Source organism: Podarcis gaigeae (assembly GCF_964106915.1).
Source record: "Podarcis gaigeae genome assembly, chromosome: 5".
Lineage (NCBI taxonomy): Eukaryota > Metazoa > Chordata > Lepidosauria > Squamata > Lacertidae > Podarcis > Podarcis gaigeae.
This window is the reverse complement of record NC_139681.1, coordinates 85744707-85873544: the sequence shown is the minus strand read 5'-3', so window position 1 is coordinate 85873544 and position 128838 is coordinate 85744707. Positions and strand designations below refer to the sequence as shown.

The 128838-nt window shown below is 41.5% G+C and overlaps 4 protein-coding genes and 1 pseudogene across 16 annotated transcripts; 1 reads left to right on the top strand and 4 right to left on the bottom strand.

The window, feature by feature from the left end:
* Positions 1-7761: 7761 nt before the first annotated feature.
* PRKCI (protein kinase C iota) lies at positions 7762-40549 on the bottom strand. 2 transcript variants are annotated; one of them, XM_083739561.1, is made up of 19 exons: positions 40479-40549; positions 39685-39891; positions 30367-30488; positions 27274-27363; positions 26403-26453; positions 25572-25657; positions 24071-24211; positions 23116-23161; positions 22013-22071; positions 21635-21811; positions 20840-20937; positions 19318-19404; positions 18220-18355; positions 16907-16994; positions 15977-16102; positions 15344-15423; positions 15003-15092; positions 13090-13205; positions 7762-10588 (listed from the first exon to the last, which is right to left on the bottom strand). In XM_083739561.1, exons 2-19 carry the CDS (start codon positions 39834-39836, stop codon positions 10501-10503), a joined length of 1833 nt encoding a protein of 610 aa, XP_083595687.1. In that variant the 5' UTR covers positions 39837-39891; positions 40479-40549; the 3' UTR covers positions 7762-10500. The 2 variants fall into 2 exon arrangements, with proteins under 2 accessions (XP_083595687.1, XP_083595686.1); XM_083739560.1 differs by lacking the exon at positions 40479-40549 and adding an exon at positions 40080-40177.
* PHC3 (polyhomeotic homolog 3) lies at positions 40303-95019 on the top strand. Of its 10 annotated transcripts, XR_014564312.1 has the most exons (16): positions 42458-42665; positions 46157-46307; positions 46817-46975; positions 47978-48055; positions 49014-49139; positions 51923-52021; positions 69056-69299; positions 70807-71681; positions 72368-72518; positions 74627-74880; positions 78135-78294; positions 81524-81638; positions 84377-84512; positions 84609-84840; positions 87348-90909; positions 90957-95019. XR_014564312.1 is itself a non-coding variant. In XM_083739311.1 (15 exons), exons 2-15 carry the CDS (start codon positions 46179-46181, stop codon positions 87500-87502), a joined length of 2946 nt encoding a protein of 981 aa, XP_083595437.1. In that variant the 5' UTR covers positions 40303-40515; positions 46157-46178; the 3' UTR covers positions 87503-95019. The 10 variants fall into 10 exon arrangements, 8 of the variants coding, with proteins under 8 accessions (XP_083595437.1, XP_083595438.1, XP_083595434.1 ...); XM_083739311.1 differs by lacking the exon at positions 42458-42665 and adding an exon at positions 40303-40515 and having other exon boundaries at positions 48981-49139; positions 87348-95019; XR_014564313.1 differs by having other exon boundaries at positions 48981-49139; positions 84634-84840; positions 87348-95019.
* On the bottom strand, positions 54864-57550 carry LOC310844803 (A-kinase anchor protein 4 pseudogene; annotated as a pseudogene). Its single transcript has one exon. The product of its transcript is annotated as an A-kinase anchor protein 4 pseudogene (transcript).
* LOC310844843 (A-kinase anchor protein 4-like) lies at positions 63069-65887 on the bottom strand. The gene has a single exon (XM_083739499.1). It carries the CDS (start codon positions 65721-65723, stop codon positions 63675-63677), a length of 2049 nt encoding a protein of 682 aa, XP_083595625.1. The 5' UTR covers positions 65724-65887; the 3' UTR covers positions 63069-63674.
* Positions 95020-95104: 85 nt separating the features above from the next.
* On the bottom strand, positions 95105-128086 carry GPR160 (G protein-coupled receptor 160). 2 transcript variants are annotated; one of them, XM_083739883.1, is made up of 2 exons: positions 127931-128086; positions 95105-96947 (listed from the first exon to the last, which is right to left on the bottom strand). In XM_083739883.1, exon 2 carries the CDS (start codon positions 96897-96899, stop codon positions 95877-95879), a length of 1023 nt encoding a protein of 340 aa, XP_083596009.1. In that variant the 5' UTR covers positions 96900-96947; positions 127931-128086; the 3' UTR covers positions 95105-95876. The 2 variants fall into 2 exon arrangements, with proteins under 2 accessions (XP_083596009.1, XP_083596008.1); XM_083739882.1 differs by lacking the exon at positions 127931-128086 and adding an exon at positions 107426-107573.
* Positions 128087-128838: the final 752 nt, after the last annotated feature.

Below are 128838 nucleotides of genomic sequence, written 5' to 3'. Positions count from 1 at the left end.
TGCTCTGGCGAACCGGCACCAGAGCAGCACACGGAAACGCCATTTACCTTCCCGCCAGTAAGTGGTCCCTATTTATCTACTTGCACCCGGGGGTGCTTTCGAACTGCTAGGTTGGCAGGCGCTGGGACCGAGCGACGGGAGCACACCCTGCCACGGGGATTTGAACCGCCGACCTTTCGATCGGCAAGTCCTAGGCACTGAAGCTTTTACCCACAGCGCCACCCCGTCCCCTTCTTAGTCTTACTCTGCCTTAAAATCTTGTTGCTCTTCCTTAACCCCAGAGTAACCTAACCATTACTAGCACAGTTACATAGGTAAGTGGTAGTATAATGCATACTTACCAAATTTATTCAATTCCATTCACAGGTAGGAATTGGGATTGGGGGCAGCCTATCTAAGGTAAAGGTAAAGGTACCCCTGCCCGTAGGGGCCAGTCTTGCCAGACTCTGGGGTTGTGCGCCCATCTCACTCAAGAGGCCAGGGGCCAGCGCTGTCCGGAGACACTTCCGGGTCACGTGGCCAGCGTGACATCGCTGCTCTGGCGAGCCAGAGCTGCACACGGAAACGCCGTTTACCTTCCCGCTAGAAAGCGGTCCCTATTTATCTACATGCACCCGAGGGTGCTTTCGAACTGCTAGGTTGGCAGGCGCTGGGACTGAACAACGGGAGCGCACCCCGCCGCGGGGATTCGAACCGCCGACCTTTCGATCGGCAAGCCCTAGGCGCTGAGGCATTTACCCACAGCGCCACCCGCGTCCCAGCCTATCTAGTTAGTGTTATCTCGGAATCTCTGTATTATTGTGTTCACCTAACAGACAACAAACAGAAACATTTTAAAAATATTCCTTTATTTTAACTCAAATACATGCTGATTCTTAGATTGTAAAACAAAAACAAAAAACACCTGGCCTAGAAGTTCTTTGGGTGAAGCAAGTCAAGCTCCCAGCTCTTTCCTGGCTGGCCTAACCAGGGGAACAAGACTGCTAGGGAGCAAAGCCACTCAGTATGTGAATGCCTCACGCTGTAGGTAAAGCCGGTTCTCTTCCTTGCCTGAGGATTTTCTCTTTTCTGGCAAATTATTTTAAATCCATGCGTTCTCTGTTGGAGGGAGGGAGCATAAATGTAAAACATTAGTTTGAGTATTTTCAGTTCTAATTGAGTATTTTTTATTCTAATGGTTGGATGGGGAATGTAATAAAACATAGACAGTAGAAGCCTAATTAAAGGTAAAAGGTAAAGGTACCCCTGCCCGTATGGGCCAGTCCTAGGGTTGTGTGCCCATCTCACTTAAGAGGCCAGGGGCCAGCGTTGTCTGGAGACACTTCCGGGTCACATGGCCAGCATGACAAAGCTGCATCTGGCGAGCCAGCACAGCACACGGAAACGCCGTTTACCTTCCCGCCAGTAAGCGGTCCCTATTTATCTACTTGCACCCGGGGGTGCTTTCGAACTGCTAGGTTGGCAGGCGCTGGGACCGAGCAACGGGAGCACACCCCGCCGCGGGGATTCGAACTGCCAACCTTTCGATCGGCAAGTCCTAGGCACTGAGGCTTTTACCCACAGCGCCACCCGCGTCCCACAAGCCTAATTACCTATTAGAAATAGAAGTCGGTCCTACTGAATTCAGTGAGGCTTAAAAAAAAACTAAGCCGCATGACTAAGCCGCTTCTGGCACAACGGAACACCGAAACTAGAGCAGCGCATGGAAACGCTGTTTACCTTCCCACCGGAACAGTACCTATTTATCTACTTGCATTTTGACGTGCTTTCGAACTGCTAGGTTGGCAGGAGCAGGGACCAAGCAACGGGAGCTCACCCCATCGCGGGGATTGGAACCGCAAACCTTCTGATCAGCAAGCCCTAGGCTCTGTGGTTCAGACCACAGCGCCACCCGCGTTCCATTCAATGAGGCTTACTTCCAGGTTTACTCCCAGGTAAATGGGTTTAGGAATGCAGCTTCTCAGCAGTTCTGCCTTTGGAATAGGAAGGTTGATTGGTGAAGCAAATAGAAGATGGAAGGTTTTTGGCTATTGATTTTTTGGTCTCTCCAATTATTTTCAATGTCAGCACCAAATAAGTTTGAAACTTTGATCCCATAGTGATATAATAAGCTAATATTTTAATAAATCACTATGGCCTGGAAAGCCAATGGAAACCAGGGAAGCCAGTAATTCTATTAAACTGATAGTGCCCTAAGGTTTGAAACAGATGCCTCTTTTACTGAAAAGATGGGTGTTTTATTTGATTGTATGCTGCTTTGCAGGCTCATGAGCAGAAAAGCAGCATATAAATTAAAATTAAATGTTTGGTCTCTTAGCTTCCAGACTTTTACTCAGTAAGTTTTGCAATTTACACAGATTCATAGGTAGGGGTGGCCCAAGACATTTTGGCACATGAGGAGGAATCCAAAATTGTGTCACCCTCTCCCAGCCAGGGAAGAGGGGGTCAGGGAAGATCTACATAAGGAACAAGGAGGGAAGAAAGATCTACATCAAGATCTGTTGCCTGTGAATCCTGCCATCTGAGGCAGTCACCTCACCTTGCCTAGTGGATGTGCTGGCCTTGCTCATATGTTACCTTTAATTTGCACTAACTCTAATACGTGGATTATAATTTATCTCCATGAATGCCAGATCAACACTGATCAAAAACGGAATTGTTAATAAGAGTATAAATATAATTTGGAGTGAGAAAGAAGAGCAGCTGCTAAAACTGAACACTAAAGTAAGTGTCGCTAGTCTAGAGAAAGGGAAACCTATCCAGAAGCACTTGGAGTATTAGAGCTACTTACTTAAGAAGATGTGGTGTTAAATGTGTATTCTTACTAGATTTATTTACTTTAAACTAATAATAATAATAATATTGCCCCAGCCCCTGGGCTGTTTCCAGCAAATTAAAACATTAAGCACAGTAAAGCATCAAACATTAAAAACTTCTCTAAACAGGGCTGCCTTCAGATTTATTCTAAAAGTCAGATAGTTGCTCATTTTTTCTGCCTAGTTCCCTGCAGCCTTACTTCTCACAATGAGGGAACTGCCAGAAAGGTAGAGTTGGATCTCAGTGTCTGGGCTGAATGATACGGGTTTATAACAATACAGTACTATACACATAAAACCACACAGTATAAACAGACATCAATTAACCATTGCAGAAAGATGTATTCTTAATTGCCTGCATAGGTCTGGTGGAACAGGAAAGTTTTCAGCAGGTGTTTAAAAGTTGAAATAAAAGGCACCTTGCAACCTTCAAATAATTCATGCCGTATTGTAAAGGACTTGTTCTTAAGACTCATGGCCACAGGATTAGTTTAAACCACAAGACTGGGAGTAGTCAGGGGTTAAAATTGCCAGGCACAGGGTGTTGAAAGCAGCACAAGGGATGGGGACGACTTTTTAAATGCACATCCTTCATTATCCCTGGTGGCTCTCCAGCAAAGCTTCAAAGATCAGAGCTTTCAGTTCTCATACAAGATGAAATAAACACATCAAGTTCCTTTAAAGAGCTTTCTACGTGGCACACAGAAAAAACTCCACAAGGCAATTTTAAAATCTCTTTATAGCTCACCTTTCACATCTTTTAATGTAGTTTCTGATAGGTGGTGTCTCTCTCACCCACACGTGAAAGGAGAAGTGAGACAACTGATCTGCATTTTTAATGCACAAGTGAAAATTGCTATTCCAAATTACTTCATGTTAAGAGAGAGGTGTTGACTAGTGTTGTACAAAAACTTAAAAATAACCTTCCTGTCAAACTGGTTAGCATACACACCAAACCTGTTTCTCAAACTGCTAAGATGTATACGGCACTTTGTCACACTGTTTTATGAATTAATTCAAATTCATCATTTCCATTTGTGAACATCTCTCATTATCTACCACTTACAAAGGATATGCGCTTCCTATATTATCTGAAAATCTAATTAACACACCAGGAGAGAAATGGAAAACATATTCACTACAATTCCTTGAGCTAAAGCTATGAATCAGAATAGATACCAGCTGTCCAAATGTACAGATGCATGTGGTTAGGAACCCTAGGTATAAAAAATAATAATCAAACGCTAGCTCCCCATCACTTACATTAGGCTTTTCTGTGTTAGTGTGGTGGCCTGAGACCAAACCCAAAGAATTCCCCTTTTCATCTTCCCATTCCTTTAAGACATCAGCCCCAGCTATTTAGAATCCTTCCCTTCTGCCTGTCTGTAAGTGTTGAGCCATAATATGCTATTTACTCCCAATAATAGAACACATGGGCAACAACCTCAGATTTGGGTGGGTGACCCTCATATCCTGGAGGTGAGCAGAGATTTGCATAATTAAGCTTGCTCTATCTTCTTTCACTCCATTTTACCTGAGAACAGTGCAGACTTTATGACTTTAGCATCAACCTACATTCCCCCCCCCCCCACTTTGCTTAGCATTCAGTCTGACGAAGAATGCTGGAGAACTCAAAATGTTGCTCCCGATTTTGTTACAGTTCCCATCTGATCCTAACATAGGTATTCTCCTATTGTGGATTTTGAAACACCTATCTTGTGTTATCTCAAATGTATTGTGCTACCCTAAGTCCCTAATATCATCACTGTTACCTTCTACAAAGTTCTGCTATAGACACTTAAGGACGTAGGAGTCTACCTTATACTCAGACAGGGCATAGAGCTCAGTAGTTTCTCTTGACAGCAGCTCACGGAGCTTTGAACAAGAGTCACTCTCAGTTCTACTTGGATATTTCAGGGGTTGAACCTAGGACATTTTGCACGCAGAACATGTTCTTTACAGTTGTGCTATTGCCCTTTTCCAAGGCTACCTGTGGCTGGTTCAAGTGAATTATAGCAACATTTATTAAAATAGTTAAAGTGGAATAATGATAATGATAATAATGTAATTTATTATTTCTACCCAGCCCATCTGGCTGGGTTTCCGCAGCCACTCTGGGCAGCTTTCAACATTAAAAGCAGAATAAAACTTCAAACATTAAAAACTTCCCTAAAAGTCAGATAGTTGTTTATTTCCTTGACATCTGATGGGAGGGCGTTCCACAGGCTAGGCGCCACTACCGAGAAGGCCCTCTGCCTGGTTCCCTGTAAACTCACTTCTTGCAGTGAGGGAACCACCAGAAGGCCCTCGGAGCTGAACCTCAGTGTCCAGGCTAAATGATGGGGGTGGAGACGCTCCTTCAGGCATACTGGGCCAAGGAAGTGATAATACTACCTACCAGTAAATATATTGGCACAATAATGATCTCAAAATCTTAGAGATACTTGTGTCCATTGATAGTGCATTTAAGAGATGCTAGAAGCCCAGTTGTAAAACACAACTGTTGACAGGCTAAATATTATTCTGATTGTACTGCAAACTTAGATCATTGGGTGTCCGTTTGATAACAAAGATTTTCCTCTATTTCCAGTGCAAGACACCTTAAGTTTGATATAAAATGTTAGTTTACAGATACAGTAAATGGAGATAAGTCTGCATTTGATCTATAATTAGCAGCATGGTTACCAAGAAACAGCATCACTTGTCTAGGGGCAACAGGGAGGCATATGGTTATAATAACCACACAGAATATTAGTAATTCCCAAGAATAACAGTCTCTTGCAGCAATGGCAGGGACTGTCTCGAGTTGGTGGGTTGGGATTTTTTAAGTCCCCCTCCTGCTCATGACTTTTACAGCCCTAAAAAGGAAATAACTCATTTAAGTATGTGCAAAGACCCATAGTCTTCCAACTAAGAAACTATTCCCTATATATTCATCAATAGGGAGAATGGATTTCATGTGAGATGGAATGAGCCTTACTCCTTGATAAATAGATCCAATCACCTCTCATTTAGAAATTAAATCATTCCTTAATTTTAAAAAGTCATAACACATTTTAAAAGAAGTCAAAGGAAGTAAAAAACTAGAATACTTTCCAGGTTCTGCCTCCTCCTACTTCACGAATCCACTGAAAATTACAAATATCATTTCCTAAAATTGAATTTCAGCCACATAGACAAATAAAGAGCAAAATCGGATCCAGAACCCACCAGAATTTAGCATTAGAAGACCCTACTTTCATGGCTCAGCCCTGGAAATGTGAAGGACCTCTACACCATGTCCAGAATATCTCCCCACTGCGCAATCACAACTAGGCTCCGTATGTCTAGGGCAAGATATATTCCAGATTTGGGTGAGGATACCGTGTTGATCGACATCTCCCACCCCACAACATGAGATTTGATAACTCTAACTTCCAAAATACCCATTCACGTAATGAACTGAAACATAGGAACTCTCGCAGGAACTTCATCTCAGTACCTTTCGCCACGGTGGAAGCGGAGGTTTTGCTCCTCAGGTAGGCCGCAGAGAAGTCAGGAAAGCAGATTCCAGAAAGAGTGATACAGTATTAAGATGCACCATAATAGGTAGTTCCAACCAAAGACAGGAGTCTTGATGAGTAACATGACATGGTTGCCTACCAGCTCTTTGGATAAGCCAGGGAACAAGTCTGTCCCACAATGTCTGCTCCATTAGGCAACAGACTCCTTAAATCTGTCCATCACACAAGGTCACTATTATGCTTGCTTTTGCACATAAAAGAAGAGACAGCCAATAGATAAAATCTTAGCAGCGAACGGTAGGCTTGGTGAAAACAGGCACATATGGACTTGTTAGGCTGTAATTTTGAAGTTAAAACAGGCATTTGGATGTTATTCTCTTTTTTTCAAACAGTGAAAACACAGCTCTGTTGAGAGCAAAGGAGGACATGCCTTTCTCTGGCACAAAGAAGTATGTAGGTGCTGCACCTGGATTTGATACATGTCTGAATGTGATCTTCCTTCATTCCTGAGATTCAGTGTTTCACTGTCAAGTGGGAAGCGCTCCTTAAACACAATACAATATTGCCCTGAGTAATGTGTGAAGGGGGCCGGGAGCCATGACAGCTCTACACCACTACTTTTAAAGCACATCCTACACACATTTAAAGGATGTGACCTCCCCTAAGGAATCTTGGGAATTATAGTTTCCCTGCCAGAGCGCTACTATTACCAGCATATTTAAACTATGCTTTAAATGTATAGTATGGGACACGGGTGGCGCTGTGGACTAAACCACAGAGCCTAGGGCTTGCTGATCAGAAGGTCGGCGGTTCAAATCCCCATGACAGGGTGAGCTCCCATTGCTCAGTCCCTGCTCCTGCCAACCTAGCAGTGTGAAAGTACATCAAAGTGCAACTAGATAAATAGGTACCGCTCCGGCGGGAAGGTAAACGGTGTTTCCGTGCGCTGCTCTGGTTCGCCAGAAGCAGCTTAGACATGCTGGCCATATGACCCAGAAGCTGTCTGCGAACAAACGTCGGCTCCTTTGGCCAGTAAAGCGAGATGAGTGCCGCAACTCCAGAGTCGTCCATGACTGGACTTAACGGTCAGGGGTCCCTTTTCCTTTAAATGTATAGTATGGACCTGCCCCTCGTCTGCAACTCAGCATTTTCAATAGGGCTGTAAACAAAAAGTACGATGGAAGTACGTCTTATAATGCACATTTCTCTTAACTGCTAATTGGTATTACTACAACCTAAATTGTACCCTTCCCTGCAGAAGAGATGCCAGTTCATAGACTCCCATGTTGAATTAAGATTTGAGGAGTTAATCGTCTGTGAAAACTAATTATGTGTTTACTGTCTAATGTTCAAGAGTTCTCCAGTGGTAATAAAGAGAAGTAAATAAAATTGCTAAATTAGAAGAATACTCAAGGAAAGCGTACAATGAGTGCAACACAGGATTTAAAGAAAAAGCCCTGGTGGTTTTTTTAATTTTGAAACTTAAAATGGAAAGTAAAAAAGTGTGCAGAAATACAAGAGATTACACAGTACAGTACAATATCTGCAAAATGAAGGAAGTACATAGTACAAGATGGAAGCACCCATTTAGTTCAATGTTTACACTAAAAGGCTACCTTCAGAAAAGCATGCTGCATTAGCTGTCCATGTCTGAATTCCCTGTTCAATATTTTAAGACAGCCTCTACACATTTAATATATTTCTTTTAAAAAAAACAACAACTAAATACCATGGCACTTGTTTGGAAACATGAGAAACAAAACAAAACAAAACTTGATATTTGCTTTTAACATCCCTCAGTTCTTTGTGAAAAATTGACACTATAAGATGAAATAAGTAAGACACACATATACAAGGGGGTGGGAAGCACATTGTAACATCTGCAATTTTACTCCTTTTGTGCTTTGAAGAAAAGTCTTAGATGTGAGAATTTCACTCACCTACAGTTTGTGAGTCAGAAAATGTACCTCTTATATAAGTCATTCTGTACCATGCAGCTTATGAAGTGAAAACGCTGTTTGTGGCCTAATTTCAGATACATTAAGGAAGAACGAAATAAAATAAGATGGCACAAGCCAAGTTGTAAGTTAGCTCTATTAAGTTATAGAGGTCTCGTTCCCCCTTCAATAATGTAAAACTGAAATACTACTCATCAGATCTAAAACATAGCACAATTAAATGTTTTTAGATGTACCCTGTAACTGACATGAGCTTAACAAGGGAAAGTACCAAAGTGGTTGAGTTCCTCCTCTTCAACATGTCAATGTTTGAAAAGCACAATGAAGATAATGCATACTAGTCAAAGAGGCAATTTTTGCCTTAATGCACAAATGTACCATAGATTAAGTTCACAATGGCAGAGGAAAAAAACTCACAGAAGGCTAACTAGAATGTGCTTGGTTCTGGACAACTATTAAGTTAAGTCCACATTTCTACATTATCTAGAACACTTTGAAAATCCCTTCTCTTTACAAAAATCAAGCAAAATACACAAGTGACAACTCCAGCCAGCAGTTCCTCGACTTTTAAGATAAAGCATGCAACTTTTTCTCAGTACGTCATTATATTAATTATATACAGACCTTTAGAACACCCATCTTCACTGACCTAGCTGGTTTGAATTTTTATTTAGACTTTTGCATACATCTTAGAGCAGTAAGTATAGGACCATGAGAGGAGCCACACTTCCCTAATCACATTAATAGAGGGAACCTTTTGTAGTGGTATAGTGTAATGGTTTTTCAAACTGTACAGCTGCTGTATGAGCCCATTAGCCTTTTAAATCCATAGTGAAAATAAATTCTGGTCTACCTTAACAGAAGCTACAAAATTATAAAGCTGGCTGCATGAGGTTGTATTTGTTAACATTAGCTGCCTATTTCTGCTAAATACTTATTTCTTCTTTTTTTAAAAAACTCTACTGGTTCATTTTAATTCAAACTGATACCATACATTTTATTAGCCCTTTTGAAAAGGACAGACTTAAGAAGGCACTCATTTACATAGCAAGGATGTATACCAAAGAACTTTGATTAAACGAATGACAAGTAATTTTGGAGTCAAATCTACTGCATGGTGCTTGAAAGAAAAGTCCTATTTAGAGACAGCCATGGTCTCCGTTGTCAAGAAAGCATCTATTCTCCATGGCTCTGTCAAGCCTAAAGTAAATGCTGTGCCACTTCCAAGTCTAAAAAAAATAGCAAGGCATTACAGTGGTACCTTGGTTTACAAATGATTCGGTTTACAAACTCCACAAAGCTGGAAATAGTTTCCTGGTTTGAGAACTTTACCTCAGTCTAAGAACAGAATCCGAACGGTAGAAGGGCACCGGCAGCAGGAGGCCTCATTAGGGAAAGTGTGTCTCAGTTTAAGAACGGTTTCAGTTTAAGAACCGACTTCCAGAACAGATTGAGTTCATAAACCGAGGTACCGGTGTATCCTGGAGACTGCAAATATTACACCACAATCCTATGCATGGTTTGCTCAGAAGTAAATCCCACCAAATCCAATGACACCTACTCAAAGTGCACCCAGGATTGCAATGCTAAAATTGTAACATGAAAGATGAAACTTTACGTCCAGTTCACACTGAATGTGGAATATACAGGGAATGGAAGTGGGCTGTGGCAGTACATGTAAATTCTCCTGCTGCTCTTCATTTGTTTTCAGTCTAACACATTACCATCACCAATGTGAGTAAGCTTCTTAGCCAGGTCTGAGAACTCAGGTTTATCAAGGATTCTTCAAATGAATTAGGGAGCATACTCGTTTTACTCTGGGTTGGCAACAGACACATGTAAAACTGAAGACAGCTGGACTTGATGTGTTAATTTCACTTAATGCAAGCAGGTGCTCTTTAATTAGACCACTTTGAACCCAGAGCTGCATTACATTTCAAGTGGAATAGGTGGCAACATCCTCTATTTCACATTAGGCAGCCTGTAGGAAAATGGTTGCCTTGATGTTTCAAGTTCAACTTTGGCAAAATCTGTTTTAGTGTTTTAGATTTCCTTATAGTCAAATAAAAAGCATCCAGCTTATATAGCAGGTTAATGAAAAGTTCTTATTTGATAGCAAATGACAAAGGTAAATGCATTTTATTAATTGCACCCCAACTGCAAACTGTTCATCCATGCAGAAAAATGTGTCAGCGACAAATGGCACAGTTCAGAAGTGGGAGCTCAGACACATTCCTCAGCAGACATCAGAAGGGGATTGATATATTCAAAGCCTTCAAATTCAGACTGGTCAATCTTCTTCACAATATCACTGGAAATAAAAAGAGCATTTATATTCTCAAAAAACAAAACAATGCAATTTGTACTGAGAAAAAAACCCAGAGAGCTACTGTATTCAGTACTGGCTCTACTGAAACATCAGATCCATCAGGCTACTTTCTCAACTGTCCATCAGCAACTATTCCATCAAGCTAGTACAGAAGGACAAAGGTTGCTGAAAAAGTAGTAGCTTTTAGCCCTTTCCCTCTGAATCTTTCTATTCAAGCTGGTCTACAAGACCTCTGTAACTAAGAACCAGTGCAGAAGATTCCTTCCCCCCCTTCTCTTTCTGAGTCCCATCTTGTGTAGAGTCTTTTAGATTGTAAGCCTGAGGGCAGGAACTGTCTTTTCATGCATGTCTGTAAGCTGCTCGGGGAGGCCCCCCCACTTTTAACTTAAAACTGAGGTGCTAAAAACAAATAAGGGAGCCCAAAGAAATGTGCTCTTGTCAGGGTTCTGATGCACTGAACAGAAAGTACACACAGGAATTGTTTTAGTCACTTCTCCTATCACTAAATTATAATTCAAGTAGAAACTATTATATTCGTTTATTGTTGTTGTAAATAAATAAATAAATAAATAAATAAATAATTTTTTATACCAAACATCATCCAAGGATGACAGGGCAGTTGAGTTTTTAAATAAAAATACAAACAAACAAAACAATACCACCACAACTTCTAGCTTAAATGGCCGTAGACTAATTAGTCAAAGGCCTGGGGAAGAGGAATGTTTTCGCTTGGCATCTAAATACCGTATTTTTCGCTCTGTAAGATGCACCTTTTCCCTCCTAAAAAATAAGGGGAAATGTGTGCACGTCTTATGGAGTGAATGCAGGCTGCACAGCTATCCCAGAAGCCAGAACGGGGAGAGGGATCGCTGCACAGCGTTCCCTCTCGCTGTTCTAGCTTCTGGGATAGCCGCGCGAAGCCTCTTCAGGGCAGCAGGGAGCCTTCATCTTCTGGGATTCAGAATATTATTTTTTACTTGTTTTCATCCACCAAAAACTAGGTGCGTCTTATGGTCTGGTGCGTCTTATAGAGCGAAAAATATGGCATGCGAAATGAAGCTGCCAGGCGAGCCACCCTAGGGAGAACCCCATTGTTGATATAGTTGGTGCAAGAGCTGGTTTGCGGGGTGGTGCAAAGTGAGGAGAGTTGGGCTCAGGCAGCCGCTTCCTGTAATTTAACAGTGATAGCAGCAGCCAGGTATGCAGCCCCCATGGACTGGGGGAATGAGAGGGGAAGACAAAGAGGGGAGGACAATTAGGCCTGGCAGAATAGCCAAGCACATGGAGCAGCAGTGCAGGAGCTGCCCACCAAGGGTGCAATATTGCTGGCTGCTTCACTATTGTGTTCTGTGTAGGCAACACCCTGATGAAACAGCACCCAACAGGACTGAACCCTTCCACTCTCTGCAGTGTGGCAGGAGGAGGGGGGCCTAAGGAGATATACTGTCTTCCTTCCTCAGCCCTCCTCCTGACTACCTTGGGTTTAAAAAACCCTAATTAACACTAGCCCTGCCCTCCGAGTTGATTCAGAGTTCCTAGACAGCTGTTAACAGAGTCAGATTGGAGGAGCATGCACAGGCCTAGAAATTAATAAATTATGCTATCCATTTATAAATTTCTATTATTTTTTTTGGTGCTTAGAATTCCTGAGCAATACCGGGTAATTTCCACCACTTCTTATTATAAGCAAGTATTTGCTCTCCAAAGTTAGAAATATATCTACGCTTGTCCTCATATAACCCTAATAATAAATGATGATGATGATGATGATAATAATAATAATAATAATAATAATAATAATAATAATAATAATAATAATTTTATTTATACCCCACCCATCTGGCTGGGTTTCCCCAGTCATACAAAGATGCTTTGCATGCAGATGGCTTCAGGGTCAATTCATGTCAACACTACTTATGATCAGGTAACAGGTGATATGATATATACTGGAGACCCTGGAAAGTAGGTGCCAGGCAATACTGGGCAAGACAGAGACTAAGTCTGGTTTTGGTATAAAGTGGCTTCCTGTGCTGAACTATCTGAAGTTACAAAATCCTGGATTGGCCCCAATTATATTTTTCAAAATCTCAGAAACCATGTAAGTTACAATTCATTGTGCAATTTACCAGTTGCCATTTTGTTCACCCCAATGGGGTAGTCATTTTTGGTCACATGGGAATATGAGCTACCAGTTGCCATTTTGTTCACCCCAATGGGGTAGTCATTTTTGGTCACATGGGAATATGAGCAGCTCTGCTGGATCAGACTAAGCATCTATCCAATTCAGTATTCTGCTTCCAGCAATGGCCAATCATCCAGGATACCTACAAGCAAGGCAGAATGTGGATAGCCTTCTTTGTTTGTCTCTACTTCTGGAAACTGTTAGAGGTTCTGAAGTTCCATCACGGCAAATACTACCACAAGAGCTGTTAGAATTACAGGGGAGCATTTTGTTCAGTTTAGTAGCTTAATCCTTTACTTACTCATCATCAGGGGTGAGTTGAACAGGCTCATTCGTGAACTGGGAGTCAAAGTTGTCCAGACCAAATTCTCCGCATATGTTTGGTTTAAAGGGAGGAACCACTTGCTTTTGTTCCATCTAGGAATAAGTTCACATAGCATTTAAGTGTTGCTGCTGGATAATTACATAGAGTGCATTAAGGATAATTCACATTTCTCTTAGGAGGACAAACTATGAGTTATAGTGTTTGTAAGCTTTTATTCCACACAACGATCCTATTGCTTTGGGAGCACTGTATTGCAAAGTATAATGGGGAGAACGCTTTTGGCTCCCTTGTGGTTATGCTACAGCATGGGTAGGCAAACTAAGGCCCAGGGGCCGGATTTGACCCAATCACCTTCTAAATCTGGCCCATGGATGGTCCAGGAATCAGCGTGTTTTTACATGAGTAGAATGTGTGCTTTTATTTAAAATGCATTTCTGGGTTATTTGTGGGGCATAGGAATTTGTTCATTTTTTATTTACTTTTTCAAAATATAGTCCGGCCCCCCACAAGGTCTGAGGGACAGTGGACTGGCCCCCTGCTGAAAAAGTTTGCTGACCCCTGTGCTACAGGGTGCCATGGGGCACTATTTTATTCCCCAATGCTAATAAATATCTACATGGAGCCACAGGGAACTGTTATCAGGAGTTTGGGGCCAAGGTGCCACTAGTACACTGTTGACACCTCTATTTCTCCATTACCTTGGAATCAGAGTAACACCTGGACTAGTGCCAGTTTGGCACGTCTGCAGGCAAGTGGTTCCCATGTCAGAGAACAACAGCTGGATGGGGTTGCATTCCCTAAGAAGGAGCAGGTTACACAGTCCAGGGTGCTTCTATACCTAGCTCTGTCACTGGAAGCCCAGACTGCCTCAGTACCTAGAAGCCCCTTTTACCAGCTGTGCCTGATACAACAGCTACAACCATTCCTGGACCAGCTTAACTTGACCACAGTAATTCAGGCACTGGTGACGTCAAGATAAAATTACTGCAATGCACTCTATCTGGGGCTTCCCTTGCTCTTGATCTGAAAACTGCAGCTAGCACAGAATACTGCAGCATGGTTGCTGACAGAAGTGAGACCCTGCCAACTTATAAACACGTCTGCTTAGAGATTTTCATTTGTTACAGGATCAGGTTCAAGGTACTGTTCCTGGTATATAAAGCCCTTAACAAGCCTGGGACCAGTTTATCTGCAGGATGGCCTTACCCAATGTGTGCCCACTCAACTGCTTCGATCTGCCGAAGGTGACACTGTTAACAAGTGCCACACAACAAACATCCCGTACTTCTAAGAAATTTTTGTGTGGCATCACCTACACTTTGGTAGTAGGTGTCATCAAACAGACGTCTTTGCTATATTCTTTTCAGCATCTGCTTAAATTATTTTTGTTTAGGCAAATCTATCCAGACATATACATGCTGACATGTTTTAATCTCTTTTTAGTTTACTCCTTTTTAAAATTGTTTTTAATTACTTGTTTTTTTAATTAACATTTTAATATTTATCATAAACTACCTAGAGATTTTGTTACAACCAAGCAGTATGTAAGTTTTGTTAAATCTTTTAAACCAACCCCTTGCTCTGAACATAATCCCCAAACTTCTGAAAACATGCTGAGTAGTAGCATGGTAAAAGGTAACTGAGCTCCTGAGGTACTAAAATGACTACTGCACTGCATAGTCCATGCTCACTTTGAGTACTTGAAAGGACATTGCTCATGCCCCCAAAAGATTAATTATCTGCTTATAATATGAAATATATGGGAAAAACTCAATGTTTTTTTGGCAACTTTTCACTGACAATGGCAGAGGCTCTCTCATCCAAGCAAGATTTCAGATATTCATGGTGCATAGAACTATTTAAAAGCAGTATTTATACTGTCCACTTACCAGGTCCCAATCAACATTACGAAAAAACGGATGTCCCTGAATGTCTGCAAACCCTGTTTGAGGATGACAACCTAGCCGTTCTTTTGGATCCTAGGTAAAGAAAATATGTAACATGAAGGTCAAATTAAGCTTAATAAGACTATTGTAACTGGGCCAGTAAACATGCATAGATTGTAAATATAAATGAGTTTCAGTACACAAATTGTTAAAGTGCTCATATTACATTCCTTCCCAAATATGTATTTTGATATTTTTATACTAATTTTCTCTTGCCAGTTTTAAACCTCTAACATGTATATTTAAGAACCAAAGTTCAACCCAAATATGGCATGAGCTCTTACCTTGTTAAGAAAGCTTTTTAGAACACTTGCTGCCTTCACAGAAAGGGATCGTGGGATACGGATTTGCTTCTCTAGAATAACTAGAAGAAATAATTAATAATATTTTAATTTCATGAATTTTCTGTTTTAAAATTCTAAAGGTGTGTTTTGGAACTGAGGTACAACGGAAAACTCAATCTGTATAAGAGGTTGAACTAAATTAAAGGCTGTTTTTTATGCTAAATAGTAGTATTCTTTTGGACCATGGGATATTAATTTCACCTCTTTTGTGCTTTAAATACATAGAATAATTTTAAAAGACATGTAGGTTTCCTTTTCTGGTATAGGAACTTGACTGCACACTCCTTTATTTTAAAAGTTAAGATCTACCCACAGAAGTAAACCTTCAGGTCTCTAAAGGCAATGGAAAATCAGCCCAATACACAGCTGCCCTTTAGCTAATTTTGCACTGTGTTTGTTCAGAAAGCACAAATCTACTTGGGAATCAGGCATTCGTCAGGAGATAAACTTTGCCTCATTGTACATTTCACCATTTAATTTCAATCATACTTGCTCCTCATTGAAATGCATCATCCATGATCCACAGAATCAACTGCTTGAAGAAACTAAAAATTGTGCTTTTGAATTACTTACCTTGGAAAAGATAGTCTTCTGTATTTTGATCAGGATTATCAGAGCTTCCAACAATATCAAATGGTGATCTGCCTGCCATCATTTCAAACATCAGGACACCTAAAGCCCACCAGTCCACACTAAATCCTGTGATTTAAAACAAGGCAGAACACTAGTTTAAAAGGATTTGGTGTAATCAGCATGTTTATCTGGCAAAGCCTTTAAAGATGTCGTGGAAAGTAATCGATATAGCAGGAAGAAGAGCAGCGGTGAGACTACACAATTGAGGATTTCAAGGTAAATCTAGGTGGATAAGAAATTCCAGGCTTTCAATGACATCCTTATGATCGCTATGGCCTAGTTCTCCCAACGAGGTAATAAGCCAGTTCCCCACGTGGTTGCAGGTGGGCTCCACAGCTTGGGATGGCACCTCCCATCAGCTCAGGCAGGCAGGGTCTAATCTACTGACCAATTCACCTGGCGGGAGGGCAATCCCACTGATCAAACTGGCCTACCTCTTGCTGTGGCCAATCTGGTCTAGCCGAGCTCCATAAGAACCTAGCCTGCTTCATCTTTCTTTTTAAAAACCTCACAGTTTCCCCCTTTTTCTTGCTTATTATCTTTTCTCTGAACCCCACTGTACTCCTTCTGCTTCCTTGCTTTCTTGCCAGACCTCTGGCCCCCCACATCCTCTGCACAGGGCGGGCTGCAGGATGAGCAGTGCTGTGAGGGAGCTCAAACATGGTTCCCACATTCTAAAAAATCAAACTGATGAAGCAGAACTAGTCACTGTCAATTTATTTTGCATTCGGATCAAGTGCTAGGTTTAACTGCACAAAGATTTTGAGTACAAGAGGGGTTCAGTGCCAGGGGGAAACTGTGGTGGACATTTGCTTTGTGTGGTAACTACTCATGCTCTCCAGGTTTGGTATTTATACATGTAATATTTACCATAATCTTCTCCGCGCAAGATCTCAGGAGCAATGTAGTTAGGAGTGCCACAGAATGTGCTTGTTGTGTCTCCAGGTCTTAATCCTTCCTTTTAAAACGAAAACAAAGGGGAATGAAAACCATACGCAAATATTTATTCTGCTTCCCATCATAATAGCAAGTCAGTTGTTTTAACTGCACATCACCTAATTTAACAGGCAAGAGCAAACATACGAGCTCTTTTTCATACATGCACCACACTTTCAGAATAAAAATTTTAATTGATAAGAAATACATTGGAAAACAAAAAGAAACACTCCTAGCTTGATCTATAGCATAGATCACAACTACTTTATAATATGATTGTGGGACATCCAGAAAGTATAAAACAATGCAGCTACATAAGAACAGGAATCATTCCCAAAATATAATTATAAACAAGCCTTGTGCACTCAATGAGAGGTGTAAGCTTGCTTTTGCAGGGTAATCTTATTTATATTAGATCTAATTTGAGACAAAGAAGTCTCTCTTCTGATCTTTCATATTTGTCAGAATTGAAAATCCCTGCTCACAATAATATGTCATGGAGAACTGTAGAAGAGTGAATGCTCTTGAAGAAGAGTTGTTTCTGGTTCTATATCCAAAGAGTCCAGTGGCATACTTCTGTATTTCATTATACTACCCTGAAAAGTTTAAACATTTCTTTGATTGTTCTTGAATCTTCCTGCCACACTTGCCACCCTCTCCTGCCAAAACAGTGTGGAGCGCCACACACTGCACTAGATCAAGATAAAAGTAGCGCTTTTTCTAAAAACTGCAGATGTTCTGGGCTGCTAGCTAAAGTCCATGGAAAATCATTTTACTGAATTAGCAGACAATCTAGTTAGCACAATTCCAAACTACTTGAGGCTCCCACTGGTGGCTAGAGGCGGCAGCATTTTTTTAACAATCTACTCAAATCCCCCTGAAAATCTGCATTGGAGGCCTATGAGACCACCCCTGAACAGTGTGGGGGAAGTCATGTTTGGGACTGCAGGGGATAGAGGAACATAGCAATAAATGGAGCTTGTGTACTTATGGGAGAACAACATGGCAGCCCAACCTAGTACCATAGACTTACTGCTGCTTCTATACAACTTGAAAAAATGAGTCAAGAGAAACCATGACATCTGCAGTCCATTGATATTCTTCTTCTCTCCAGTTATTTGGTAATTTGATTGCATCATTGTACATATTTTAATGAAGCTAACCTAACCAAAACTACAGCACATTCTAGGGAGGAAAATCATGTTAGGAAAATCAAGACTTCAATGTTTGGAGATTTTGCCTCTTACCTTGCACATGCCATAGTCAGTCAGTTTGATATGCCCCTCAGAATCTAGCAACACATTATCGAGTTTCAAATCCCTATAAATTATTCCTCGTTCATGAAGGTAGTTTAATGCTAAACTGATTTCTGCCGAGTAAAACCTAAAATGAAATTGAAGTGCCTTATTTTATTCTTAAGCTTCCATAGCTAGATCCAACAACACCAGCAGTGTATATCAAATGTTAGGAAACTGGGTGTCCCTTCTAAGCTTATTAGTCATCTCAGGCCTCCCTGAAATCTGTAAGTTGGAGTGTTACATCCTCTGTGGAGGAGCTATTTCTACCTTTCATCATCAGGCATTCGAGTTTTAGGTTTTTGAGAAAGCTGGAATATATTAAGTATAATTAGTGGTGACCTGACCCTTCCACCCTTCAGTTGAACCCCAGTAATTCCAAGCACTGATGCATATGAACACAACTAGCCTTTTTGTGTCTTCTTTCTGCTGAGTGGCAAAAAAAAGTTAAATGTCTAAAAATCAGTCTCTTGGCAGTTTTAAAAGGCTTTTTGAAGTAGGAGCTAATTATGTCTGCCAGAAGAGATCAAACTATGGTGCCTGAGAAATTCAAGAACAACAGCTAAGACGAGTGAGAAAGTAAATCTAGAAATTGAAGGTATAAACAAGTAAAGAACATACAACTTTTATTCACCTCTCTCAGCTGTGCTGGCAAAGAATGAGCACAGGAGGCAGTAGGTGGTACTTAACTAAGTTTTACTCAGAGTAAACCCATTGAAATGATTATGACTAAGCTAGCTCCATTAATTTCAATAGGTCTCCTTTGAGTAAAACATAGTGGAATACGATCCAGTGCCACATAAAATGACTGTGGCACCCATTTCAGAGTTCTAGGCTACTTAACTTTGCAAATGAAATTAGATTCATTTTGGAGCATCTCTGAAAGAGAAGATAAGAACCACCAAATGCAACTCTTTCATTTCAATAATCAGGCTGACCAAAACAATAATTAAAATTGGGAGGCAAAAGGAGATGTTCCATGTAATTAGACACCTTTGGGTTTTCCCTCCATCCATAACAATGTGCAAAAGTCATGACAGGAACACATACCTTGCATGCTCTTCCGGCAATTTCCTTTGGCGCTGCATATGAAACATGAGGTCCCCTCCATTTACATATTCTATAACAAAAAATAGCCTGGAACACAGAAGTAAATTCTATAATGGCTTGATTCTTATATACTTTTATTATTATGGCCCACCTTGTCACCTACACAGACTTAACAACTGAAGTGCTTTCAGAGCGTTACCCCTCTCTTCTTTGGTTAGTCCATCTCAAACATCAATAAAACATGCCTATTTATTCTCCCTTTGCAGGTATTTTCAACATGAACATAGCCCTATACCACCCTTCCTCTGCAGATCAATGGACAGTTTACACTATAAATCTTACAACATACATCTTACAATCTTATTCCTTTACTGATAGGTGGTTGAGAGTACAGCTCCGCTGAATGTTTCAGGACTTGTGTTTTGATTTTCCTTGTACTCCCTTTTTGTCAAACTCTACCCTTCCTCAAAAAGGTTTACCTGAGGATATATTCTCTAGTGTTTTACCATGGTAAGTAAACAGGCATGTATATTGAAGTACGTCAGTGTTTCCCAACCTTGTGCCTCCAGATGTTTTTGGCCTACAACTCCCATCATCCCTGACCACTGGTCTTGCTAGCTAGGGATGATGGGAGTTGTAGGCCAAAAACATCTGGAGGCACAAGGTTGGGAAACACTGAAGTACGTGACACAGCAGCACCTAAGCCACTATGAGAAAATGATTCAAGGCTTGTTTATCACCTTCCTCCTTCTTTTCCTATTTTACAACCTTGCATTACCAACTTCTTTAATAAATATATCACACCATGTGTGTCTCCTGTATGCAGCTTTGTTTTCAAGACATTTGATCAACGAAAGCAGGCATCCCCAAACTCGGCTGTTTTGGGACTACAACTCCCATCATCCCTAGCTAACAGGAACAGTGGTCAGGGATGATGGGAACTGTAGTCCCAAAACAGTTGGAGGGCCGAGTTTGGGGATGCCTGAACTGAAGTATTATATTCACTTCACCACTCCTCAAAGTATTTTCCTATGCTTAAGCAATTTCTTTATTATAGTAATCCATTTTACTTAGGTTTTGAACACTCAATGACAAAGCAAACAAATGTTTTGGCACATTCTGGCTTTTCTCCTTATCTGTACTGTGTTCAAACTTTAACACAATGATCTCTCTGCACACGTGGTTTCCATCCTTCCACCTTCATTAACTATAGTTCTCCTACTCCCAATTAGAAACCAGCTCTTCTGCATGCTGTTTTTACATTTCATTCTACTATCCTTTATTCTACGGATGGCTTCGTTGTTCAACAACTCTCTTTTGAAAATAATTTTTGCAGCTCAAGGTTTCCTTACAGCCATCTTCTCTGATCATAAGGAACCTGCCGTTCAAGTCTTTTTTGATGAAACTGCATAAGTGTTAGTGCTGTATGTTGCTAATTATATCTTAGTGTTGGGGGAAAATAATGGCTTATTATAAAAAGGATCAAGTGAAAGAACCTACAAAAATCATATTACACAATTACCTGCTTTCTGTCTGGAAACAAGAGTGAAGGCCAACAAGAAAAGGATGATTTGAAGCCTGCTCAAAGACATGTTTCTCTGTCTGAACCCAATCAATATCCTATTATAAAAACACACAGAACAGTTGCTTTTGTAATACTTTTGGCTAATATTAATTAACTTGCAAGAGATAAGCAGAAATATGATTTCCTGGCTCTCGTAGGCAAACAATGATAATAAGATTCTTAATTATCCTGAAAGAAGTCATACCCATTTCTAAAGTCAAATATTCTGCTCCCATACTCAGCAATTCATAGGATGCAATTGAATTTTGTTTCCAAAATTATACAACAATGCAATTTCAAAACAGGCTTAAACTCCCCATGGTCTTTAAGTTGCTTATGGTGATAGCTTCCTTTAAATGCATTTATACCATCAATGTCTTTAAGCACAAATAGTTATTTGAGGTTTGCCAATACAGATGTGTATTAAAAGTCTGAGAAATAGTTTAAGAAAACTATCATGTCACAATGCGGAGAGACTAACCCTGAGAACCCAAGATTGTCTTTATACATAAACAGGAAGGGCTCTTCCTGAAAGGAGATTTGGTCCAACATTTCCATATCTTTTAAACTGCTGACAGAGTTTTAATTAGAGGAAAACCTAATTAACTTGTTAAGAACCAAACTCAGAGGTGCCACTCTGAATACAACCAAACTTGATCACAAATTACAGGGGAGTTATCTGACATCTAATATGCCACCGTTCATATAAAACAGAATTTAAAGAACAGTTCATTTAACAGAAATACTACTCACCTCATCATCATTTACTAGTTCCTTTTTCACAACTTTCATTGCATAAATGCGCTCAGTCTTCTTTAGCCGAACCAGAAGTACTTTTGCATAACTTCCTCTCCCTATAACTCGAAGTAGATCAAAATCTTGGAGACCCAGACTGGAAGATACTTTACCACTTTCTCTAATACTTGTTGCCTATGGGTAGATGGAAACATTTAAATAGAATTGCCCTGGGTAATACTGTCAGATCTTTGAGAGCTTTCCTGACCTCAAAAATTCTATTAACAATAGGCTGAGCTGCATATGTTGTGTTGGAAGTTACAGGTAAGTTTCTTAGTATTCCAGAAATGCACAGATAACTTAGTAAAAAACCAAGACATAAAACAATTAGAATACCTCCTTTTCTTCACCAACATGGTCCAAACTTTCATGACTTGAAGGATGATAAGGAATCACTAAAAGTAAAAAAATGTAAAGATAATATCAAAATTACAGTACAGGCAAATGCAATTCCTTTCTGCAAGTGATTAGAAATTCCTCTTTGCTTTTATGCTTCTAAGATGGTAAACTAGCAAAGTCTGCTAGAACGTCCTACAAATTAATTAATTTTGCTGCATTATCCCAAACACGGCCATATTACAAAGTCATCTTCTGTACATCCGCAGGGAACCACACAGTAAATTACATGAAATTAAATGGGTAGGCAGGGCTGTGCCCGTTCCCTGCAGTTAATAGAACACACTTCTAAAGATGGTTTTATATAGAGATCACAAATAAATGATTCATTTAAAGTCAGTGAAGAATATACATTTTTGCTTCTTGCTCACAGTAGATTTAAAAAATAGAAGATTGTATTCAACACCACCATTCTGCTCATGAAGCATACTTTTGCCTGCACGATGGAACTTCCTCTCCCTTGAACCCTCAAAATCTGTTCCAAGAAAGTCCTGCTGTATAAGTGGAACATGCACAGTGATGGATAAAACCCAGAAATTATTATGCAAATGTTGTTGTTTAGTCGTTTAGCCGTGTCCGACTCTTCGTGATCCCATGGACCAGAGCACGCCAGGCACTCCTGCTTTCCACTGCCTCCCACAGTTTGGTCAAACTCATGTTTGTATCTTCGAGAACACTGTCCAACCATCTCGTCCTCTGTCGTCCCCTTCTTCTTGTGCCCTCAATCTTTCCCAACATCAGGGTCTTTTCCAGGGAGTCTTCTCTTCTCATGAGGTGGCCAAAGTATTGGAGCCTCAGCTTCAGGATCTGTCCTTCCAGTGAGCACTCGGGGCTGATTTCCTTAAGAATGGATACGTTTGGTCTTCTTGCTGTCCATGGGACTCTCAAGAGTCTCCTCCAGCATCATAATTCAAAAGCATCAATTCTTCGGCGATCAGCCTTCTTTATGGTCCAATTATGCAAATAAGAAGCACTAATTCGTTTTTTTTTGGGGGGGTCACATTTGGTCCTTTCAATATAATTACAGAAAGCACTGTTCTTACCTGGTTCCATGTTATCAAGATGCACTGATGAAGGATCCATAGACTCCTACAAAAAGTCAAAGAATAAGATTACAACTTTTCTGTTTTCTACAAGGAGCTATGTCATTGTCTCAAATTGCAAAATTGGCAGTCTAAATCTAAGATTTCAATCCTATGCTCTTGTACGTGGGAGTAAATCCCACTAAACAGAGTAGGTCATTCTTCAAAATAATTAATGCACAGACCAGACTATATAAATCTTTGATCAGAAGCCACAAGGTCTGGTGCAAAATTTAAGGGCCTCACAATTTTTGTATTTCATTCATTGAAACACAAATTCAAAATTCATTCAAAATAATTGTTGTTGTTGTTACTTAATAATAATTACCCACACTTCACAGTAAGGTCCCAGGCCTGGTCACAACAATAAAACCCAGTATTAAAAACAGTTTAAAACAAATTACAATCAGAAAAATGAGGTGGGTTCTCAAAATATACACCTCAAGTTCAAAAGCTAGGATCGTTTAGTTACCAAAATCAAGCAAGATGAAGTGCCCATATTGGCATCTAAATTCACTTTCACAGAACAGTAAAGCAAACCAGCTGTGTTATATTTTAGTGAGGCAACGTCAGATATCAAAACCAGAATCAAAGAAGTGAAAGTCGAATGTGGCATTCAGCTTTTGTGCTCTTCCAGTTTTCCCATCTGTACAAATTTATCAGCTTGTCAAACAGAACCGCCCCCCTCACCTCCCCCAGCACACTGGTCTGGAGGTTCTCCAACCCCCAGAGCCTATTTTGGGGATATGGGGGGAAGCCCCATTGCATGTGGAAGTCTTAGCACAGGGCTTACACTAATGGGGCATGTTAGGCTAATCCCACCCCAAGTCCCCATCACAGTCTTAGTAAAACCATTGTGTATACTTGTGTATTTATATGCACATTGGAGAAGGTTATAGGTATCAATATCACTTACTTGTGGTAATGCGTGTCGGCCACATTCTATGCTGACCAATTTGTGACATTTTTTGTGAACGAGGAGTTTACAATTGATGCATTTATATCCCTGGCGTCCCAGTCCCCATATCCTATCAGTGCAGATGGCACAATGAGCTCTCTGAAAAACAAACAGGCAAATGACCATTAACTAAGAGTATCTAGATATTCTCAAACTACGACACATGCAATAGGGTATCTACTCACAAAATACCACACTGAAAATTCTGGTAACCTGTTGCTCTGAAGTTATGGTTAAAGTAAATAGCTCACAAGTGCTCTTTTTGTGTTGTTTCTGGCTTTCTCATGGTAAAATTAAGTTCCCCACTACATGCATTTAAAATGCTCAGTTTTGTTAATTTGTTTTTAAAAAATTATTTCTCCCCCTCTCTATTTATTCTCCGGCTTTGTGACAATATACACATTTTTATAACGCAATGACGAGATAACCAATCTGATTAAATGATAATATATATAACAAATTCTGAGCATAAAAAATACCCAATTTTAAGTTTTGTTGAATCTCTGTAAAACAGCACCTCCAATACCCATCTCACTGAGTTGGTTCAAAAGGATACAACTGCCAGTGGTTATCAAAAACTACTGACAAAAATATCAAGTAAGAACAAAAGGGTTTCACTCCCTCTGTTCACCTCGTGATGAAGGTTATCTAGCAGAGCTACAAAGGCTCATTCAGTCCCATAAGCATGTCTGAAGCCAGATTAAAATGGGTCAAGATAATCAGTTTCATCCAAGAGTGCCTGATATGATATGAAGTTGGTTTAATACCCCTGGCTTCTTTTTGCAATCACAGTTTCCTGTTTCAGTTAGAATAGGAAAATATTATTTAGAGGCTTCCATGACTGACTGCTTATGTTGTGAAGGGACAAGTCAAAGGGGCTGCATGCATCAGGGAAATGGTGGCTCATCTCCTGGGTTTTTAAACAGAAATACGCTTGTCTCAATGTGGTGGTTACTATGTGTGAAGCACTTTGTATGTTATAAAGCATTATATAAACATTCCTTGGTTGTCAGGATCCTTCATTATCCATGATCACTGGACTCATCTGTAGGGTACACTGTACTAACAAATAAGGGTGCCCAATATTCTGTAGAAGTTGGGCTTTAAATACAATACTTTGAAATCCCAGCATAAACACTCAAGAGCAAAGCTTTCTCCCATTTAAAGGACTTCGCACATTTTTAAAGCAGCACATTTAGTTGAAAACCACAGGGTGCTCAGAAATAAACAGTCCTACAGATGAAGTTTTATTATATGGAAAACTAAATAAACTCTGATTGGACTTGCAGCTGACAAAGTAAATTTGATCTTTTAAGGTCTATTTCCTAATTATCAGTACTTATATAAAAAGGCATTTAATATCTCAGGAGGACAAAGTCCATTTCGAAAAGGTGATACTTATTAAGAGAGGTTAACTACAAAAGAAAGAGCAGTCTCAGTAAAGTCTATTAAAACCTACCCTGTTGAATCGCTTGGCTTGGAAAGTGTGACCATTTGCACAATAGAGCTTTCGCCATCGCCGTGCACCTCGACGATAAATAGACTCTAGGGGGAGAAATTAGAAACAATCACACAAAAACTCCAGAGAAGGCTGCTTGCTTTGTCCCTAGCTATCAAACTGAGCCCAGTTTCAAGAATTATGCAAGTCAAGCATATGTAAATAGATTACCCAAATATTTAACAATTACTTTGTATTTATAAAGGTTTTTACTCCTGCGTATCACATAATCTCAGTAAGCCTTAAAACTGGCCTTGAAGGTTGGCTAGCGTTTTTATCCCCATGTTATGGATCCTGGGTGTAAGCATAATTGTATGATAGTTACCAGCTTGCCTATCACCATCAGTAACACCACAGATAAAGTGAGATTTAAACTGGAGTTTCTTGGGTCACAGTTTATTTGATTAACCACCATACTGTACTCCCCAGTCAGTCATAAAATTGAAAGTTATGTATATTTTTAATTTAGGTAAAATTCAGGGAGGCTCGTCTGACACCTTCATTACATATTTTTAGATGGCAGGTGAAAACAGTTCTTAATAACAAGGCCTTTGTCTCATTAACATTCTATGGCCTTCTAAATGTGTTTGTAGAATGAGGTTATTTGTTTTTGTTTTATTATCTATTTTCTGTTTTCATTTTGATTTTTATGCTGTGAGATCTTTGGATGAAGAGTGGTATATTTATATTTAATAAGTATAAACAAACAACTCACTCCAAAAACAAAAACACAACAAGGATCCAGATTTTAAAAATATGATAACACTGCATATTTCAAATAATTATACTTACTATCTTCCCCTGGACAGGGCATTCCAGGCCTTTCTGGTACACAAGGAAACACTGGGGGAGGGGGGGGGGAAATCAGTAATACTACATTAGCTATTATTTTAATGATATGTGAAAAGATAAAATATGCATCAGAAAACAGTGCCAAACTGCTTGGTTGCATGAGCAGTGGCCCTAAGTTACAAAGGAGAGAATTGAGCATTCAGTGACATCTAGGGCACATGCAGGCCACATATACGAAGTCACATTTCAAAAGCCATCTCCAAATGTGTTTCTAAAGGACTCATTTCAATTAAGAATGGATCACATAAGTGCCTCAGAACGGTAATTAGCATTCATATAAAAATAAAAACGTTATCCATGGCATTTATATTTCTCCCACTCAACTTCCTACTAGCAAGAAGTGTAAAATCTGTAACGATAGTTGTTTCAAGTACAACAGAACTTTACTAGCACTAACTTTATTAGCACTAAACAAAAAACTAATGAGGAAAGCCTGTGTGTTCTCCACTCCTCAAATCAGGAGTGGATGTGCCAAAGTGATGTCTAGTATAGTTAAAAATGTTTTTGTTTATTCCCTCCCCGGAAAACCTTTTGCATGGTAAGAAGGCAGGTGGACAAATATGGTATGTACAACAATTATCCCTAATCGACGGTAACTTGCTCCTTCAGTCTTTGCACACAAGTGTTTTTAAAAAAACAAAGCTGATGAACATTTAAATATTAAAATAGAGGTCATTCATGCAGGCTGAAGAATATGTTCCTTCCTTCCTTCCTCTCTGTCCCTCCTTCTTTCATGCATGCAAGCACACACACACACACACACACACACACACACACACACACACACACAAACAGTATTATACCATGTTACCATGTATTAGGAGTTCTGAATCTTTGTTTAGTTCATACAACCGAAAAGCTTCTTCCAATTCCAGCTGAGAAGAAACAGTACATGGATCCCCTAGAGAGAAATGAATTCATTCAATGAATACAACTCAACTTGAGTCAAGCTGCTCCTTAACATATTCCTACAACCAAGGGTAATATTCTCTTTAGAGTTCTTGATCATGTTTCAGAGAGACTACCTAATTGCTTTCCAATCTAAAGAAGGAAAATTATGAATTGTTTATTTTAAAAATATTTTGACTTAAGCCTAGCAAACAAAATCTGTCATTACACCCCCACATTCACAGGATAAACTAAATATGTGCCAATTTTCCTCTAAAAGTAAGTTTCTTGTAGTTGCATTAGCATATCAGATTCACAATATTTTCTATGATAGAGTGAGTCTTTTAAAAAGAATATAGTTCTCGAGAAACACTTTCCTCCTCCCCACTCCCATCCTTTGAGATTTATAGGTGCGGATTTAATCTATTTTATATGCCAATAAAAGAAGCCATAAACAAACTGCAAGGCTTACATTCATGGAGGATATGGGCTTCCAATGGTTACTCGTTATGATGGCTGTATACTACCTCCAATCTCAGAGGCAGCATGCCGCTTGAGGAACAAGAACAGGAGAAAACTTATGTGCTTATGCCCTGCCTATAGACTTCCCATGGGCATCTGGCTGGCCACCAGAAAAAAACAGGATGCTAGACTAGATGGGCCATGGGCCTGATCCAGTAGGGCTTTCTTTGTGTTCAAGGCTGGCTAAAGTTATTCTCACAGCTACACAAAGAATAACTAGCTTTTTTTCAGAGCCATTTCACGCATTAAGATTTTTACATGCAAACATTTAATGACTGTAACAAACAAGTTTGTAGACATGTATGCACGCTGAAGGGACGCGGGTGTCGCTTTGGTCTAAACCACAGAGCCTAGGGCTTGCCGATCAGAAGGTCGGCGGTTCGAATCCCCGTGATGGGGTGGGCTCCCGTTGCTCGGTCCCTGCTCCTGCCAACCTAGCAGTTCGAAAGCACTTCAAAGTGCAAGTAGATAAATAGGTACCGCTCCGGCGGGAAGGTAAATGGCGTTTCCGTGCACTGCTCTGGTTTGCCAGAAGCAGCTTAGTCATGCTGGCCACATGACCTGGAAGCCGTATGCCGGCTCCCTCGACCAATAGAGCGAGATGAGCGCCGCAACCCCAGAGTCGGTCACAACTGGACCTAATGATCAGGGGTCCCTTTACCTTTACGCATGCTGAAGAGTTGTGATTGAGAACAACTTCTTGTTGAAAATATCAGCAAACTCAGATTTACAGATACATAATACTATGTGAAATGGTTCCCTTAAGATGTAATGGCTCTCTTTTATCAAACTTCACAATTTCTGTAAAAAATATGTTTTTCACCATCCTACATACCATTTGTATATTTGGGAATTCATCCTAAGTCATTTGAGATACAACTGGCACCCAAAGCTAAAGGACATCTCTTCCTTTGTACTGTGCTCAAAACTGATTAAACAAGGCCATCTAAGACAGACACTGAATATTGCACAGAAATGAATTGTAGCAATTACAGAAGAGAGTTTTCATTCAGGGATACTAAGAGAACAAACCTGTTTTTCTTCAGCCAAGCAAAGAAACAATTGTGGTACAAGTTTAGCAAAACAAAGAACAAAAAAGAAAAGACATGTGGGCAGGTGTTCTTAAGTATGCCTGAGGATATTTAGTGCTTACCAGAATTAATGTTTACTTTGTATAACAATGATTCTAGGTGTGCCAAGGTTAAAAAGTTGCCTGCTCCACCTCACCATCTCAACAAAATCCTTACTTTCAGAATGAAGGAAACAGGAAGAACAGTCAACTGAAGATGACATTGTGCTCTTACACTCCAGTATGAACACATCATCAATGACTCACAACCTACAAAACCATTACATTAAGTGTAACACATCAGGTATGCGGACTCATGGGTGTGTTTATTGTTCAACCCTACAATCTTAGTTTTGTTACAAAGCTTAGGACTCTAGCTCTCATGAGTGCAAAGAAGTGGGAAAATATGGAAGCAATGGCTGCAATCCAGTCTGGTGTCTAGGTCACTTTCACCAATGCAAATAAAGAAACTCAACGATAGTATACTTTCAATTCACATAATTTCTCTACTGAACTAGGAACTATGAACTGAGATTAAATACCAGGAAGTTTACATTGCAAGTCATTTGGGAAAATAAGGAACTTGTTTTGCAGCTTTCCAATCCTGTAATTTTATTTGCATGTGTTTTTCCTGGCACACTCTTTCTCTATATTCCCCCTCAAAACTTAACTGTGGTACATTTCTGCGGCTGCTTGAGCTAATGATTTTATTGTAACTTACTGACCAGCACACAGGAAAGCTTTTTTCCTCTGCAGGCAATAGTTAAAAAGTTTGCTATTTTGGAAGAATAAGTGACCTATAACTAAGGAAGGCATTTCTTGAAAATGCATTTACATAAGACACAATCAAAACACATGACAGAAACAGCAAAAATCAATGCCAAAGCTTAGGAAAGGAATATGATCTTTCTTGGTTCATATTACATATAATTTGGTGACAATGAACTAGATTAGCATATCGAATTTACTGCCCTAAAGAACAGAGAATCTTAAAACTTCTCACTTTATACAGTACTAAGATGTCTTGAGTTCTCCTTCTCCATGTTTATAGTTGGAATGCTCTGAAAACTGACATGCCTACATCAGACATATGAAAGAATTCAAATAGACTGCTATGGTCTTTCTTTCTTTCTTTCTTTCTTTCTTTGCTGGCAAATAGAGGCTGCAGATGAAATAAAATGCTTTCGACTTTGGTCCTGGGAAGTAAAGCTGGGATATTAGGTAGAAGCAGTGATTTTTTTCTTAAAAAATGTTTAGAGGTACTCTCATTTTCCAACTCATATTGAAATACTGCCCCTTAATGAGGCCAAACTTAGATTCACAAAATGTTTAGGGGTATGTGTACCCCTGCATCCCCCCGAGAAAAAAGCACTGAGTAGAAGATACTAGTATTTTATGAAGTAGTTCTGCTTTGTATCATCTTACCTTCTTCATCGATCCACTTCATGGTAAAAAGCTGTTCATTATCAAAGGCGCACATGTCTCGAACTTCGTTACACAATCCCTCAAAGGAGATGGAAGGTTCAAAGTAGGTTATCATAATGTCACTGGAAAGAGTCCAAACAAATAGTCTATTAATTTCAGAACTAAGGACCTATTTATATTGCATCAACTCTATTTGCTTCCATCTGTCAATGCACATGCATTCGTTTACCTGTGTGTTTGAGTCTTGAATGCATTATTCTTAATGTCTATCCTGCTATCTAAGCCAGGCCTGGTACAAAAGTTCAGTTTCTAAGCAACACACCAGCACATGTCTGAAAAAGAACTTCTGTTTTATATACCAACCTCAACTGTTAAGGTGCTCGTGATTTCTACAACACTGCTTGTACCACAGAAATAGTTAGCAGCCTAACCAGACTTTCATTTTCTCTTAACTAATTTGATTCCTGGCATCATTCAGGTTTCAGAAAGTAATACTTGGTATTTAATGAGACTATAGAAAAGTATTTCCCATAAAATGTGGATGCTTAGCAACAGTTCGTAAGAGACCCATACAAATTATACATGTTATATTTTTCTCATGTTTTAAGTACCCTACATTTTCAAGTCTGATGAAACAAATTCATGGCTACACAGTTCATACTTGAGATGCAGAATGTAATCACAGAAGCATCCAAAAAGGCAAATTTTGTAGTAATGGGTGACTTCAACTACCCTCACACAGACTGGATTCATATGTGTTCCAACCATTGTTGAGAAATGCAAATGTTGAACTCAGTGAGAGATGTTAAGTGTTGTTGAACCAATTGGGAGATGTGACCACAGTGTTATATTAAATATACATGTAAATGACCAATTGGCAAGAATATCCCATACAGTGACATTTTAAAGTCAACTTTAAACATGGGATGGATTCTATCTCTTCTGTTCTGGGCTCTGAAAGATATGGCTTTCTGATGGCTTGCAAGAATCACATTATAAAACACTTGTAACAAATGTGAATAATATTGCAAAATATGTCCTTGGAAGTTTTTTGTGTGTGTTGGCAGTGTGCTGCTAAAGGAGGGGCAAAGAACTGTGGAGAAAACACTAGCAGTCTTGCTGGGTGTGTAAGACTGTTGGTCTTGCTAGGATTTGGAATAATTCAGCAGATTTGGCAGTAGGATAGCTATGGCATAAATTGAACAGAGCTTAGTTTCTAACTAAGTTCTATTGAACTGGTTGGGTTTTACTAATCAGAACAAACTTTACGAAATCTGGTAGCCTCTATATTTCCTTCTAAACATATCTCTTATTGCAAATAGTTTTTAACTTTTAAAAAGGGGCTTTAAAATATTATTATTTATTATTACAATTATCTCTCACCTTTCCTTCAGTGAGCTCCCTCTTCATTTTGTCTTCACAACAACCCTGAGACTTAGGTTAAGCTGTCAATTTATGCTAACTTACTCATGTATCAAACCATGGTCTGCTATCTCTGAGCCAAGTCTGGCTATACACCATGATAGGTTTGTGTTGCATTAAAATACAGTGGTACCTTGGGTTACATACGCTTCAGGTTACATATGCTTCAGGTTACAGACTCCGCTAACCCAGAAATAGTGCTTCAGGTTAATAACTTTGCTTCAGGATAAGAACAGAAATCGGGCTCCTGTGGCGCGGTGGCAGCAGGACGCCCCATTGAGTGAAAGTCAATCACCTGGTGAACTTGTTTATTAATTTGACTATTCCACAGTAATAATTAGCAACAATTTATAATCGCATTCAGCTAGAATAACAGTATCAGCTTTAGCCCAGTTTAATAGGCATGAGTTATTTGCCATTGCTTTCTCTCCACAGACTGAAACCAAGCCATATACATAACACACAGGTCACCACAGTTCATGAAACCACAGTCAAAAGACTATGGTTCCACGTGAATTAGAAGCATGATGGTAAACACTCCTACTGAGCCAAGAAACACACCAGATTCTGGCTTGTTGAGGTGTCTAAATGCAGGCTTGATGTTTTCCCCCTAACAAGCCATGAGCCTGGTTTCAGATGTCACAACAAGTGGGACTCTGGCTTGTTTCTCAGTGGTGGTGGTGCAGCAGCAGCAGCAAATGCAGAAGAGAAGCAGAGTGAGAAATTTTGAGCAGCATACACAAGCATACTGGTTTAATGTGACATACGAACTGGGCTATTATGATGTACTAAAATAGCTAATGCAGTTGGCCATAATAGTAGATTAGAAAGGAGCATTCTTGTGTAGCAACAATGTACAAATAAACAGCATGTCAGAATTGAATGCATGTAGCATCTTGCAAAGCACACATTATCTGCTAAACAAGGTCTGAGGAGAGCTGTACAACATATATTTGACAAGCATGTTGTAAGTATAATTGGTGATAGCCAGACTCTGAACCCAGTGAAATCCATGGACTTCTGTATTTAAGTGCATTGAGCTCAATATTTGTACACAGATTATGACTAACACTAGTTATCATCCAAAGTATTTAATATTGTAAGACTTAAGGTTTAATTCCGATCATTATAGGCCAACCATCTCTGGGGGAAAGATGGCATCTTTTGTTGTAACTAATTCCACAAAACGTAATTCCAGTTTGTTAACCTATTTATGCAAAGATCATGAACCAACACCCTATGTGACTCATTTTAGCTCCAGATGTACTAATCTGCCATAGACTGCATTTATAGTCCCAGGTGGAAGTTAACAGAATATCTGAAGGAAAATTTCCCATGTATTAGTGACCTCAGTTACAAAACATCTTAAGTTTTCAATTTGCAAATGACATTATACTACTCTTGCCTGACATTTTAAGATCAACAGCATTAAATATCCAACACACAAAACAGATGTCTAAACAGTTTTTAAACAAAGTTTAAACTGATCTCACTCTAGAGACCAACACAATTGTAAAGCACCAAATATACGTGTTTCAGACTAGAAATCTTAGGCTGTTATATTCAGTGTGCAGAGTTTCTAAATTTCCTTCCAGTTAATAATTTCGGGTGAAGATAAAATCATAGAATCACAGAATTGTAGAGTTGGGGTCATTAGGGTCATCTCGTCCAAGCAGGAAAGTTTTGCACAATGTATTGCTTGAACCCATGATCCTGAGATTAAGATTGCCATGCTCTACCAACTGAGCTATTATCCAATTCTGCCATTTTTCAAATAGAAATAAATAATTTTACAGTGAACACCACCTGTAAGTATTCCTCTATATTAGGAAGAAGGTCTTGTCTGGCATATTACATTAAAAGTGTAGCTCTAACCATATCTACTAGAAGTCCTATTGAAATCAAAGGACTTTATCCCCAGGTAAGTAGGGTTAAAATTGCAGGCTGAGCTTAGTGAGCAATGGTGAGAGCATTTTCACAATAAGAGTCCCTCCTTAGAAAGCCTTTGCCTTTTTTTGTTTGCTCTTCTTGACTTGACATGTTTGCTTACTTAACCTTCCACTTGTTTTAGAAGAAAATGTTTTGACTCTATGGTTAACTAGAAATAAAAACTTCAAAAATATTTCTTTCAAACCCCTTTTGTTATGAATGAGGCAAATGCAAATGTTCTTAGTTCTCTAATTCTCGAAGAAGTAGTAGTTTTATTAAAACACTGAAGTTCTGTAGTGATTGTGTGATGTGGTCAAGAAGTGCTTTCCTCTATCTTGTCTGCTAGATAAGGCATACAGTTCTAAGAAAGCTATCTGGGAAAGCCTACTGTGAATACAGAGGTTTATAGTTACCTTAGTGAGAGCCCTAAAAACAGATTCCTACTTAAACTATGATTACAAGGAGAGCGACAAGCTTGGTCTAAGTCAGTCATTGGGTAAAACCCATACACACTGCCTTGCAACCTAAATTCTCAAGGAAGCTAGAGACAGGAGCACATTCCACAAATATTTACTTCAGTTACCACAAACTGTATGTTCAGAGACAGAAGAAGGAATGCACATTAACCTTCTTTTAACTAATTATTTTTCCTAAATAAAATCTAAACAACTTCCATAACATAATTAATTTTTAATCCCAGCCTGTATCTGTATTGTATTTGAAAGCCTTTCATAAATGGAAAGTGATTCATAAATGAAATGAATGAATGAATAACTTATATGCAATTAGAAAACATAAGAACATTTTTATTTTACCACAAGAAACTTCTTCCCTTAAAAACAAAATGTTGAGTATTGTCTTTCATTTCAATAAATTTTATCATTTTTACAGTACTCAATTAAAGATTCCAATTAACTTTGAAGTAGCTCTGCTTCTGTCTTCTTTATTTCATTACAAAATGTGTTAATTTGTCTCTAATGCCCAAATCCCCTATCTTAATAAACTAGCACCACAAAAAATAGCTGCAGTAAAATTTTAAGACACCACTTATTTGCACACTCAAGGAACTGGCCCCTCCATATAGCAGTGGATAAAACATAATTTCCTAACGGAATTTTATATTAACCATGAATTTAATTTTCTCCCAATACTAGACCATTCCCACCATAAATGGTAGTGATCTCCATTAAAAAAACAACAACAGGTAGAAGTATAGTTTCTGTCTACCTTATTTATCAATGCTAGAGTTAAGAACCACCTTGTTATAGTTTTATACCACTTGTTCCTCATTATGTATCAACATCCAGAGATGTAAGACAATGAAGCTGAGCCACATCAATGGCCAGCTGATCAGAATACAGTGGTGCCCTGCAAGACGAATGCCTCGCAAAACGAAAAATGCGCAAGATGAAAGGGCTTTTCGGTTTTTGCGTCGCTTCGCAAGACGAATTTCCCTATGGGCTTGCTTCGCAAGACGAAAACGTCTTGCGAGTTTGTTCGCTTTTTTCTTAAAGCCACTTGAAGAGGCGCAGTTGCGACGGACCATGCTTCGCAAGACGAAAAACATCGCAAGACGAAAAGACTCGCGGAACGAATTAATTTCGTCTTGCGAGGCACCACTGTAACACACACAACTGGACACAGTCTTGTTCAGTTGAGTATGCAGGTCTGACTCTTAAAGATCTATTTTATTTATTTATTTATTTAAATTATATACTGCCCTTCATCTGAGGATCGCAGGGCAGCTTACAGGATAAAAACACAAAAATACTAGTCCTTTAAAGCAGAAAGCTAGCAAACCACACGCAAATTAAGCAGTAGAATGGCCATTACTGTCAATATTTCCTTCGAGACCCTAGCCTTAAGGAAAACAGCACAACTGGAAGACAACAAGGAGTGGCAGAAAAACAAAGTGGTCATCCTCCAATAATTAGCTAAACTTGCCTCCATTCGTCCCATGTTTTGCAATATATAATCACTGGACATGGACTTACTGCTTAGCCTTAGGTTAATAATGCAGAACAAAAATGATCACACTGTTGAGAGCTCTGAGCTTTATCTTTATTTGAATTCCACAGACCTACTAAGCAGCAGGATTTTAATAGTTATCCAAAATATCCAAGTGTAGGGAATAGAAGCATATAAAAAAATAAATCTTAGAGAAAGCCTATTTACGGTAACAACTATACCTAGTTGACCAGGAACCTGTATCAGGATACACAGAACCAGCTGTGCGATGAAACCTGATGCTGCCAGGAGATGTTCACAGAATAAAACTTCATCCAGTTACCACTGTCTGAAAAAATGTGATTATTTTTCTCAAAACAGCAGCTGAAAGCAGACATGAGTGTGTTCCATGACGCATTCATTTTTCTTCAAAACTGTGAACAGGCAAAACATAGTTTTGTGGTCCACAGTATCTAGTTGCTTTTTTAAATTAAAAGGGTGTCCCCACTTGTAAAGCAGGGCTGTTATTGTTTATTCTAAACACAAGTATTTTTTAAAAAAACCAGATTGGCAAGTGTCATCATAGAATACACATTACTGGACTCTCACAATGAGAAATGCCCTTTCTAATACTATACCTGCTATAAGCTGTTTTGAGTTCCTGTCAGGAAAAAAATGTGGGATATAAATAAATATTTTAATAATGATGATGATGTACAACAAAAACAAATAATTGATGCTCTCCAGAACTAGTTTATTCATTTGCCAATTTAATCAATTAATACTAAATGCATTTAATACAGGGCAGGTATTGGAGTAAAACGATGCCCATGAACACAAGGACAGCAAAAAGGGGGAAATCATTCACTAAAAAAACACAATTTAGGGCAGGTACTGAAATTGTATTGGCATATTTAAGATGAAGAAATAGTATTTCATCAGTCTACATAATTAGTTAATAGAACTCACTAGCCCAGATGTTTTATTTAAGTACATGTATATTCTACCCATGCCACTTCTAGAAAAATGAAAAAAACATAGAGAGTGGCATATTAAAAAATAATCAAAAGGTCTCGGAGCCTTACACTATACATTTGTGTACTTTGGTTTTGCAGAATATGAACGTCACATGGGCTTTACCAATAGCAATTAGTAAATGGATTTGATGAACACAATGAAAGTGAATTTACTGAAACCCATCAGCCCAAACATATACCGGTACTGTGCTCAGAAAAAGATCCCTCTAATCATCATAATCTGTAAATCAGAAACAGAGGGTGCTTTACTGCAGAACTTGCATGTGACCACAGACAGTTTTGGACTGCTTACGTAGTAAGATAAAGTATAGCTGGCCCTATAATATGAAAGTAGGAGTAATACAAAGGGTTCATAATTGGAAGGGTCTGTTTCAGTCTTCACCTAGTCCTTTAGATGTTGCTGGCCAACTGTCAGGGATGATAGTCCAACATCATTTTAGAAGGCATCAGGTTGGGTAAAGCTGGTCTACTTGATCAGCTTCTGAAAACCCTGACAAGAGTAAAATCCTCTTAAAAACAATCTCATCATGTGAGATCTAGCCAGCAAATCATCTTAACTCCTTGTGTCACAATAACTGATACTTCTAAGTATTAAGTCAAACATTCAAGAATTATCTCAATTCTCAAAGATTCCTGCATTGCAGGGAGTTGGAATAGATGACCCTTGGGATCTCTTCCAACTCCACAATTCTATGATCCTAAAGTGGGATAGCAACTTCTCTTTAATCAACCACAGATCCCCAAACTCTGGGGTATGAACACCTTTGTTACACAGCTGTGAGAACAATGGCTAAAAATTGAAAGTGAAATCAATACTAGAATCCCTTCTACCTAACCAAAATGTTCTTAAATACTCTGTGTTATTATAAGTATACAAAAATTGACCGTATTCAAAAGAAGCAAATTCCTCCTTTTCCAACTTTAGTTCTAGGGAGAGGGAAACAAACCAAACCAGGGAGGAATGCTTCTGTAGCTTCATGCATGCTGCAATCATGTTCTCCAAGTACTCTGTAGTTACACACCACCCACAGAACTAAATCTTTGTCCAACAACTCAATTCTGTGGTCTTTCTTATACACTGCTACTTACATTATTTTACTGAACCAGTATCTCTACTATTGGCATTGCAAGATATACTAACAGAACTCTAGCAAAGAAAATCTCAAAAATTCAGTTTCAAGAACCAGCTCCTATTCAGATCTATATTAATTTTGATCAGTATTCTCTAGCAAAAGAACTAACCTACTGAAGCTTATCCAGCTTTAAAATATGCCTTTAGTTTTATATGTCTTTTGTATTGTTGAATTTTAATTGTGTTCTTGTTGAACTGTGAAACTGGTCTGCTATTATATGCCCTGGAAATGATGTAATCTGCACTGCAACTATGGGGTGAAGAGCAGGACAGATTTTTTTCTTTAAAAACCAAAATACCTATGGATTTCCAAGACATGCATCACTTACCTGCAATATATTTTACTGCAGAGAAGTGACTACACAGAAAAAGACAACAAAAATTGGGGGCAGGGAGAGACTGTATAATGAACTGCCACATCTACCAAGAGAAATCCAAAGATTCCACATTCAGCTGGTATGAAGCATAAATAGAGAACCACAATTTACTGCACCATGCATACTACTGGTAATTCAGCTTATACAGTCTAGCTTCAATCCATATTCCGAAATTTGCTAAATGCCCCTTATTTTCTGAGTTAGCCCTCTATTTCAAAAGATGGCACAGATTCCATCCACTTCCTTAAATACTTTCATGAAGCTCTACACTCCCACAGCTTCAGTGCTTCATTTTTGGAATTCTGATCTCTGCATGCTTCTCTCACCCTATGAGCAATCCTCCTACTCATGCCTTCCCCTCCCCCATAACAATACAGCACTCTCTTGTACCTCACAGATGCATCCTGAGCAGTGAACATGAGACACATCACCTTACTGTAGAATCATTATTTGCTCCCCATGCTAGGTGCAATAAATCTTACCTTTTCCCAACATTCTTCCCCCAGTAATTAAACCCCCAGTGCCCATCCCATAATAACTGTCACTACAATTTCCATGCCTAGATAATGTGCTGCCACCCAACCTCTCATAGCTACCCAGCAGATAGAAGTCAAAGGCGTGCAAACCCCCTCACATTCGAAGCAACCTGCATTTCATTCCATACACTTGAAATTTACGCCACTGGCCATTTCCCATTCCTACAGACTCTCTTCCCAGGTATCTTAATCCCTGAATCCTCCACCTTGTGAAAGATTTGCCTACCATGTGTGGAGCCCATTTCTTCCCTATCCCCAAAACCAGGACATACAACTCCGGCTCTCACTTCATGAAAATACAAGAAAAGGACTCTGCTTCCCCACCTTGTATCTCGCCCCAGCCAAGCTGCTGGGTCACAGCTCCCTTCGCCCTCGATCACTAGCCAATACTGGCTCTGGATAATGAGAGCTGCACCTGGACAACACCTGGAAATCCAAGGCTGCGGAGGGGACCAAGCATCCAATTTGGAGAAGCATTCAATGTCCAACCGCACTCGGCCATATGTCACCAAGCAGGGCAGGGAGACAACCCTCCTTCCCCGTTTCCTCCACCCCAAGCAACTTGTACGGTGCTTCTGAACAGGAGGGTACCTATGACTGGCAACTTCGCGAAGGTCAGGTCCGACCTTTTCTTCTTTTCCTTCCCCCGAAGCCAGTGGGCTCCGCCTGCATCGTGCGCGAATAAAACCCCACGAATTAGACTGTGTGTGTGGAACAAGAGCTGCTTCCCTCCTGAACCGACAGCTGATCTATGGGACTGAATGATTTCTCGCAAGGGAGGGCGGCGCGCCTCTGCCACTCCATTCGCCTCATCCTCCCCACAACCCCAGTATAACGCCCTAACCCCCCCCACCGCCCCACATATTACTCAAGTCTATAGTCTCGTCGGCCTCCCCGCCCCCACCCCCCAACCGCTTTCCTCCAAGCCAATTACTCACCCCTTGTAAAAAGCCTTGACGCGGACTTGGTGGGCGCTGTCCCCGCCGGGGCCACCGAGACCCCCGGAGCCGCCCCCGCCTCCTCCCAGGCCCGGGAGAGACATGCTGTTCCCGCCGCCGCTGTTGCTGCCGCTCTCGCGCTGAGTCGGCATCGCCCCCTCGCCTTGCCCGGCCCCGCCCGCCGGCTCTGCCAGCCCCACCCCGGAGCTGCGGAAGGCAGAGGAAGAAATGAGGGGGAAGAGCGGGAGGAGGAGAAGAAAAAGAAGAAGAGGAGAGGAGGAGGAGGGAGCGAGCTGCGCGCACCCACCGCCGCCGCCTCACAACTCTTCCCTTTCCCGCCCGCCCCCAGTCAGCCAGCCGCCGCTCCCTCCCTCCCTCGAGCCGCTCCAACGTACGCTCGGCTCGAGCCGCCTCAGCGCGCGTGCGCGAGGGAGAAGGTTCCGTTCCTACTCCATCCTTCCCACCCTCCTCCCAGAACGCGCCGAGCTCCCCGAGCGGAAGCGACCCGAAGGAATTGTGGGATAAACTATTTCTCAAGGCTTATGGGGGGGTTGGGGGAGAGGGACGACGCCATCTCTTGCGCGCTAGGGGACACCCTGGATAGGTCTGTGCGTAAACGGATGCCATTCATTTTCAAAGGCTGAGAGACTGGGGACAGGCTCGTTGTCTGGCCTGGCCTCGACCCCGGCTTCTTTCGTGCCTAGCAAATGGGTTGTACCACCACGCAAGGGCATTGAATACTGGGCAAAAGGCAGGTAAACGCTGCTGAGTCGGACCTCAACTCCGACACTCGCCATATGAAAACAAAACTTCCGCAGAGCCTCGTTATAGGTTGGTACCGGTCATAGCATCCGGTGGACACTTCCGAGTGCTAGGGGTACCTCCGCCGCGGAGAATTTTGGGTAATGGAGTTTCCAAAGGCAGCTGGCGGGCAGCGCTGTACAAGGGCCAGGTGTTTTGTGGTGCCTGCGCGTTCTGACACTTGCCCCGATTTTACGGCTTGGAGGAGATTTATGACACTGCGATGCATGAGGATACCAAACAGGGTTATAAACATTTACAAGTATGTGCACAAACGCGCTTAGGCTTGTTTGAGGATTAGGGATTTGTCTTTACCTGGACTGGAAATGTCAGCAGTGCACCTTGGATGAATGAGAAACTGAACTATTAGAGCTCGTTTACAGTAGAAAGCTTTGAGCATTCAATCTTTGGACTTCCCTTTTTTGGATGAAAAAAATATATGCCAGCAAATGAGCCCCGTATTATTCCCACTTCAAATCACAAGAAGCAAAACAGTATTTAACAATGCACTCCTATTTTCCTGGTAGTAAGTCCCATTGAACATAGGGATTTACTCCTTTGACTGATTAATATTCTATGGCCTTTTAAATGTGTTTGTGGGAGGGGGGGTTATGGGTTTTTATTTTATGAATTTTGTGTTTTCATTTTATATTGTGGACATCCACGTGATCTTTGGATGAAAGGCGGTATAAAAATTTAATAAACAAATACAAATTAAAAAAATAGAAAACATGAAGTGAATTGCACTTGATAATCACACAAAAAGGAGCTTATGTTACATTGCTGCAAGTTGGGTGTAGACAACCTTTGGTCCTCCAGATGTTACTGAAGGGCAACTCCCATCAGCTCCAACACGCCAATGGCCAGGGATGATGGGAGTTTTAGTTCATCAACATCTGAAAGACCAAAGGCTTCCCACACCTGCTCAGCCTACCTTAGCTTGAGGACTTTTGCATGAACAGGTAGCACATTTGAGATCATTGACAACCCTTTTTTTAATACCTCAGCTGCTTTTGCAGCTAGCAGCGATCAAACTGCATACATTAAAAGCATCTGCTGCATTATAGACTTTTCAGTTAGCCCAACTAAACGTGTGCATAATTACAATTTGTCTATTATGAAAGTATTTCAATTAGTGCTTAGAATATATATATATGAACCACACTAGGCAGCCAGATGCCGCAAGGGAAACTCACAAGCAGGGGTACAAGGGCACACAGTTCGTTTCATTAGCCTGCTGCGAGTTTTAATATTATGTGTTCTCTTATGCATGTCTACTCAGAAGCAAATCCTATTTAGTGAGACTTTCACAGGAGGCAAGTATGTACAGGATTGCAGCCCTGTCTAAACGGGGGGAGCAAAAACCAGTGTGGTGTAGTGGTTAAGAGCGGTAGACTTGTAATCTGGGGAACCAGGTTCACTTCCCTGCTCCGCCACATGCAGCTGCTGGGTGACCATGGGCTGGTCACACTTCTCTGAAGTCTCTCAGCCCCGCTCACCTCACAGAGTGTTTGTTGTGGGGGAGGAAGGGAAAGGAGATTGTTAGCCGCTTTGAGACTCCTTCGGGTAGTGATAAAGCAGGATATCAAATCCAAACTCCTCCTCTTCTTCTCCTCAGTCCACAACCTCATACTAGTTTTTAAAAGCCTCTACCACTTCCCCTTGCACACTGCAACCCTGCACCCGCTTACCTGAAATCAATAGGACATACCTCCGAGTAGTCATGTACAGCGTTTGCTGTTAGACATCCCTTTCCCTAAGCTAAACAAAAAAACACACCTCCGAATGCTTTTGCCTCCCCGCAACCCGCACCGCCGCCTTACACAACTGTATACCCAGCATATGTCTACACAAAGAGGGTCGCGCTTCAAAAGCGACGGCCGGAGCGGCGCCGCAAGAACCCTCGCGCACCCCATTCCTACGCCGCGACCTTTTGGTGCGACCCGAGTCCGGCCTCCCGGCCGAGGGGCGCATGCGCGGTACCTCCCTGTGAGGGAGGCGAGAACATGGCGGAAGCGGTGTGAAGGGTCTGTACGCGAAGCGGGCGCGTCTTCTCGCGGGCGGGCGGCGCTGTGCGCGGGGAAAGGAGAGGCCTGCTGAGGGGCTGCTGCTGCTGCGCGGCGACTGCTGGCTCCGGGGCTCGCGGGTGGAGGCCGCAGCCTCCCCTTGGGCTTTGTCAGGTAGGGAATGGGGAAGGTCCTGGGCCCAGACACCGGTTTCTCCTGGCGCTGGCAGCGAAGACCGAGGGCTGCCTCGACTGGACGACCCCTGGAGTGCCCTGGCCCAGCCTAAGGACGGGAGGGGAGCGGGAGGCCGGGCCCTGCTGACTGGCTGGAAGCTGGTGCTCCCTTCAGTTCTATATCCATCCTTCTGTATATCTATCCGTGTCTACGCATTTTCCTGCGGCGTCTGTTAGTGGTTAGAGCAGAGAGGCTTCTCCCTCTGCAAAATGGATGAAAAACTCTTGGCAGGTGGAAATCCAACAGGTGCGGATTGCACCAAGCTCGGCCCCTCTTGCTCTGGGGAAAAGCTGGCGCTGTTGGAATAGCTCAGTCGGTAGAACATCAGGGTCTTGGGTTCGAGTCCCACTTTGTGGAAAATATTCTTGCATTGCAGGAGGTTGGACTAGGTATCGGGGTCCCTTCCAGCTCTGTGTTTCTGCAGGCTGTGCGTTTTTATTTATTTAAATTATTCAGGTCCCACCCCCAATCATCCCAAGCGACACGCGGGAGGTGCTGGTGTCGTGACGGAGCTACGAAACAGGAAGTCTCTTAAGTTGACTCTTGCCTTTTCCATGAACTCGCAGTAGGTCGCCTTTGGGAAGCCGCTCTTATCTGGGCCACCCCACCTGCTATGTGGGGGTATAATAATACTGACAGCGTTTGGGGTTTTTTTTGCATGGGTTAGCACTTAATTATGCACGTGGAGTGCTTTGAACACTTGAAAGTGCTATCCAAATGTTAAGTTTTGTTATGTTAAATAAGATAAAACCGTATTTGGAAAATAATAAAACAAATATGCATCAAAAAGTTTAATTCACCATTAAACATAATTATTGCTGTGTACAAACAAGCAGCAGCCAAATTCCACTAGGATGCAAGTTTTGCATCCCCTCCAGAATGAGAAGAGAGCGGCTTTTGACTTTGCTAGGGAGACCATTCCGCAGCCTTGAGACAATTGCAGAAAAAATGGTCCCACTCTTTGAAGGTGATGTTTTCATCTTGTATACAATATGTCTTGCATTCCCATATTTATCAGAAGGTATGCTACAGACCTCCTGAGCCAACTGTAGCTTCTGAGTCAGCTTTAACCCTAACCCACATAAAACAAAATTGTGGAACAGTGCTCTGAAAACAAGTCAGAGCCTGATAATACACTTTTGTGTCCTGATCCAAAGGTACCCCTCTGGTCGGTTGGAGAGATTACCAGCCCATCTATCACAGGCATAACACATCCCTTTTTAGAGCAGTAAGATTACCCAGAAGCATCACTTCCATCTTAATCTGGATTCAGCATCAGCTTGTTTAGCCTCATTCACTCAGTTACAATCTTTGGTTATAGAGTCTCTGGAAAAACAAATGCACAAAACTCAGGTTCAAAAGGCCACAGTGTATTGCCCATCCTTCCTCAAAGGGCAGTCCTGAGATGAACACCTTTCTGATCTCTTTGGGAAGAAGGACAAATTTATAAACAACCTTGGACCAGTGTTTCCATATATGCTAATGCTTAATGCAAGAAGATAATGTATAGTTTTTTTTAAATGAGCAGACTGGTAGTTGCTGGTGTGTAGAGAGTAATATATAATGTATATGTTTGTAACTAGTAAGAAACAGCTTTCTTGGCTTAGTAGTATAAAATTTGAAATGTTAATAAAAGTGTAGGAATTCTGTAGTTTTCTGTATACAGGACTTAGATAAGCATAAGATACCAAAGAGGTGCAAACTGGAAAATTGTGTTTTCTAGACAGAGTCGGAATTTATAAATTGGAAATCGGAATTTTCAGCTATATTTAATAGACTATGCTAGCCAGCAGGTCCCATCAAAGTGATTGGCTCGTGCTGCTTGGTATCCTTTTATGAACAGTTAGGGTTGCTGCTCGTGTTATACCTCTTACTTTTCAAGTCTATACTTAAATCTGTAGTGTGAATACATCAGACAGGTAGTTTAGAATACACGTATGATACAGGCACATCTGTCAGCTTGGATTAACTGGAGCTCCTGGTTGGGTGTACATTCTGAGATGTATCTGAGTTACTCGCTGAGTTATGTGTTAAATGATCTATATTCTTTCACATGGTGTATTGCACAGGTGTGCCAGCACCTAAGGCACTCTTGCACTCATGCAGCACACAGACATACTTGCCACACATTCACCACTAACAGCATTCACCATATATGCAAGTACACAGTACTGTCCATTTCACGGCACACTACACTCTCTCTCTCTCTCTCTCTCTCTCTCACACACACACACACACACACACGCACACACTCATCCCCATCATAGTGCTAGACTGAAAGGAGAAATTTAAATGTCTCCTCTAAATCCAGCACTACAGTGGGGTGATTCATCCAGCATATGCAAGTTAATAGCAGTATCTGCTTTATCATATTTCCCCCTCTAAGGCAATATGATTTTTAAAAGGTCAATCCATATCAAAGAGTGTATTGCATTAACCAAAGGCCATAACAATTTCATTATAGTTTGCCAAACTGCAAATCATAACATACAGCATACAACAGCAATGCATCAGTGATTTAAAGAAAGGGAGTAAGAATTCTTAAGTATCATCTGCTAGCTCATACTAAGTTTAACTTCCATTACACATCTGAATCTCCAGTGCAACTTATTGCAATATTGTCTACCTCTCTTTTTCCAATCTTTCTGTCAGCCAGAGCAGAAAGCGCCTCTTTATGTGTCACAGATCTGTTAGCATCATACAAAAGAAAGCAAACCATTTCTGCCATAGTAAGGTTTCAGGAATTGATATCTTGGATCCCGATATAAAGGGCAGATTAACAACCTTATTGTAGTGGCTATCCAAGACTGCTGTGAGCATCACTTCATATCGGGGCTCCATAAAGGCATTTCTTAAGACAGCAGGCATGAATTTGGTCAAATAAAATGCTCTTAAATGCTCCATCTTCAGAAATTGGAACCATGGCAAGAATCTAGAATTCCCAATCAAGTGCAAATCCCTTCTGGATTTTTTAAAAAAGGTTTTGAGGTAGTCTAGGCTCAGAAGAACTGGAATAGTTCTTTATTTGTTACTTTTTGGGTGTACAGTGCAAATTAATAGGGCAACTTGACTTTGTTTCTTTAATATTATGACTCTGAAATAAACTTACTCAGTAATTACTAGTTTGAATAGCTTACTCTGGTAACACCCTCTCTCAGTCTTCAAAGGGGTGTGATTTCCTTCCTGAGGTAATAGCCACAGCAGTCTTTTGAGGCAAGCCATTTTCTTGTTCTGCAAATGCAGAGCTGCAAGTGAGCGATTGTAACTTGCATTCTTGGATGGCCCACGATTTGAACTTGCATTTCCCAGGGCAATGCCCAGCACACTTTCTTATTCGAATCACAGCAGCTTCTATGTTCCTCTCTGGTTTCCAAACACTAGGATGTTGCTTACCTTGAGCCGTTGGTTCTTCTTTTGTTTTCCCTTACCAGGTGGAAGAATAATTTCACAGCTATGGAGAATGAACCGAGCACAACAACATGTTCTACATGCACAACCACTATCACCACCACATCCTCCCCTTCCCGTACTCAGCCACCTCAGATATCTGTCTATAGTGGTGCAGATCGACATGCTGTGCAGGTATTTTGTAGTTGACAATAATAATAAAAAAATACGGATGATTCAAAAGCACCGACAAGCAATGGTAATTTCTGTATATCTGGTGGGGAACTGGATCTGGCTGGCAATCCAGATCTTCATTTCTCCAAGCTGTTGCAGATTTGACAGGTGGGCGAGACCTCATATGATGGTTTTGCCCCACACTTGTAGAGTCCCTTTCAATGTGGTCCATGAGATGGTGCTTTGAAAGGGGCTTCCAGAAGCTGACAGTCAACTAAGCCTCTTTCAAAGTGGGGGGGGGGCAGGGAGTGAAGGAGGGGAGAAGAAATCTGCTTTTTCGGTAACATCCATAAAGCAATTTATAGCAGTTGTAGTGTATTACTGGTTACTGTTGAGTTGATATATGCTAATTTTAAATGCATCCTGTATATCTGACCAGCCACAGGACAGGTTCTTGAATGGTTTAATGTGCTATCATCAGCACGTTTTCTATTTCTGTCCCAGTGATGATGTTACTTTAAAATCCACAGGTTATTCAGCAGGCCTTGCATCGTCCGCCAAGTTCAGCAGCGCAGTATCTTCAGCAGATGTATGCAGCTCAGCAGCAGCATCTCATGTTACAAACAGCTGCTTTGCAACAACAGCATTTAAGTAGCACCCAGTTCCAGAGCCTGGCCAGTGTCCCACAGGTGAGATTGAAACAGAAAATACAGCAACCATCTGGGAATTAAGCTTAAAGTGCCACAAAATGCCTTATCAGAATATTGCTTTCGTCTTAATGACAGTTTTTGACAAATTTTCTTTTTACCCCAGGTTTTTTAATCATCAGTGAAAGCTTCAGTTCACAATTTTACCTGGCAGGATGAGGGTCAGCTAGGGAAAAGGGACAGTGTTCTCTCCTTCTAGATCATCTAGACTTTTCAACTTTGCAATTTTATGTTGTAAAGAGGGTATCTGGAACAGAAGACTGAGCTAGTTCAGCAGCTACTTCAAAATAATCAAATTAATATTTGCAAAATCATTTTAACTATGTGACTGGTCAGTTTTTAATCAGAGATGTATATTTAACGCGCCAGTTTTAGCCTTATATCACATTCTTGGTTGTGGCATTCCCATGAATCATGGGTCTCTAACCTTTCTGGGCCTTTGTGAGCATTTGGAAGTGTTGTTGCTCCTCCCACAAAATGGCTGCCATGGGGCGCAGCCCTGCACAAAATTGTAAGAGTTATCAAATTGTGTAATTGGAAGAGGCCACGAGGGTCATCTAGTCCAAACCCTTGCAGTGCAGGAATCTTTTGCCCGACTTGAGACTCAAGCCTACAACCCTGAAATTAAGTGTCTCGTGCTCTTGAAGTTTGATCTAATAACAACAACTAGATCCTCTTTTGAATTTGTGTGACTTTTAAATAGGACCTGCCCCATCATCAAACTAAACCTTTTATTGGGGTCTCTAGACAGCACAGTGAAAATAACAGATCCGGCACTTGGCAGCCTCTTTAAAAGTAGAGAGTTGGCCGCAGGGTTAACAAGACTGTGGGCCACAGAGAAAACCATTGTGGGTTTCATGTGGGCATTGGACTTCCTAGCAAATGCCATTGAGCCTAGATGTTCAATTTATCATATTCAACATTATTTAAATACTTTTTATTGCAGTGTAAATGACACATTTGACAGATGTGCTTGCTATTTAGGCAAACCTGTCAGGTGGGAGGCAGTGCGCATCCCCCAATGGCAGTGTCACTCAGCAGTCAAGTATGTCGGAGACATCGGTAAGTAGCGAAACAAAGTGCTTTATTTTAACCCAGCTTAAGTTACCATGTCGGTTCTCGGAAAGTTAGGAATGCAGCTGTGTGATCACATTTACATGCAAATAGCAGGAGGAGCAGAAGCTTCAATTTTAAAAATTGTCCGCAACAGAATCTCAGAGCGTTAATAGTTTGAAAAACAATAACAGACACATAAATATAAATTTGCCATTGAAGAAGCTCTATGGTGAACCCCTGACATTGTGTTTTGCAAGAATAACTTAATGTTCATGGATTGTACTTGTGTGGATTTTTCCAGATCTCTTAAAACAGGAAATTTTTGCAGAATACCAATTAGAGGCTTAATCAATGATAATGTTTGAGCATAAGTGTCCATGACTTTTACAGGTGGATAACATCAGTTACTAATAACACGTTGAGTTTAGTCTGGGCTAAATGAAGCCTTATTCTGGACATTTTAATTGCAATTTGGAAAAAGTAAAATGGCAAATCTAAGAAGGCAGATCTTCTGCAATGTGGCTGAACATTTTATTGCAATCATAATTTTAAACTGTAGTATAAAAATGAAACACCTCCTTATGATCAAGTATATCAGATGACAAATGCAAGATCTGCTGTATCAGAATTGGTGGCTGTTTAAGTTACATATTTAAACTTAAATATTTTTCTTAATAAATTAAAAATTTATTGCTTTGCGCAAAGATCTTCCTGATGAACAAACAGGTGCTTAAGGATGCAACTTTGACAGATGACATAATTTTTTTTTACAAACCTAGATTCTGTGGCTCAGAGTACAACTGCAAGTCCAATATATTGCCTGGCAACCCTGGGCATGTTTACTTGGAAGCAAGTTCTGCTGTTTTCTGTGGGGCTCTTTTGAAATTGTGGAATGAAGGTAGTTAATAAAACAATATTTTTGCTTCCATAGATTAATCTTTCTCCTTCTCCTACACCCGCGCAGCTAATAAGCCGTTCACAGACCTCCAACAGTAGTAGCAGCAGTCTTACCCAACAGACCATGCTTCTGGGGAGCACCTCTCCTACTTTGACTGCAAGCCAGGCTCAGATGTACCTCCGAGCCCAAATGGTAAGTCTTGCTAGTTTATATTTTATTATTATTTTTTGAATGGTTGCTAAGGCTTAGTTGTTCTTTTCTGTTTCGTGGCTAATGGTTCCTTGTCCCTTCTGAGTTTCCAACAGTGACTGTAATTTAGCAGTTACGTTTTGTAATTGCATCTTGTTTAAATATCACAAGGCCACAAAGGAGCAGAATCCTGCTGAAATCTCAAGAACATTTCTGTGGGTACCGGATAATTGGTGGTTTTGACATAACAGCCCTGCATGCATTTCCTCAAAAAGGATATTGTAGAGTTAGAAAAGGTTCAGAAAAGGGCAGCCAAAATGATCAAGTGGGGGAAGCAACTCCCCTATGAAGAAAGGTTGCAGTGTTGGGATATTTAAGTTTAGAGAAAAGACAAGTGAGAGGTGACATGATGGAGTTATAAAATTATTCATGGTGCAGAGAAAGTGGGTACAGAATTTTTCCCCTCCCTCTTCCCCTAACACGAGAATTCATGTTACAGGTAGGTTGGTCTGCCGTAGTCGAAACAAAATAAAAAAATTCCTTCCAGTAGCACCTTAGAGACCAACTAAGTTTGTTATTGGTATAAGCTTTCATGTGCATGCAGACTTCTTCAGATACTAGAATTCATGGACATCCAATGAAGCTTAGTGTTGGAAGGTTCAGGAGAGATAAAAGAAAATACTTGTTCATGTGACACATAGTTAAACTGTAGAACTCGCTCCCACAGGTAGGCAGTGATGACCTCCAACGTAAAAGAGGATTCGACAAATTCATGGAGGGAGAGGGCAATCAGTGGTTACTAGCTAAGATGGCTATTCTCTGCTGCCACAGTTGGAGGCAGCAGTGCTGGAACCAGTACTAGTAGCTGGAAACAGCAGGAGGGGAGAGTGTCCTTGTGCTTGAATCCTTCTAGTGGGTTTCTCACAGGCTTCTGGTTGGCCTCTGTGAAAAGCTGGACTAGATGAGCCATTGGCTTCATCCAGGACGCTCTTCTTATGTTCTTAGATATTCTTAAAGTAGAAGAATGGGCCTTTTAAATTACTCCCTCTGCGTGCAAAGGGTTTATAGTAGGGCGTTTTCAGGACGGACACAAGTGAGATATAGTGTTTATAGTAGGGCGTTTTCAGGACGGACACAAGTGAGAGTCACTTAGCCTTGCCAGCAGTTTTGGTTTTTTTAGCTGCTCTTCCTCTGTAGCTTGGTGAACATCTGGTGTAGGGTAACCCAACAAACGATGGTTAAGCCAATCCATAGTTAAGACAGCAAGCCCCGCTTGTCAAGGAAAAATTGGGGATCCCGTTTGTTCCTTTGCAGCTATGTTGCTGCTTACCCCACACTTGATTCCACATGTGATGTGAGCTGTGTGGCAGATGGAAATGGCTTGGGGAAATAGCCTCATGAGCCATATTGGGGCTTGTGCTGGGCCATATGTTCTGCACCCCTGTTCTATATAGAAGAAAGTGCCATAGAACAGTTGGAGTATATTAAGGGAAGAACTTTTGCCTAGCCCTCCACATTGTTGCATGGGCAGGAATACCCCTGATCCACTTCCTCTGTATAACTTTTTCTTAGATACTAAATGGAGTAAGCTGTTTCTTAAGTAGCATCAGGCCAGGATGTTCATCCACTAGGGCCGGTTCCATGATTGTTTATCTTTAAACCCGGTTGCTTATGAGTGAAAGACTTTTATGAGTATGAATTGGAAACCTTTGAAAATGATGTGTAAAATCATTGGCAAAGAACTGTTTTAAAAAAAGTTTGTGCTGTTGAGCCTTTTTGATTTCTTCTTCTGATGATTCTCTTTGAGAATGATTTTAAGCATTAACGGGGGGAAATAAGCTGTTCTGTTTTTGTTAAATCAATCTCTCTGATCCAGTTTGTTGTGGGGCATGACTAGAATAATTCATTTGAAGGAACAAAGAGTTGGCAAAGATGATCTGTGGGGTCAGCAAGTGTTTTGTTTTTTGTTTGCTTGTTTTGTTAGGGGATTATCTGGTTCAGGCCTGTAATTAAAATAACTGTGCTACTTTTCTTGCTAGACTTAGGATAGTGGGAAATATTTCTGAAGGGAGCACACCATCTCTTGCTGTAGACATCCCCGAGTTTGTGTTTTTTCACCTGTGGGATTTTAGAGATGTTGACTGCAGCTCCTCACCAGTCATGTCTCAGATGTATCTGGAGAAGCAGCTCCAATGGCCCGGTTTACAGTTCCTTCTGTCATCCTCTGGTCATGGCTTTTGTGGACTTGTTGCACGTGCTTCTTCCATTCCCAGTCAAGCCTGCTGATTCCTAATGTGCCATCCCTTGAAAAAGCTTTGTGAACTCACTGGCCTCTCTGCCTCTCCTTGGAATTGGATATCACTTTGCAACTCCACATAAATAAATTAATGTGGGGATCTGCTGGTTCTGCATTTCTCCCTCATTTTGGAGAGTGTGAGCAAATCAGTTGTTTGCCTCCCTTTCCTCTCTGTGTTCCGATGCAAAGAGCAGCTTCTGAGGAAGGAGGGATTTTCATCAGGAGCATCGCAGGGGAGTCGGAAGGGTTAAAACTCTTCCTTTCCACTCCCTGCAGTCCTGGTGCTGTTCTCTGCTTTACCCCTCGTGTGGCTGAGCTACTTGGTAAAAGGCTAGAAAGCTGCATTATTCTGGAATACTGCAGCAAATCTTTGCAGCTTTAAAAAAAAACAAAAACTGAGAGAATTTTCTATCTAAGCTTTTGTTTGTTTGTTTGTGTGTATTCATGGTACAGTGTGTGTCTCAATTTTCTTTTTTGCTACCTTCCACAGCTGATTTTTACACCTGCTACCACTGTGGCGGCTGTCCAGTCTGACATTCCTGTTGTGTCGTCGTCCTCTTCGTTTCCCTGTCAGTCTGCAGCTACTCAGGTGAGCTCACGTGGGTTGTGTGAGCGTGTGTGTGTGTGTGTGTATCCATTTCCAGATCCATTGTGAGTGGTTGGCATGCTGTTCTACTCTTTGTATCTAATGCTGCATTATTTATATGCTGCTTTTCAAGCGGACCTTGCAAAGGGGTTTATATAAAAGTATTAAAACTGTAAGATAAATAAAATTTAAAAACAACAACAGCAAAGACAAGCTATGGGGTGGGGGGGTGTAGAAACCTGTGAATGCTAGATCCCATTTACCTTCAGGGCAAGGTGCTTCTTGAGTTTCTCTGTACAGTGGTACCTCGGGTTACATATGCTTCAGGTTACAGACGCTTCAGGGTACAGACTCCGCTAGCCCAGAAATAGTACCTCGGGTTAAGAACTTTGCTTCAGGATGAGAACAGAAATCGTGCAGCAGCGGCGCGGCGGCAGCAGGAGGCCCCATTAGCCAAAGTGGTGCTTCAGGTTAAGAACAGTTTCAGGTTAAGTACGGACCTCCAGAACGAATTAAGTACTTAACCCGAGGTACCACTGTAGTGGTAGTTGGGAGTGGGAGAGGTCTCCCCAGCTGAAACACCGAGAGCTGGATGATGGCAATTCTCCAGGGTGTTCCATCTTTCTCCTCCTCACAGAGCAAGATGACTGTTGAACCACAGCCACTATAGGGCCACTCATTCAACTGTTATCTATATCTTTACCTTAAAACTTTGAACTGCTACAGCGACATTAGTATTTTGCCATATTACATGGCCAGTCTATGTTAGCAGTAACGTATTCTTGATCCCAAGAAGCATGTATCTAAAACATGTGTCGCTTAAATTTCAATGACCTCTTACCCTCTTTAACCTGTTAGAAAAAAGTTGTACTGTAGGTTGGTACATTTTGATACATTTTCCCAAAGAGGCAGATGTAGATGCTTTTTTAAGATGACAGTGCAGAATGACTTTAAACCTAATGGCTAAGTAATATTGCAGTAATGATGAAGCCCTTTGCTCCCAGAATTGATGTACAAGATCAGACTTAATCAGTGCATATTAATGCCAAAGAGCCTTTGAAAGAAATAAAGCATTCACTATGAAGAATAATAAAGTTTTATAAGCTTTTAACATGGCAATTCCGTATGTCGGCTCAAATTGATAACTGAATTTATTTCTGCATAAACGATGATCCTAAACACACTTACTTGAAACTGAGGGTCACAGTTAATGCTAATCCTACTTAGAGTAGATCCACTGAAAATAATGTAGATGGCTAACTTAGGTCCATTAATTGCAATGGGTTTGCTCTGAATATAGCTTAGTTGGATACAGCCATGAGTTCCGCTGCAGTTAATGGGCCTCATGTCACACACACTCACATATACAGTGCTTTTTTCTGGCGGGATGCAGGGGTACGTATACCCCTAAACATTTTATGAATCTTTGCACTTTTGTCCATTTACTGTATTCACTTCCCCCGATTTGAACTATAGAATGGTCATTTTCTTGAGTCAAAATGAAAGTACCCCTAAACATTTTTTTAGAAAAAAAGCACTGTGTATGTATACAGTGGTACCTCGTGTTGCGTAACCTCCAGGTTACGGAATCTTCGGATTATGACTGCGGCAAACCCAAAAGTGTATACTTCCGGGTTTCGCCACGTGCGCAGAAGTGCTCTGCACACATGCACAGAAGCAGTGCCTCTAGTTACAGATTTTTCAGGGTGTGCATGGCACACCGAAATGAATTAAATCCGTAATCAGAGGTACCATTGTATATGTGTGTGTGTGTGTGTGTGTGTGTGTGTGTGTGTGAAAAAATATAAAATATGAAAAAAATCTGTCAACAGAAATACTGTAGTACAAAAAGAACCATGTGCAATCAGTAAAGTATTATTTCTACACCTTCTCTAATTTCCCTTTGAGCAGATCAGAGTGGTGTTAAAAGGACAATGAAACAAATGTGTAGTCTAACAAGGTTGCACATTCAGGCTTGGGAGCAGTGGCAGAGACATTGGGAGTGGAATGTGCAGAGTTTGGGTAATAGAAGCATGAAGGCATCTGCATCAGATACTGTTATGTGTAGAAATCTCACACGATTCGCAGCCTTGGTGAATCCCATTCCAAAGACAGATGTCAAGTTTACATTTTACTGTAAGTCCTGCATGTAAGTCCTGAGTCGTCTGATCATTCTTGCAGTTAAAATGCCTCTTTTTCTTCCATGTTTATATAAGCAGGGTTATAGGTTCAGCAGAATCAGTTACAATAGCTTTTGAAAATAGGGCTTTTGTAGCCTGTGAGTGACTGCCAGTTTTACAAAAAGCTACATCTTTAGAAATAGCAGGGGTGTGGGAGAAGCTTTGCAGATTCAGAATATATAAATCAGTGATCCTTTTGTGGATCAAAATATTTACCCTCCTATCTTTGCTTAACTAGTCAATACCAATGTGAAATTATGGATAGTGTAGTTGGAGAAACTGAACACTGCTAAATCAAAACCCAATCAATTTTCTTCATCTTACTAACAAAGCTATTAAACTTCATGGGTTTTGCTTGACAGAAAGTGGAATCCTGAAGTACACGGAGTACTGTTTAGCAACATAAACCTTTTCACCTAACTTTAAATGCTTTGCGACGTCTGTCGAAGGGGAAGGGAAAGAAGAGGGAAAGAATCTGTGGTCAGTCTTGAATCCAGAAAGAATCTCCCTAATAGTAAAAAACAGATGTCAAAAGGCAAAACCACCCAAATGGTCTATCGACTACACTGGTAACAATCTCCAGTAAAACAACCTCTAGCTTTCGTATTGCCTTTCCATCTCATAAATAGTATCTACATATGAATTAATAAACAAATCAATGACAGTTGACATTTGTATTTTTTTTATTGATGATTTTGCCCAGCTAGTGTGACAGCCTGTGGAATTTGATGAACTGTTGTCTATGGAAAATGAGCTGTATTGTTATTCCATCTGGTAATTAAGATGGCACTTCGCTGGGTGGAATTAATGAGAGGGAGGTGTTGGCACTTGTCTACAGATTAGCAAGCAACCAGTCAAGAAGTCCGCCACGAGGCATGTTTCCCACAGCGGCATCAACCTGTTGTTTTTCGAAATACTTCATTACCTCCTGCAAAATATCCCCCACACTCGCACCCTTCTTGGCTGCTTTGTCAGCCAGTTGAGGAAGCTTCTTCAGTTCCTCATCATTCTCATTCATGAATGTGAGATTGGGCACTTGGAAGTGAGAGGCCGCCATCCATTGGAGGATAGCCTGGAGCTCTTTGTTCTGTGAGCTGGTATTGGCACACTGGTTGTTTACTATCACCTCAGAACCAGCGGGCACAAGTGGCTTTCCAATATTAGTAGGTTGTGGAGGTTTCTGGGATGCCATCGAATCTGGACTTGATACACCTTTGTTTCTTGCGGTAAAGTATGTAGCTTGATCATCAGAGTAATCTTCAACAACAAAATCAGGGCTTTTAGTCATGTACATACACAGCTTCATCACAGATTCCATCAGCTGATCAATGAATTTCTTGTTTATTTGGTCCATGTTTTCAGAATCCATTTCTGGATTGCAGTGTTTGGTTGAGGATTTTCTGCTAGACCTATCATCATATGAGCTTGGTTTGCAATTCTTGGTGCTTATTTCGCACTCATCCACGTTGAAACCAGCCTCTTGAAGGACCTTCTGGATGATTGATAGGAGAGCACTTTGTATTTCTCCCCTCTGGTAATCTTGCTGTTGTGGATCACCCTTGCAACCATGAGATTTGGAACCATGTTTGCCTCCCTTTTCACAGAACCCAAATGAAGATGTGTTTGAGTCATGACATGGGTCCTTGTATTGAGTTAGCAGGTGCTGCTGTATCAACATTAAAGCTGTCAAAATGAGGTCTTTTGCTAGAAACTCAGTTGTGGAGCTACTTTTTTCTGGTCTCTTGTCATGGCATCCCCTGTCTGGACCTTTGCATCCTGTTTTTGATCGCAGCATGCTGATTCCATCCTTAATTATTGTCTCACCTACTTTCTGAGCTGCAGACTGAGCTGGATCTTGCTTGACTTTCTCCCTCGTGTGTAATCCACCTTTCAAAGATGCGAAATGCATATTTGGAGCATTAGGATCTAACGAACATCCTGTCTTCAATAAAGAGTATACAAGACTATGCCCTTTCTCCTTAGTTTCCGACATCAAAGCGTTGTACATTCTTAGTACCATTGCTTCTAAAATCTCCGTTGACTTCTGGGTCCCTGCATTGAAGAGATTCTTCTTCACTGTGGTAACAAAGTCAGAGTCTGTCATGAGGACCCCAGTGACATTATGTAGATTTTTCATAGTAGAGTCAATTAAGTCTGATATGACATCCTTTGTGTGTTTGAGAAACACTCTTTTCAAAATCACACAAGCTGGAAGTGGTTGCCTACTCTTGTGAATCTTTGTGGCATTCACAAATGAGAATGTCATATCCTTAGCATTTTTATTTGCATAAACCATTAGCCCTTTGTTAAAAGAACCGCAGTCATTGCGACCTGACTGTTTCCTTGGATGTATCAAATGAGCATGTGACGTTGGCTTTCCGTCATCACATTCTGGCATGGATTCACTTTGGTTGGAGCATACCTCACCATAAAAGAGAGAGGTTTTCTTGGGACTTCCTTTACCCTCTTCCTTCTTGCCCGTAACCTGTTCCTGAGATGATTTAACACCAGGATCCTGGGCATTTTCCATCACCTCGTTCACCATCTTGGATGCAACTTTACTTACAGAACCAGGATTGAGGGCTTTCCCATCTTTGGTGGCATAAATTGCCTGGCGTATACATTTATTGGCAGCATCTTCCAGATTTTCAGAGATCTCTTTACTTGCCATTTGCATAACCAAGGAGCACAACTTTTGAACAGTGCTTGCTACTTCATCTGCAGGTCCTTTCTGACCTTCAGCAGATTTGAAAGCTGTGTTGTTGTTGTTCTGGGACATCTTGTCAGCCGCTGATGGCTTTTGTTGACGAGGGGCAGTAGAAGGGGTCAGTGCATGTTGGAATCCACATGCATATTTCTGCAGGTCGTCAAAGAGCCAGGACACAACATTCAGTTCTTCAGTTGAACCTTGTTTGAACAGACAGACTGCTCCTTCAGTCTTAGACTGTTCTGGTGTCTCACTATCCTTTATTACAATTACCTCTTTGTCCTGCATTTTCCCCAGATCAAGTCCTGTGGCAGTTTCATTGCCTTTAGACTGGCCAGCAGCATCTTTGCCTGTATCGTCTGTGTTTTTTATGTTCAGGCTGGAGACATCAACAAAACAGATAACTTTTCGCTCCTGGTCCTTCCCTCCATCAGGATTGTAGAGGTCTACCTTACACACGCCTGCTTGGCTGTGTAACCAGTCAACTTCTTGAGACATCCTTTGAAGTTTACAACTGGAATTGCACCTAGGACCGTAGTGGGTGTTCTTTCTCAGCTCAGCTGCTTTGGTGACCCTGCCAGACTGAAGATGTTGCCTCCTCTCTCAACTTTCCATGCTCTTCTGCTGCCAGATGTCATTTTCACTTGTGTGCACACATGGTTTCTATGGCAGCAATGACATCACAAAGAAGCAGCACTGCCACCCACCAGTGGTGTGATTTCAGTTATTTAACAAGATATTGTTGCCCAACTTTTCTCCTTATCTATCCTACATGGCCTATGAGAAATTTGTTGTGTGTAGGGGGAAATTAATGGTGCATTTTCAAACCTAATACAGTCATACCTCATGTTACATTTGCTTCATGTTATGTTCTTTCCGGTTTCATCCCGCCGCAACCCAGAAGTACCGGAAAGGGTTACTTCCAGGTTTCGCCACTTGCGCATGCGCACTAGCGCTAAATCGCGCTTCACGCATGCGCACAAGAGCCAAATCGCACCACACACCTGCGCAGATTTGGTGCTTCAGGTTGCGCTCTTTTCATGTTGCGAACAGGCCTCTGGAACCGATCCCGTTCGCAACCAGAGGTACCACTGTAATGGAAAATTAAGAATGGTTATTTTCTACATTTATTTTACTATAAAAAATAATCTATGAAGACCTTAAGTGATGCTTCCACAGTGATTTAATCATAATAGGTTTCTAAACATAGCCACAAAGGAAGTGTCACAATTTCAAAATACTTGAGGCACTTGGTTGTCATCTGTCTGTCTCAAGAGACAATGAAGGAGTGTGCCTTTCAGGGTGAAGTCAAACTGTTGGAAGCGTCTGCTGTGGCTGTAGAGATTAATATGGAAGAGACATGTTTTCTTGCAGCTGGGGCAGATAAAGATGTCTTGTTGTGCTGCTGCAAATGCACCATGGTTCTTCCCTCTGCACTCCTCCCAGCAGTCCTTCCTCCTCTGGGCACTTCTGCGGATACGTGACCTGATTGCTTTCAGACCCTGCAGTCATCTGCATAGGATTCCTGTGCAGCAGAGTTAACAATGCTAGCCTTCACGTCTATAGGATCGCAGCCTTAAATGGTGAAAAAAATTCAGACACTTTGAACTGAAGTCATAGTAATTCATGGAGCTCCTCCTGAGTAGAAGAATCAAGCCATACAGTAGGGCTCAGCGTCCCTCTTGCACACCTGTCTGATGAATTTGGGAATCTGTTAAATGGACCAGCCAAGATCGACTTTGATGCAAGCCAAACAATGCTGGTAGCTCAAGTATCATGTAATAGGTCCCATGCTACATCCACTCTGAAGGTTTATAGAACGTAAGAGCCGTTCTGGTTCACCTTAAGAGCCCATTTAGTCCAGCACCCTGTTCTCATAGTGGCCAACTAGATGCTTTGGAAAGTGCCAACAGCACTCTGCACCCCTGTGTTCCTCAGGAACTAGTGTACTGGAGATATAGCCATCATGGCTAGTAGCCATTGATAGCCTTATCCATGAATTTGCCTAACTGCATTTTAAAGCTATCCAAGTTGGGACCCATCACTATAGTTGGTGGCAGCAGATTCCATAGTTTAACTGTTTACTACGTGAAGAAGTACTTCCTGAATTTCCCAGTATTCAACTTGATTGGATAATCATGATTTCTTGCGTTGTGAGAGGATGGGAAAACCTCTATTCATTTTCTCGACATTGCGTGTAATTTTTTGCTCCAGTTTCAATCCCCAGCATCTCCATGGAGGGCTGGAAATGCCCCTCGCCTGAAACCCTGGAGAGCAGCTGCCAGTCAGAGTAGACAGTATTGAGCTAGATGGACCAATGGTCGGATTCAGTAGAAGGCAGTTTCCTATGCCCCAACTCTGCAATATTATTTTTAATACAGAACTGTATCCCAAGTGCAGTTGCATCTTAGATGCAATATTATGATACTGACCGTTTTATTTTTACTATCTTTCTGAATGGTACCAAGCATGCAATTCACCCTTTTCACAGCTGCTGCACAATTGGACAACATTTGCACCAACCTATGCACTACAACCCCAAGTTCTCTTTTCTGGTCAGTCACCTCCAGTTTAGAGCCCTTTAGTAAATATGTGAATTTAGGATTTTTTACCTGGTTGTGTATCATTTTATACTTGCTTACATTGAACTATATTTGCCGTTTTAATGCCAACTCGGCTAGTTTGGAAATATTCTTTTGGAGCTCCTCACAGCCCTCTTTTTATTTTACCAGTTTTATGTCATCAGCAAAATTGGCCGCCTCACTGCTCACTCCTAACTCCAGATCATTTATGAATAGGTTAAAAAGCACCAGAATCTTACTTTCCACATGCCTCCACAAGAGAACTATCTATTTATTCCTACTTTCTGCTTCTTGCTTACCCAGTTACTGGTCCATAAGAGGGCATCTCCTCTTATCCAGTGATTTCTAAGCTTGCTTAGGGGGTCTTTCATGAGGGACTGTATCAAGCTCCTTGAAAGTCAGAAGTTCCAAATGTCTGCTGCTTATTGATACTATTGGACTAAGTGACACTCACAAAGAACTTCGAAAAATTAGACATAACTTTCCTTTGTGGAAGCTATGCTGATTCTTCTTCAGCAAGACTTGTTCTTCTATATGCTTAGTGTTTTTATCTTTAAGTGCATTCCATTACTTTTCCTGGAACACACGTTAAACTAGCTGGTCTAATTTCTTGGATTCCTACCCATCTGCCTTGATTGCTTAAAAAAACCACAACCTAGTGTTGCATTGACAGTTTTCCAGCCCTTGGGTACGGAAGCTAATCTCAGGAATGGGTTACAGAGTTGCACCGCAAGAAGGAGCAGCACATTCTAATTTCTTTGTGTATCTGGCTCAGCAAGCATCCTCCCTTCTTTTCATTTTTCCTCCTGGGTAACTTATAGGTCTGATTCAACGACAGGAAAATCCTCCAAGTGGAGTGGTCCTATGGATACATATGTGTGAAGTAACATCTGACCAGGCCCATCCATGGTTACTGAGCCTCTTAACTGATGGTGATGCAAGCGAACACACTGGCTGAAAAATGTACGGCCCCACACATGCAAATGATCACCAAGCAGTGGCATATGTGATCTTAATTGTGTCTGATCAGCTTCCCCAGTCCATTCTCACCACACACTCCAAAAGTGACTGACCGTGCCCCACAGAATAGGTCAAACTTATTTGGAGACACCAGTGGCAACAATACCCACATTTCAGCTGTTAAGGGAGGTACACATTACCTTACTAAAGGTCACAAGAACAAAAGATGAGCCTTCTAAGCAACTGACCGTTTGCATGTAGATTTAAGAGCACTATAGGCACTGCTCCCAGTTCGCTTAACAACACTTACCAGGTCCTGGGTGCCACTCAATATGAAGTCCAGGGTCACCGCCCCCCACCCCCGGTCAATTCCAACACCAGCTGTTATAGTGCACAGTCATTTAGGGCATCTAGAAATATTACCTCTTTGCCATGACTGGTACACATATGTAGACATTCTATACATTATTGCAATGTCTCCTCTTTTAGATATTTCCTTGATTTCATTCATCATCTCAAGGTCTCCTTGAGCATTTTGAGAGCACATCCCCAGTACTAAATTATTTTGGGGGGCCCAGTATCGCCACCCACAATGATTCTGTGGTGGAGTCTGCCCATTTTGAGATTTCTAGCTTGCTGGATTCAGTGCTGTCTTTGAGGTGCAGAGTGACACCACCTCTGGTCTGCCCTTATCTGTCCTTCCTGTAGCATTTATATCCAAAGATAACCGTGTCCCACTGGTTTTCTCCATTCCACCAGGTAATTGTGATGTTCACTATATCAATGCCATTCCCTAAGTCCAAGCGCTCCAGTTGACCCATCTTGGCTTGGAGACTTCCAGCATAAACACTTGTATACCAGTCTCCTCTTGAAACTTTGTTTACCCTCCAGGTGTCCCATCCTTCTCCCCCAGTGAGACTTGCCCCACATTTTGAAAACATTAGCCTTGAGACTATGTTTTCTTTTATGAGGGTCACCCCTGAGGCTTGCTTTGAGGAGGTCTACCAGAGTCTAAGAAGATGCAGTTCCCAAAACACTGTAAACCTTTTAATTCTAGCAAGCTTTCAGTGAGCTTGATGAGGTTTGGGAAGTGTGTGTGAAACAGATAGTATTTTTAATGAATTTATGCTGCTAATTATATTGAAATCACTCACATATTAGCAGGCTGGCTAAGGGCAAGCTGGCAATGTGTGTAGTAAGCAATGCTGAATTTGCAAACAGAACTCTTCCAAGGATATCAGCAGCCTGTATAAGATTACTATATTGGCTCTACTTGCATGCTCTGCATACTGTCTCTTGCAATATAGTACAAAGCATTGCCTAACATTTCTCCAGTTCCTTACCATGTGCTGATTATTACTGCTCTTCACCTCATATGTTTGCTTCCATCAGTTTTGTAGCAGCAAATAATTGGTCTTCACATCATATAGTTGAAAAGAACTTTTTTCCTTGGTTCTGGTAAGGGGTGGTTCCAGGTTTGATAAGCCTTTTGACACCCTGTGCAGTGAGAGATATCTCGAGGAGGAGGGATTGTGTAAACAGAAAAATCCTCTACCATGCAAAACTACTGTACTTGATGTGGGGCTGGTAAGGTCAAAAGCAATGTGCAGAGAGAGTTCTTGGATGGACGCCTGGGCCCCAAGAGAGAAAGTAGTTGCAAGTTATTCTTACTGTTTGTCCTAAAAGATAATGCTTGTGCATGTAGGATTATATTTTATAACAGAAAGATCTGCATTTTCTTTTAACATTATTAAATGCAGACTCAAGAAGGGGGTTTTTTAACGGTGAAAATTTCTTAAGCATTTTATGGTGCAATCTTACGTTCTTCATCTTTCCATAATCAAGTGACAGGGACTTTTTTATTTTTCTGCCACGTGTTGTGACATACCCTTGTAGAGATCCACCAATTCAGAATGGGTAGAGCTTAAATTACAGAAAGCAAAACACTTATTTTTCATGTAATCACAAAACCAGTCCTTGCAACTGGTACATCTTTGTCCTTCATTATGTAGAAAGAAGACACAGATCTACTTTTATTGTTAATTGTCTAAAATCCTAAACTTTGTTAAGCTAGAAGTAACACCAAAATTACCTTGCTGAGACTAAGGCATTAAAACAATACTCACCACACTCAAAATTGCAGGATAGTCATTTAGAAAGAACATGCAAAAAAAGATGGACCATTCCAACTGCAACAAGGGTCTAGCCAGGTGACTGACCGAAGCTAGCTATATAACGTGATGCTCAAGATGAGGAGCTCCTATTCATTCCATTGTCATGAACTTTCTGTCATGGGGTTGTGTGCATTTGTGTGTGGGGGGGAAGTATTCCTGATTTCAGATACATTAATTTATGAGACCCTGAATTGGTCAGCAAGATCTACCAATGCTTGATATTCTATGATTCCACCTCAGCAGTATACAGCTTAGTGTGTGTCTGTCTTTGGTTACAGATATCCTGGATGCAACCATGTAAGAGGCAACTGACTTATATTACCAGAGGTTGCCCCCAGTAGTTTGTTAATTGCATTCTACTTCCCTATTAAAGTTATGGGCAGCAGCAAAGGAGAAGCACGGAGATTCCTTTAAAATAAACTGGCCTGGAAGTGAACACAACGTAAATGCATTGTCCTAACATTTATTTTCTGGAGCGCTCCCTTTTGGAGACAGAATACTTCTTTACATCAGTAGGTAGATGAGGGTGGAATGTACAAAGCACAAAGTGGATGTCACAAAGCAGAAGTGAATATAAGCTTTTAAATTTTACCACATTCTGATTTGTAACGCGTTGAGACGGTTGCCACAGCTGATACTTTCTCATCTACTGTGACCGGAAACTTCGACTCCCTCTCCCTTCTTTCCCCCACCTTTCTGTGCCTTATCACTAATTTTCATTAGCAGCCTACAGGAGTAGTAGAAAGGCCTTGAACACATCCTGCATTTTGATTTATTTTTTTTAATGCTGTTTCTGGGCTCCTTGGATTATGTATAATGTTGCAGCTAATTAGGACCTAGTTATTTGTTTGAAGTGATCAATAAACAGCCTGTCTCCCCTCTCACTTTTTTTTATTCTTTTTTATTGATGAGCTTGCCCAGCTACCCCAGTTCAGTTCAGTGCACTGTTGCTTGCAGTGGGGCTGTATTGGTGGTTTCAGTTGCGCCAGCAAAGAGTGGTTTCGGCGCCTGGACTGGGCTCACGAGAGTAACATGAGAGGGAAGAGTTAGTTCTTACAAGTTAGCAAGCAGCCAGTCGACTAGTCCACACCGAGGCATTTGTCCCGACATGGCATCCACCTGTTGTTTTTCATAATACCTCATTACCTCCTGAACAATGTCGCCTACGCTGTAGCCCTTCTTGGCTGCTTTGTCAGCCAGCTGAGGAAGCCTTGCCAATTCTCCATCTTGATCATTCATGAATGTCAGGTTTGGCACATTGAATTGCGAAGCAACTAACCACTGGAGCACAGCTTGCAGTTCTTTGTTTTGTGTACTGTTGTTGCAGTTCTGGTTATTCACAATCACCTCAGAGCCCACACCCAATGGCATCCCGTTACATTTTCCGTCATCGCCACCTTTAGCCATCAGCATGCACAGCTTCATCACCGATTCCACCAGTTGGTCAATAAACTGCTTGTTTATCTGTTCCATGTTGTCATTCATATCAGGCCCCCCATATGATTTTGATGAGGCCCTCTGTGGTCTGCACTCGGCAAACGAAGGCTGCTTATAGCCTCTGTCAGGGGGACACTCATCTGCAACACCAGCTTCTCTTAGTACTTTCTGGATGATGGACAAGAGAATACTTGAGATATCGCATTTTTGGGATTCCAGGCTTTCCTGTCTGCCCCCGCCTGGCCTTGAACCATATTTGGACCCACCGCTTCTGTCATGGGAACAGCAAAACGATGTGGTAGTTGTCTCGCGGGTGGGTGCTTGATCTTTGTTTTTTTCTAAGAGGTGTTGCTGTATTAACATTAACGCTGTTACAATAAGGTCTTTAGCGTACACATCCATTGAACAGTGCTTGTCTGCACCTTTGCTTCCACCGGGATGGGGCCTCATTTGTCCATTTCCTCCTCTGCCCTGCATTTCACCTTTAAGTGATGCAAACTGCAATCCTTGAGTTCTGGAGTCCGTGTGTGTACCTGCTTTTAGTGCTGTAAAAGCTAGGCATTGCTTTTTATCGTCTCCTGACAATGCTTTGAATAAACGTTTCACCATTGCTTCCAGAATCTCAGTTGACTTCTGGGTTCCGGCATTGAAAAGGTTCTTCTTTACTGTATTGACAAAGTCAGAGTCTGTCATGAGCACTCCTGTGACGTTGTGTAGATTTTTCATAGTGGAGTCAATTAAGTCAGATATGACATCCCTGGTGTGTTTCAAAAGCACCTTCTTTAACACCACACAAGCTGGTGGAGGATGCTTGCCTTTTTGGACTTTCATTGTCTTCATGAATGAGAACATCATATCTGAAGCAACCTGGTTTGCATATACCATCAACCCTTTGCTTACAGAGCCATCATCCTGTCCAGGACACGACTGTTTCCTTTCCAACATTTGTCTGTCTGCTCCCTGACCATTCCTGTAGCCGTTCTGATTGCACATCTCTCCATAAAAGACAGAAGCTTTTCTGGGGTCATCGTGAGATGATTTGGGGGACAGCTTGCCATAGTCTGCGCTGCTGTTTGATCCGCGGGGATTGATGGATTGCCGAATGCATTTACTACTGTCAAATTTATCCTTCATTTCCTTCTGTGCCATTTGAACCACTAAAGAACAGAGTTTGTTAACATAATAGGAAAGATCATCTCCTCCTCTTGGGCAACCATTGCCCCGGAAGGAAGTATCACTGGTCTGGGACATCTTCTCAAGCGCAGGTGAATTGTAAGCAGATTTACGAGGGCCTGAGGGGGTTAGTGCATGCTGGAATCCAACTGCGTATTTCTGAAGGTCGTTGCTGAGCCAGCTAACAACGTTGAGTTCTTCAGAAGAGCCTTGCTTGAAAAGGCAGACGGCGCCTTCGGTATTAGAATGGGGATCGTTCTCGTTGTCCTTTATTACAATTACTTCCTTTTCTTCAAGATTACGAAGGTCAAGACAAGGGTCAGCGGCACCAGATAATCCTCTGTTGTGTTTGTGTTTGTCTGTTACTTTGAGGTTGCCAACATCAACGAAACAGATAACTTTGCGGTCTTGGTTTCTTGACTCGTCGGGACTGTAGAGGTCTACTTTGCAAAGGGCTGACTGACTCTGTAGCCAGTCAAACTCCTGTTCCATACTATGTGCCCAGAATCTGAATTGTGCCCCAGGTTGTGGAGCGTTCTTGTTTCGGTTTTCGCTGACCCTGCCCCACTCAAGATGTTGCCTCCTCTCTCAGCTTTCCATGCTCTTGTACTGGCTGATGGCATTTTCATTTGTGTGCACACATGGTTTCTATGACAGCAGTGACATCATAAAGCATGGATATCATCCACCAACCAGTGATGCCTTGGCCCTGCTTAACATAAAATTGTTCTGTATTTTTCCCCTGTTAACCTGTACTAAAAGCATACCCAAAAGATTAAAGTATTGATTTTAGTAGTCAGGTTGAAAAATAAGGGCGTGTATTGGTTTGCTTCCTAAGTAATCCCCCTTTTCAGAACACAATCAAGGAAGCAGGCAGCCAACTGTTCCAATATAAGCTTTTGTTTTTGTACAAATAAATATATTGCATTTGCATTAGCTCAGTGTGCCCCATATTTGAGTGTGTATGAAAATTAAGAGCTTAAGGGCAATCTTTTCTCATGTAGGATCTTTGGCCTCAAGGCTTCCAGTGACCTCACAAAGAACTGTTGCCACATCAATAATCCTATCCTCTCAATTTTTTGATCTGCTTGCTTTTCTGCTGCCTCTTTTTTTCTACCACTACCTTCAGTCTTACTGTGGCATGTTACCTTTGAGTGCTTGTCTTCATATTTTCATTTATAGTTTCCTTGTCATTGTTCATTGTCCTCTGTAGTTTTTAAATACCTCAATGTATTATTTCTTAAAAGTGAAACTGTGACTTTGACCATATTAGGGTCAGGAACCTAGTCATAGACACTGTTTTGTGTAAAAGACAGAGAAATGAACAGAAGAAAATAAAAGAAAAACCATCCATCTCAATATGTAACAGAGCAAACAGCAAAAAGTTCATTCCTCTTGAAGATGAAGGTGGGGAGTTTTTGTCCTTCCTGGAGAGAAGGAATATTTCAGCTTTTAGGCCAGGCTTCCTCAAACTCAGCCTTCCAGATGTTTTGATACTACAATTCCTATCATCCCTGACCACTGGTCCTGCTAGCTAGGGATCATGGGAGTTGTAGGCCAAAAACATCTAGAGGGCCGAGTTTGAGGAAGCCTGTTTTAGGCTATGCCTTCTAGGAAAGAGCAGGGTAGTTCTGCTATTTTTAAGCTACTACTTGGAAGTAACATATAGGCAGTGCGAGTGCCAGGCTATTTTGTACCCTAGGCAAGGCTAACTACCTCCAAAAAATGCTAACTTCAGTTTCAGAAACAGATGTCTTGCAGAACAAATAAAAAGCACAAACTTGAAACTGCTAAATTTATCTTAAATCGAAAGAATATGTAATACATCCATATTTGATTATGTTTCTCAAATAGCAAATGTTTTAGCCAAATCATTTTGAATAATAATCTTGTGAATTATGATATTAAGATGTAAGTCTCATAAATTTCAATTTCATGCACATCAGTATCTTGCTTTGAGTCCCTTTTCCTTTACTAATTTTGCCACCAATTCCTTCAGGTCAAGTGCTGATGCTTGGGCATGTTCAATTCTTATAGTTCTCAAGCCAACTAGTCTCTTTTGCAACATGATTGAGCATATGTAAGTTTTTATAAGTTTGAGCTTTGAGAAACTGCATTTGCCACTTGCCACTGACACTTGCAGTGTCATTAACGTTAGGCACATTATCCAGGAGTTTTTGTTTCAGTATGAAAAGAAGTGCTCCTTGTGGCAGCATGGACTTTGGAAGTCTTTGAGCTATTGCTATAAGTTCACAGCAAAGATATTCAGCATCAGTATAGTATCTTTGTTTCCATTGTGCATCTATGTTTTTTCCAATTTTTTGCAGTAGATTTCATCAGTAGATTTTGTGTTCATACTGTATACAGTCAAACCTCTGCTGTCGAAGGTAATCTGTTTGGTTTCTGAAATGTTTGACAACCGAGGCACAGCTTCCAATTGGTTGCAGGAGCTTCCTGGACTCAAACGGAAGCTGCTTCAGACATTCGGCTTCTGAAAAGTATTCAAAACCAGAGCATTTACTTCCAGGTTTTGGCGTCCGGGAGCTGAAACGTTCCAAAATGGAGGTGTTCACGATCCTAGGTTTGACTGTATATCATACAGGAAGCCAAATAGGGAATTGTATTGTTGTAGCTGCTGGATTTTTTTCAGTTGTACCACGGAATGCCAAGTTTTACATGCCAAGAACTCTGACCAAAGCAGTCAAGTATTCTAAGATCTGTCACCAATATTGTTCTTCTCGCCTAATTTCCTGCTGGTTATCATTGTGAATTGGTTTTCCTTTAGATAAGCACAATTCAAATTCTTTCCAGGCAGGTCTGATAATTTTCTTAATGTTCAGTATTCCTCTTTTGTGAAGACAGAATTGCTCCCATGTTCTTCCAGTCTTTTCATAGAACCATAGAATTGTAGTGTTGGAAGGGACCCCAAAGGTCACAGGAATGTCTTAAGATGTCAGTTAACAGTGGTTCGTGTGAAGCTATGCAGGGCCTTAAGGGTATAAATTTATTTATTGTCTGTTTGATCAACATGATTATGGAAGTGTTCAAAACAGATATAGTTGGACTTCCCTTCCCTTTGTATTATAAGTATAGCACCTTACAGCCTGGCATTTCAAGCTAGGTGCAGGTATCTAACAGTTTCCTGGAATGTGAGAAGTCATTCTGATTCGAGGAGCATTGACTTTGACCCAGCTGTGGTCTAGTGAAGTGCCTGCAGTGTTTTTATTTTATTTATCAGTAGGAAACTTCATCTTTTCAGGATTCAATTAGCATCATGTGGAACTATAAGAATCTCGTACCTCTGTGCTGTGTTTCACTTTTACAACTAGTGTTCTATACCAATATTTTACATCTCTTTTTGCAATATATTTAAATGGTTTGTTAGATACACTTTGAGGTGGCCTTTCTGTGTGGTATTATTGGGATATTTATGTTTCCTCCCTCTTTTCATTTTATCCTGCCACTACCCCAACCAGATCTGTATAGCCTATCATAGATGTGACAGAAAACCAAGCAAAGTAATTTCCTTGGGGGAACTGTGAATGGATTTGAATTCCACTATTTATTGTCAGTCTAATAGTAATATCATGTAAATTATAATATTGCTCTCTAACCAAGATAGTATGGACTTTGGTATTATTAACATCTCTAGCACTGTGTAAACAGTAGATATTGAGAAGCTCAGTTATGACCTGCTTTTCCCATGGAACTTACTGGGCTTCATTGTAGTGCTTTTCTTATTTTGGTATCGTCAAATGGAAAGCTTGCCATCAAGCTGGTTATTAAATTTCATGTTGGATTTATTTTTTAATCACTTTCTTTAGGTCCAGAATTTGACATTGCGCAGCCAGAAGTTGGGTGTATTATCTAGTTCACAGAACGGCTCTCCAAAAAGCAGTAGTCATGCCCAGACACTAGCTGTGTGCCCTAATAAACCCGTAACCAGTACCAAAGCCAGCCAGTCAGATTCTCTAGAAAGCAAACGGAAAGGTGACAGCCCAACAGCAGAGCCTCGAAGCCCAGCCGTCACACGCACATCAAGTATTCATCATCAGCTCATGGCACCAGGTAGGATAGAGAGGTCACCTTCTTCAAAGAATGTTCATTTTAAATACAATGTATTGTTTGATTTTTGTGCATATTTTCTGTGTCCAGTCACTTGTGTGGAATGCACCACAAAATCTGAAGCCCCAGGAAATTCTAGGAAGCTCTAGGTAAGTGGGAACATTAAAATAATCACTCATATACTGACACGACAGTGTTCCATCACATTCTGGACTGAAAAATTCTGCCTAAAGTCATTGAAATGTGACGTACATATTCATTTTACATATACTGAAGAAACAGCGTGGCACATTAGTGGTACATCACTGTATATCTATCTGGGAAGGTTTCTTCCTGTTACCAACAGTAGTTGAACTGAAGTATTTGATGAGAGGGAAGCATTTCAATAAACTTCACTTTGTGCTATTCCTGAGGGTGAGAGGAGAACAGAACAGAACATCCGAATCCAGCGCTCTGCTGGGTAAAGGATTGCTCTTGTGCACCTATCTGTTTTTGTTTTAAATTTCCCTCCCATTCTCGTTGGGATCAAATCGGTATAAATGTCAGCCCCAGGGCTAATATACTTGTCCTCCTGGTTTGGGGCATGTCGGGGAACTGGGACAGCAATGGATCATTCATACCCAAGCCTTGCCCTGGTCTGGCCCCAAAACACCCTTGTCAACCCTACAAGCACCAGAACTGTGACGTCAGCAAAGCAAAGGGCCATGGCAGTTTCCACAGCTTCAGGAAGGGAGCAGCCGGCATATGGTCTCCCTCTCCAAGGTTAGATGTCTCTTTCCACTACTGGAGAGCTGATCTTCCTCTATCCCATGGGTTGCCATCCCAGGGACCCATAGGATTTTAGGGGTAGCATTTGAATGTTACAGTGAAACAAACTCGAAGCTTTACTGGGGAATTATTTTTATTAGGCTATTTGTAAGTATTTTAATACATGATGGCACAATAACACATGCCCTTCCATAAATTTATGAATTATATAGATTTTAAGGCAGTGAACGGCAGTGAAAACTGTTAACATACAAAAAAAAAATTTAAAATCCAGTAGCACCGTAGAGACCAACTAAGTTTGTTATTGGTATGAGCTTTTGTGTTCATGCACACTTCTTCAGATACCAAATGTTAACATACAAATTATTGTAGTATGCCTGAAGAACTGCTTCCTAGGGATAGTCACTGGAAAAAAGTTAGCTACAACTTTGATTTTAGATTTGACTAGTGTTTTGTCTGTTACAGTTGCCCAATTTAATTCTAAAAATGAAGAATTTTCTATTGAAAAATAGTCCCCCAACCCTCATATTATTGTTCATAGGTGTGTTTCTCTAAGGATTTGTCAAATTCCGGGTATTGTATTGTATATATTAATTGCCATTTATAAAGATAATGGATCTATTTGCTTGATTTGGTCAAATGCCGCGGTGGACGTGACTCTAAAACCATGCATTATTATTTTTTGCGGATTTAAGGAAATGATTATTGATTCTCTCTTTTTATTTTCCTTTTCACTGTGCAGCTTCATATTCTGCTATTCAGCCTCATTCTCTGTTAAAGCACCAGCAGTCCCCTCTTCACTCACCACCTTCAAAAATTTCCCACCACCAGCTGATCTTCCAGCAGCAACAAGTGCAACCAATCACGCTCCAGCTGCCTCCCAACCAGGAAGCATCTGTGTCGCAACACTGTGCCCCTCTCCAAGGCCATGTTCTTCCTCCAGCCCCCAGCAGCACCTCATCGCAGCACTGCACACCTGTCCACATCCATCCCCCGCCACTTCCTCCTCCACTTTCTCCAACTCCATCCCAGTCCTCCCAGCAGTCAGTCGTGGTATCTCCTCCACCACCTCCTTCACCCAGCCAGTCGCCAACAATAATTATACACCCCCAGGCTCTTATTCAGTCACAAACACATCCGCTAGCATCATCAGCACTTCAGTCAGAGCATCACCCAGCGCAGGCCGATGATAGGCCAGCAGAAGCAACCTCACAGCCTTCTAATCTTCCAGCCCAGCTGCCACTTTCCCCAATAGTTCACATTGGGTCACCGGATCAGCCTGCCATGGTGTCCACGGGCCAACATATAACATCTCCAGCGCCTCACCAGCAGTATCCAGCTTTGCAGCCCACGCCAATCCCAGTGGCAGCCTCTCCCCAGCTGCCAACATCTCCAGCCCACAGCCAGCCACTTCCTCTCCCGCCTGTTCAGTCTTTACAAGTGCAGCCTGACATTTTGTCCGAGGGTCAAGTTTTGGTGCAGAACACGTTGGTTTCTGAGGAGGAGCTTCCTGCTGCCGAAGCGTTGGTCCAGCTGCCATTTCAGACTCTTCCTCCTCCTCAGACGGTTGCAGTGAATCTTCAAGTGCAACAAGCAGTTCCTGTTGAGACCCCGGTGGTGAGCATCTGATAACTTCCCTCTCCAGTTTTGAAATGGGAGGTGAAACACTGACAAGCTTAAACTGGGTGGATGTTAGATATTTGTTTTCTTACAGCTCTTCAGGATTGAGAATAGTGTTTTTCTCAAAAGCGTTGGCTGGTTTTACAATTTTGATGTGAAAGATTATACATTTGACTTAAAAGTTGTTAGGTCTCGACCAAGAGCAAGGTGGAAATAGCTAAAGGAATGAATGCATATGTAAATCAAAGCATCCTAACCCTGTCATGTATGCACCAGCTGTTTTTTTCATGATGAAGCAGTAATCACTATACAGTGGACACTGAGGTTGCGAATGTGATCCGTGCGGGAGGCACGTTTGCAACCCGCAGTGCGCGTCTGCGCGGATCGCGATTTGGCGCTTCTGCGCATGCCCTGAAACCTGGAAGTAACCCGTTCCGGTACTTCTAGGTTCGGTGCGGTGCACAGCCTGAAAATGCGCAGCCTGTAGCATCTGAAACCCGAGGTATGACTGTAATCTTTGCTAAAGTTACATTGATAATAGCCTTTTTTTGATTAAGTTGGCAAAACCTTTATTTCAGTATGGCTGTCCTGCATTTCCTTTCAAAAAAAATGAAGACCCAACTAACAATTCCATAAAATATCTGTCGGGTTTGCTTCTAAAAGTGCTTATCTCTTCAATGCAGATTTATCAAGTGGAAGACATGTGTGAGGAGGAGATGCCAGAAGAATCGGACTGTGTGCGTATGGCTAGGACCCCCACTCCTCCCACCTTGTCACCTCCTGCTATAACCTTAAGAAACAGAGATGAGCTTGGCTATGAGGAACCTTTTTCAGGTAAGAAGGAATATGGAGGTGCAGATTCCGGTGTGGTACCCATGCCTTTCTTTTTCTTTGTGCAGTTTTGATTGTGCTGCAAGATAATGGGATAGAATCTCACCCAGTATACCATATTTTTCGCCCTATAGGACGCACTTTTCTCCCTCCAAAATTGAAGGGGAAATGTGTGTGCGTCCTATGGGGCGAATGCAGGCTTTCGCTGAAGCCTGGAGAGCGAGAGGGGTCGGTGCGCACCGACCCCTCTCACTCTCCAGGCTTCAGGAGAGCCGCAGCGCCAGCCCCACAAGGTCGGGGGACAGCGGGGAGGCGGAACACCGCCATCCCGCTTTCTCCCGATGTGGTTTGGAGGCTGACGGCGGGGAGATGCGTGCTTTTCCCCGCCGCCAGCCCCGCAAGCTCGGAAGACAGCTGGGAGGCGCAGCGTGTCTTCCCGCTGTCCCCGGACCTGGTCTGCAGGCGGGCGGCGGGGAGAAGAGCGCTTCTCCCCGCTGCCGGCCCCACAAGCGCCTGGGGGGGGGAAATAAATTTTTTTCTTTATTTCCCCCCCAAAAAAACGTGGTGCGTCCTATGGGCCGGTGCGTCCTATGGCGCGAAAAATACGGTACTTGAATGTCTGAATTGTATCTTGGATTCAGCAGATTGCTGAAACCAATTTAGATTCAAGGTGGGGAGAGGACAGGGGGGAAACTGATCAGTCGCCAACTAGTTCACCTTAGTAGCAGGCAGCCTGCTGGTTTGTAGCTTAAGGCAGAAGGAAATGGCAAGAGCCTCTGCTTTTTTTCCCCCCCACATGTGCTTCTGCAGCTCAGAACCCTGAAGGAAAAAGAGAGAATTCAAGGGCCTGTTACAGTAGGCAGACATGAGAAAGCCAGGCAGATCCAACATCAGTAGGAACAGAGGAGGAAGGAGCTAAGCAGTTTCTATATGAGGGGGAAGCATAAGTGAGCAGCCACATAGCCACTGAAGTACAACCAATGGCTGACATGATTGTGGAGTTGGGTGCAGGGCCACCCTCTTAGGGTTTCACAGATCCCAAAGCCAGGCATTATTGACTTGAGGTGGATGTAGGATTGAGTCTTTTGCCTAATGCGTTTTTTTGCTGCTTGCTCAGAGGCCATGACTAGCAATGTTCATCCACCCTAAGATCCCCAGATCTCTAGAACTACCAGTCTCTAACATCTGTAAACCAGCTATCTTAAAACATGTCATGGCAATAGGTGTAACTCAATAATCATTGCATTTTAACCCCCCACACCTTACATTGTATTCCAGTCCCCATCCCAGGCCACAGATTCATCAGATTTGGTGAAAAGCACCAATGCACTTTGCTTAACTGGGTATAATTCGGTTAGTTCCCATTTTTTAAAAAATGAAATGTCACAAAGCCAGACTTCACAATTGCTGGTCACTTCTGTTAACCTCTGTCAGCACAAGATTACAGAAGACAAGAATGTCAGTAGCTATTTGGCTATAGGTAAACTGTCATTGGTGTGCATTTCCTCAAAAGTATCCAGAAATGGAATATGTCACAGGCATAGATGGACCACGGGCAAGATGGACCATAGAATTGAAGAAGTAGCAGTAATAGTTAAGGAACAGAAACATAGAAGGAGGCGGGCTTGCTGGTTGTTTCTCAGTTTCTCAGCATGTACACAAATTAGGGTATACAATTTATCTTCTGCTTATTAAAAATAAAAATATGAGTGTGGTTCCTTTAATGTTACAATAATGTTTAATGGACTAGAAAAATGCTTTAGGCAAGAAAGAAGGATAATTATTATGCACAACAGGCTGCTAGTATATTGTCCTCCTTGCACCAATAAATTTCATGCCAGTGGAACTGGATTTCTGTGCTAGTTAAACAATATTGTGATAAATCACATTATGCAAATTGCTATGTTGTGCAGTTCCCACTCCCAACAGTGCATTTGTGATACTGGTAGGCTCTTGCCTAAGATAAGAGCGCACTGGACAAAAAGACCAGATTATTTTGTCAATTTGTCAGTTGAGGAAACAAGAATTAGGAAGGAATTCTGTAGTGGTGAAGCCGTGAATGTAAATAATGCTTGAGTTGTTTTTTAAAAATAATAATACTTTTTTTCCAGAACAAGACGGGCATCCCTCAATGGCCTCATCAGTTAGCGCTTCTGTAATTAAATCACCATCAGACCCTTCGCATGCCTCTGTTCCACAACCACCTCTTTTGCTTCCAGCAATCCCAACAAGGAGTAACAGCGCATCAGTGTCTCATAAGAACCCTAGCATAGAAAACAAACCTCCACAGGCTATCGTTAAGCCACAAATCCTGACCCATGTTATTGAGGGCTTTGTGATCCAAGAGGGGTTAGAGCCATTTCCTGTAAGTGTGCAATGTTGAGCCATATTTGTATCTTGCTGGTTGGTTGGTTGGTTGGTTGGTTGGTTGGTTGGTTTGATTTAGGAGGCAATGTGTTGTGGTTATTTGGGGCTATTGCTTCTCTAAAGCTTTCCGCTCCAAATAACTTGATTCTAGTAACTGCTGTCTGTCAAATAGCTTATTAGAAACTCTTTCACTGTGGTCAATGGGGTCTGTTTTTTCTTGGTTTAGATGTGTTTCCTCCCTGCAATTCTGAACATAAAGTAGCAGAGCTAGGAAGGCCCTCTGAATGAGTCCCAAAAGACCCCTGCCCTTCAGATTATGTAATTCAGGGTTCAGTGGACCAATGCGTTGACTCAGTATAAAAAAGGGGGCAGGAAATGGGAAGGCATCTGATGTCAGGATGTAGAGAGGAGAGCTCAAAGGTAGATAAGATTATGTATTTGTCCCAAGACTTTCTGAGTCAATTGACTCTTCCTTGGGGGCAACCATTAAAGCAAAGATTATGAACCAGTACTGTAATTGATGCCAAAACATGCAAAAACGGTCATGGACTAGAAATAGACTGATTTACCCAATCCAAATCCTGCCACAATCTTCTAAATGGATTCACTTCTGGATAGGCTGAGCCTGAATGGGCAGTTTTTTTTTTGCCTATACCACACTGTTATTGTTGTCAGCTGTTAAATACAACTTATGTTCAGTCCATCTATTGAACTTCAGAGAGGAAAGAATAAGCAAAGAGGATAGAAAGATACTTGTAGATAGATTCCAAGCCATTTATTATTATTATTATTATTATTATTATTATTATACTGTGTCATCGTCCCCACCTCCCTCTTGAAAAGGCTATAGGTTGATTAACAGCTGCAGGCCTGGTTGAAGAGGAATGCTTATGCCTAAACTTGTTTCGTAATTTCGTAAAGTAATTTCGTGGTCCCCGAGAGGGGGCAATGACAATAAAGATATTATTATTATTATTATTATTATTATTATTATTATTATTATTATTATTGTTGTTGTTGTTGTTGTTGTTGTTATTATTATTATTATTTCCCTGGGGACAGCGTTCCACAAACGGGGAGCCACCGCAGAAAAGGCCCGTTCTCTGGGAAGGCCTCATCAAAAATCACAGGGTCTGTTCATATGAGCTATTGGCATCCTGAGCAGCATAAGACATCATAGGTTGAAACCATCACTGCAATTGGATGCAGAAGCTAAATAGCAGCCAGTCCAGCTGGGCCAGGATTGGTGTTACATTAGAGGCAGCTCCACGTATAACATCCAGCAGAATTCTTCTACCTTCATAACAGGCAGATTATCTTCCTGAGTCGATCGATTTTATTGCATTAGCCATGTGGCCATAGCATAATATACATAGAAATAACAACATAAAATGGGGGTGGGGAAATAAAAGTGGATGTCGTCCTGGGCGAATACTTTGAAAAAATGGGGATAACAAAAGTAACAATGGATTTAAAACATCGAGTGACAGAGAATACAAAAACAGGTTCGATTGTGCGGCGTATCGAGTACATCTGTGGTATTAAAGAAGAAGTTGGTGCCGCTTTCCTCTTCATCACACTAAGCAGGAAGTTAGCTGTCATCTCGGTAATCCAACAGTCAGAATCCTGCAGAAGAAGGGACACTATCCAAGGCTGGATTGGGAGATGAAGCTTGTTCACGAGAGGAGTTAGAAACCAAGATCTTTCATCTGTCCAGTTGGGACAGAAGAGCATTACATGTTCCATAGTCTCCCGAGCCGTGTCATTGCAGGAGCATGTTCTATTTGCGATGGAAACTCTGGAGTAACGACCCGACAGAACTGCTGTAGGAAAACAGTTGAGACGGGCACAGGTAAAGGCCCTTCGCTTGGCCTCCGAAGGAATTGTGAGGCAGTATAGAGGGATCCCTTCAGGGGGTGGAATAGCTAGGGCTAAGCCTGAACACGGCCCTCTTGCATGGGAAGCTGTGTTAGAGAAGTCAAGTTGCTGTAGCTTCTTTTTGATTGGAGGTAGGGCCGCCGGGCTAATACACTCTAAGTTAAAAACAGTTTTGCGGTTCAAATTGAGAAGAGAGCGGAATTTGAGATTAATTGCGGTTTTCCAAGGAGAATTATGAATATCTCTTAGGATCAGATTGGAGAAACCACCTCTAATTCGAGCATCCGATGCTAGTAGGTGGGAGCTATAGGAAATGGCTCGACTCCATGCTCGTTTTACAATTGAGGGCTGGGCGAACTCAAGTCGTAGGGCTGCACCTGAGACACATCTCGGGACGCCGGAAAGAGATCTCAGAAACATGTGAAGTGGGCGATCCAAGTTACCTGATATTGCTGTGGTCCATACTTCGCAGCCATATAATAATTTAGGGACAACTTTGGCATTAAATATTTGAATTGCTGCTGGAAGGTGTTTGCCGCCCTTCTGATGATAAAATCGGACAATGGCATTAGAGGTCGTGGTTGCAGCAAGGGAGGCAGATTGTAGATGGGTGGTCCAGGAGAGATTATAAGTAAATATTAAGCCTAGATATTTAAAGGCTTTTACCTTTTCTAAGTAGCCACCTGTGATCTTAAGCGGCTCCAGCTTGAGTTTGCGGGAACGAGTGAAGTGGAGGACTTTCGATTTTTTATAATTAATATTAAGAGCTTCCGCCTTACAATAGGCGATAAATGCATTAACTGCATTTGCTAGGTCCGCAGCTGTTCTGGATAAGATGACAGCATCATCTGCATAGAAAAGGGAAGCAACGGGGTGGCCTGCTAAGTGAGGAGGATACTTAGTTGCTAGCTTCAAAGAGTCTCTTTCCTTTCCTTTGTACACATTTAAAGACAGAAAATAGACTATGCAAGACAATGGAAGGTAATCGATCAGAAAAGGAGTGGGAATATATTTTCGATATAAGAGGCATTGGATGAATTGAAAATAGCATATATATATTTTCTGCGGTGTCTTCTTTTGATACTTTCCCTTGTGTTTTGAGATTTCCGAAGCCACAAGTAGAAGTCTAAAATAAGCAACAATTTATTTCAAATGAAAAATAGATTTCTTTGCTTCTCTTCTCATTCTTCCATTCTCATTTCATCTGTTTTGATTGTTACGTTGGTTCGGAGTTGGACCGTAGACAACAAAAGGCACACACCTATTCTTTGTCTCTGTGTGTAGCAATAAGTCTAACGAATGCATGCCCTGACCTTGCAAGGTTATATGTACTATTTTCTTGTATCATGATTTTCTTCTTTTCTCTTGTAACAGGTAAGTTGTTCATCTCTTCTAGTTGAGCAGCCTGCAAAAAAGAGGCTGCTAGTGGAGGGCCAGGCGATGAACGTTATGTGTGTGGAGCCAGAGCTGCAGAACAATGCAAAGCACGTAGACAACTCCTCAGACACAGAATTGGAGGATATAATTACGGAAGGTTTGTGCATCTTATTTAACATATGCTGAGCAACTGTATTTTCTGAAACCTGAGCCTATTCTATTTTTCTGCCAGAGACTGTTTCCTGAGATTTCTAATGACCACATTTTCCCGTGTATAAGACGAGATTTCCCCCCAATTTTTTAAAGTTTAAAATTGGGGGTTGTCTTATACAACGGATTGTTGCAATTAAATATGTAAATAAATACATGCCGCCATCCATATTCTTACCTCACCCAGCCTTCCCTCACGACAAACCCTGGTCTGATACTCTCCCCCCCCAGCAGCCCCCACTCCAGACATTGTCCCTTCCACCCAGTTCCCTCAGCCGCCCCCTGGCTACCCAGACCCCCCCATTCCCCAAGCGCACTCACTCAGGCAGCTCTGGCAATCACAGCTCCTCGATCAGCGTTCGCGTCTGCCAGCGCTCTGGAGTAAATACAGTACATACCGTAAATACTGAGACAAAAGTGCCACATACAGGTGGGAGAGCTGTAGCTGTAGCTATGGTGGAGTTACACTGAGCTGACAGGAGCAGCCGCCATTACACAGCTTGCCTCACTGTTTGATGTTTAAATATATGGTACTAAATATACCAGTGTTTTGAAAATTTAATAAAATATCAAAGTTCTGTTTGGTGTTTAAAATATTTATTTCTTAATTTTGGGCTCAAAAAATAGGGGGCGTCTTATACATGGGGGCGTCTTATACACAGAATAATACAGTACAGTGGTACCTCGGGTTAAGTACTTAATTCGTTCCGGAGGTCCGTTCTTAACCTGAAACTGTTCTTAACCTGAAGCATCACTTTAGCTCATGGGGCCTCCTGCTGCTGCCGTGCTGCTGGAGCACGATTTCTGTTCTCATCCTGAAGCAAAGTTCTTAACCTAAAGCACTATTTCTGGGTTAGCGGAATCTGTAACCTGAAGTGTATGTAACCCAAGGTACCACTGTATGTTAGGAAAGAGAGTTTCCCAGACGTTGTCACCCAATGCCATATTTTGTGTGGATGCCGAAGTTGTAAATAAATGTTTTAGCACCTGATCCAGCTGTTGTCCTTCTTTTTGTTGCATGGAGGTCACAGCCCTGACTGCAGATGCATATCCTTATCCCCTTCAAATGATAACACATATGCATCAGCAGCATGTATGGACTTCCCTTCGTTGCTTGATCAGGCAACTGTGCATTACAGTAGGCTCCATTATGTAAAATAATTGCAATTTTGGTGGTACACAGCCAGATTCCAGTCTGCCTAGTACAGCGTAATAAGAACTACATTGATTTATAGACAAGCCCTCCCCCTTTTCATCAAGCTGACAACAGGGAATTTTCATGGCCAGAATCCCAGGTGAAATAACAAGCATAGACAAGAGAGATTCCAAATTTATATACTGAGCCAAGTAAATCTCTTTGGTGCAGAAATAGGGTTGGAGAGCACTACAATAAAATGGCAAGCATAGGCCAAAAATACGACATAACCTGATTTATGCTGAAATATCTTCACAGAGCCACTCCTGTCTGTACAGGGAACTGAATTTACAGGTGTTCGGCTTTCATACCACTGAAAAGCAGCATTTTGTGTCGTCATTAAATTCCTCCGTATTTTGCAAACACCACCAGATAAGCCATTGAGCAGTTCCTTTTGTTCAGCTATTGGATATTTCAAAGAGTTAACAGCTTTTATACTACAGAAGCTGTTCTGCAGGTAGTGTTTAGCAAAAGTAAAATAAGATGCAATAATCTCTTATATTTCCAAGATAAGCTGTTGGTCACCTGTTGTACTTTATTGGACTAAAATTCCATGTGGCCTTTCTCATAACGGACAAGTAGTTCTCAAATTATGTTTTTTAAAATAAAAAAGTAGCATTGTGTTAAGCATTTCCTCATGTTTTGTGCCAAAATTTATACGTATGCTATTACGCACCCCACTCTTACAGTTATTTCTCAGTCTTACATTTCAGTCTTAACTAAGACATTGGACGAACTGCAAACAATGAGCCTTGCTGTGCTTGTTGTAATCCACACGAATGTATTATATTTTCCGATAGGATTTATTTATTTATTTATTTGCTTCTGTTTTAATAGTCGCTTTTCTTCAATGAACCTGCAAGAAATAGTGTTTCTGTTCTTTTGTGGTGTCTCAAGTATTTGCATCCTTGTTTTCTCTTTGGTTTGGACTTTACTCACAAGTGGTGTTTGCCTGGTGATCAAATGCTACCGTTAACTGGTTCAGCCAACATTTACTCAAACAACGGATTTGCTTAAAGGCAGCAGCTGGCAACTTGTTCTGCGCCAGGAGTGAGGAAAACATTTTCATCCCAAGGATTAGATAAAGAACTGGCTCATCCAGTTCTGGGGAGTTTTTGACAGGAGGGTGGCCTCATGCGCCGACACGGTGGGTCAGGATTGGCTCATGGGCCAGTGGTTCCCCATCCCTGATCTAGCAAGACAAATTTTGTGTTCTTAGCTTTCGATTTCCCATTGCCTGCATAGGGTCATTGTGCTGCATTGGAGCTCTGGGTGGTAATACACTGGTAGAATGCATGTTTTGTATGAAGATCCTAGGTTCAGGCTGCAGCCTATCCAATCCTTTGCTAGTCAAAGCAGTTGGGCTGAATGGACCTGACTCAGGTTCAGGCACTTTTAAATGTTCGTTAAATTATGCAAAATAAGTATGTTTACAGACAAACTCACTTGATCTAAATTAATTTATAAGGTAGAGATAAAAGGACCCCTGACCATTAGGTCCAGTCGTGACTGACTCTGGGGTTGCGGCGCTCATCTCGCTTTATTGGCCGAGGGAGCCGTCGTACAGCTTCCGGGTCATGTGGCCAGCATGACTAAGCCGCTTCTGGCGAACCAGAGCAGCGCACGGAAACGCCGTTTACCTTCCTGCCGGAACGGTACCTATTTATCTACTTGCACTTTGACGTGCTTTCGAACTGCTAGGTTGGCAGGAGCAGGGACCGAGCAACAGGAGCTCACCCCATTGCGGGGATTCAAACCGCTGATCTTCTGATCGGCAAACCCTAGGCTCTGTGGTTTAACCCACAGCACCACCCGCGTCCCTACATAATTTATACAAGCCATCAAATACCGTTTCTCTTGGCAATATGGTTTGGAGTATCTTTTCTTTGACAGTTCATCACAGCTTCTGTCGGACTTTTGAAAATGTTTTTATAACTGAGTGGCTCAGACTGACTGAATTTATGTTGCTGTTTCCCTTTAGAGGGGCTGGATGAGATGGAAACGGATCTCCTCAAGTGTGAGTTTTGTGGGAAAATGGGATATGCAAATAAGTTTCTGCGGTCAAAGCGATTCTGCACCATGTCCTGTGCCAAGAGGTATTCTTCATTAGTTATAATTTCAAATATTCCAAAAATTGTGTATAGGCCCGCTTTTTAAACATAGCGCTGGATTTGGGATCAAAATCTTATGAACCAAATAGTTCAGTGGTTAAGAGCGGTGGACTCGTAATCTGGGGAACTGGGTTCGCTTCCCCGCTCCTCCACATGCAGCTGCTGGGTGACCTTGGGCTAGTCACACTTCTCTGAAGTCTCTCAGCCCCACTCACCTCACAGAGTGTTTGTTTTGGGGGGGAAGGGAAAGGAGATTGTAAGCCGCTTTGAGACTCCTTAGGGTAGTGATAAAGCGGGATATCAAATCCAAACTCTTCTTCAGTGAGACCCCAACATAGGATTTACCCAGCCTAGTGACTCTTTGTTCCAGTTTTGCTAGTGGTGTTTATCAGTTTGTTTTTTAAATAAGCTTTATTTTTACATTTTCAAAAATATAGTCAACTTGCAATTTACACATATTTAACTGGCACAATCACAGTTTTGCATCCTTGGCTTGGAAAAGGGGGTGGCGTCAGGAGAGAGCGGAAAAACATTGGAAGGGGACAGGATAATGGGCTGGGGAACGTTGGCAATCCCACCTGCCACTGCACTTACCCTGGGAGAGCATCTAGAGGTGCAGGGAAGGTCTACAGCAGCCTTGGGAAGAGTGCATACCACCTTCAAAGAGAGTGTGGAGGTGGTTGGAGAGTGCTGCACTGTGCTTTTTACAATTTTTAAAGTGTTGTTTTTGCTATGTGCAATTTTGGCTTTATGCTCTATCCCTGGAACTTAAGCCCCATGTAAGTTGAGAGTCTACTGCATGGATAGGCAAACTAAGGCCTGACGGCCAGATCCAGCCCAATTGCCTTCTAAATCCGGCCCATGGATGGTCTGGGAATCAGCATGTTTTTACATGAGTAGAATGTGTTTATTTAAAATGCATCTCTGTGTTATTTGTGGGGCATAGGAATTTGTTCTCCCCCCCCCCCTTCAAAATATAGTCTGCCCCCCCCACAAGGTCTGAGGAACAGCCCCCTGCTGAAAAAGTTTGCAAACCCCTGGTGTACTGTATTAAAAAACTACAAGTTTATGAAGCATGTAACACAAATTTCCATTTCCCTTCTCTCCCAAAATACGTTACAGTGAATTTCACGTGTCGGATTTTGGACAGTTGTGATTGTTGGGCATTGTTTTCTATTCTCACCTTAACAAGTTGTTCCAGAGAGAGCCATGCACTGCTGGTGGTTTTGTTATTGTGCTGTCTCTTCTGACGTGCTGAATAAACATGTACCATGTTTCTCCAAAACCATCCTTAGCTCTCGTGTTTTTTAGAGGTGTAAGTTGTTCTGATAACTTTTCCATAAGAGCAGCGTTCCATGCCCTTTCCAACCAAGTCTCCAGGGTCAAATTAGCAGATGTTTTCCAGTGCCTTGCTATAACTTGTCCGGCTTCAGTCATAAAAAGGATCAACACTTCTTTAAACATCAAGTCTTTCAAATAATCGATAAACAAGCTTACGTTTGGGGTCACAGGGTACCGCTTGACATGTAATTACAGATACTTTAATCATAATTAATTACTAAAGGAATTCATTCTTACTTCAGTTTCACGACTTATGCAAATAAGACCCCAATTTATCAGTATGATTGATTAAAACATTTATCATAGTAGTTGTTGCTGTTGTTGTTGTTGTTTTAAAAAAACCAATTAACCCCAAACATGCTACTTATTGTGCTCTAAAAGCAATGTAAAGAAATTAACAACACAACCACCAGCGACTCATGCAAAAAGTGGATAGAGAAAAGTTTTTCCCTGTCTCATAATAGCAGAGTTCATGAGCCTCCAGTGAAGCTGAATGTTGAAATAAATAAAAGTATTTCTTCATGTAGCACATAGTTGGAACTTTGGAATGGAGGGAAAGAAACAATACTGAACTATACTAGCCCCTGGGCATAAATTATTTTTGGTGTGGGTCATGGATATGTGGAATGACGGGGGTAGTTTGGGGCACTTGATCCAAGCCATAGCCTGGATTTGCCCCTGTCATGCTTCAGTCCTCCTCTGGTATGTCCCCTTTTCAGCTGCACCTGTATTAGAGCTCCAACACTGGTAGGGTATGGACTGTAGAGGTAATAACAGGAGGAGGAGGGGAATCTGACGGGGGGGGGGGGCAATCTGAATCTGAAGTCAGAACTCTCCCCACCCTCAGAGAAGATCTGATACTTCCTATTACCTTTGGCTCACCCTCCTAGGAGCCAAAGAATTGCAGGTGAAATCATATAAAACCACAAGAGATAGTAAACTAAAATATCTTGAACTCATTGGCATTCCTTCAAATTATGTATAGATATAGTTAACTCAGAACATTTAGGGAAGTAACATTTATTTTAAACTATGAATTGATGGACTTTGACCAATAATAATAATAATAATAATAATAATAATAATAATAATAATTAAAAAAAAAATACCCTGCCCATCTGGCTGGGCTTCCCCAGCCACTCTGGGCTTCCAACAAAATATTAAAATACTGTAATACATCAAACATTAAAAGCTTCCCTAAACAGGGCTGCCTTCAGATGTCTTCTGATAAGAAAATAATTGTTTATGATATTTATTTCCTTCTTGCATTATGGAACCAAAGGCTCTATTGCTTTTTTAAAAAAGTTAGTTCTCACTGAGCATTGACATTCTTCTCCCAGAAGCAATTTTTCAGAGTGCTTAATTTTTTAAAAATCTTTTAGGTACAACGTCAGCTGCAGTAAGAAATTTGGATTATATGGCTCAGACAAAAGCAGTCGTTGGAGCCGGAGCCTTGGGCGACGCGGGCGACGGCCAAGCAGCTCTGATGGAGCTCCCAGGGAACACTTCCTTAGACAGGTCTGTGGAATGCTAACTAAACTCCACGGTGTCCTTTTGTAAGAGTTAATCAAGGAAAATGGTTATACTGTGGTTTATCTGTACTGCATTTTCCAGCTTCCAATTACTTATCCATCTGCAGAAGAAGACTTGGCTTCTCAGGAAGACAATGTACCGGTTGCCATGACCACTCGCTTGCGAAGGCAAAGTGAAAGGGAAAGAGAGCGTGAACTTAGGGAACTGAGAATTAGGAAAACAACAGACAACATGGATTTGTTACCAGCGATACAATCTGATCCCTCCGGATGGACTGTGGAAGATGTTTGGGCCTTCATACATTCTTTGCCTGGTATGGAGATGGAGCACATTTGTTTGTTAAGAATGTCCGATGGCAATATTACTACTTTGAGGGGAGAGACAGAGGAGGCGTAGGAGGGCTGGTTTGGGTTGCAAAGAAACAGGGTTAATACAGTGGTGCCTCGCAAGACGAAATTAATTCATTCTGCAAGTTTTTTCTTCTTGCGAAGCACGGTTTCCCATAGGAATGCATTGAAAATCAATTAATGCGTTCCTATGGAGACCGCCTTCAGACCAGGTCCGGGGACAGTCTGTCCCCGGACCTCTTCTGAAGGCTGGTGGGGGGAGAAGGACTTTTCTCCCCACCGCCAGCCTTCAGAACAGCCTTCTGAAGGCTGGCGGTGGGAAGAAAAGCCCTTCTCCCCCCACCAGCCTTCAGAAGAGTTCCCGCAGGGCTGCCTAGGCTGCGGATAGCAGCCTGCTGCCCCGCGCGAGGGGCGCTCTGCTTCAGAGCGCCCCTCGCGCGGGGCAGACATCTGCAGCTTGGGGAGCCCTGCAGGAGTTCCCCACAGGGCTCTCCAAGCTGCGGATAGCAGCCTGCTGCCCCTGTAAACAGCTTGTGGATAGCAGCCTGCTACCCCTATCCGCAGCTTGGAGAGCCCTGCGGGGAAGTCCTGCAGGGCTCCCCAAGCTGCGAATGTTTGCCCCGCGCGAGGGTCGCTCTGCTTAAGAGCGCCCCTCGTGCGGGGCAGCAGGCTGCTATCTGCAGCCTAGGCAGCCCTGCGGGAACTCTTCTGAAGGCTGGCGGGGGAGAAGGGCTTTTCTTCCCACCGTCAGCCTTCAGAACAGCCTTCTGAATGTTGGCGGTGGGGAGGAAAACCTTCCTCCCACCGCAAGTCTTCAGGACAGGTCCGGGAACAGAGGAGAAGGCGCGCTGCGCTTCCCCGCTGTCCCCGGAGATTTCCCTATGGGCTTTCGTCTTGCGAAGCAAGCCCATAAGGAAATTCGTCTTGCGAAGCCGCTAAAAATCAGAAAACCCTTTCGTCTTGCGGGTTTTTCGTTTAGCGAGGCATTCGTCTTGCGGGGCACCACTGTATCACACCTATTTCCTCTTGTGCTTCTAGAGTTTACTTTCCGAATCCTTGGCAGCAGAGGGGGGTTTCGGTATTCATAAGGCAACTTCCAGCAAGTTCTCAGGCTTACCAAAAATAAAATAAAATAAAATCTCGGTCCAAACAAATTAAATGCAAACATTAAAGTGATTTGTAGGGGGGAAAGTTAAATTTTTAAAAACTGGAACAATAAAAAAGACATTTGCCTAGTTCCCAAATGATATCAGGGTGAGCCCGCTACAGTCAGGGTGCCACCACTAAGTAGGCCTTTTCTCTCGCAGCCACTTGAAACCACTCAGATGGAAACTGTTGTGACAGTTTTCAAAAATAGCTGGTTTATTTTCAGTTCTTAAATCTTTTTCTTTTGCTTCCACACACCTTAGTATGTCCACCAGTACTGTTTCATAATCACTATGGCATTGTTCAGTATCCCTTGGTACATCATTGAGGCTGTTGTGTAGTGAGAGGTTTGTGCTATAACCTCCCTATTCAACTGAACACCTCCCTATTCAACTGAACTCTGTTTTCCTTTTAAACATCCCAGATATCTCTTGTTGAAATAACACTGCATTGGCTGAATGTGTTTGCTTAGGTAGCAGCTAGGATCCTGAGAGAGACCCAGTTTCACCCACGCTCCACTGCCAAGAAGTCTCCAGTCAACAGGGCTAATTCACACCACCAAGCAGGAGGAAGAGGGGGTGTCCCCCCCCCAATCCTTGTGTTGTGGTCGGTGCTTTGGTTCCTATTCTCAAAGATCAAGCTGTAATCTGTGAACACTTCAGACACTACAGTGTTACGTGATTCCCGTTCTGTTGCATCTGTGTCTCATCTGAAGTAGAATATTAGTGTTTCACACCCCAGAAGACATAAATGGTCTATTTCAGAGCATTTCAGGTCTATTTCTTATCTCATTACGCATGATAAAGTTATTTTTAGCCATCTCACCCCTTGCTTTTTCCTGTAAGACCAATAGCAGTTGTTAACAGGTCTACCACACCTATCAGCCAATCACCCATTCCCACCACCCTTCTGAGTAATACCGCTCCCCACCCTCTCACTATGTATAAGGGTCTGGTGACTTCTGTTTCAGTGTATCTGAAGAAGTGTGCATGCACACGAAAGCTCATACCAATAACTAACTTAGTTGGTCTATGGAAGGATTTTTTTTATTTTATTTCAGAGCAGGCAGAGATAAGAAGGAACAGGAAGTGTCTGCTGCAATATTTCAGTGGTTTTACAACAGTAGAAAGAGAAGGCCCAGATTGATGAAGGGCTGGAACCCTTGAGAATGTGCGCTCTTTTCTACCAACAATAATGCAAACAAGGATGGAATTACAGGCAATATTTAGATAAAAGTGGAAGTCATTAAGCCAAGCTTTGGGGGAGGAAATCTTATTTCAAGATCACGCTGCCTATTTTTAAATTAATATATGTCATTTCCTTGCAGGTTGCCAAGATATTGCCGATGAATTTCGAGCCCAGGAGATTGATGGGCAGGCTCTCCTCTTATTAAAAGAGGACCATCTCATGAGTGCAATGAATATTAAGCTAGGACCTGCACTGAAAATCTGTGCACGAATCAACTCCTTGAAGGAATCCTAGTGGAAAATAAGGCTTTAAATCACAGCTTCCACCATATGACAGACTTGTAATAAAACAGCATCTTAACGTTTGATATGATTATTACTGCTGTGTTTTGCTAAGCATCCTTTTCCACATAAAGACTGTTGGAGGAGCATATCTAATGTAATCTTCCAAACCTTCCAGTAGTTACCCAGCTTATCGGGAAGCATAAGCTGTGTTGGCAAGTTGTTGTTGTAGTCAAATGCAGGTCAAGGAGAGTCAGTGGAAAGCTCTATGAGGCTTCTGTAATATGTTGCGAGTGATGCTTATTCCAAAAAGGTGATTATTTAACATTCAAGATTTAAGCTTTTTTTAGAAAATGTAACCTTGATATAACCTTGATTACAGTTTCAAATTGTGTTTCTATACACTTTTTCCTTTGTAGAAAGCTTTTTAAGAATATGGATTAACAGAAGAGTCCACAGAGTCTGTGGAAGCACTGATTATGGTAAAATGCTATGCATTTAATTGTGCTCTTTTGAGTTTCAATTAATCCTGAGCGTATAGTTTGAAGGGAACTTGCAACTGACTTCCTCTTCTCTCATAACCCTACAGCTGCCCCGCCACTGTAGCATTCTCTTTTAAGTGCTGAAGCTTTTCTGTGAACATTCAAGATATTTTGTAAATGCAGTATACCTTCCACTGTCAGAACCTTGGTCACTTGAATTCCATGTCAGCATAAGCATCCCTCTCATGTGTACAAACCTATGAATGTTTTTTTTGGGGGGTGGGGGAAGGGGTGGGGGGTATTCTTGATAAATGAAGTTGTACAGTTAGGTGTGATGCACATAATGGCAAAACTGCTGAGAGCTGGAACGGCGGTGTGGCACCCTTCCCAGACTATAGTAAAAAGCACATACATGATGACGATGATTCTTTGTATGCTGCTATGCACTGAAGAGGGCATTATGTTGTTATTGTTCTGTTTCCCCCCCCCCTTCTTTTTGCTGGTTTAGACCAAAGGAGTTAATGTACACCTGTTCAATGGAAATGTGTCGCCCATACGCTGGTGTGCAACTCCGAATTATTGAATAATTCTCAAGGGCAAATTGGATCAGCAGACGTTTCTAGACTTCGCTTTCTTTCTATAGTTCTCTCGCCTCTCCATTTGCAGGTGTTCTGGTGGACGCTGCTGGGGACGTTGTTCTTCCCTCTCCAAAGGGAATAAGCACTTTTTGAAATCACAATGGTTTTTCTTTGTAACATTTCCTCGCAGCCCAGTGTTATCTGCAGCCGTTATTCATGTTACAGCAAGGACCCTAAACCAATGGCACCAAAGTATTAAGAGTAAGTGTTCAGAAGTTTGTCCTCTATATCTGAGTAGGAGTTTGAATCATTCTTTGGAAGATCTTCTACCCCACCGTTAAGTTAGCATGATGCTTCAGTGAAATGGGGCCCAGTTCACTGAGTACTTCTCCTAAGCCAGACCCATTAACATGAATGAGTGTGTCATAAGACTAAGGGATCTCTGTTCATTTTAATAGAGCTTGTTCAAAAGAAATGTCTTATAGATTGTGATCATCATTTAACTGAATGTGAATCTTCCACAAGGGCTTATGGCTCAGTAAAATGTTGTTTGTTTTATTGGGCATTAACATTGTATCTGTTGATTTACGGGTGGTTTAATTAGCAAAAATACTTAAGACTACTGGTTTTAGCCCTATTGGGTTTTTTAATCTCAAATTTAGGAATGCGTTCAGAAAGGTATTATAGTTAGCCTTCAGCAATTAATCCGTTAATTATTATCAGAAGCTCAAAGTAAGTAAATTCTTTATAGTGTTAAGGAGAGCTACCAAACATTTACAGGTGTGTATGGTAAAGGTTCGAGAATTACAAAGTATTAATCATTCTCCAACTCCTCGTATTTACTGTGCATCGATTCTTTTGCATATGAAACATGCAAACATGTTATAGGATGCAAAGTAGTTAAAGCTGCCTCCAAATCATATAGTCTGGTTCTTTACCGAAATAGTAGTTGTGAACAGCTAACTGAACTGGTTCTTTGCCTAAACAGTATTGGTAACTGTAAGTTCAGAAAACTGGTAAAGGTGTTTTTTTGAGAAAGCACAACAGGAGGATTTCAGAATTAAGAGCTTTCTTCCACATTTTGGAGGATGGACAGACATTAGTTGTTCAGTCCTACTCATATGGGATTTAGGTGGGGAACATTTGAGCCATTTTAGTCTCATTTACTTCACAGAGATTAAGGCTGAAGTATGATGTGTATTTATGTGGGAGTAAGTCCCATTTTAATTCTGTGTGACAGTTCTCAGTAAATGTGTACTGGGCTGTAAATCATACGAATCAAAATATTTCAATTTAACTGAGTGCTACACAAAGCTTATTTTGTTTTGTAAATTGCTATTATTATTATTTTTTTATTTTAAGTCTCTTATTTTAAGCATCTGGGAACTGGAACAATGTTACATCTCCTGTAATTATAAATAGAGCACAAATTCATATCCATGGCCAAGTGATTATTACATAAACATTATATAAATTATACCAAATGCTCAGTTACTTTCATTAGCTGCACTATGTATAGGTTCACAGAGAATCCTGACAACAATTATAGAATAATATAGTATATTAAAGTACTGTGGGTCTGAAGATAAAAAGTAAGAACAGAAGCACAGATAATTCTGCCCTGAATAGAAACATTTGTTTGAGCTGTCTCCAACAAACCACTTTGTCCTGCAAGATGTATTGCTCAAAGAACCAGGCGCTTACCTTATCCTAATATACCAGCCTGCCAGTTTGATTGGTTCCTTTCTCTCCCCTCCCACTTGGGCTGTGGCAATGGTGGCAGACCAAACAGAGCGGCAAAGAAGACTGGTGCTGTGGCAAGCTGCTGTCATAGCACCACCACCCCTGGCAATAGCAGCCTGATACAATTGCCAAGCCACCGCCACACTGAACTAATTGCAAAAGCTATACAGAGAAGTTTCTGTAGTATGCAACAGCGGACTGGTTATTGCCAAAAGGCAGTGCCTTTTGCTCTCAGCATTGACCTCGGGACAGTAAACTTAAAGCACATCATCTCCTCCTTGTTCATCCCCTACAACTCAGCTTGTCTCTTTATGGCAATAGCATTCCTGCCCCCGCCCACCATCAAAGGTAATGTTTCACAAGCCATTCCAGTGTATCCACTGGAGTTCCCTCCTTAATTTAACCAAGTTTGTATGCCACTTAATTATAAATGAAACCCCTAAGCAGGTTACAGAATTATACACTAATTAGTTAATAAAGGTAAGGCTTAAAATAATTCTTTTTTAAAAATTATAATTAAGGAGTTAAAAATATACGTTATAAGCTAGAATTACTAATTAAAATACACATCAACTTTGCATGTCTAGGTAGGCTTGCTTAAACAGAAAGGTTTTTAGGCTCTGAAAAGAGGCGGTGTAGGCACCTGCCTAAAGGCAACGGGCAGGAAGTTCCAGAGTCTGGGAATTGCCACTCTAAAACACTGATTCCTAACAGCATGAAAAGGAGCACGATCAAGTGAGAAACTAAAGTGGTTTTCAGAGCTTAATAGGCTAGTTTGGGCCCTGAGTGAATGGATTTGTTTCAGTTTGCCTTTAAGTCTTTCTTAGCATGAAGTGGATATAATTAATATTCTTTAAGATGGCTAATTTGTTAGGGGGCAGGTTTGTGATCTTGAAGACATTTTAACCCTGTATGGAGCAACATGGACATGTATGGACTACATGGTATTGAGCTTCAATCCTGCCCTACAGTTAGGAATAGCACTTGGATTTCAGATTCCTTTAGTAGTGCTTGTAGCATTTAGGGGATGCCCAGAAATAATTGCACAAGGCTTGTTAAAAGTGATCTTCAGTGCTTGTGTGAATACAGCAGCAAGTGGAAGCACATGATTTGCTTGCAATTATCAGCACCATTATCAGCGTCAGCATTTCAGGGCTAATTTCACTTTACATTTTGTTACTCAAGTACAGCTTCTAAAAGAACAGGATGTGAAATGGGAAGTGGTAATTTGCATTGGTTGGTTGGTTGGTTGATTGGTTGCATTGATAAGTTTGGGGACTATTTACTGAAGCTACAGGCTTAGAATGGAGTATTTTAAATTTTAGTCCTAAGGTAAATACAATGTTTTCTTCTCCTTTTAATAAAATCCCCTGCCTCTTTGGATCACATCCTTGATTCTAGTCAAATGATGGCATTTATAGAAGTTAGAAATCTGAGTCGTACTTGGGCTGTGTCCAGTCACTGTTAGTTGCAAGGTTTAGAATCTAATGGGAACTACAGGAAACAGTTTGCTTGAGGGTGTTTAGGGGAAGCATCTACAAGTCACACAGAAACTTGCACTACTATTCTGGGCAATCTTATCATTTATAGACTGTGCCACCTGAGCTGGCCACACCTCAGGTCTTCCTCATAGATTAGCAAGCATCTGCACAAGCATATTTCCCATGTGGGTTTCAGGCACAGACTGCACAAAATTATACTCCTGACACTCCAGAACACTTTTACATTAGATGGCTATTTTCCATATACCAAGCTGTAATAGAATTAGAAATGTCCAATGGCGCCAGATGTAGTAGTAGCAGCCACCCCTCATCGCTGTCGGTTTAATGACTTGTCACAATGTTCAGCCTTTTTGTATTGACGTGGGCTAAAATCCCATGATTGTAAACAGCCATGGAGACTTGACAGTAGACTCCACAAGTGTGCAGTGTAAATATGCATCAGGTATATGCATCAGCAGTCATCTGCAGGAAAAGGGCATAGAAAACTGCCTTTTTATATATTTAAAACAAAATTAAGGACATGAGCCAGAGGGCTCAAGTGCCTTTCAGTGTTTGAGAATCATTTGATGATTCACCTACATAATCTCCCCATCAGTGATGCACCAAGTGATGCTTGTTATGTTTGAGTAATTCAATGGGATCACCTTCTTGTTGGGCAGTTAAGATAGCCAAGGATCAATGCCTGCTGACATTATCCTGGGAGTAAGGACATGTGAGGGATTTAAACACAGACTAACAAAGCTTGGCTAAAGCTCTTGTATATGGAGAAGAGAAGTGTCATACTTGACTCAGGCAGTATTTTATGAGAATGGGGAAAGGACATTAGCAATGGAGTGATGGCAAAGCAAGTCCTGGGTGCAGTTTTGTTGGAAGTTACTTCACATCCTTCATTTTCTCTAACAGGATGGAACAGTCCTTTAAACTACAGCTCCCTTGCAGCACTAAGTTAGATATAAACAAGCAGCTTACATCATATTTCATCACCAGTGTTATTATCTCTTCACACAAATCTTATTAAGTAAATATTCACTCCTGAAATGCAAACTTGACATATTCTTCCCATAACATTTGCATGTAATTTTTTTAATCAAAAATGCTTACGCTAAAATGTGTTCTTTCTGATGTTATCAGTGAAATCTAAGTAAACATGAACAGTTTACATTTCAGTAAATATGATTCTAATGAAGGCATAAAAAACAGATTTGTTTGCAATAGTAGGAGAACGTTCCCTGCGTATGTCTAAAACTAGTGAGTTACAGTAAATGAAAGCCTCATATAGCACAAGAGTTCAACCTTTGTTGTGTCCTAACAACTAAAAGATAAAAGAACCCCATATAAGTGGTCTACGGGCTGTTCCCTAAGTAGCCGTAGCCTTTCTTGACTTTTTCCTGTTGTTTTAGATCTTGGTTAGCAAACTGGCATTACAGTAATCCTTCCCCATTTCAGACCTTATGGGAAATTGTGATTAAAGATCCTATGATCAAAGTACTAAAGTTGGCATGCAGTGGGAGGAAGGGGGAGAATGTTGGCCCAATGTTTGTTCCAGCTAAATATGGTTTTCTGATGCCAGGATCAATATGTTCAAACTGGCACCTTAATTAAGCAAGATCATATGGAACCAGTGCCATTGGGGAAAACCTGAATACATATATTAACTTTATTATATCTATAATCTCATTTGTATTAGGAAATATTTCTTCCACATCTGGATTTTTCTTTTCTGGATTTTTTTGTTAATATTCATGGTCTTTTAAAACATCTGATGCTAGAGTACCTCTGTTATACTGCCTTTCATAAATCTGTTGGGTTTATAAATATGTTAATAATTCCTCTCTATGGGTGTCTAGTTATATAGATTGACAAAAGTACTGTGCCCTCCAAAAAAACCTATAGGATAAAATTGGCCCTATGGCCTTAAACATTTCTGACTCTGAAAAATGACCATTTTGTGTTCTTTACCCTTTTCATAATGGATGAAATAATATTTCTGTTACGTGAACCAGTAAATGGATGAAACATAATCTTAACTTTACTGCCTCTTCTATTGCACTAATATCTGAAAATGCTGTTTAAGCTGATAAAGTACTTAACTACAATTTATAAGCTTGTAAACTAAATTCTTTATGTTCTGAACCCCGTTTTTGTATTTATCCAGGGTAATTTCTCCCTCTCTTCTCTTTTGTTACATCTATGAAAGCCAACACAGAAACAAGGGTTATGTGAGGAATTAGCAAATTTGTGTGAGGCTGAGAGACAATGGGACTTTGAGTATATTTGCATATAAATTTGTGTAAAATTAATCACACTTCCTTGTGTGCCTCCTTGAGAGGCCCAGAGGGTGCCAACACAAGAACAGGGCCTTCTCTGCAGTGGCTCCCCATCTGTGGAATGTTCTCTCCAGGGAAGTTCGCCTGGCGCCTTCATTATACATCTTTAGGCGCAAGGTAAAAATGTTCCTTTTTAACCAGGCCTTTGGTTGATTTGATTGACATCCTATGCCCTTTTAAAATGTGGGGTTTGGGGGGGGGGGGTTATTGGGTTGTTGCTTTTATTTTGATTATGTATTTTGTGGTTTTATATTTTGATTTTATTCTGTGAACCGCCCTGAGACCTCTGGGTACAGGGCGGTATATAAATTCGATAAATAATAATAATATATGTACGTCTGTGTTTGTATCATGGAATGGTACTTCGATTTTCCTAAACAAGTGGTTTAAGCATATGTAGCAACAATTTGGCACTTTCATTGTTTCCAGTGAAAGTTTTGAAAAATTATCCCTCCCCTAATTAAGCTGTATCATTTTTACATTTAAAGAATAAGCCACACAGTGATTTCGGTAAAAATTGATCTATATGTATCCTTTTTATATAAAAAGCACTTTCATATTTACATAGCATGTGGATGAATTTTAGATTCTCATATTTGTTATGGTCTGTAGGAGTGATGTAAAATTTACTTGTTATTAAATCTGTCCATGAATAATCAGATTATACAAAGGATTAATCAAAGCACCTTATACTATTGCTGCTTCAATTTGCTTGTAATTGCACCTTTTGTTATTGGCACACACTTTTTTTTTAATTGAGCATTCTTATGTGGTAATATTTGCTTCCTGTGGGGTTAAATATTTGACCTACAGCATCACCAACTTGGTTTATAGTTGAACTTTACATTGAAAGTGTGAATACAGTGCTGCAGAAATAAAAGCTACTTCCATTTGTCTAGTTTGATGTCTTTTTTTTCACGTTGAGGAAAGAGTGACAGCCACTGATTACTTTATTTCAAGTATGTTGCTCTAACACTGTGAAATAAAATTATTTATATTTATTTATATACCGCCCTATGCAATATAAAAACACAAAATATATAATCAAAATAAAAGCAAGAACAACCCTGCAAATAATCAGAGAGGGAAAATAGAATTTAAAACACACATACACAATATTTGTAATAAAACATATAAAAATACGCTCCCATCAGGTATCATCAAGGATTAAAAGATCAATTTAACTGTCTTTCAAATCAAAACATTTTAGCCATTGGTGTTTTTCCCAATTGCAACCATTCATAGAAGCTCTTTGATCCAGTGGAGGCTTCCATGGAGGGGCGCTAGGAGGCAATTTTCTATTATTCCCCCTTCTGCAGCCCTTGCCCCCATCCCCAAATCTGTTCCAAGGGTTGAGGAAACCTTTGGGACAGCATTTGGTGGGAGCAGGTAAGGTAAGGTGGTATTGAGGGCTGCAAGAGAAAGGTGGGAATTGCAACAAGTGCCTCCTTCCATCCATAGTAGCCTCCAGTGGATATGAGAGCCTTGAGTGAGATGAGGGCAGAATTTGGTTATTATTACAAACAACACGCTTGGGCACCTTTGACAGTAATTTGTCATTATTTTGAAGTAAGCACCCATACTGGAAATCCAACTTGGTAAACAGCACACAATTACATTATAGCACCACTCACATACACATATTGGTGATCCCTCCCCCCAAAAAACCTACAAAAGTTTACAAATGTCGCAGAATAATACAAACTTCCCCCAAGCTATTATGGTAACTCAATATTCACCTCTCGCAGCTGCTTGCTAACAGATTAAACTTTGGGTGGCGGGCTTTTGAGTTTTCTCTTCATCTTGGCAGCTGAATGGGGCAAAGCAGAATTTCCAGCTGACAAATGGATCCACATCCCAAGTCTCTTCTGTCATTTCAATCTGGTGGCGCCTGACCCAAAATGCAATTCCAATAATAAAGCTGTTGGCAAAATAAAGCCAGGGAACGTTCATCTCTATGCAAGCAGGAATCTCTGCACCAAGGAACAGGATTAGCATTTGAAGGAGCACAAATGGTGCCCAAGTGCCAATAAAGCAGATAAGAAGTCTTGTCAAAAAATGCTTCGCAGAGTCTCTGAGGCTGCACTCAGGCATGTAAGGGAAGAACAAAACAACCTCTCTCTCGATGGAAATTAGTTTAATTGATTTTACCATATCCACAACTTCTGACCAACAGAATACAAGAACCAGGCATATGATAAACAGCATGCCTACCGTCAGCCAGTAGCTCTGGCTGCTGGTGTAGAAAGGGCACTGGTAGGCAGAATTGGAATGGCTTACCTCAAGTCCTATAGAGCTGCCTGGAAGATTCAGAACATAAAAGAGAACTGAGATCCACGTGAAGGCAACAGCAACTGTGTATAGTGATCGCCAACACATGTTAGGACGCTTGGAAGTTTGGGTTATTGTAAGGTAGTAATCCAAACCAGCTACAAAAGAAACTGGGTAAAATAAGATTCCATAGGCAAGGGCTGCTATCTGAGCCAGAAGACAGATATGATACACAGTAAATCGGACGCCTAAAAGCATGAAATCCTGAAAAGAGGCAATGAAGGACATAGTCGCTAGAAGCACAAAGTCAACAAAGGCTAGTGAATTGCAGAAATAGCCCATATAACTCTCACGGAGATTTGATTTTCGGACTTGTAACAAAAATAGATTGAGCATGACTTTCCCAAGCATGATGAGCAGAAGAGCTCCACTAGCTTCAGAATGATGGGAGGCTTGGCCATGTTGAAAATATGAAAAGGAACAGTTCTCACAGAAAATGGCAGCCATTATTTTGGATGGAGTTGAGTATTATTGAACTTTATTTCCAACGCATACCTAAAAGATAAAAACAAAGGTTTGTTAGTTATTTCAAGATTCTTAGATACATAATTAAAATAGCAGTACAAGCTGTACATTAAAAGCTTGTTGGAATAAAATATATTTTCAAAGACTTCCAAACAGCAAAGAGGGATGCTGATCAATACCTCCAGGGAAGGGATCCCACTACTGTACTGTGACGACTCCACCAAATTGGGTATACCTATCCATATTAAAAGATATTGCACAATCAACCCACTGCCAGAGGAATCCATATAATTTTTTTTTCATTTTCTTATCCAGCAGGCTTTAAATCATGCCATATTCATATGTTGCCATTCTTCCATTTTCTCTGCCTTCCTCACTTGTCAGGAGAATGAACACAGAAAATCAAGATGTCTTGTGTTTTGCTTTCATCACATTTAGGAAAGTATAGTAGTGAAACTTTTGAATGTATGCAGTCTCATATTAAATCCCTGGCATCTCCATTTTAAAGTCAAGTAGCACCGCTAGAAAAACCTCTGCCTCAGACCTTTAAGAGACATTGCCAATCAAAACAAACAATGCTAGGCTGCGACAGACCAAAAAATCAGCCCCATTTCCCAGTGCAGTGGTACCTCGGGTTACATACACTTCAGGCTACAGACTCCGCTAACCCAGAAATAGTGCTTCAGGTAAAGAACTTTGCTTCAGGATAAGAACAGAAATTGGGCTCCGGCGGCAGCAGGAGATCCCATTAGCTAAAGTGGTGCTTCAGGTTAAGAACAGTTTCAGGTTAAGAACGGACCTCCGGAACGAATTAAGTACTTAACCCAAGGTACCACTGTACTGAAAACACCATTGCCCTGTTTCTTGACGTGCACGGTCAGAAATGATGGTTTTGTTTCTCAACAAAGAAACCATAGCCCCAAGTAGGAAACAGCTCTGTACATGCAATCTTGACTGTAAGGCTCAGAGCTAGACACCAAACTTATTAACAAAGTTACTATTAGAGGCAGTCAGTTCACAAAAGCCTGATGGAACAAAACAGTATTCACCTGCCAGCAGAATGAAAAGGAGGGAGCCAGTCTAGCTTATCTGGGGAGGGAATTTCAAAGACTGGGAGCAGCTACCGAGAAGTCCCTCTCCCATGATCCCACAAAGCATGCCTGTGAGGGTGGTGGGAACAAGAGAAGGCCTCCCCTGAAGATCTCAAAACCCAGGCAGGTTTGTATGAGTCATCAGGAAACCAGATCCATCAGCCTCCTGGGGTGCAACACTTATTCAGTCCCCCACCCCTGCAGAGGCTCTGAGTTCCAGCAAATCTAAACTTTACCAGGTAGTAATCTGACCATGACAACTGAACAATAGAAAGTTCCTTCACTCTAAGATCACCATAATCCAATTCAGTGCAGAAAACCAAGACCAGAGTCCATTCACTGACCTAGTATTGACCAGCATCATGAGATCACAAGGCAATAGAACCATGGAAGGGTTTGGAAGCAAGAGAAGGACATGTATATTTTGTTTATATCATCTAGCCTATGAATTTATGTATACCTCTCAGCTTTATACTGAATCAGACCCTTGGTCAACCAAAATACATTGTGATGCACATCCTGCAGGCCAGCAGAACATCATGATGTAGCCACTGTTCAACCAAGTCACTGATCTGGGTGGGTGCAGCCTTATCAGTCAGAACCTGCAGTCAGCAGGAACAAGGTCAGTGGCATTAACTCTTGAATAATGCAGCCTTTATCCAAAGAAAGACCTGGACCCCACCACCTCTGGCTCAAACAGTTGTTTTCAGCCACTCTTGTGTCAGCATTTCTATTATAAACCTTCCCCGCCCCCCATCCTGCTCCTCGCTCCTATCTTTTAAAATGTTATGACTCAGCCTAAAAGGCCTGGGCAGCATTAAAACTCTGTTCACGAGGTCAAAGCACAAGAGCCATTTTATTTGCATAGATTATTCCTATTAGAGGAATGCCATTGTGTTGGAAGGCTTAAAATGGAAACATCAGGTGTTTGTACTCTTGAAAGCAGCAAAACTGAGTATTTTCAAGTCCCGTTCCGCTGCAGAATTCTGTTTCCCTCAATACTGCAGTCTTACACTTTTTAAAAAGCAAGTGTACAATTCTCTTGATTTGATGAGTTTCACAGCATGAAAAGTTCTTTAATATGCATAAAAATAGAGGACTGTGAACAGCTGGGGAGTGGGAAGCAAACAAAGCAGGACTACTAGGCAGTCTGACCTAGAGGGAAAGTACCTTCTCAGAGTCAAACGATCAACCAAAGCTTCCTTCCTCATACCCACACCACCTTGTGTCTCTTAAAATTCAAGGCAGCTTACAAATTTACCATTATTAAACAGAAGCATTACTGTCCAAAGCAGGGCCACACAATAACCCTTTCAACAAAGTAGTTCAGTATGACTATTCCCATACTCTAGATAGGGTGAATAATGATGAAATATTGACTTTAAAATTTCCCCCATTTATTTTATTTAACAAAACTTAAACTCCAGACAAGACTGAGGCACTGTTAGTAAGTGGTTCTCTAAACCAGAGGGGTTGGATACGGCCGGCTCTGGGTGGGATAACATTCCCTCCAAAGGAATAGGTACATAGCTTGTGGGTCCTTCTAGACCTGTTACGGTTGCTTAAGGTTCAGGTGGCCTCAGTGGCACAGAATGCCTTCCACCAGCTTTTTAGTGATGATGCAGCTGTGCCCCTATCTGGACTGGGATAGTCTTAACATCTGTTGTCTATGCTCTGGTAACCTCTAGGTTGGATTACTGCAATGCATTCTATGTTGGGCTGCCTTTGAAGACATTGCAGCATAAGTTTCCATAGTGAAAAAGCAGATGATTGTGGATTGTCTTTTCTTCACCAATATGATCAGCTGCTGCAAAAGCAACAAATGAGGCTCCGGCTATGTTGTCTCCTTGGCATGCATGTATCACTTCTTTGGATCCTGACCAAATGCTTACTGTATTTTGTTTTGCCTTGTTTTGTTTTGTTTGATTTGCAAGCAGATTGTAGGGGAGTAGGAAGAGGCTGAAGACATTCAATCTGTTGCTTTAATGGCTTAAGGAGATTGGTTATGACCGAGTTTGCAGCTGTCAAGTTTTCTTCAGTTTACTTTAACTTCTGATTCATCTCTTGAATGTTTAAACAAATCAAAGGTTATCTCATTGTACACTGACTGTATGAATAGGCTCTGAATTACCATAACTTGTTGGATAGGGAAAGACAGTTGACATTAGGCGAGATTTTAGACGTTGTAGACCATTTTCTCTAAAAAGAAGGATATCTGGTCTGTTTACTAGATATCCTCCTTTTTTAGAGAAAATGGTCTATTTACTAGATGAGAATGAACTCTTGCATTATACACAGCACATGATGGTCCCTGTGATTTTGTTTATATTAACATCTCAATGCTGGGTAAATGTCATAAGATGTAGCTGATTGAGATCATTTTGATCTTCACCCTGGTCAGGCCTCCAGCATTTTATATAATGAACTCCAAGGACCAAGTGTGTTTAAAAACAAGGTTCTCCAAGGTAGCTTTCTATGCAATGCTACTGCTTCCATACACAGGGCGAGGTACACAGACACAACTTTTCAGTCTCAGTGCAATGGATGTGATAATGGTGTTATGAGGAAATGTTTGGATTTGTTAGGCAATGGGGAATATTCTAGGGCAGACTAGGCCTGCATAAAAGGGATGGCTCCATTTGCACTAGGATGGAAACACCATTGGCACTTAAACCTGCTCTGCGACCTTTTTTATTTTACCTGCTCTGGAGGGAAGTCATCAGGAACTGAGGAGGGTCCAGTTCAGAACCCATCTCCGGGGGGCCCCCATGATGAAGATGATAAAATTAATGTTAATTTAAATCAGGAGACATAGAACCCACCACTGTGAGTGCAGGGGCACAAGTTAGCAATTTAGAGAGGCCAAAACAAAATACATTGGTCTTAGACAACTGGTAGAATGGAGAGAACCAGTGAGATATGGCTGTTTCTAGATATAATAGGAGGGAAATGGTGAAAGATTTAAACGATCAGAAGAGAAACCAGAGTATAATACTCTCAATATATGCAAAATAATATATTTGTCCTTCACATAAAAGGAAAAGAATGGGAATTAGCAAATATTGGATTAATAATCCTTGAAGCAGAATGGATGTGGGCATTAAAAATATTCCAAAAATGTGGCTAGACTTTTATATGCACAAGATGGAATTATTCATCATTACCTACCATGGAGGAATGATTGTTAACATTATTGGACTTAATTGAGATGGCGAAGTTGGCATGTTTAATCAGAGAAAAATCATTGTTAATATTTACTGAAGATTGGAAACTCCTTATAGACTTTTTGTGTGAAAAAGGAAATCAACTTATGATATCTGAGTTTGAGGATTGAATATTGATTTATAGAAAGTAGAATTGTTGGGTGTTGTCTTGAAGTAGATGTTTTGATTGAGATATATATATATTGATATATATTTGCTTTCGTAGATTTTCACGGGTACAGGAATGCAGGTTTTGGTGTCCTCGGGTGTCTTCCCGTGTAAAAGTTGGGGTGTCTAGGCGACGTTTCGACGAGGTCTCACTCGTCATCTTCAGGCTGGTGCTTTCGGCTTCTTGTTACTGGAACAGAGCGGGATCTCAATGTTTGAGTTCCTATAAATACTGTAGAGGGGGTGTGGTGTCTAGCCTCCAATGTTCTGGGCAGAGAGGAAGTTCCCAGGCTAGTGTGCCTTTTCTTCTTTTGTTCCTTAATTCTTTTGTTCCTTTTCTTCTTTTGTTCCAGTTGGAAAACCAAGGGATCTATGAAATACCCTGCAAAGTCTATTTCACTATGGAAATAGAAGCCAACAACCAACTTCCCTTCCTTGACGTCCTAATCTACAAAAAACCTGATGGCTCCCTAGGACACACTATCTACCGGAAAAAAACACACACCAACCGCTACTTACATGCACAATCACACCACCACCCTGCACAAATAAACTCCGTAGCCAAGACTCTCATCTCCAGAACCAAACGCCTGGCTGACAAAGACCACTTGACAACTGAGTTACAGAATCTCTCAAATGTGTTAATTGCCAATGGATACCAGCAAAACAGGATTACGAAGCTAATCCAAAAGGAAACACCCCCCAAAAACCAAGACACAGAAGAAAACAATGGCATGGCCCTCCTTCCTTATATCAAGGGCACTACAGATAAAATTAGCAAAATCCTCCATAAACACAATATCAAAACAGCCTTTTGCACCAACCAAAAAATAGCCAATATCCTCAGAAACCCCAAGGATAAAATCCAGTTGGAAAACCAAGGGATCTATGAAATACCCTGCAAAGTCTGCCCAGCCACGTACATTCGACAAACAAACAGACGAATAAATGCACGTATCGCAGAACACAAGAATGCCGTCAAAAAAGAAGAAAAAACTTCCTCTCTTTTCCAACACATGAAAGAAACAGGACACGAAATTAATTTTGCAGATTCCAAATTGCTCTTTAACACGGAACATCACCACAAGAGAATAATCATGGAAGCCATCGAGATAGAGAAACACCCTCACAACATGAACAAGCGTGACGACACATCCCGCTTGCCAGACATCTGGAAATTAGCCCTCCCCACAAAAACTGACACCAGATCCAGAGGCACACAGAACGCCAACACCAATCAACCACACCAGACCCAAACCCAGACCCTCTCCACAGATGAATTACTGACACCATCCAGTAGCCAGTCCATGGTGGCACCTCCGGATGCTGCACCCCCCTGCAATCCCTACACAGATCTGACTGACACAAGCCACAAAACCACAGCTCGCCCCTATACACGAAGCCAAGCCAAAGCACAACTAAGAGCAATACAGCCATCTTCTCAGGAAAACTCTTCACAAAGTTCAAGAGGTCAAGACACAAAGACTTTAGCAACTAATCCACACCTAATGACCCACCTAAGTGGTACTCAGGATATCACTCAAGAAATCACTCAAGGTATCTCTCAAGTAATTAAGGAACAAAAGAAGAAAAGGCACACTAGCCTGGGAACTTCCTCTCTGCCCAGAACATTGGAGGCTAGACACCACACCCCCTCTACAGTATTTATAGGAACTCAAACATTGAGATCCCGCTCTGTTCCAGTAACAAGAAGCCGAAAGCACCAGCCTGAAGATGACGAGTGAGACCTCGTCGAAACGTCGCCTAGACACCCCAACTTTTACACGGGAAGACACCCGAGGACACCAAAACCTGCATTCCTGTACCCGTGAAAATCTACGAAAGCATATATATATATATATATATATATATATATATTCAATCCACACAGGATTAGTAAAACATTTGGCCAAAACATGCATTGCTGGAGGTATAACAGAATTAAGGTGTATTTAATACATTTTTTTGGATTTGTACAAAAATAATGCCTTTCTGGGAAGAAGGACTGAATCTTACACAAACAAGTGATCTCACAGAAATGATCACACTATTTCCACAAATGGGCATGTTATGCAATTGGAAAGTCAGTCACATAGTAGGATGTTCTGGGGTATAAGAAGTGAAGCCTGTAGATAGGATTGGGGACAATGGGCAAACTGCAATTACATTAGCAATGCAAGGAATTTGCTATGCAACCTGTTGGAATCCTTTGGGAAATGAATATGTAATCTCAGCCAAAAAACAATCCATCAGGCTTTAACTATTCAGTGGCTGCTGATACTGAATAATTCAACACAGCATCTAATAGGACATTCTAAAAGGAATGACACCAAATAACCATTGGATGTACTGATTCCTTTCTAAGCCAAATTACTGTCAAGCCCAGGGTATGTGTGCAATATATATGATTATTATTACTATGTCTCATTTTTAAAGGTACATATTTAGAATGTTTTTTTAAAGGACCACTTACCTAACTAAAACATCAAGCAAAGAAACTGAAGAGGAAATACAAGACAAAACTTTTACAGAAAGACACTACTGATATCTTTCCCACCTCACAAATGTATTAAGCTATGATTAAAAAGCAGTAAATAAATGTGAACATATTATACTCATAGGGTTGTTTCCGGCATTAATCATACTCACAGACCCACTAAAATTAATGGACATGGTTAATTTAGATCCATTAATTTGAATGGTCCTACTCTGAGTAGAATTTAGTTGCATACAATGCATAATATGTGCTGAAAGACTACTTATGCCATAGAACACCACAAATAAACAATACTACATACATCCATTTCATATTCCAGAAAACAGTTCTGCAATGTCCCATTGAGTTCAACGAGGTACAGGTAAATGGGTATGGGATTATAGTCTTAGTCCCATACTCAAATCCAACAGCTGGTATAATCACTTCAAAAGCAGGCACTGAAAGAGTTGGAAAAAATCAGTCTTCAACTACACATGGATACAGAAGACTATGGAACAGAATATTATGCAATTCTGAGTATGTGTCCTTGGGGCGCCTACACAAGATGTGGCATTTTTAGTTCAGGTTAAGTAATCCAGACTACCCACTATACCCATGAACATAGTCAGATATGGTTCATACTTTTACCCAGGGCCATCCTCAGCCTTGTGGAAAAAGTAGTGCGAGTCCCTCCATTCACCAAACAGATAAATTAAGAAAATAAGAAAAGCTTTGCTGGATCAGGCCAAATGCCTATAAAGTCCAGGTTTATGCTCCCACTGCAACCAACCAGATACCTATGAGAAGCTCACAAATAGGAGTGTGACAGCAACCTCCCACATGTTGCCTTCAGTACTGAGGGTGATAAACGGCCATTCTGACCGACAGACACTGAAGTGTGAGCCAAAAGTGTGGAACTGGGTCCTCTGCAAGAAAGCCCACTTCATGTGTGCCCACTTCACATGATTTTCCTCCAGTTTTATTTTTGTATTCTTTTCATAAAATTTATATACCACTTGATTGTAAGAAAGAACCTTGAAGTGGTTTACAAAAAAATAAAATAAAACAATAAAATTACCACTAAAAAAGTTAGTTAAAACCACAATAGTATAAACTAAAACAAATTTAAACTCATACAAATTTTCCAGTTGGTTGTCTGGTGAATCAAAGCTATGGTGGTGAATCAGAGCTACACTATTCACTATGCGAATCAGAGCTCAACCAAAACTGGTGGTCACAAAGAAACCTATCTGTAGAGGACCGCATGCAGCTTCTCCACATGGGTACTGCAGCACCCAACTAAACCTTTCAAAAGTGGGATGGAGTCTCACCCTTAGCCCATTGCTTAATTAGCTTGCTCATTATAGGGCAATAAGCTGTTTTGAGTTTGCAGTGTTAAACTGGAGAAATAGATTCAAATCTCAGTAGAGGCCAACATTCACATTAATATGATTAGTAATAGCATGAAGAACCCAATCATTAAGAGTCCTTGATGGGGCAATCAGACATTACTGTTAACCTAGAGCACAATGGTGCCTACTGAAGACATTTTTGTTTAAGAAGGCTTTCCTTGAGGTGTGACTCAATCATTTATGGAATATTAATTGCACATATGTAGAAACAGTTGTTTTTAGAGTTTGCAGGGATGGTTTTATTATTTTTAAAACTTGTATTTTAACTCATTTTCTCTTGTTGTACATGGCTTGTAAAATAAATAAATTTCTCACTGCCACACAAACTAAACTCCCTTGAGTAGAAAAGGGTTGTTGATGTCTACATCAAATTTTCAGAAGCTCATAAGAATGGCCAGCAGTATTTTCTTCAAGTCATGCGCTTTACACCGTTTTCTTATTCCAAATTATGTGATTATTCTGATTCCTCCAAGGAAAGCATGACACGAGTGTACAGCACATGCAAAAAGCCACTCGTTGGAGTGTCAGACACCAAGCAAGTCGCAAACTATTTTTTAGAAACAACCTACTTACTAACAGTTACCTAGAAAAGGTCTTAAATAGAAAGTACTTATGTAAATTGTGAGTTTTCATGACGTTTGAAGCAACCATCATAACATGAAGTGTAAGGAAGTGATCTTGCCTCAGTTGTGTAAAGGAGAAAGGGAATACACGCCTATGAATGAAGTGAAGGAGGAGTCAGGGGAGTGGGAGAGAGAAGTGGAGGTTATTTTCATATCAGTGGAGGGGAGTTAAAGAGCTAAGTGTGCAAGTGGGAGCCACAAAATAAGACAACACTGGGTCTCACATCAAGGCAGATGGGGTGATAATAGGGCCTCATGTAGACCAAATATCTTGTTGTCTCTGAGGTGATAAAATTTGTGTACGGGGAATACTATTTCAGACTGCAAGGCGGGGGCTAACAATTTCCATCCATACAAAATCATATTGTGTACACACAAAAATGACCAGGGAGAAAGGTTCAAGTCTAGCTTGCTCTCCCCACACCAAGCAAAGCAGCTGAAGTGGAGGTGGTTGATTTTTCAATAGAAAAGCAGCTGGAAGGGTAAAGCAGTCTCTAAGCAGGTGGGGTTAGTGTAGTTTGGCACAAAAGGTGGAGTTGGGGGGCGAATTGTGCAGTTGGACAGCTGATAAAATGCAGTTTTGAAAAAGGAGGATCAGGCACTTTAGGTTTTTGTGTTTATTAAGCATTTAAATAACAGGCCATGTCAAGGACAGAATGTATACAAATTATATACAGGTAGAATGCACTCAGTTTTCTTACTTATTACAAACGACTCAAACCACATTATAACACCTTTGTTTGGGCCTCTTCTTCACCTTCCGGCAGGTGACGCTTCAACTCATCCAGGTAAATACCCTTAAAGGACTCTGATTTTTTGTGTGTGCTGGTTAGTTACTGAACTAAGGCAGATTCATAAATGCACCTTTGCTATACAGGGGTCAGAGGGACGCGGGTGGCGCTGTGGGTTAAACCACAGAGCCTAGGACTTGCTGATCAGAAGATCGGCGGTTCAAATCCCCACGACGGGGTGAGCTCCCGTTGCTCGGTCCCTGCTCCTGCCAACCTAGCAGTTTGAAAGCACATCAAAGTGCAAGTAGATAAATAGGTACCGCTCCAGCGGGAAGGTAAACGGCGTTTCCGTGCGCTGCTCTGGTTCACCAGAAGTGGCTTAGTCATGCTGGCCACATGACCCGGAAGCTGTACGCCAGCTCCCTCAGCCAGTAAAGTGAGATGAGCGCCGCAACCCCAGAGTCGGCCACAACTGGACCTAATGGTCAGGGGTCCCTTTAAAAAATAAAAATCAAACCTAAACAAAGTTACAACTACCCATCGAATGTAATTTGACCCTAATCACACCGTTTTGATCACATTTCCTGACTGTTATTTTGTCAGATCATCTCCTTTCGTTTTCACCTTCATTGCCACAACTTAACTGGTAAGCAACCTTTTCCTTCCAGAGGTGATGCGTATTCAGCCATTGCCTGGCAAGCAGAAATCTAACCGATTTAACTCTCACGATCCACACAGAAGCTTAACCTATTGCCATTTTTGCCTGCTGCGCAGCTGGTTAAAGAGCATAAAGCAGGAACTCACCTGTCTTTAGCGGTCTTCAGTTTCTAGGCAAGATAGCACATCAGGAGGAGGGCTGGACCAAAAAAAGGACACCCCCCCCCTCACCCCCGCCTTCCATAAATCCTTAAGTTTCTAAATTTAGAGGCTCATGCCTGTCTATAGGCTCCCTGGAAAGAGAGAGACGCACTCTACACACGCTCAGAAGCACTCTCCTCTTCACGAATCCCTCGCGCCCAAAGGAGGTTCCCGACTCAGAGGAAACCCTGTCAAACACGCAAGCCGATCTTCAGAGTTCAGCTCGCGTGGGGCGGGAAGGAAGACAGGCGAGCTCCTTCGGCGGCCACTTTTAACTTGCAGGCAGCCACCCACCCAAGCCCCACGCCATGACCCAGCAAGACGCTGGGCTCGGCGGAAGGGCGAGCGAGCCAGCAGGCGGTCGGACTGCCTGCCTGGTATAAAGGTGCCCGCCGCTTGACTGGCGGCCACTCCCAAAGGCGGCCCTGGGTGGGGCTTCGCGGGCCTCGCTCTGCGAGCAGAACCGGTCTGATGGTGGAGGCTCGGAGGCAGGGAGGGAAGCGCCCTCAGAGCTCTCTGGTGGTTCATTTCTCGGCCTGTTTCATGTGGCGTTTAATCTGACTCGTCCATCGAAGCCGCCGTCTGATTTTGAGAGCCCCTAAGGGGGCTCACGTCTTGGTCAGTTTATATCGCATTAGCCGTCTCGCATGGATATTATTATTAATTTATTTTTAAAGGAGGGAGAGACTTTCCCCACACGTTCCCTCAGCACTTGGTCGTCTCTGCCGTGGTCTTGAGCCGGTTCTGGTGGCCTTCGCCGCCACAGACGGGTGGGGAGGAAATATAACGAATACATCCCCCCCCCCCACAACCTGCTCTCTGCCCACTTTTCATAGGTTTTACCTCACCCCTGAGGGAACGCCGTTCGCAACAAAGCCTCTCTGGCATAAATGTCACCGGCCCAAGGCATTTTGGCACCTGAGGCAAACCACAAAATGGCGCCCTTCTGAGCACCAGGAGAGAAGGCATGGGGGAAGATCCACATCAGGACCTTTACCTTTTTTACATCAGGAAAAAGGGAGTGGGTAGGTGGGAAATAAATATCTACAGCTCTGCTGCTGCTGCTGCCGCCTCTGTGGATCCTGCTGCTAGAGGCGGTTGCCTCACCTTGCCTAATGGGTGGGCCATCCCTGCATAAGCAATGGGTACGTTTGGGCAGCCCTGATCTCCCACCTCACCCTCTCCTTAACAATAAAATTGCTCGCTGGATCCCATCAGCAGCACACCCATCATTTTTATCTGAGAGAAAAGCAGAAGGATGTGGGTGTGCAGAGTGAGATAAGGAGATATAATATCAGTTGGGAGAATGAGCAACTTGCCCCAGTTATGCCGTGATCTTTATAGTTGAAATATTCCAATCTGTCTGAGACTTTTTGTGAGAAATGTATATGTTGTCTTTTCAGTTTGCTCCTGCAGAAAAGGAAAATGTTTTTATTAATCGTGTAAATCATAGGGCTTTAAGAAAATTGCAGCAGGAGTGTGTGTAAGGCTATAGGAATATTGCAGCCAGGATGTGGCGTAGCTATTGCTAGCATATTTCAAACTAGCTGTGGTCACATGTTCTATAGGGTGTTGTTTCTTTCGAAATCTTGAGGCTGGGAACTTTTCGAGAAAGATAAGTTCTGAAGAAATAGAGTATCTTTAGCAACCGTGGCCAGGGGCTTTTTGCAAAACAGGTCACGGTGTCACACACTTCAGTGAAATAAAGAAACCTAGCCTTATTGCTAAAACAGTATGAAGGGGACAGAGGCTTGACCAAATTAGGGGCTCTGGGGAATGGGAAAAATTAACCAAATAAGGGGCTTTGGGGGATGAAAGAGGGGTTGGGGAGTTGGATTTTACATTGCAATAGACCGACGCGATAGGTGTTGCATTTTGAATGCCCCTTCCTAGTGGGCGGCAAAGGAGGGACTTGCGCTCAGGAAAAGGGTTTAAATATTCATGTTTTTGATAAGAAAGTGTGTGCCTGCCTTTTCAGGTCACCCACTTGCAAGTGTTTATTTTCAATAAAATATTGCTGCTTCATCAACTTTGCCCAGACTTTATTATTTCAAAGGGGTCCAGGACCTAAGTCCTGGCCTGGGGACCAGTGTTTCTATCGCACATTTTTGCACCTCATTTAGCCATGTCCCTTTGCTATGCCTAACTTTTATCTCCCAAGCTGAAGCTCTTTCCCCAAAAGACCTCATGTGGCTCTTTGAATAACTTGGCCAGATCTTCTAAACAAAGTCCCCTTATAGTGTTACACTTTTCCATTTTCAAATGTGGAGCTGGCAGAACCAAACTGGCAAAACTCTCATCTGTTGTCCTCCAACAAATTACCAGTATTTAACAAGTTGCAACTGGATTGGATGCAGTTTTAGAATTTCAATCCAAGAGCAAAGGAGTCCCTCCGGCAAGGGAAAACTGGAATAAATGTCTGACAAGAATAATCATCTTTGGGCAGCTAACCTGTGAAGTTGTTACTTTTTTTGTAAATATATTTGTAAATACTAGGAAGGGGGCACTACCCCTATCCTTAATTTCAGTATCCTAGTCCCAAACTTCACTATCAGGTTCTGGAAGGCTGATGTTTAGGGTGCAAGTTTAATCACACTATGTCCCCTTGAACTTGGTTGATGTTACTTCCAAATAATTATGCATAGGAATAATTTCCATTGAACAAAACAAAACTTCCTTCATAAATTTAGTGTAGTCCTTTGTACTCTAAAGCCATTACAGCAGCAAACAACACTGAGGAAACTTTTTACTCCCATTTTCTCACCTAGTTATCAGAAATGTCCACTCCTTAACCTGCAGGGTTAATTGGACATATTCCAGAATTGTTCTTGAGTTTTTGCTTGGCACTTACACCCTATGTTTCAAACAGCTGAGCCTTTTGCTGCCATAGGTTATTTTGTGCTTGAACAGAAATTACTATTGCACCTTGTCAGCATCACTAGTGAGTTCCTTATAAATCCTTCAGGATAACGTGACTGGTATTTTTAATAGATATTTTCTTTTTTCTATCATTTCTATTTTTTCCTTACATTCCCCTTACTTTGAATGTTAATTTGAATTATTAATAGTACGTAAGCTGGAACTGTACACTGACTATGGCCTTCCCATTACCCTCCCCTAGCTGCTATAGACTTTATATGTCCCATGGCAGGCGGGGATGGGTGCAATGTGTATGGGCAAATGCCTCCTAAGCCAAAGGAGTCTGCAAAGGTCCTTGCTTATCTCCATAACCAGAATATATTTTAGAGAAGAAAGTAAATCGTGCATATTTCCTTGATTTGCACAACAGAATTGACTGTGGTGACAGAAACCATCCATTCCTTACTGTACTGTTTTTTTCTGGTTCATTTAATTTCATCTTCTTTATAACCACTGCCTTATTTGTTGTGATGTTACAGAACCCAGATGAAACGCAGGAAGGCATAGAGATAAGGAAAGTGGGTGAGTGGCACGTTAAAAGGATACCAGAATACAAGACATAATTCAATCCAGGCTTATGAGGGTTTAGTGTCAAAACTTGTTTTCAGCACTAGTGCTCATCCTAAACAGAAAAGACGAGTCTGCTTATGAATATGTATAAAGTTCCCTCCTCATTGAATAGCTCTACTCAAGTTAAGATGCAACTAGGATTGCATTGCACAGAGAACAAGCTACAGGAAATGACTTTCTTCACACAATTTGTAGGGACTAAAACCGACTCAGGCTCAAACTGTCCCTCAGCTATGAAACTTGGGCCAGTGATTTTTTATTACTACTACTACTACTACTACTACTACTACAACCAGAGCTACTAGATTTATTACCCACCCTTCACCAGCAAGTCCCAGGGCAGGCTACAACAATTTGAAATTTAGTATTAAACAGTAAATACAAATTACAGACACTGGAATAGAATGGGTATTGAAAACACACATCTCAGTTAGCTTGATCTGCATCACAGGGTTGTTATGGAGATAAATGTTTAAAGGAGAAAACCTATGTATACCACCCTATGCTCATCAAAGGAAGGGAATAATAGAAAAGAAACATATTAATAGAAATATATTTTAAAAATGGAAAGAGTTATGTGACAGCTGTTGCTAGACACTACAGGAGGGGAGTGGAAAAGCTGTACATCATCCTTTAGTATGTAAACCCAATATTAATTTATTTATTGAGATTCAAAGGGTCTCAAAGGCAATTTACAAATAGCAAATAGAAAAATAAAACGGAGTGGGGGGGAATAAACCATTTTTTAAAAAACCACAAACCACACAAGCAGCAAGGAGGTGAAGAAACAAAGTAAACACATCACCATAATCAAAGCAAAGTATATTGAACACAGCAAAAGTGGTGGTAGTAGCAGCAGTTTTAAAAGCTTTCCTAAAAAGCGAACTTTTCAGCATCTGCCAAATGACACACGGTGACTAGGTCAGAACCGTGTATCTGAACAAGTGTGCATGCACACGAAAGCTCATACCAAGAACTAACTTAGTTGGTCTTTAAGGTGCTACTGGAAGGAATTTTTTTATTTTTTATTTACTAGGTCAGAACTGTAATTCCATTGTTGCCTGCTTTAGATACATTTATTTGTCCAGGCCTTACAGACGTTACAGGAGCCAAGTCTCTTGGTCAAGATACTGCTGAGTGCTGCTACTGTTTTATGTATAGAATTATCAGTGTTGGATTTGCCAGTGATTAAACTATTACGATGTTTATTATATTGTTAGCAGCCCTGTGCTTCTCTGATAACTGAGGAGGCATCTAAAATCAGATGTTTTTTTCTCTTTCGTAGCTCTGAGCGGAATCTGCTTGTTTCTCTGCCCGTGCTGCCCAAGTTTTCTCCATGATGAAAATCCACAAAATAGATGAAAGCAAGCTAATATCCTCTTCTCCTGCACTTGGCCTCTAAGGTACACTCTTACTAATTATGAATTTAGTATGGCAGAGTAAGAATCTGCCCCCACACAAACACAACTCCCTTGTAGCACCTGGAAATAGATCCATACAAAAAGCATGGGTGCATAGCGGGGACTAGTTTAACTGCTGCTTTCCAAAGCTACTCTACAGCGCTCTTCCTGTTTTAAGACAGAAAATTATTCAAGTGGTCATTTAATACCATGTTTTCATATACAGTATTGCATTATAAAGTAGTTCCAGGAGCTATGTAACTCCCTAACCCGCCTGCAAGTTGGACTTCCTCTTAGTTCCATAACAAGCAGGTAGCCCTAAATACCTATAAGGGGAGAATTTACTAGAATGCAAAAGCCAAGAAAGCGGCTCTGTTCCTCCTCTTTCTGTATGTGAGAGGCCCAGAAACATAGGTTGGAGTTCAGGTCAGGAGATTTTTGTCTGTGGCTAAGCAGCCTAGGAGACTCAGGTGTGTATGCACACAAGCCTAAATGTCAAAAGAAATGCAAAAACTGAAACATTTAAAAATGCAGCATGCTACTACAAAATATATTTAGCAAGTTTTACCAAATACTCTTCAGCTATTGCTGTAACCATTATTTCAGATAAAGCCGTTTTTTAAATAAAAAAGAGGGGATACACATCAAACAAAGGAAAGAATATCTGGGTTGTCCTGGTCATAGTCAGTCACTGTACCACTGGGCTGGGCTATGCTCTTCAATTCTTCAATTTCATTTTTTTATTCAAATCAAGTATATTCAGTAATGTGGACTTTGATCAATCAATTTTGTATCTTGAGAGAGTTAAAATTGTTCAATAGATCCATAAGGGCAAAAAAAGATTATCCTGGATTAAAAACTACATCATTAGCATACAATGTAGTTTTATTAACTCATGTTCGGATCAGTTTCCTGAACTTGCCTTTCAGCTCTTACCTCTGAAAGGAGAGCTGAGGGACAGCTGTTGTTTATTTACAGACTCCTATCCAATCATTATATGCCACCCCTATGTCAAAACCCCAGGTTTCCTATCCCCTCCCCATTTATTATTATAGGGTTCTCCCCACACGACAGGTTTAAAAAAACTGAAGACAAAACTTTTCTAAATGGCATTTGCAGGGATAAATCAATAAGCCAAGGAGAAGTTAAGCACCCACTTCCTGCCCACAATCCTTCCTACAAATAGTCCCAAGCTTTCTAGTAATGTTACACTGGAAACAGAGTTCCATTGTAATATATAGTGTGCAAGCCCATCCCATACATGAGGCAGGGTGAAGCAACTGCCTCAGATGGTGGAAGCTTCCAAGGTGACGCCACACAGGCACCCACCACTCTGGTAGAGAAGCAGCCCTAATTTCTGGTGAGATCTTGTGGGAAATCAGCACTGCTGCTTCTTCTCTACCAGCGGCAGGGACAGTGGGATGAACAAAGTGGAGGCCGCAGGGCAGTGCGGCATTTATTCTGTGAACTGCCCTGAGACCCCCAGGTATAGGGCAGTATACGTTGTTGTTGTTTAGTCCTTTAGTCGTGTCCAACTCTTTGTGACCCCATGGACCAGAGCACGCCAGGCACTCCTGTCTTCCACTGCCTCCCGCAGTTTGGTCAAACTCATGTTCATAGCTTCAAGAACACTGTCCAACCACCTCGTCCTCTGTCGTCCCCTTCTCCCTGTGCCCTCCATCTTTCAGTATATAAATTATCATTATTATTATTATTATTATTATCATCATCATCTCCCAAAACAAGACACACCATCCCAGTTAGTGTGGCCTTGGTATCTTAGAGAGTTGCTGCCAGTCAGAGCAGGCAGCAGCAGGCAGATAGTGTACATGAACAGTCTGACACAACATGAAACATGCTAGTTTTTTTTTCCACAGCAGTTCTAAAAATGAACTTTTTCTCCTTTTCAAAATTAAACCGGAGGTTCTCTGGAATTGTTCATACTTTGTGTCAACTACTAGATTGCACCATACCCAGCCCTGGTGATTAGCCTAATGCAATGAACAGACCTCTGCTCATTTCCTGCTATTTAAGCTAATGGTGTGTTTTGAATATTTCACTGCACAGCATGTTGTTTTTCATGCTTCTTCAGTTTAGCTCATGATGATATTTTATATATATATATATGTACAGAAAAATTATAAATCACTTAAAGAGATCCCTGAGTGGTATACATAGAAAAAGTATAGATAACACACAGTTAAAGTCCACAACAATCCAAAACTCACTTTTTCCATATAGTCTTTTGTTTGTCCTCATCACCCTCATTTACATGCAGTTTGCCTATGGTCATCCTTGCTTCCTTTTGTCTGTCCCTTCTTTCCGTTGCTGCTCCACAGTCTGTCTTAGAGTGTAAGCACATTGAGAGCAGGGACCTACCTATGTTGCCTTTGTAACTGGGTAAATACCATGTTCTCCAATGGTATGAATGAACAAAGAAAAATTCAGAAAAAGGTTGGTAAGCATAGAACTTTTCTTTCCCATGCTTCAGATGCCTCCCTAGGAGCATGGAAATCCAATAAGATAGTGGAAAGAAAGTATGATGTAGCATTGATTTTCTCTTGCTAATATTTCTGTTTAAAATGTAGCATCCATGCTCAGGTCAGTGCAGCACTCTCCCTATCTGCAATAAGCAAGGGGGAGATACAAAGATGCTCTCAGCAGTTCAGATGTACTGAACGAGCATACCTGAGATCTGAAAGTAACTCAGATAATCCTTCAACTGCTTGGGATCCCTGTCTTGTATTCAGATAATAACCCTGTGTCATTAATTATCACTGAGTCAAATTACTTGGACCAGATTTCTGTTGCCTTGGGGGAGGGTTTGAAACTGCATGGCTCCCTAAAAATTGGATTAATCATTAAGGGAGAGCAAGTTCTGAAAACTGGGGGGGGGGGTACTTTTAAGGATATATTCTTTAACAAACAACAGGGGAAGCTTCACCTTCGTAGCTGGGCAGCAGATTGTCCTATGGGAACAACACAAGTTCAAAAGCACTCTTCCTGATTTGTTGTTGAAGGAAATGAAGTTGTATTTTGTTCTTGAAATCAACACCACCTCACAGTTTGCATAAACAAGTAAACCATGAACCAGCTGCATAGGTGTGTCTGACTGATACAAACATATATTAAGCATTTAACCAGGACTATGCACTCTGTGAAGTTGATGTGAAAACTACTAGTTGTGGGCCAAACTAGATATATTAAATACATTAGTCAAGTTCATTGATTTCAATTAACCTACCTGAGCATGACATAGTTGGATACAGCCCATTGACCTGTTAAAAGAGACAGAATGTCTGCAGGAAGCACTGCCAAAAAAGAAATTGGCAACCCTTTTTATGCACACATCAAACCTACCTACTCTAATGCAGTCCCACTGTGCTTCTCTGAAAATCAGGATATGGGCAAGTTAAGGGTACATCAGCATTTACTGTATCCCCTCAAACAGCAATAGTTACTCCATTAGTAACTTCAGTAATAATATGCCTCATCTTGGTTGATGCAGAAGTCCTCCAGCTGATATGTTTATTGAGCATTCATCCTCATTTGCTTGCACAAAACTTGTGTGGAGACTATACAGTGTCCACCCTTTATTGAGCATTCATTCTGACTGGTTTGTGGGGAGCTTGTACAACAAGCAGCACTCATCCCAGTTTGTTTGCCTGGAGGTTATATGTCTTCCTGTCCATCTATTAGTATCTCATGCTTTTTAGTGCATTTCCCCATCATTTCCCCTAAGTGCAAAAAGTATGCTTTTCTCTAAATAAATAAATATGTGTATGTGTTGTGCCAGAGCACTTCAACCCACTTTGATTGTGGAAACCTAAATTTTGAGAATGTGACTGAATGCCTCTTGCAAAATATTGGCAGTCCAGATACAACTCTGCAGACACATTGATGTGAACGGGGGGCAATGTATTCCTCACTGCAATGTCAGCATGAACAGATCAGAAGGAAGTGTTTTAGTAATGAAACTACTACTACTACTACTGTTTGAGAGGGCAGGTATGAACATACCCAAATTTCCTCTCCCTTGTGTTTTTCCCAATTTACGTATTTTCAAAGGCACCTGCCCCTAGCTGCTGCCAAATGTGCTGTTCTAGGAGCAATTTCCTATACTGAATTACTAATATACAAATAGCTTTCACGTCTGAAACTCAACCACAGCATGCAAAAATTCCACATTAGCCTGAGCAGTCTCTCCAAAGACGTCTAAAAGAATAAGATAAGCTTTTATTTAGAAAATAATAATGATGATGTTGGTGGTGGTGATGTAATCCCCACCAAAGCAGAGACACTGAATATTCAAGTTCACTGAACTTTGTGGCTATGATGTAATTTAAATGATAGAAATTAGCATACTGCAGAAATGCTAAATTTATTTTAGCAAACAGAACCAAAGAAAATGCACTTCTTCCTCTCCCATTGTTAAAAGAAAACCGCTTTCAAAAATAAGATTGGCAACACAGCAGCGGGCTGCCTGGCGGTGGGCAGAGCCATAGCAATAGCTTCCTATCAACAGGATCATGGCTGCTTAGTGGGAGGGATGAGGTTGGGAGCTCCAGATTGGCTCCATTGGTGAAGCATTCAGTTCAAACATTGCTGATGCCTCATTCCCCTCCCTCCCTCACCATTCTGGAAAATAAGATACATTTTAATATGAGCTATATAAAAAAGAAAGCAAAATCTAATTGCAACAAATAAAATTTGGATTAAAGTTAACTTTCCGGGCAGGCACATAATAAACATTTTTATGATGTGAAGCATCTGCTGAGGTAAGTACATCAAATAAGCATCTGATTTTTTTTCCAAAACAAATTTGAGAACACTATAAAGGAGATATGAATATTGACAAATATTTACAAAACTCAAATCGTCCAAACTGCTTAAAAGATGGACACCATCTGTGTTTCTGTAATTTAGCATACATCACAAAATCATACCATACTGAAATAAATTTATATTTTTGATTTTGGCCTCCAATGACTCTAAATTTGAATGTCAAATTTCCAAGTGACACAACATCGCATAGTAATTCAGATTAGCTCCTGCCAAGTCCCTTCAGAATTCTGCAATTGTGAATCATGCTGCAATAAGAAAGTATATAGAAAACTCTTTTTATTGTTTTTATTAAATATTTTATTGGGTTACAGAAGTACATGTGGCTCTGCCTCACTGGAAACAAATCTCCTGGTCACCAAATTTCACCAAGACACTATTTTCGAGAAGCAAAATAAACACACACTTGTTTCTAGAGTTGCCAGCTTTTGAACTAGTCCCATTTGATTTGCATCAATTAGCAGGTCATAATCCCTGCTGTGGTGGGGACTCGGGTGGCGCTGTGGGTAAAACCTCAGCGCCTAGGTCTTGCCGATCACATGGTCGGCGGTTCGAATCCCCGCGGCGGGATGCGCTCCCGTCGTTCGGTCCCAGCGCCTGCCAACCTAGCAGTTCGAAAGCACCCCCGGGTGCAAGTAGATAAATAGGGACCGCTTACCAGCGGGAAGGTAAACGGCGTTCCGTGTGCTGCGCTGGCTCGCCAGATACAGCTTGTCACGCTGGCCCCGTGACCCGGAAGTGTCTCCGGACAGCACTGGCTCCCAGGGGCGCCGACTTATAAAAAATATTGGGGGGGCGGGGGCCCATACCGACTTATAAAAAATATTGGGGGGGCCCAAGACCTCCAAACCGCTGCTGCTGGGGGAACGAAAGGGGCAGCCCCAGGCTGCCCCGACCTTAAGTGAACCTGTGAGGGCCCGCCCTTTGCGGCAGCCGATTGGCTGCCGCCGTGGGCGGTGAATATTAATGAGCTAGGGGGAATTCCCACTTCTCGTGGGGCTGATGCCAGCCCCGCAAGATTGTTGATGGGTCGAGAGCCCGCAACCCCACCCCCTCTCTAGATCGGGAGTGGCTTTGTTTTAACTCATTACTGAATGTATTTTAAAAGGTAACTATCGTCAAACAAGGAAAATAAAAAATACCAACATAATTTTGTGATTTTACAAAGCATAATATAACTAATAATTTTCTTAAATTATTGGGGGGGCGGAGCCCCCCCAAACAATTTTTTGAGGGGGCTCGGGCCCCTCAGGCCCCATGGAGTCGGCGCCTATGCTGGCTCCTGGCCTCTAGAGTGAGATGAGCGCACAACCCTAGAGTCTGGCAAGACTGGCCCGTACGGGCAGGGGTACCTTTACCTTTACCTTAATCCCTGCTGTGAAAAGCTTTCATCAGCTAATTCCTGCATACCAAGCTCCTTTAAAAGCTACAAGAATAGGGGAAGCTGTGTGCCCCTCCCCCAAACTGGCTACACTTTCTCTTCCTCATTTATGGCACATCATCCCCAGGGCTTTTCTCAAAATATGCACTTTAGTGGTAGGGACCTTCACATTTGTCAAAGACCTAGAGAGCAGTTTTCTTGGTGCAACCTTACATCTGCGTAGAAACTAATCCAATAAGGTTTGCTATCAACTCGCAACACTCAGTTTTTAGACTGACTTGTCCTCTGCAAGTGTTGAGGAAAGTGGTTAACATGTGTGGCAGCGGGCATTGAAATGAGGTGCCGTAGTCCACCCCATTCCCACTGCCCTTTGTCAGGTGGAGGGCAATTGTGTGCCACAGGGAGTCAACTTTTATTCATGAGGTTGGCCCTGCATTGTGTGCAGGCCTGGGAAATCAGGGTTCTACATGGAGGGCTGATGATACATGTATAGAGTCGGAAGGGATTCTGGGGGTCATCTAGCCCAACCCCAATGCTATGCAGAAAAGCTTGCTCATTCCCACCTCTCCCTCTCATTTATTAGTTTAATGATTTTCCTAGATGGCTGAAGGGGTTTTCTTGCTTTCTCTCCCTCCCTTCCAGCTTTGTTTAACATCCACTTTGATGCAGAGTTCTGGAAAACCGGAGAGCCTGCTCACTAATTTGTGGCAATGTGGTTGGTGCTAATAAAGAGATTGTCAATTACAGCATTTCAAACAATTTGTTTTAAAATGTTATCATCTTTAAAAAACACAAAAAGTTACCACCTTATTTTTAAAAAAGCTTAGCTAGTTCTTCAAGTTTGGAACAGGTTGCAAGGTCAGGATTTTTTTTATAAAGGAGGCCATTCTCCCCGCCCCCCACTCTAGCTGCTCACCACCACACACACACAGTGCTTTTCTAATGTGCATTGCACATTCATGCTTCCCATGGAATAGAAAGGCCTTTGGGAGGGTTCTGAGCAAGTGTCGTCACATTCGCAGTGATCCCTGCAGCCAAGGAGACTGTTGCAGGAGAGGAGTGTGTATCAGTCTTCCAGCCCCAGCTTGCTACCAGTAACAGGACCTAATACACCCAAGAAGGAACCATCTAGCAGTGGAGATCAGCCAGAGTTGGGGGCATAAAAATGCAGAGACAGACTGGTGTGTTGGGGAGGGAGATGTTGTGCACAGTGAAACAATGACTTAATGTATAATCTTGGGCTAAGCAGGCTCACTTTCTTGTGTGTGATCTGCTTTGCATGGGGTTTGCATTTTCTTCTATGAAGTTACTTACAGATTGCCTTTCAGACTACTGCCTCCATGCCTCAATGTCTCTCATCTGTAAAGTGAGCAAAAAAAATTTTTTACAACCTCCTCTCTTCTAAATGTTATATTTGTTCATCATATATTCATACAAGTGGGGAAAGCAACAAAATGTTGTGCTGTGCTTCTGTTCATAATTCCAGCCACCACCTCTTGCAGAATACTCCATTCCATTTCCCCTCCACTCCTACCATCTTCCCCCTTAACAGCCAGGATTTTGTACCCACTAAACATGCTTAGTCCTCATTGTGCTGTTGTGGATTTTTTTTCTGTTGAGGGTTTTATTCTTTCCTAAAGTGTTGCCTGGGCCTGATAGGAGTTATAATAATAAAAATAATAACTTTATTATTTATACCCCACCCATCCAGCTGGGTTTCCCCAGCCACTCTGGGCATTAAAAACTTGTAAAACATTGTTGTTTAGTCATTTAGTCATGTCCGACTCTTCATGACCCCATGGACCAGAGCACGCCAGGCACTCCTGTCTTTCACTGCCTCCTGCAGTTTGGTCAAACTCATGTTGGTAGCTTCAAGAACACTGTCCAACCACCTCGTCCTCTGTCGTCCCCTTCTCCCTGTGCCCTCCATCTTTCAGTATATAAATTATCATTATTATTATTATTATTATCATCATCATCTCCCAAAACAAGACACACCATCCCAGTTAGTGTGGCCTTGGTATCTTAAGAGAGTTGCTGCCAGTCAGAGCAGGCAGCAGCAGGCAGATAGTGTACATGAACAGTCTGACACAACATGAAACATGCTAGGTTTGGTCAAACTCCTGCAGTTTGGTCAAACTCATGTTGGTAGCTTTGAAAACACTGTCCAACCATCTCGTCCTCTGTCGTCCGCTTCTCCTTGTGCCCTCAATCTTTCCCAACACCAGGGTCTTTTCCAGGGAATCTTCTTTTCTTGTGAGGTGGCCAGAGTATTGGAGCCTCAGCTTCAGGATCTGTCCTTCCAGTGAGCACTCAGGGCTGCTTTCCTTAAGAATGGATTAGACATTAAAAATTTCCCAATACAGGGTTGACTTCAGATATTTATTTATTTCCTTGACATCTGATGGGAGCGCATTCCACAAAGGGGTGCCATTACTGAGAAGGCCCTCTGTCTAGCTCCCTGTAACCTCCCTGGGAACTGCCAGAAGGCCCTCATAGCTGGACCTCAGTGTCTGGGCTGAACAAAGGGGAAGGAGACGCTCCTTCAGAATGCTCCAATAAGAACTAGAGGGCACCAGGTTGGTGAAGCCTGTCTTAGATTAGTATGTTTTCTATGGGCTGTGGCCCCATTGAGCTCCACCTTTAGCTCTCCTACTGCCTTCTGAACAGGCTCTATCCTAGGCCCTGACCAGGTACAAGAGTTTGGATTTTAGGGAGTTGACAGCCCAGTGGGGAACATGTAACAATAGTTTTCTGCCCATGAGTTCATTTAAATTAAGCACTGATGTTGCACAATTGAGTCCTTTACTCAATAACAATGATGATGAATCACACCTAAGAAAAATTATATTTCTTGCCGAGCAGGAAAGGTTTCAGCAAGCGATCAGTAAGGCATTCAGAGGCCGAATCCAGATCTCTGTTTACACAGTTTTTATAGTAATATAAGTTATGCATGCAAGACACCCGGTGCTATAGTTTTACCCCAGCTTAACCACAAATACAGATGTTTCCACAACTCAGCTAGCTCAGCTTTTTCCTGTTTATAATCTTGCTATAAAAGTCATACCCTTGCACGTTCTTAAAACTTTCCTTGTGGTTTGCACTTTCTCTGTCCCTCTCTTAAGCTTGCGTTTCAGCATGATTACAGTGCTCTAACAATGAAGGTGGTAGAGCATAGTCATCATGGCTGGTAGCTGTTGATAGCCTTGCCCTGCAATAATTTGTCTTATCCTCCTTTAAAGCCATCCAAGCTGGTGGCCATCACTGTCTCCTGTGGAAGTGAGTTCCTTATTTTAACTATGCTGTGTGATTAAGCACTCGCTTCTGTCTGCCCTGAATCTTCTCACATTCAGCTTCTCTGCATGTCCACAAGTCCTAGTGTTATGAGAGAGGGAGAAAAACTCTACTCTATCCATTTCCTCCATGCCGTGCACAATCTTAGAAACTTCTACCATGCTTTCTATCATGCTGCTGAACTACAACTGCCATCATCCCTGACCACTGGCTAAACTTGCTGGGGGTAACAGGAGCTGTAGTTCAACATCTAGAGAGTTAAAGGTTCCACACCTCTGTTATAGGGATTTGATGGGGCAGGGGCAAGAGGTGGCCACAAGTGGATGTTACAGGAATGAATTCCATGTGGATGGGCTGTGGGAGAAGAGATGTGTAGAGGCACACTTTTGTTTGAAGCTCACTCCCTTATAGAAGGCAGGGGCCCTACTCACTTCCTATTCTGGTAAGGAAGAGATAATTCCGTTTACCTTCCATTCAACTAGTCTTTGAAGCTGTGTGTGTCAAATGAAAACAGCTTGTTCCTGGAACTGCTGTGTGCTGAAGATATAGGGCCCCTTATCTTTATGCCTTTATAGGTGTGCACACCACCTAGTAAAGTAGCTAAAAACACCTTTTCATCAGCAACTGACCCAATAAACCTTTACTCTCATCTGCACTGCTCTTTGGAACAGAGATCTTAGCAACAGCACCATATTACTGTAAGCCATACATAATAGGCATGCCCCCTATCTCCACCCCCCACAGGTTTTCTCAGAAGTCTTGCACCATAAAAATCCAATGAGCACAGGCAAATATTTATATTCACATGTATTTATGTTCACATGCACAAAAAGGCAAAAGGGGAGGAGAAAAGAAATAAGTGACCTCGCACATGTTTCTAAAAGTAGTGCACAATAAATTTTACTAGCCAACTCTCACACACATACATTGGTACCCTTTTAAAAATTTGGGGGGGGGGGTGTTGTGATTTAGTGACTGAAGTGTAGGTACCTAAATGAGGGAGACCATGGGTTCACATTCCTGCTGGAATATGAGCTCACTGCATGACTCTGAGTCCTCCATTCACTTTCAGCTTAATCTGCCTCACATAGTTATTGTGAGGATAAAGTAAGGGGGAGTACGTATGTATGCCATCCTGAGGTCCTTGAAGGAACAGTGAATAAAAATGCAGGGGGGGGGAGACAGAATTTTTAAAAATCACCAATTATTTCCAATATATAGAAGCTCCCCTATCTGGTTGCCCAATGGTTATTACCCACTGTAGGCAATTAGGCAAGTAGGAATTTACAAGCTTGAAACAAATGAACGGCAATATATTGTAACCCTTAATGCCTTTTCCCCTCTCAGAGGTGTTTTTTCACTAATCTAGAGCTCTAAAATAATTCATTATGAGCCAAAGGAGTAGCTTTAGCAGCCTTGGCTGACCAGGTCTGGTGATGGGGTCCTCAGCATGGTCTAAGGTATCTTTTTACATTTCCATACACTTAATTTCTTAATTGTACCCACCTGAACAGCAACGTATGTATGTATGTATGTATGTATGTATGTATGTATGTATGTAGAATGACAGCCTTCTAAATGATTCTATTTCATTCTACTTCCATGCCCACCTGCTGAAATGTGAAGCATTATAGGACATTGTCAGAGGCACTTGAACTGTAGACATCCTCCCCCCCAAGCGAGGAACCCTAGATTGCCTTGTAACAGTGGGCAATAGTCAAGGATGCTGGGAATTGTAGTCCAACAACATCAGGAGTGTACCGACTTTGCTATTCCTGGCCTACAGCTAGATTCCTATGCAATCCCACCCTGACCTAGTTGGTAATTATCCCCTGTCTGCTGAAACTTACAGGTTTGGGGAAAGCCTTGCCAATTTCACCCATGCCTCCTCAGGGTTTGGATTAAAAACACACACACACAACTGAGCTATTACTATGTGTATTGCCACTGGTGTATATGCATAAGAACAACATGCAAATGAAATTAGTGGGCTTTCTCATGGACCTTGTCAGTTTTATTTCAAAAGGGAGGCAAGGCAATGGAAAAGGTGTTGAACAGATGCCCGTCACATTCATTCATTCATTCATTCATTCATTCATTCATTCATTCAAAAAGGAGGAATAGGAGGGTGGAATAAAGAGGGAAAGAAATTGCAGAGCTAATTTATAGAATTGGAATACAAAAAAGGGAGGTATGAGGAGGTCCGAGAAACAAGTAAATGAAAAATAATATGATGAGAAGACTGATTGTTTTTAACAATTCTTATTTTGTATTTTTTTCCTTTTTCCTTTTTCTATTTTGTAATGCAAAAACCTTAATAAAAAATTATATAAAAAATAAAAATAAAAGGGAAGCTTAAAAAAAAAGAGGAAATGTTGGACTTGACTGCTCCCACAGAAAGAAGGAACATTTTTATTTATCCAATTAAAAGGTACTAATATCCATTTCCTACCAGGCAGTTCAACTGGTTCTTCAGGGGGATGGGGAAACCACAGTTCTTTGTTTAGTGTTCAGGGTCTCATAATGGATGTGGCATGTGTTCTTTGTGGATAAATTGAGTTGTTTCAACAAAACAAAACAAAACAAAATAGGAGGAATTGGGTTATAACTGTGAATGGTGACCATAAAAACAGTTCTGTCACACAGGGAAGAGAACTTAAACTGTGAAAAAAGGCCATGCCAAAATGTGAACTTCTTTACTGGGAGGAGGGGAAAGTGGATGAAAGACTAAAAATGTGCTTTGTATAGAACACCACCTATTCAAAAATGTTGGGCATTTTGCAAATTGCAAGTTGCAATTGTAAATCTACCTTCTTGCGTAGCCAATTTTTTAAAAACCCTAATAAAAATGCATTTTTATCTTTCAGGCATGCTTTCAGTTGCACATCCACCATGGGAAAGAAGCTCAAAAGCTTCTTTAGTATACATGTGGTTTGACTGCACACACCCTTCCATATTCTCATTATCTTCATGGCAACACACAACAATAAAAAGCTATGTTGGACTTGCGTAGCTGAGAAAAAGTAATTTCCCCACCCTCCACTAAGAACATCATCTACACTAAGCAACAATCATTTTCCAGCTTGACACACCCTGTTACAGAGGTAACCCAAGCCACAATTTCCAAGGCTTGTTTATTCTTTGGATTTCTTTTGTCACTGTATGCTATATGCCTAAGAAAAATGTAGCAGGACATATGACAAAAGCAAATGATATTCTGGCCCTGATAGGAAGAGAGATTTTTCTGTGCTTGATCTTTGTACTTGTTTTAAAGCACAGGTGAGGGAGAAGAACAGATGGCACAAGAAAAGCCACAATTTTGCAAAGTTGTCTCAGAGTACAGTTGGCAGAGCTTTGGTCTAAATCATGGGGCAAGGTCATAGCTGAGTGGTAGAGCATCTGCTCTACACATAGAAGGTGGTCTTGGGTTCAACTTCCAACATATCTCAGGTATGGCTGGCAATTTATCATTCCAATCAATGATAAAGCAAACTCAGTTTTTCTTCAATTTTAACTCTCAATCTGCCTTCTCTTACTTGATTAGATAAGTAATATTGACAGTATATGCTGTTCCCCACATCTTAGAAAACCATAAATCTCTAGAGGTTAGTATGGAAAGTCTGCAGTTTTGACAAATTAGCATTCTACAGTTGCCATATTTTGAGGACCAAAAAAGAGGACACATTTGCCGACTTCTACTTTTAACTATGGATCGCTATGATGACTCTACCCATGAAAAAGAGGACATGTCCTGGAAAGAGAGGACATATGGCAACCCTAGTTAGCTTATCAATGGTGTTGGCATGATCTCAAAGAGCAACCATATACACACATACCATTTGTGATAACTCTTCTTTATGTTTATAAATTAAACCAGTGTGTTTCTTTATTATTAGATTATCAGATTTCTGGAGTCATATTTCTGCCCAGCTTGATAAACCTTACCATAGTTTTACACTCTTGATCTAACCATGCACACCAAACTACAAAGGAAGCCTGTCATGCTGAAATCAGAGTTTAGAGAGTTGACATAAACACCGCCCTATTTCATTTTGCCCCATATCTCCTGCCAAAACCTACTTCAGTTCATTAACATTTCCTGTTACCACATCCCAGAATGGTCCAAAATAACCCAGAAAGAAATTAAGGAAATGTTGCAGTAGCACCCACAAGAGCGCGCTTTATATACAATTGTATTTTAATGTACCTTGCCAAGATGTTGCTGCGTCACAGCCATTGTTCTGTAAGTTTCTAAAATTGAAGGGTTGGCTAGCAGAAGGTTAATGGAGCTGAAGGGTGTCTTAATAGTCCTGGCAAATTTCCTTTGTGGGAAATTACAGGTAAACTGTTGACAGTGGCTTGCAAATAGTGCGGGGTAGGGAACCGAGGTCTGCCAGATGTTGTTCGATTACAGATTTCATCAGCCCCAGCCTGTGTGGCCAGTGTTTAGGGATCATAGAATTGTAGAGATGGAAGGGACCCCAGGGGTCATCTAGACCAACCCCCTGTAAGGCAGGGTCACAGGTTGCCCATCCCTGAGACTCTTTTAGAAGGAGAGGGCTATTTTGGCACAGGGACATGCTCCCCACCTTTAGCTAAGGAATATGTCATCTAAGGCTGTGGTCACACATCCATTTACTGTGCATTCATTGTGTTTTAAGTGCTGAATATTTAATCTGAGTTCACAGGAAATTTATCCAAAATGCATATGCATCCTTTACTTTATTACAAAATACTACAGTTTGAGGAAGTTGGGCTGATTTGAACAGCTGGCGGTGGGGAAGAGCTGAAACACACTGGGGGGTTCACTGTGCTCTAAGTGGGGTAATGTGAACACACCCTAGGAGCTTGTGAAGGAAGCAGGCTGGAAGTTAAGAGAGACTGAGAAAGGCACAGACACACAGAGCTGAATTCAGTGTCTGTGAGCATCTTACAGTGCTTTCTCTAGAGCTCCAGTGTAGAAGCAGTTGGCCATGGTTGTCTGCTGAAATGTTTAAGCCAGGGGTTAGCAATCTTTTTGAGCCAAGGGCCGGTCCACCGTCCCTCAGACCATGTGGTGGGCCGGACTATTTTTTTGGGGGGGGGGGAGGAAACATGAACAAATTCCTATGCCCCACAAATAACCCAGAGATGCATTTTAAAGAAAAGCACACATTCTACTCATGTAAAAACACGCTGATACCCAGACAGTCCGCAGGCCGGATTGAGAAGGCGATTGGGCTGCATCCGGTCCCCGGGCCTTGATTGCCTACCCCTGATTTAAGCTGTGCCTTCACCTATGATGAATCTGCAGATTTGTAAATGGATGTGAATATTATGAAGTGCCAATAAGGCTCCTTCCAAGCGATCTCCTTCAAAATGTAAATAAAACTCGGTCATGCCCTAGCCCTGGAACATCTCACTTCTTGGAGAAGTGGAGTGAGTATAATAAATATACATATATAATTCTTGCCTTGATGTTAGTAGACATTATTAGTGTGATTTAAGTTTTAGACCTGAATCTTTCAAGGGCAGCAGTATTGCTAACCTCACAATTTGGTAAGCATTTCCTTAAAAAAAAATATATCAGGAGAGCTCAACAATAATGCAATTAGATAGCACAACCAGTTTTCTGTTAATTTTCTTCCCCAACATATTACTGCACATGCATCATACATTTAAAGCACATTCCTCCAAAGAATCTTGGAAGCTTAAATTTGTTAAGGGTGCTGGGAATTATAGCTGTGTTGAGATAACTCTTTCTGGGTGTGTGTGCTTTAAATGTACAGTGTGCACTTCTGAGAACATGAGAAGTGGAGACATTAAAAAGTCAGAGGCGGCTGAGATGTAATAAGTCTGGCAAGCTTACAAAAACAGCCCACAGGAAACAGAACCCACAACAGGTATCAGATTTAGAGTAGCAAAATAAAAGACCTCAACCCACATAATACCTGACAGATTCAGGGGATTCCAATTCATGACATTTTGAATGTCCAAATGACTTTTGGCATGATCAGGTAATGACAAGTGTTCTGGACTATTCCCAAAATTGCTTCTGCTACTCACTGTCACAGCAGGGTGGGACTGAAGCGACCATCCTCAGGTGGGAGCAGTCAGGTCATTCCAGGGTTTTCCAGCCAGATGGTCTCAAAGCCTAATACAGAATAACTTTGAATGTGGACTTGAGCAAGCAGCAGATGGGAAGGTGACCAAGGTAGCATCTGAGAACAAGCTCCTGCTTGTCTGTGTAATGAGTGCCAGTTTACAAGTGAAAAAAGAAGGGCAGAGTCCAGGTAGGGGAGAAGGAGGTTGGACAAAAGCACGCAGAGCAGGAGGTGGAGCTCATTTCCTGAAAAGCAGCTCTCTGGAAGAAGGAGTGCAGAAGTGGAATACAGCAGTTGAGAGAACAGCTATGCTATCTAGGCAAGGTGGCAATATTTTAAGATTCTGCATTAGTACCACACTGTGAGAGTTGCCTCCTCCTCAGTAGGATCTGCTGCCAAACACTCCCAGAGAATCCATTTTGATGGAAGTTCCAGATTGCTGTCTTGGGAGTTCAGAAGTTTCTTGATAATTTCTAATGAGGCTTCTTCTCTTTGCCTTACTTTTGGGGCTCCCCTGAGACTGGTTGTTTTCATGCTCCACTAGAATTCCCAGTGGAATTCCTCACCCCCACCTTTGTTGAAATGTGCTAAGCAGAAATTCAGCCAGTGAAGCTTTTCGTAGTATGTAGATGCAAAACTGGGTAAAGTTCCAGGCTGCTGCATCCCATGAGATGCATGGTTCTAAGTACATGTCCACTTGCATTAGGAATACCATGGGAGGGAAGCAGCTGGAGGGAAGCAATTCACAGCAGGAAAATTAGTGATGGGGAAGGCTTATAATGCAACACTTCCCACCTGCTGTTTCTCTGCTAAAAATGGGATCATCCCCAAGCAGTTTTTCTTCAGAAAATAGTTGTTTGCAGATGAAGG

Coding starts and splice junctions, on each gene's coding strand:
- LOC310844843 (XM_083739499.1), bottom strand. CDS start 65,723: ATGGAACAGGAGTTTGACTGGCTACAGAGTCAGTCAGCCCTTTGCAAA.
- PRKCI (XM_083739561.1), bottom strand. CDS start 39,836: ATGCCGACTCAGCGCGAGAGCGGCAGCAACAGCGGCGGCGGGAACAGC. Junction 21,812..22,012: donor ATGTTGGTGAAGAAAAGGAG/GTATTCTAATTG, acceptor ATCTACCCATAG/GCAACAAGTATTAGAGAAAG. Junction 20,938..21,634: donor AACTAGTAAATGATGATGAG/GTGAGTAGTATT, acceptor TTTTTATAATAG/GATATTGATTGGGTTCAGAC.
- GPR160 (XM_083739883.1), bottom strand. CDS start 96,899: ATGGCTGCCATTTTCTGTGAGAACTGTTCCTTTTCATATTTTCAACAT.
- PHC3 (XM_083739311.1), top strand. CDS start 46,179: ATGGAGAATGAACCGAGCACAACAACATGTTCTACATGCACAACCACT. Junction 46,308..46,816: donor CAGATCGACATGCTGTGCAG/GTATTTTGTAGT, acceptor TAAAATCCACAG/GTTATTCAGCAGGCCTTGCA. Junction 81,639..84,376: donor ACCATGTCCTGTGCCAAGAG/GTATTCTTCATT, acceptor AAAATCTTTTAG/GTACAACGTCAGCTGCAGTA.